Source organism: Aulonocara stuartgranti (genome assembly GCF_965226115.1).
Source record: "Aulonocara stuartgranti genome assembly, chromosome: 2".
Classification (NCBI taxonomy): Eukaryota; Metazoa; Chordata; class Actinopteri; order Cichliformes; family Cichlidae; genus Aulonocara; species Aulonocara stuartgranti.
The window spans coordinates 8,118,947-8,246,435 of NC_138940.1; the positions used below are offsets into that span (position 1 = coordinate 8,118,947).

At 39.6% G+C, this 127,489-nt stretch overlaps 1 protein-coding gene across 1 annotated transcript; it reads right to left on the reverse strand.

The window, feature by feature from the left end:
• Positions 1-20,313: 20,313 nt before the first annotated feature.
• ankrd50 (ankyrin repeat domain 50) lies at positions 20,314-61,056 on the reverse strand. The gene is made up of 5 exons (XM_082557618.1): positions 60,770-61,056; positions 58,370-59,483; positions 41,533-41,765; positions 22,341-25,885; positions 20,314-22,052 (listed from the first exon to the last, which is right to left on the reverse strand). The coding sequence occupies exons 2-4, from the start codon at positions 58,873-58,875 to the stop codon at positions 22,344-22,346; spliced, it is 4,281 nt and encodes a 1,426-aa protein (XP_082413744.1). The 5' UTR covers positions 58,876-59,483; positions 60,770-61,056; the 3' UTR covers positions 20,314-22,052; positions 22,341-22,343.
• Positions 61,057-127,489: the final 66,433 nt, after the last annotated feature.

Genomic DNA, 127,489 nt, shown 5'->3' on the forward strand with positions numbered 1-127,489 from the left:
GAGCACAGTATCTAATTTATAAGGTCCAATGTAGCAAGGTGCAAGTTTCACGGACTTTAAGGGAATGTCCTTTGCAGCCAACCACACCTTTTGTCCAGGTGAGTAATTGGGTGCAGGAAGACGATGATGATCGACATACCTTTTATTTTGATCGGCTTTCTTGAGCTGGGCTTACCTAGTCTGGGTCCAAATCTGCTGTCAACTTTCAAGATGGTGTTAGGCCGAGGGCACCGGAAGTTCCTGCTACCCCTTTAGACACTTGGTGAGCGAATGTCTTTTTCAGCTCTGCCACAAATGCATCATATGGGCAGGCTGCAAAAGGTCAAAATTTTTAAAAAGCCTTTGCCCATGCCAGTACTCTTCCCCTCAGTAAACTCACCATAACAGAGAGCTTAGAAGGCATCATTGGGGAAGGAACGTACAGAATGGCCGAAAATTAGCGAACATTGCAGAAGAAACTCCTCACAGTGTCCTACTTCACTAGGAATGGCTCCGGTGAGGGGGAAACGGAATCCCGAAACACAGTAAACAACGAAATCCAGCAAGGTACAGAGTTAGATGACGAATGCACCCGAAGAGCAGGGAACTGAAGAAACTTGAGAACTCCACTTCAAGGTGGGATGAAGACTCCAGACGGGAAACAACAGCATCCTCACATCACAGACACTTATACTCACACACATGTAGATGCTTGGCTAACAGACTGTTTTGTTCTGCTCTGTGAATGGTGTGTAGGAATTATTTAATAAACACAATTAAATAAGTAGTCAGATGGTACAGATTGCTAATTTGTGTGCACAAGAAGTGTAAACATGTGTTATTAGAAATCTTGTCACACTAGTCAACAACTTTTTTATGTTACTTTTAGTAAAAGACTGGCAAAGATTTTTGAATCCACTATAGTACCCTTCTTAAAAAAATATGAAATAAAAATATGGGTTTTGACTCATCTGGGATCATGCCTAGTTAATCCATTACAGCATCAATCAATATGTAAGTCCCAATTCCAACTCCCTGTTGAACCATCTGTTACATTGTACCAGTTGGTTGTGCGGAGAGCAAACTGATCCCCTGATTTTCTGAGTGAGGCTTTCAGATGTTCTTGCACACTTCATAGTCCCGCCTGATTGCAAACTGATTACAGGCTTCAGATTGCTCTGTTTTTTGTTTATTAGTATTCTGGAGATTAGAGGCCATCACCAAGTGCATCCATTCCTCTCATTTCAATTCCTCAGCTGTGAAGTAAAACTTATTAGAAGTTTGATGCCTGCATACAAATCGTGACTTTTTGATGACAAATGTTTTGAAGTTATTAGACATCAGTTTCCTTCAAAGTTTCATCAGGAAGTACATGTGGCCTGCAGTTATTATGTGGTGTAATATCTATGAGCTGAAGAAAAATGAATACTTGCATATTATTTAAATCGTTACCTCCTTTGTTTTTATATGTCTAGCTTCAGAGCAATGGAGCAAACACTTCCAATTACTGGCTTAAAAGTTGACCTTTAGGTCTTTTTTGTCATTTTTTTAATCATTGTACATGTTGTATTGCCATTTTATAATGTCAGAGGGGCTTGTGTGCCTGACTGATACCAGGGGCTATGTTTGCTCATGGTTCCCCAAGGCAAATAGGTCCTGGATGCAGGGCCAGACTAAGAACAATTCTGGACACTGCTATAAAGATTACAAAAGCAAGGGGGCCCCACCCTGGAGCCAAGACTGAGAGAGAGGCTCAAGGGCGAGCACCTGGTGGCTGAGCCTTAGCCCATTTAGGCCATGGAGACATGGACTACCACCCACAGGAGGGACAGTGTCCTTCCCCACCAGAGAGGTGAGAGAAGAGCAATCTCTCTAATGCATGAAGTTGAGAGGTACTAGTTAATAAATGTAGTCAGGCTCACCTCAAAGCACAGCTCAGGTTCTGCAACCAGACTCTATTCCACTCTGGAGTTGCCTTCAGTCAGAGGCAGCAGGAAGGGGTAGGTTTACTTTTGTCTCCCTGGCCCACTGCCTGAATCTTGGGGTTTTCCCCAGTGGATGAAAAGTTGGTATCTGAGTACCTTTAGTTCAGGAAGCAATCCTGACCATCACTTGTACTTTTGCACTGAACGTCAATCTAGAGTACCTGGCCTTGCTGGAGTCCCCAGAGTCTCAACCGGAGTTGCGTTCCATTATTGGACTTCTGTGCCCACTACAGTTTTCCCATGGACATTTATGTGTTCAAAAGTGCACTTGGTACCGGGACAGCCTAGGTGGCAGTTTGACGATCAAATTTGCAAAGGTGTCATCAGATAATCATGTTGCTAAGAAATGGTGAACAGATGTTTAACAGATATTACTAACAATTAAAATCTTACCTATAGTTCTCACCAAAAAATAGACAGTGGATGTCAACTGCTTTTTTTTTTGCAGGTATCGCTAACATTAAGGAAATTTGTTTCACTGCACTTTTAATTTTAAACATCTTCACCTCTATGATAATATGCAAGGAGGTGCTTTTCTCCATCTGTGATGATGACCTTGATGATAATATTTAGTGTGTTATGTTGTCGTTTTTTAAGCTTTTACTATATGTTTGAGATCTGCAAGAAAAATGGAGAATTCTCCTCAGTGTGTGATGCAACCCAATTACAAAAATGGTTAGTATTTTAAGACTCATGAAGCACTTTAAAGATAAGGTGAGAAGCTCAGGACTCATTTGGAAGGTGTCACTGCTCCTTCATAACAAAATAGCCAGTTGAGGCGGTTCAGTTATCTGTCTATGGTGATTGCTGGATGCCTCCTAGGTGAGCGAATTCAGGCATTTCAAATTGGGAGAAGATGCCAGGGGCAGACTTAGGATACGCTGGAGAGATTATGTCTCTCGGCTGATTTGGAAATGTCTCAGTATCTCTCTGGGAGAGCTAGAGGTGGCAGCTGCCCCTGCAAGCAGGATCCTGATAAACGTGGACGAATGGATAGTTTTGGGTTTGTTGTTGTTTTAAAGGTCATTTTGAGGTTATTTCACCAGTTTTTATTTAATTTTTGGGCTGATTTTTTTATCCTTTTGTCATTTTACGTTACTCCCATGTCATTAGTTAACTTGTTAACTTTTGTCTGTTTTTATTTTATACCTTATGAAGCACTTTGTGATTTTTTTTTTATCTAGAAATGTGCTATATAAATAAAATTTTACTTTACTTTTACTATTAGTCTGCAGTAATTTCTGATTTGTTAATCAGTCGTGAAGAACTTTGAATTCCATTTTGCAAAACAAGCTAAAGGCAAGTAAACAAAATGAAATTAAACAACTGAAGCTCCCACAACAGTAGCACACACAAGTCATGTTGTATGACCGCATGATGCTCCTACACTGAGGACAGGGGTGTCCAGTAAAGACTTCCTGTGGCATCACAAGGCCTGCTGGATGTCTTTGTTGTGTCAAAGAATGTAGTATAACCTACTCATCTCTGTGTACAATGTGACCCATATTCTCTCGCACAGGCTACTGCCGAGTTCCCTCATGGCAGGAGGACATTCGGCGGTACAGGTGCAATGAATCACACAAGGACACATTGTGTGGCAGACATGAAGCTCCTGCACAGTTCCCTGGGTTGAATAAATGAGATGAGTGAATGAGCAATCCTGGTCCAGTGGGTTTTCTGTGGACAGCTAAAAGTTTCTTACATCCTTCATGCAGATGAACTGCTTTTTTGTACCATTTTTCTGTTTTTGAAGTACACTTGTTTAGCAGTTGAAATACTAGATAATTTATCTATCTGTCGTTTCTTTAGGTGCCAGAGAGTCGTTATAGTATTACCAATAAGACAAAAGTTGTCTTTTTTTTTGTTATCATTTCAAGTTCACAATTTCCCTTTGAAGTTGTAAAGCCTGAATTTTTGGTTGCATTCTAAAGCATTTTCTCAGTGCTTTGTCCAGTTCTGACATTTCATTGACCCATGTCTCATTAAAAATCCTCGTCTTTCACCATTTTTCACCCTCAGTGCAGGCCAAGCAGTAAATTTCTGCAGGGGTGTTAATGTGCAAGAAGAGCTGGCTATCTTTATGGGTGATATGAGTGGGTGGTCTGCGCTCTGAGGGCCTTCTGCAGCCCCTTACCTTGCTGTAATGAGTCATTCAGTTCAGTCATTCTGCTCTTTGCTTGATTTGCATGGCATTGAAACATGCTGTACAATTCCAAAATGGGCTTTCAGTGTCCTTTCTGTACCGATTATCATGACCTGAAAAGTCCTCATTAACCAGCCAGGATTGCTTTTATCCATAAATGGTCTTGTACTGTTTGGAGAAGCATTATACCTGATTTTTAAATCTGTAAGACGTGGTTTTCTTAGTGGTTATCGACATTTAATATAAGCGCACTTCTCTAGAAGCCCGGGAGGGTGAAGGTGTTTTATTTACTCACCGTCTGTTGTAGCCAGTGTGTCTATAACTACAACTGTAAAAATAAAAGTATTATCTGTCAGCTGTACTTGTGTTGTGTGTTGTGTGTGTGTGTGTGTGTGTGTGTGTGTGTGTGTGTGTGTGTGTGTGTGTGTGTGTGTGTGTGTGTGTGGGAGGGCTACCATTAATTAACAAACTGCATTTTGTATTTACTCAGGTTACCTGTCTAGTATTAAACTTTGATTGATTATCTGAAATATGCAAATCAGTAAAAAAGACTTTTTTCACAGCTCCGTATCAATGCAACTTGTAAGTTAAGTTGGTACTCACTCCTTCAATTCAAATATTGTGACTTCTGGGCTACAAAAGTTAAGATTACGATGGCCATCATACTAAACTTGAGGCTATAACAGGACCAAATCATGGATTTGCGGAAGGTGAAGTAAATTGTGTTAGTATTCCTGAGGCTGTCCTTGACCACAAAACAATACAAATAAATGCACATAAAATGTTTGCTGGTGTTGTCACCTTCAGACTGGGGTGAACTTGGCATGCTGGGAACCAAGAAAATTAAGCTTTATAACCTATGGTTAACTTTGTAAAAGGGTCCATTTTAACGGTAATCAAGTGGTTTTGGCGCCTAAACCTAACCAACCACTGAGTGAAAAGGGAAGAAGAAAAATCTAGTAAAAATGTAAAAATACTTCCAGACAAGACTCTTTGTCCAAAGGCAGGTGTCTTTGTGCCGCAGGCAAATTTGAAATGCTTACATGGTTCAAGTCACATGACCGTTTGGTATTTCCACATTTGTGTTTGTGGGAGGTAAGACAAACCTAAGCCAACACTTTTGGTTTTAAAAAAAAGCATGGCACTTAGTGAAGCACCTAGTGAGTTACATGAATATGGTTAGTGAAGTGCAATAGTCATGGGTAGAATCAAGAAACCTCCGTGGTTAGAAAAAAAAATCCACGCTGACTGTTGATAGAAGACAGGACACAAAATGTGGTCGTCAGTATCAAAAATGACACATTTATCCAGTCACCTCAACCTCCTCTCAAACTCAAACTATGTGACAATCCTCGTGCTGTTTCCAAATCCAGAGTGCTGTCATTATTCACATGGCCACAAGAGGTTTCTTGTCAGGAGGCATAAACACAGCCCATACCACCGCTCCAAACAGCTGCTTCGGCGCTTACTTATCAACTGACTTTTCGTCTTGTTTCAGCACTTGTGTAAACTGACATTTCAACAGTCAACAAGGTTTTAACAAAACATCACAGTTGTTTTCAGTGATTATACGTCACTGCTTTGACCTTTCCTGGCTGCTCAGTTTAACTGATGGTGTAACTGCCTTAAAAGGCACATTCCTGTGATTTAAGTTGTAACGGAATAACAGACACACACCTCGTTGTGAAGTCATATTCAAGCTGCTTTAAGTACTTAATTTGCAGCCCAATAGAAACTCTCTTATGTGCACAAATTTGACGTTTTAAGACATTTTAAGTAGCTTAAGCTGTCTGCACTTGCAACTTTGTGCATACTTGCTAGAATGCACATTTTATATTACATTGTCTGTCTTGTGTGTTTCATTGTCCTGCCTTTATGTGAGGTCACACTGTCCTTCAACTCAGTTGAGTGCTTTTTCTGTCACCATCACTTATGCTGATCAGTGTCTGCAGCAAGGCAAACAAGACCGACAAGTGTGCATTTATTACATTTTGTAAATAATGTAATCCTGATTGTGGATTAGAATAGAATCAGCTGAATACCCCGTATTTTACTTAACACATAACACAACACTGTTGCGCTGTGCAGATCTGCTAAACACTGTTTACTTACACAAGTATACTGATGAAAATAGCAACAGCTCTTTTAGTGTAACATGCAATTATACAGAGATTTTGTTGGATATGCTGGTTGTTTACTGCACTGCATGTTTGAAGGCTACAACAAACGGAGGGCTTGGCAAGGCTTTGCAGCAAACCAGTTAAAGATTCGCTTTTTGTAGAAGAATAAAGGTTTATTAGTCTGAAAGCTGCTAGGAAAACACATCAGGGTTGATTTGCATTGTTAAGTGTCAGTCCCTTATTTAATCTAAACGTTGTTGAAAATGTTTTTTAAAATGAGCAATATACCAATCATCCATTTTTTTTTCTCTTTTTTTTCTGTCTATTTCTGGGCCCTGAGAAAATCAATTTGGAAAGAAGACATTTTTTCCATAAAGAGGAGATATAGATTTTAATATTTAATAACTTATTAAATAACTTTGTGGATGGGACACTTTTTTGAGACAGTGCAAATTTATCTCCTTGTCTTGCGTAATATCTCGAATGCCAAAACTGAATTTAATAAAGTAAATACCGCCAACAGTGTCAGCTTGTAGAGTATATTGAGAAATTATTCCTCAAGCTATTTGGGGAAGCCATGCACAGTATTAATCCTAGGTATTTTTTCTCTCTCAAGAAAAGCTCAGAGGTACTGTTTAATAATTTGGCAAAAGCAGCGAAAGAGATTGTTCCTCTTCTTCTTCTGGACTTAGAGAAAAAACAAGAAGTAATGAGTGAGGAACAGAATTATTTGTGTTACTGATGTGCTTTGCAATTTCAACTATCATGAGTTTACAAGTGGAAACATTTCAGGGCATCTATTTATCGGATTCCCTGGTTTTAGGGCAATGTTTTCTACTATTAATGATACAGAGGTTTGACATCCACCTGACTTGCCTGCTCCAAGACTCTTTTGCTGCACATCATTCCCATAAACAGATAGAAAATGAAGGGCAGGATCTTGCCTGTAGTTTCATTTATATGTTAATCTATCTGTGGACCTTGGTTGGGATTTGAGTGATTCCAGCATAACGTTTGGTAATGTATTCAGCTGGACATATTCTGACAGCAGTGGAAAGCCTATACATCCTTGTAGTGCAGAAGCAATCTATCATTTGTGAGGTTTGGCTGCATGTCCGCCTTCCACTCTCCATAACTGTTCCACTAGCAATAAATTGTTAGTTGAATATTGAATAGTAAGGGAAGCTGAGGTTACCTTGTGTCATAAATCCAAAAGAAAAAGTAAGAGTTTGACTATGTTTAATTCACAACACTTTCTTTCCATTCATTCCCATTGAAAACCATAAGTGCCAACTGTAGGCAGGAACGGAGGAACAATTTTTCATAGCCACTAATGCAAACACATGACTGTTGAAAGTCATGGAAGTAGTCATATGATGGATGGACGCTATTGTCTGATGGGAAAAATAAAGGCTTTGGATTGAGCTGGTCACTCTTTGAAAAGGTTGCATATTAAAAAAAAAATAAAAAAGAAAGTCTCATCTGGAACACAAGGTAGAATCTGTCTGACGTGTGACATAATTTATGGTGGACACTGTAGCATTATGATTTTAACGTGTTAGGATTTTGCAGTATTGCTGTACATCAAAGGTAATGCTTGATAAACCTACATAACAGTCCTTCTAGGTAACAATCCAGTTGATTAGTGCTGGGAGAAGTATATTTATTGTTATAAATATGAATACTTTGAATGGCTAAATTAATTGAAATATGGTTTTACTTTTTAGTCGCTGAACTCTTTGATGCATTGCATTGATACATATAGTTAGATCCATAACTTTGAGTAAGTTCAGACTTTTATCTTTAAGCCATTAGCCATTTTTATAAATCGAAGCTCAAAATTAACAATGAATTAACAAAAAAGAAAATCGACACATTAGCAGTTAGGCCAGGTGAGGCCTGTTCCCTTGTGATTTCTTGACAAATGAGGCAAACCCAAAGTCTAAAGTAATTTTAAAGTTTTAAATTTGTATTTTGTAGTTTTTCACTGTAATTTTAAATATGAGACACACAGAAGGGTTTATGCAATTAAAGAAGACCATTTTTTTGGCTAAAAAAACAAACTTTAGGGGTGGCCAAATAAACAGTCTGATAAGAATGAATTGAATGGCTAATTCAGCAACACCAAAGTCCTAACGTGCATGATCGCAGAATTATTTTCATGGTTAAGAAAAACAACTTCACAACTTCTAACAAAGTCAGTATCACTTTTTGGGAGATGTATTATTGTCAAAAGCCTAGAGACACATTTTTAAAGGAAATAGAGAAGATTTCCAACAAAGTGCAAACCATTGGCTACACTCAAGTGAAAGGTGAACATGTACTAAAATGATCAGAAGAGAAAAGTACACATTTACACATGACACATCTGTCATCTGGAGACAGTGTTGTGGTGCAGGCAATAGTACCAAATCACTGATGTTTTGTGATTTTGTGACTGCTGCTAGAAGTAGCAGGACAAAATGTACAGTGCTGTACTCTACTTAGATTCAACCAAATGCTGCAAAACTTACTGGACTGCACATCACAGTGCAAATGATCCAAAATATACTGCAAAAGCAACCCAAGAGCTTCCCATGTCAGAGAAATGGGATATTCTTCAATGGCGATGGCAGTCATATGATCTCAATCCAACAGAAGGCTTTTAAGTTATTAAATATAAATCTGAATGTTGAGACCCACAACCAAGAAGCAAGTGAAGGTGACTGCAGTAAAGCCCTAGCAGAGCATCTTGAGGGAGAAAACATAGTATATCATGATGTCCATGGGTTTTAGACTTCAGGCAGTCAATGACTGCAAAGGATTTTTATTCAGGTGTTTAAAATTATGGTAGTTTTTCCAGTTATACCTGAGCCTATAAAAATTAAGCTTTTTTAGTATAATTATCTTACCATCTGATGGAAGTCACTGGCTGACTTAAATTTAATCATCTATAGTAGATGATGAAATTTCACAAGACAAACAGAAATTTTGACATACTTGATAAAAAGTCAGTGACTCTTGAATGCCTTTTTAAAAACTCTTCTAGGAACATTTGCACTAAACTGATCCTTTAGCTGAGATGTTTTACTGGATCATGCATTTCATCACTTTAACATGCATCACATCATCAGCTTTTGGTAAATTGCATATGTTTTAAGGAATACATAAATGGCATATGTGCAGTACAAATGAAAAAGGGAATGGAAAGAATTCTTAGAAATATGGGATTATCATTAGCTTTACTGGAGAAACTCTTAGATCTCTTCCTGTTGCTCTATAAATGAGTCCATCCTGCACTCGCACCAGTTCTTCTTGGTCATTCATCGACAGACTCTCTCTTGGCGAACCGCCATGGTTCCTAATGAGGTCAGACTCCTGCCTGCTCATCTGCCCTGATCTGCAATATGTGTGCCATTATGTGAGGGTGTATGGGAGAGAAAGCAAGTAGAAAGCCTTTTGTGTGTGTTTTTGTTTTGTGGCAGAGAAACCCTGGGATAAAGAATTTATGTAACTATGTATATCTGACACGGTGTGCTTTCTGTGCCATAGGTAATGACCTTGAATAGGGTTCGTGCTAATGAGGAGAGGGAGAGAGCGGCAGAGAAGTTCAGGGTTGCCAGGTCAGTCCTGATTTGAAATGTCATGCACTGGTTGTGCTGAATAGAAGTTGCTTTCAAGGTCTGGTGTCACACACAAAAGCTTGGCCAGTGATTTGAAGGCGGTAAGTGAATGTCTAAGGGGAAGAACCCTAGCAGCTACCACAACTAAAGCTTGGACTGTAATGCACACACAGGCTGCTGTGAAAACCAAGAAGAAGTAGTTTTTATTATATTATGTTCAAGTCTGATTGGAGGAAACAGCTGGTGCTCTTGTAGTGCAGGTATTACAGTAATAATAATGGATTGGATTTATATAGCGCTTTTCAAGGCACCCAAAGTGCTTTACAATGCCACTATTCATTCACTCTCGCATTCACACACTGGTGGAGGCAAGCTACGGTTGCCACAGCTGCCCTGGGGCAGACTGACATAAGCGAGGCTGCCATATCGCGCCATCGGCCTGGGATCGAACCGGCGACCTTCCGGTTACAGATGCGCTTCTGCAACAAAAATGCAGAGTTTGTGTGTGCATCTTGACAACATATTGCTATTACTGGATCCTTTTCACCAGGGATGTGTATTGTGTCAGTACTGATACTGCTTATTGATGCAAGACGTACTTTCCTGTAATACTGTAACTGTTGGATGACGTTTTTAATCTCACTGTCACAGTAAACAGCTGGTAACTTGAGCTAGCCACAAAACATTAGGCAAGTTTAGACAGTAGTGTCAGTGCTAAGATAGCCAGTTTAAATATTGCATTAAAGGAGACTTGCAATAATCTTTCTTTTTGTATTTTTTTTTTTTTTAATTATGGAGATTTTTGTGAAGAATGTTTAGGCAGTGGACAACAGCTTTGGTACCCAAAGCTTTCTGGTTTCCATTTTGAATCTATTCAAAGTCGCAGTGCTATCGACTAATAAGCCTTTAGACACATACATAAACAATGTGTTTGGAGTGTAAACAAAAATGATGTTTAAAATGCATTGGAAACCAACACTTCTCATATGAACACTGGGTCCATTAAGTCTAATGAACCTTCTTCTTCTTCTTACCTCTATTTTGACCCCTATCAAGTCTGAGGGGAGATTGCATAGGTGGATCATTAGTAACAAAATCCTTGACATTCATTGTTCACTACTTTACTCCAGTATATTTCATCTAAATGCATCCCTAGACATTGAGGTACTCCCATCATAATTTGGGGAAAACGATAAATTGGCTCCCATTACTGTCCCAAGAGAAACAGATCTGGTATAGCTAATCACTGGTGTTACCATTTGGAACCAAAGAACAATAGCCATTCTAGAAACAGATATCCCCACTACGGAGTGACTTCTATTCATTTTATTGCATTATTGCCATGACAGAAATACACCATTGACGTGTTTGTCCCAAAGATGCCAACAAGAAAATCACTTTCCTAATTTTTCATCTTTGTTTTGCTGTGTACACCGCAAAAAACACTATCCATCAAAGTCTTGAGACAGCTGATTAACATCTGCAGCAAAAGTCAAATCAGGTCAAATCTCCCTAGCACTCTTCACAAAACAAATGTGAATCCTGGCAAAAGCGAGAGGGAGCAAACTGATCGTAAAATTGAAGCCATGAGTCCACGGCTGTGCCAGTTTTTTTTCATGTGTTCATGTGCAAAACATTGTTGAGCAGGAACCATTTTTGAAATCATGTGCCATTAGAGTCTTAGCCCATGTTGTCATTTCAATATTTCTCTCCTATACGCTAGTGAAAGCCAGAGAATGTCTTTGTTTTACCGTCACCGTTCTCCATCTGTCCCCGGGCCCCGTTACACCCAAGACTTTGATTCAGTCGACAAACGGTGTGTATGTGCAGCAGCAGCAGCAGAGCAGGGTTTTTGTCCTGAGTTGAACTCTGCAGCAGCCGTGGTGAGGGCTGCTGCTGCTGACGGAGGGAAGAAACAGAGAGAGGGAGGGACGGAGGGAAGAGACAGAGGGAGGGAGAGCAAAAGACAGGGGAGGGTAAAAATCTGCCTGAAAGAAAAGAAGAGTGACACAGAAGGCGGACATGACAAATAAGAGAGAGAAGAAAAGTCTACGAGAGCCAAAGACAGAAAAACCAAAAACAGAATAAACAGCACGTGAGTGAGTGACACGAAGGGAGAGAATGAGCCACGAAAAAGAAGAACAATGGAAAAATTGTATGTAGGCACAAAAACAAGACAGGAAAATGAGAAAAAGCAATGGGGCAAAGACAGGAGGAAGAAGAAAATACAGATAGGGACAGGCAAGAGAAAGGGGATGTTGCAAGCAAAGACATGAAAAATCTCAAAGGAGAATGGCCAAGACTAAGAAAGATAAAGCTAAACAAAAGGATGGAGGTAGGGGAAATACAATGGTCTGGGAGAGAATGGCAGAAGAAAATTCAAACCGAAAGCAAGTGAGCAAGGCATCAAAAACAGCTACAAAATAAATATAAAAAATTTAATAAAATGAAGGAAACAGAGCCAAAGAAGAGAGAGAGAGCCAGGTACCCAGAGGGAGAGAAAGAGAGAACCCTTGCCAACTGTGAAATTTCCTCAACTCCTGGCGATAATAGCTCTGCATAATAAGCTGATTTAGCAGCTCAGTACCAATAAAACACCCAGGTGGTGCTCACTTTTCTCAGCTTGACGGACAAATGCTGTGTTTCAAGCAAATCTGCTTCTCATTGTTCTATTCGTGCTATGCTCGTAATGTTCAGCTGCTGTAAAACTGAAGAAAAAGGCGCTTTAGTTTAGGGTCACATGGTGTCAGTGATTTTTGTAGAGTAGATAAAGATTACATTGTCGTGCTGCGTTTATTGGCCTGCGTGCTTGAAATAGGTAGGACACTGCTGGTTAGAATGGACTTTTAACATAAATTTATGTGGTACTTTTTAATGTCAGCAACTCTAAATCTCCTACTTTTATTCCATTAGCATTATCATTTATGGATGCTCATTTTTGTTTTTTCATGTATGGTAATCTTTCTGTATATGAACTGGATAAAACACCTTTTTGAGATTCTTAAAGATTTCACTTCTGTTGTAAGGGGAGGGGACAGCTAGACATGCATACAGTGACATGCTAATGTTTGGCAAGTATAATAGTTTTCCATGTTAGTTTAGCATGCTAGCAAGCTAACATAATTGGGAAACAAACCATAGCTATTAGCTAATGATGGAGTCCGATGAAATGATAGTAATCATTTTTGAGATCAGCATGAACGTGTACTAATTTTCAGTGTTTTCCCATAATTGTTGAGACATTAAATCTATAAATAGTTTTACTTTGTGGTTAGCCTAAATGAGGCAGACAATCACCAGTAACATTAAGACAGCAGTGAACTGATTGGAAAGCACTGATGTATGTGCACAGTATTGTGACACTGCATCTAGTTCATGCTTAATGGAAATAGAAATTTTGACTTACTGGTGGCAGGAGATAAAAAGTTATCAAGACATCAAGTTTTTTCTGAACAATTCGTCCAACAGCTGCAGGCTCAGTAGAGGCTTAGAGTAAAAGTAGAACCGGATCCTGCTTGTAACTGGGAAAAATCCGAGTTTGCTTGGTGACTGCGCTGAATTTATTTGGAGTCAGTGGTTGTAGAGACTACGTGGTTGCACAGAGGTTCAGTGCGCAATGCTCTCAACTTCTGGTGGGAGGCATCATATCTCCAAACAATCACAGTCTGACTGGGAATGACTGCAAATACTTTCAGATATATCGTAAAAGGTCTACAAAGAATTCTCATCTAATTTATAAACTTTATATAAATTTATAAGCAGACAGATTGTTGACACATTCGATCCGAGTCAGTCTGCGCTGATGAGCTCTGTTCTTCTCTTTGCAATAGCGGACTCAAGTCAATTAGTCGCCAAAGGCTTGTACTCTGGTTACATTTTTACAGATACATTTCTATCCTGTAGCATCTACCTCATTATTTGGAGAGAATTTATTTTCTAATGTATGAGGTTCTGGAGTGAATGCAAGTAGTCATCACCATCAGGACTGGACTGGGACAACAAAACAACCCTGGCCAATATCATGCATACATGCATTATGTATATGTTTCATTTTGTTTGATTATTGATATTGAAACAGTTTTTCTTTTTAATCAGGTTGGTACAGTTGTTGTAAGGTTAGTTCTTAGTTGCACTGCACTACAGCGTGTAACAAATTACACTTTAGCTGTTAGGAGTGACCCGTGATCAAAGCAGTCATTTATTTTACTTTAATCATTGACTCTCTCGCTTCCTAATTTTGTCCCTGTTTTTTCTTACCATGGTAATTTCACCTTCCGGTGTCTCTTCCTCGCTCTCTTGTTGGGACTGCGGTCCTTCCTCCTGCGCTTCTCCACGGCTGGCGCTACCAGCAGCCTCCTGTGACTCAGAGGGCTTGTTACTAGTTGTTGCTGATACTGCAGGTGACGGTGCAGCAGCAGTCCCAACAGCTAACATGTCAGTTAATTTGACACATCTGCTGCATTTATTTCTTTTTCTGTCTCAGCTTTGCAGCTTCACCTTTTCACCACTTCTTCCACACTAAACTCTGTTCTACGAGGTGCATGAGTGCACAGCAAACATAGGGGAAGACCTGTTGTGTTAAAGAGATTTGATTGGGCAATAGTAGATGTAATGAAAATGGGCCGTGCACAGCAGCCCTTCTATTGACCCATCAGCCCAAAAGTGTGTCAGCCCACCTGGGAAATGCCCAGTATGCCAGATTAATAGTCCAGCCCTGATTACCATCATCACATTATAATCAGATTGCATGTAAATATCAACTTGACCCCATTCAAATGCAAACTGGTAGCAGACTGAATCCCATTTTATTGCATCTTGAAATACCAAAGTTGCATTGAAGACAGCAAGTGACAGACACAACAAGAAGAGGGTTGCAAAAAGTTTTGTTCATGCTGCAGCCTCCAAACCCTGTTTTCTCTAGTGTAACTAACGTAACAGCAGAAATGTTCATTTCCTAAAGAAATAGGGAAAAAAAGTAAGAGGATCACCAGAGTTGTTAGGGTTCATCAAATGGGTACTATAAACTGTGGAAAATTTGAAACAATTGTAGACAACGATGATGCATCAGCTCATTGGCACTGCCTTTTATAGAAAATCTTGCTGTTAACATATGTAAAAAAAAAAATCATATTTCTTGCTGCAATCTTTATAAATATTCCTAAGAAAAACCTATTTACTGTACTTTGTTCTAAAAATGAAATGTGATTCTGCTTAGCACTGCACACTCTACACTCAGAAAATAAGCCTTTAGTTACTTTGTCTCTTAGAAATGAAATAACAATCTGCAACCTGTTGAACTTGGCAAACTTGGTTTCTCACAGTTTGTCTTTGACTAATGAAACACAGCCACAAGCTAAATGTGGCTGAATACATGTTTAAATCCCTACTTTAGTTTCAACTTTTCCTTTTGATTGTTTAACATTTATACTGTATTCACTATTTACTTTGTAAATTTTTTTGTAGCTCTCATAACGACGCCTTGTTTTACTAAATATTGTTTCATATATTGTTTCACTGTGTCACAGGGTAGATATTTTGGTCTTACAATTCCCAGCTGTTTCTTACAGATTCCACGTTCCCACATATCACCACTGCCTGATGCAAACCTCTTAACTCCAATAGGGATGAATTGTAACATTACATGCCCCGCGTGGCCTGGGAAAGTTCACCGACCTCCTGGGTTTATGAAACCCTCACAAAAGCACCAACTGTTCTCAAAAATGTCTCGTCTTCATGATGTAAACAATGTCATTTTTCCTACTTCCTCAAAAGCTGACATTTTGGAGATACACGGTTTGCATCTGAAAGTGACTATGATGGAAAGAGACCACAGAGCTGTGAAATCCTGAGTTCTCTGCTTAACAGACATCTGCTTTTGTCTCATACCTGAGTATCTCAGTCTGTGAAGCTATAGTCTTTTTATTATGTAGAGCTTGGGTCCATTTATTGTCCTTGGCTTCAACCATAATGATTAATGATGCTTAGTATGGTGGTGCACTATTGTAAACTCACCCAAGCTCAAAAGACAGGTTCTTTAGGGTTTTTTTGTCCTCACAGCCAGACATTTCAACTTTAGATTGTACCATCAGGTGTGTTACTTATCCTGTTCAGAGTTTAGTGAAAGTGGAACACCTGTGTTCACGCTGGACCAGTGGGTTGAGTTTCAAAGAAGAAAACAGGTTTTCCGGCGAGAGTTGATGAAAGCTTTTCATCCACGATCCTTGATGAGAGACTGTGGGGATTATGTAAACAGGCAACAAAGAGGAATACAGTATGTCAGTAATCTCTCATTCTGCAGCTTTGCTGGCCATGAGTTGGTGCATTGTTGTTGAGCGGAGGCTGCTTTGAAAGCTGCCTGTTTTTAAGCACAGGCTTTTATCTAAAATATGAATTCGACTTTTCGGTTGATACTGCGCTGTGACACATAAAGGAGCACACTTATTTTTTTCAAATAAACCCATTTTGAAATTGTACCTTGTATAAGACGTGCATTCATAAAAAATGCATTTAGTGCTTTGCTGGATCTGAGAGCAGTATACTGTATGCATGTTTTAAATGCCTCAGTTGTGAAAGCTTGATGAATGTATTCGTTGCCCACCTGCTGCTGGACTGTGCTGACACAAATCCAAACTGGAATGGTCTTTTTTTTAACTGAAACTCTTCATGAATGAACTGTTGCCAGTAAACAGTATGAAATTCAGCAGGCTTCCTTGTCACAACAGCGTCCGAAACCGGCTTTGCGATTACTGTTTGTTAGCTTTGTGGGAGTATGAGTGAGATATTATACTAACATAGTAGTGCACAGTATGATCATAATGTACGTGCAGGAGGATGATGGGATTTTAGATCCATATCTCTGGCTCAAATACTACTTTCCGGGGTTTAGAGATGTCTGTCTTTCAAACCCACTTGTGGGGTTGTTGGAGCTAAAAATCTTGCAAATTTAAGTGTGCTTCTATGAATTATGGCTGATCACGTGATGTTTGTAGGAAAGAGGAGTGTGAAATGGGCTTACACAGCCTGTTGTTGAGTTTCCATTGCATACATGGCTGCCAGCAACTAGACATTAAAGGATGGGTTCGGATGTGTTTTAGGTGTTTGTAGCACAGTAGTAATATGGCATTTTTATAATATGCAATGTATACAAGTTGAGAATTGGGATAATTTCACCTCTGCAGACTGGCTCTGACCCACAAAGAAGTATTAAGCTTGTTTGAGTTCAAATATTAAATCAAGAAGAATCTGCTTTCCAAAGTTATGGTCTATTTATCATTCTCTATATTTGTTTCCATAGCCACTGCTGGCAATAACATGTAGGTTTGTTCATGTGATAAATTGTGGGATTAGAGCTAATGTTTCCCTGCCAAAAAAAAAAAAAGATACCCATTTGATCTAACTCAGCTTCCTTTGTGACTGAAATGACACATTTAAACTAACGCTCATGTTTGCACAAGGGTTTCATTATCTACTGCCCATCTGTGTGTTGCTATTCTTTGGTCTGCAACTGACCGAAAGGAAACTTTTTTTTGTAAATTAAATTTCATGCACTGTTGCTATGTCACATGATTATAATGTAGGTACAATAATGCAGTCATGACGTTTCTTGCAAAATTGGTCATTTGTTTATTTTATTAGCAAATCCTGTTGATTGCAGCCTGTTTGCCAATATAAGTAAGAATATTACACATAGTATTAAAACAAAATTCACATAGAAACATCTGCAATCACTTTTTGGCACAAAACCTGCAATAAAATAGTTGGTGACAGGAAGTGGGCAGGTCCTGAGATGAACTCACTTTTGAGGCAAGCGATAACCAATGAGAGCGCAGGATAACGAGTGATACCGGTGACTAACATATGACAGGAAAGTTAATCTATTAGGGGTTATCTAGACTAGCGATCAGAGGTCAACTTCAAAGCAATTCATAGAGCAAATTACTTCCTGTGTGTATGCAGCTTAAAAAAAAAATTAGTTTACAATAGAACACTGAGTGTAAGATTTTATTGATGAGTCAATTATAACACATTTTTTCTTTGTATAGTGTCACTTTCAGGGCAAATTGTTTTTTAAACAAACAAACAAAAAATCGCTTTAAAGCAGGATTTTGTAAAAATAAATAATAATAATTATTATTATTATTATTAATCAGTTAATTATTAATTAATAATTAATAAAAATATTTCCCAGATAATCTAAAAATTAAACATACTATATGTAAAAAACAAGATCTACACAAACTTCTTCAGAACAACATAACACATAAATGTAGCAGTTAATGGATTTAAAGTCTCTCTCTCCAACCAAATTGCAGCCATTTCCTCTTCGCTGTGAGTTTGGAGAAATTCACCTTTATTTCAGGTCACAATTTTAACAAAGCTCGCAGGCTAGTAGTTCCAGTCAATCTAATTTGAACGCCACTGAGATGAATGGCTCTGCATGGCTGCACTCGTGTCATTATAAAACTGGAGGGACATATTTAAATACCCCATTGTAAAATTTCTCCACAAGTCTGCCACTTGGCTGCTTCTTCACCAAATCATTTCTGGTACTCATCCCAAGATGCTGACTATTTATACTTGTACAGATGCCAGTTTCCCAGAACAACAGTTAACATTTGGAGAATAAAACTGGTCTGACATGATGTAGAGTCGTGCTTGAAGTCTGATTTAAATTGTTCAGCTATAGATTTGAACTTACACATTCTGTCCAAGAGTCAACGCAAATTCTTCGATGTGTTTACTCAAGTTAATTGATTAGTAAGAATGACTGTTTGGTGATGTTTACAAATTGTAATTTAGCATGTAATTAGTAATGTAATCCACGAAGCAAAATCTGGCACATACTCATTCATCTCTGCACAAAAAGAGGATTTGTTGAATGCATACAGTATTTTCTTTTCCAACAAAGCTTTGCTCTGGCTAAAGTCTCATAATCGAGAATACATCTGAAAATGCAGCCTTTATTTGTTTTGTCTCACTAAGCTTCGATCAACTGAAAAGGCTTTATCTTGAAAACCCTCTTCAAAGTGTATATTTTTGAAAATTGTATGCAGAAGTTGGAAAATACACAGATTAAAGCTCAACATATGTGATCACAAAGAAACTTGGAAGTAAGACACCAGCCGCACACACACACACACACACACACACACACACACACACACACACACACACACACACACACCTGCCAAAAAGAAATCTTTTCAGTGTTTGCATTCTTGTGAGGATTGCTGATCTCAAGACAAGCTGGGAAATATGTTCCCCACAAGGACACGAGAATTAACAGCATTTTGTGATTCGACAGTCACCTTGAGCCAGCTTAGATCGAAGTACACGCAGGTTTCTGTGAAGCCAAACAAGAAAGCTTGTAGCTAAAGTGCTAAACAGAGATCACATTTACTTAAATGTGAATTCAGCACACACGTGGCTCTCAAAGGCATGCACTAGTTGAAGGCCATTGGGTTTAAAATACCTCTGGAACAAGCCAGCCACAACTGTCTCCATGTTGTGTATATTGTGAGGGAACTTGTTAGCGCTGTATCCAAAACAAGGGCATGGGTGGAGAGCAACCAGATGTGGCCACTGGCAGACGGTTCATGAGGAGATCCTCCAAGCTTGGACAGTGCACACTGCATGACATCAGTACCAGATGGTTCATTCATTAACACCCACCCTCTCAAAACATACAGAGAAGCCTGTGCTGAAGGTCCAAAAGTCTAAATGGCACTTGAACGGCTATTTGGTGCATTTTTTCATGACATTTTGGGTGGTGGCAGTTAAACCTAATTATTCAATAGAACCACTTTGTTCAGATTTAACTCTTTGGTTCAAAGTTAAGTCTTTTTGAAACACAGCTGAATGTTTTCACTGTATACTTTGCATCGATTTGGAATTTGAATAGGAGATAATTCACAATCACAGCCAAAATCCAGTAAAAGCACCCAGTTTCTTTATTGTGAAACTGCGTAAGATTAAATAAAAATGCTATTAAATCAAATCTTTCAGCTACTTCTGTTAGAGCTCTCTTTCAGTTTGCTTTTAACTCAAATGAACAGAGTGAAATGCAGGAGAGGGGGAGGCCGCGATAGCACTTGGCACACTTGTCTGCTCCACTTCAGCGTGATCCATGTGTTGCGATGCCTGCAGTGTCCTGGTTTGGCCCTCTATATCAAATGACCAACAGTGAAGTAGGTAATAACAGCACATGCTGTAGTTTCACAGCTCCAATACAAGAGAGAGAGAGAAAGGGAGAGAGGAAAAAGCTGTCAAAAGAATACAAGTACAAAAATATACGCATGGTGCAGATTTTTCAGGTTTTGGTACATCCCCATAAATCAAATCTCTTTCCTTTGGTGGCTTTTTTATTATCCATCTTGTTTTGGACCATTAACGGCCAACACAATCATTTCTGTCAGCATACTGGCCTCAACTATCTGGCACTGTTACTATAAAAGGATGCGAAATGAAATAAGCAAAAATGTCTGTTTCAGCAGTAAAGCAAATATGTTTATTAAGCACTTTAATATACATCAGAAAATTCCACTTCATAGAATACAGGAATTCTTTTTAAATGAAAGTTGAATGTACATTGGAAGCTATTTACAATCCAATCACTGACAGTCAAATCAAAGATGGCAGACAAAACACAGTCAAGACAAACAAGATAACTGCTTAATAAGACTATACAGTATGTTTTTCCAACACTGTTTCTAAACCCGGTCCTGCTTAGAATCCTTCTACCGTCCCTTCATGGCATACATTTGAGCTACTGTAGTACTGAAGAGCTGAGAGCTTTCACTAGGGCTTATAAGTGTTCGTGCATGCGATAGGCTTCTACTCCTCGATCCCAGTTCTTGGCAATATATCTCACCGTTAACATTATGAAAAGCCTGCAAAAAAATATGACACAGCCTGTAAACACTAACGCAGCTCTATAGAATTCATAAGAAACAGATGTTTCAGTTCCCTCAGTGTCACAGCTGAGCACCTCCTCCCCTCAGTCTCCCACAGGGGTAAGTCGTGTCCAACTGATCCTCAGTGTCTCACAGGGAGGAGGCGGGTTAGAATATACCCATTCAACTTTGGCTTTACAACTTTGCATTACAGACAATGTCACTAACAGCTAGTAGTTGTCTTAATGGCTGAAGCCTTTCTGAGTCTGTGTCATGCCCCTGAAAAATCCAGCCAGGAATTAACTGAAAATGAACCACATGACGATACGGAAACAAAGCTTGGATTTTGTTTCTTGCGATGCAGTAGGTTATACATGTAACTGTGCTGACAAATGTATTTTTAATCACTTGACATTGCTGCTTTTAGCACCAAAATGGATTATTTAAATATTTTTTTTAAATGCACACAAAACAGGACTCACAACAACAACAACCAAAAAAAAAAAAAAAAATCCCATAGGGACAAAATTATTATTTTTGTTTACATTTTCGATGAACCTCCCTCTTTCTTAGATATTTTAATAATGCACAAACTTACATAGCCAACAAATTGGGAGTTCAAAATGACTGCAGGCAACGTCTGAAAACACAGCACCATGATAGAATGTAATGCAAAACCAAAAAGTGGCTTTTTTTCCCCCAAAAATAAATACACTTTTATATACTTGTGATGAAAATAGCTATTGACACATCACACACAAAGTAAGTTTAACACGCTGCTCAAAGTTAACACAGATTATTTGGGGTCTCTAGAAAGGCAGACTATCAATGCGCTTACTTCATACCATGGCATCAGTTACTGTTATGTCCTCTGGTTTGTTACATTGTACTCGCAGTACATTGTTGTCAGTGTTTAAAAAGTAGAACAAACATTAATATAAAATAACAGGAAAAAGCATTGGTACGTTTTCTCAAACAGTTACTTAGATAAAACATGGATGGGATACGAGTGACTAGAACAAATGCATGTCTGTCATTTTACTCTTAAAAGTGCATACACTGTTTATTAAATAGCATTACATTAAATTAAGATGATAGTTTGCATGGATACATGGAGAAGGCTGTAACAGATGTAGGCACATTGAAGTATCAGTTCACATAAGCCTTAGGCAGAAAACAATCTTCCCTAGGTAACATTTTGAGGTCTCCCACTGATGAAAAGTTTAAAAAAAAAAAATGGGGTTTTTTTGTTTTTTTTTAAAATGCAGATGAAAACAGTTGCTTTGGCACATTCCCTCCGCCGTCTGCATGACGAATGGCATTCAAGACATCTGAAATGGCACAGGAATGATTTGGGTTAATGTTTTGCTTGGGAGGCTTTCTTCACGCAAGTCTGATTAAATAAAACTAATGGTGGTTCTATTCAGTGCATTCCGGTATCATCTATGTGCCCATTTTTTGCTCCGTTATTAGTCCTTAGACAAGCCAAAAGCATGTGTTGTTTGCTATGTGCCCTCACCTTTTCTTGATTTCAACATATAAACACATGGTTGCTGTATTACATTAAAATCACATGCTGGAATATTAAAAAAACAAAACAAAAACAAACTCTCTCTTACCAGCTATAATGGAGTCTCCTTTTTGTAGTTAAACCCATGGTCTGATCCTTCAATCTGCAGTTTCAGGGCTTGTTTAAGGCTTAGCTCCGTTTCCCCTATGGGATAGTTCTCTAGAACATCCTGGTGGCCCCTGTTTTGAACAGTCCGTGGAACTGATACCCTACCCAAGAAAACCTGATTACCCTGTAGATGATAGTTGGGGTTTGTCATTATCCCATTCCTCTTCTTCTCAGAACAGCTTTGCTGCTGTATGAAAAACTGATCCTGGCACTGTCCCCTTTCCTGCTGAACTGAACCACCAATCATGATCTTACAATGAGGATCTTTCACTGCGATGTTAGCTACCGATTTATTAATGGCAATTCTCTTGTCAAACTGGGTCATCTCATACTCCAGAACCTGACCTTGGGTTGAGCCACTGTTCTTGATTTTCTTCTTGTCTCCCAGTGTTGTTTTGCTGTTTGCTGTGCTATTTCCAGTTTTAGTTCCCTTTGTTGATTTAAGACCGGATTTCAGCTGAGACCAGTCAAAGTCACTGGATGGGGATGATGGCTGCTGACTAATGGACTTTGTCGTAGAGGACGGAGATACAATAGACTGTCTGCTCCGGCTGCGGGGCAGTGAGTGCTGCTGAATCTGTTCTGTAAATGTCAGTCCGTGAAAACTGTCAATGGGCACTGTCTGTGCTGTGGCTGTAGATGATGTGGTTCTCAAAGAGGAGTTTTTTGAACTCTTGAGAGAATTATTTGACAGGGAGGATTTCTGTCTATCTACAGTGGAATCAGGAGACTCTGACGGTGAACTGAAGGCATGAACAGGCCCGTTCTGTAGACCTCGTCCAGATGACTGCACATCTCCTGCCCCAGTGCTGCCAGAACTACTTGATTTGATGGTGAGGGACTGCATTTTACCAGTCACTGCCAATGGTGTTTTTTCTTCCATGGTATGCACTGGGGAGGGGTTGCAGCCATTTAGAGTTGTAGCTCCATATTTTTCTAGAAGTTTTATAATCATTGAATGGCCACCTTTTGCTGCTACTCTCATTGCCGTTCTTCCAAACTGATCAGCGTGGTTGGGGTCAGCACCGTTTTCAAGAAGTATTTGTACAACATCGATGTGACCCTCCTGGGCAGCTATGCCTAGTGCCGTTGCTCCCTGATTGCATGTGTGATCTACATGTGTGCCATTCTCTATCAAAAACTGCACGACTTTTGTATGGCCTTGCCATGCAGCAGACTGGAGGGCAGATCTTTTTTCATTGTCACAGGCATTCACATCAGCATGGTAGTTAATCAGCAGCCTCACCATTTCAATATGCCCTTGCCAGCAGGATACATGCAGGGCCGTTCTGCCCTCAGTGTCACAAGCTTCCACATTTGCGCCATTTTCAAGGAAATATTCTGTCATGGCCAGCTGATTTTCAAGTGCTAGTATGTAAAGCGTCGGGCGTCCGTCTGCATCTTTGTAATCTATATCAGCACCGTGGCTCAGCAGCAGTTCAACAATCTCCCTGTGACCTTCTAATGCAGCTACCCTGAGAGCATTCCTCCCATCATATCCCCTCTGGTCACTGCATGACTTGTGTTCCAGAAGAATTTGCACACAGTCATAATGTCCCTCTTGTGCAGCTAATATCAGCGGTATTCGACCATCATTATCTACCTCTGTGCAACGAGCACCTTGTTCAATAAGGGCATCGCAAACTTGCCGGTGGCCCTCAAATGAAGCCATGTGAAGCGGGGTCCAGCCTGCATCATCCCTGTGATTCTCATCAAGACCTCTGTCCAGCAGAGTTCTGACCACCTCCACATTACCCTGAGCAGATGCAATGCTCAGCACAGTCCTTCCCTCACTGTCAATACTATCAACAGCAGCCCCCCAAAAAAGTAGTGTGTTGACTACAGATGCATGGCCCATTGATGCAGCAGCCAGAAGAGGGGTGCGGCCATTGTTGTCTGTATGATCCACATCAGCCCCGCCTTCTAAAAGCAAGTCAACTACATCTACATGTCCTTCATAGCCAGCCACGAGGAGAGGAGTCATGCAGTCTTTGTCACAGTGGTCGACCTCTGCACCCCTGTCGATCAAAAGGCTCACAACAGATGCATGGCCTTTACTTGCAGGAACACAGAGAGCAGCGACTGAAAGGGCAGTCCTTCCATCAACGTCTTCATGATTAACTTCGGCTCCATGGTCCAACAGGTGCTCAACAATTTCTCTGTGTCCCATATAGGCTGCAGCAATAAGAGCTGTTCTTCCTTCATTGTCTGCTTTGTTGACCTCAGCGCCATGTTGAAGAAGGTTCAACACAATGTCTTCATGACCTCCCCAAGCAGCAGCTCTTAAAGCAGTTCTGCCATCAGCATCAGCACAGTCCACTTTGGCACCAGCATAAAGCAGAGCAGACACAACTTCTGAATGTCCACCCCATGCTGCTGAACGGAGAGCAGTCCACCCATCGTGATCTGTATGGTTTATGTTGGCCTCACAGCCAATAAGGCAGTTGACCACTTTAGTATGGCCCTGCCTTGCAGCAAGGGTAAGTGCCGTCTGTCCATTGTTATCTTCTAGCTCCATGTTTGCCCCTCTAGATATAAGCAAGTTGACAACATCAAGGTTTCCGCTGTATGCAGCATTACTCAGCAGAGTTTTTCCACCGGAGTCACACTGGTTTACAGATGCCCCATTGTCAAGTAGTGTCCTTATCGAATCCTCTCTTTCTAGGGCCTGTTGTACAATACATGAAGCATGATCATCCTCATTGTTTACGTGTGCACCAGCTTTGACCAGTAGCTGCAGAACCTCCTGTTCCTTTGGTATGGAGGTGCTCAAAGAGTCTTTAGCAGGAGTTCCATTCCAAACCATCCAAAGAGCCAGATTAAATGCTTCAATCTGTAGATTGGAGTTCACAAGATGCAATGCAAATTCCTGCACCTCAAGCGGCTTGAGCTGCTTTGCCCGGCAAGTATAACTCATTGCCAACATCCTATGTCCCTCTGCTGCATTGCACAAGTACTTTTGGGTGCAGTGCTTAACATCTAGTAGCCACTCTGCAAAACTGTAGTGAAAGAGGATTTTAGTGCTCCCAAGGCCATCGACCAATAATTTGGAGAGAATGTCCATCTTTTTCTGAAACTCTTCCATGGTCAGTGTCATGTTTTTGGTCCAGACTGCATGGTACAGTTCTTTGACTGTGAGTGGCCTACAAGTTGCAAGGATTACATTAAGAATTGGTTGTACTTTGGCAAACTGTTTTCTGACAAACAGTCTCTGGCAGAGCCACAGGTAGAGGCCATTAAGAGTGCCCGGGATGTCGCGGATCTCACGAAGCATGATAAAGTTTTCCACCACACCATCCAGGACACGTTCCAGGTAAAGGAAACAACCACTGCTCTTGATGTGAAGTTGGTTAAGCATCTCAGCTGTCTCCTTGGTTAGATGCTGCCTCAGGGCCTCCTCCTGATCCAGCCTGTGAAGGATGTACTGTTGCACGTCCTTGACGATGTAGGCCTTACGCAGATCATCAAGGCTGATTTTGCGGAATCCTGAAATAGAAGGGAAGGACATAAGATGAGACTGATGGCAAATTGAGCTAATAACTTACTCAGTATATTAAAAGATCCAAAAGATTAATTCAAGAATGACCTTTGCTGCATTATTTGCTAATGATGAGTAGAGTTATTCTCCCCACACTGGTCATGTCTGACCTTGAGATCCTGCCCTGTACTTAGTCACTGATCATGTACCTTTGGATAATTAGGTTAAGTCAATCTTATTTCCCAAGGTTCTTAAGATAATTAATAGTAAAGCCAGGTTGTTAAAGAAAATCCTTTCAGAGGAATTGAGAGCATAACCCCTCTAACTGCTGGAAACGGAGACAATCAGTGAGTGTCCACTCTCAGCTTAGCCCATGAAATACCAACAAAAACAAAATCATGTCAATTAGTGGCTTTAGTGTATTGGCTAAAACAGCTATTTCAGCTTAGATAGAGAGTGCCAGCATTAGGGAAAAATGTATAATAATTTAAGTATAAACATGGCTGAAACAATGAATACAGCGTAATAATAATAATAATAATAAAAAAAAACAAGCTAGAAAGCCTTGAAGTAACAATGCAGATAACCATTTAAGAAACAAATCTCACATCCTGAGAGAAAACATAATTTATTTCAACACTGGAATCCACTACATTGGTGATTCAGCCCATTCATTAATTGCAGAGACTAATCAGCTAAAGCATATCTGCTGTAAAATGGAAGAGAGCAAGGGACACGTTATTTGCATGACTGTAACACATCAATGGTCTGTAAAACATTTCTCCAATGCCTTACTTATCATGCAACATGCTCCCACATTGACCTTTAGAAATCCTACTGGGGGGAAAAATAATCACAATCACTTAATGAATGATCTTTAATGGGAAATCCTCTCTGAGATGTGGAAAAATGGCTCCATAATGGCCTCTGCTAATGGGCATAAAGTGAACTTTCCTTCATGCTTAAACAATCTGTTCATGGTCTGTGTAGTCTGCAGCCTTGAGGGCAGTAGGAGCATTTTTGCATACTTTTATTTACAGTTCCCATGCTTCTCAGGGTTACTAGGACAGGAAAGAAAGTCACCAGGGTCTGTCTCAGTGTTGTTGACATACTGTTTTTTCCCCAACATCTAACAAGCCTCCTACTATGGGAACAACTATCTGGCACTTTCGCTCCCTAAACTGATGTGCTTCTTTGCCAGCCTGAGCATCAATTCATTAAAATAAAGATATTTTATCTTCAGATAAAACAGCTTAAAAGAAGAGAGCATTTAGAAAGGTTTACTAACAAGTTCAAAACTTTTATTCTCCATAGTGAAATGTGATTGCTTTGGTTATATAACATCTCTCCTCAGTATGAATCAGATTCTGTCACCAGGCCTGGAGCAGTCCTCTCTTCATCCGACTGCTATTGTGTGGGTAGAAAAGACAGTGAAATCTTATTCCACATAGGCCCAACGGTAACCACACACTTCCAGGCCAAATAGCAAACCTAATGACTTTAACAAGAATTCCCAAGCAGGCACTGATAGTTTGAACAGATCCTGGTAAACAGAAGGAGCAACAGGTTCCCTTTATCGCTGGCTTCTGTGTTGGTTTAAGATAAGCAGGTTCCTTCAAACAGTATCTCACAATAATTCCCTTTTACTCTGTCCTTGAGGCCCTTCGTCACATTTCAGCCTGTGAAAAACTGGTTACTTGGTGAAATTAAAACACTCACACTTCGGATAATGGTTACACTTTATTGTAAGGTCTTTACTGTACAACCTAAAGCCCACTGAGAAGAGTGTTTTAATCAGTACTGTATAAATAAAACTGAATGAAAGAATTTAATCTGTGATACAAGACAAATATTTACTTTGTATTTACTTTTTAAAAGGCACTACTTAAGTGTCATGAAACATCTTATGACTGAGATGCTAAGGAGTGAACAGTTACTGGGATTAAGACAGGACAGGATGAAATAGGATTCATGTAAGATTTCACCCAGAGATCTATTATACAAAAAAATCACGTTCCATTGTTCTTTACATTTGTCTGTATCGTTTTATTTCTTTAGTGATGTGGTGGCCTGTGGTAGATCTAAAGGAAAAAGAGGAGACTAAGAATATATATACATCTAAGAGACTCAACAGCCAATCACACACTCCCCACATCTGTCTGCATACAGCATTATGTAGTATTAAGTCTACAATCTGGGACAGAATGAAAACCTGAGTAAGGAAAAAACCAAACTCCCATATAAAAAAATAATAAATATTATGAAAATATTAAATATGAACATGTAAACACAGGTTTATGTATGGGGCGGTTATGGGAATTCTTTACACTTTAACAAGCTTTAAAGTAATATTCCCCATCATTACAGCCACTGAAAGGCCCTAACCCACTTCTAGTATGCCACTGTTTTCAGTAACTGTGCACATTTTCCACACTCCCTTCAGCCTCTTCTCTCCAGCTCCATGACCTCCCGTATCAACTCCCACTACTTCAGTCCTGGAGGAGTCACTGACATTACAAGAGCCAAATTCATGGCAAGCATGTGATGTAGCCATGTAAAAATCACTTCTGTTTCTGAGTACTTAGAGCAGTTGTGATGTCTTTATTTCATTCTTTGTTTACAAACCTTGGCTAAGTACTCATTTAAAAAGGCCTTTGTTATCATGACTCTGGGGTTACTTCAGGGTTTATATCAAAAAGATACAGACTTGACTGAAGGCACCACACGATCCTAATTCGCATTCCTGGTCTCTCTGTGTGCTCACAACTCCCCTGGCTGAAACTTCAAGCAGTAAAGATCAAATTTCAGCCCATCATGTTATCATCAGAGGATCTCTCACTCATCCTTATATCTCATTTTGTCTAGCCTCTTGTTTCATGTCAGGTGTCCAGTGTGTGGGGGGTTTGTTTTCTTTTTCCCTCAGCTTGAAAGCTAATCTAACTGGTGTACATGCTTCCTTTCTCTTCTACTGTTCTGCTTTGCAGGCCAGTGCACAATCACAAGTGCTCCACTTGACACAAGCACACAGTTTCAAATTTACATTTACAGTCTCTCTCGCTAACGACAGAGAGCTTATGTCTTGCGACTTTCTGATGCTCGGATGTCAGTGATGGGTCCTCCTACTTCTTCTGGACCAAATCCTTCTTTGGGCATTCTGGGTTTGCTCCAGCTGGAACAGGAAACCCACTAGCTTGGAAGGGGGAAAGAGGCCATGAAAGGGAAAAATAAGACAAAAAATGCTTCATGCTTTAAGAGACCTCAAAATGCATTTGTTTTTTTTGTTTTTTTATATCCATCGATATATCTATCTATCTATCTCCTCCCCGTGATGATTTCTTCTATTCACAGTGGGACTAAGAAAAACATTCAGTATGCATTACAGCCCAATTCTGGAGATGCTGCTCTATCATGAATATTTTCTCTGGGGAACAGAAGAAAAATGCTTCTGTGCCGTAGTTTATGATAAACTGTTTCTTCTACATTCCACGGTCGCTGACACACCAATTATGAAGATACAGTGAATAGGAAAGCTGGAGGAGGGAAGAGATCGAAATTTGACTGCAGCCACCATGAAATAAAGCACTTGCTCAGATAAGACAAAAAAACCTACAACAAGAAATAAAACAATAGACCTACTTAAGTGCCTTTGCTCACCAAAATTACATCTCCCTTCAGTCACATACTGAAAGATAGCCTACAGCTTCTACTTAAGTCATCAGCAGACATCACTTCAACTGTGAAGTCATGGCAATATTATTGCCCTACTCCTGCCGATAAAGCAATAAAACAACCGCAGGGGGAATGTCATCCAACCTGCATTTGATGACTGCGGTGTAACAGGAACTACTATTAAGTACTACACAAGAATGCATGAACTCTCATTGGCTACAAATACCCAGACGCCTTCCAAGAACCATTTTCTTTCTTTCCAAAACCCAGCAGTCATGAAGGCCTAGATTTTGCACCATTTTAAGTAGGTTACACAAACTGTAGCTGAGCATTGTGTGTGTGTGTTCACTGTGTGTGTGTGTGTGTGTGTGTCTGTGGATGGTTCAGACCCAGAACAAAAGCGACTGCTAAACAAGCAACAAATGACACATTCATCAGGGTGAGGGATGCAGCTCCTGAGTGCAGGCCTCTGAGCCAGCTGCTGCTCGTTACAGAGCTGGATACCAGCCACAAGAGACAGGGTCTCGCGTACAAAAGAGTGACTGTTTGCTTTCTAGATTAATTTTTCAAATGACGAATGAGCCAGCGTGTGTGCGCGCATGTCTGTCAAAAAAACTTGAGGTCTAAGCTCATCAACTGGGACTGTGGAACGGCAGCTTCTCAGATTCAGCACGATCTTTCGCGAGACCCCATCTTAAGTCACTGGATCCATAAAGAAAACAGAAATCCAAGCCTCACTGCCCTCTCCTCAGGCTCTCCAGTAAACCCGCGCTCAACCAAACGTCTGTTCAACAGCTGCAGCGTTCCCAGCTCCAAAAAACACGAGAGAGCCAACCTCCTAAACACAAGTATGTGGAAGAGAGTGAGCTCCAATGGTCTGCAAACTCGAGTCCTATGCAAGTGTGCTACTCTTCAATCTTTGAAAAATACTGCTGAATTCTTTGTTTGATTGTTTACAGACTCCAATTTGGAGTTTAACAGTCAAAAGGCAACAACTCTTTCTGTTTTATTTTGGATAAATGTGGCTTATTCACAAGTGAGAACAGACTGAGGAGCTGAGATCTGAGAGGTTTCGGCTCAAATCTGGAGCTGATTTAACAGCGCAAAGATGCAAACAGTTGCCATGCTACGCGACCACCAGGCGAGACGCAGAAATGATTACACTTAACAATTAATTTAGGTTTGCTTGAGGCGAGGCACATGAAAACACTCCCGCCCGAACATGCCTCTGCTGACTTTCAAACGGGATGTGAAAGAGTTCCAGTCAAACCTGTTGTAGGGCAGCTGAAGAGGGCTGATGTGTTGGGGGTTGGGTTAACAGGAACATATTCACAACAAGGCCACCTGTGCAAAGAATACTACATCAATCATATAAAAATCTATGCAAAACACAGTAGAAATACTAGGTTTTTTTCCACTAACCCACAAAGAGCTTAGTTATTATTTTGAATGGCAGAAGCTCATTAAGATGGTGACAAGAGGCTGACTCAAAGCAGAGCACCTGTCTACCCCATATGAGATATCTACTCTAAGAGACTTGTCACTGCTATTACAGCTAGCTTCTTGCAGCTGCACAGATGGCTGCAAATTTCATTCATGCCAAAGATTCTAACAGAAACCCCAAACAACAGACATAAATCATAAAAAGTAGCATGACATTTGTTCCAAGTGCACATTTATCCATTACTCCATTAAACGTTCAGACTGTCACAGTGTCCACTGTGAGTCAAATGCTAGTGTTTTCGAGTTTTAGGGAATAGGGTGATGATCGGAGCACATCAGACAATATGAGCGAGGTGTAAACTAACTGTGGGAATTCTTTACTAGTTTTGGATGTCATACAATTCTCTCAAATATTTAAAAATTTTAAAATAAGTTGCCAAGTATACATTGGCGGTTATGAATATACCTTGGCCCCCAACCTAAATAAGGGCTGTTTGGAAGTGGATATGGAATTCCCATGGAATCTGTTCCAGACTAACTGTCACTGAATCATCAAATAGAACTGATTCTTTCTGAAGATGCAACGTTGTAGCTTTGCAATAATGGTAAGCTTCTGCAACTGACCTTCTGACCATGTTTTTGTTCATCATTACACGGGTTGACCTATGAGTAACCTCATTTGGCTCTACCGCCACATGTTTCCATTCACCTGCATAAAAACTGCTCAGACTAGCTTGACAGCAATCAAGTCAAATAATCCATTATCTAAGATCAACAAGTGTTGCCAGGTAGGCCTGGAAGCATTTTGGGAAGACTTCGCATGTACAGATTACAGATTCAGCATGAGGAAAGCTTTGACGGCTTGCTGCGGAATCAGGCACTTGCAAAGTCATTCTTGGCACACAAGTGAAGAGACAGTGTGGTATATTTAAAAGATAAAATATGTCTTTAGTTGCAGCAACACACTGAAAACCATCCCAGGAATTCTTGAAGGGTATTTTAATTAAGGCTTAATGTAAAAACCCTTCAATTAAATCAAAAACCAACAAGTCTTGCTCTGTGCCACCAAAAGAAATGTGAAAAAATGAAATAAAATCACAGGTTCATTAAAATCTGGCAGAGGCATGCCACATACCAAAGGGCATCATCACCTCAGGTAGGAAGAGGCCAGCCAGTTTTGTTCGCCGTGCTCACAGTCATGTGACTGCACTGCAGCACCCAAGGTGTTATAGATACAGACATGGTAGACCTGTAATTTGCCCGGCTGACAGACGGCATGGTGGTAAAATTACAGTATTCAACAGGGATTATGGTCTCCAGCTCATCCAAAGTGAGGCTCAACATGCAGCCTCACAGACGACAACTTATACATGAATACGGACATAAATCAGTTTGTCCGTGTAAGCCAACTAAAGAAGAAGAAGAAAAAAAAAAAAGAGGGGTAAGCTTATTAATAGCATCTTGCTTGCTTTTGTTAGCCATGGTGACAGAGAATCTATAACGAAAACTAAAAAGAGAACAGAGTGAACTTTGTGTTTTAATAGTAGGAGGCATTTGCTGAACGTGATTTTGGTTTAGTGTTGAGCAATTTAGTCTCTGGTGAAGGCCGCAGCATGACCATAATATGTTGGAATCAATTATTAAATTCTTTTGACTATTAACTGTGGAAGTGCTTCTTCTTTCACTGCTGAAAAGTCTTGGCATTGTTAAGCTCCAAATTCATCTGTTGTTTGTGCAACCATATATCCAGTTGTCCAAACTGTGCCACAAAATGGCATTTTACTGTGGAGTCAGTAAGCAAAGCCGTTTTTGCCTCTCTTCGGGGAGCATTCCACAGCAGAAAAGAAATAAACTGTCCTCGCTGCTTTATGACTGTGTTTGTCTTGTCAGTTGGCCAGTAAGATCTTGCGGTCCCTCCAGAGAGGTCTTACATTTGACCAAAAAGAAACCTTACCAAAAAAAACACATCTAGTGCGATGTTAAGAGTTTTGCTGACCTTTCTGTGAAGGGATTCAACCACAGGCCTCCAGACAAAGGGCTTCTTGAAGAAGTGCATGCACTTTAAAACAGAGCTGCTCTTTTCTTTTGTGGTCACTAGAGGTAAATTAGTTCAGCTTCTTGGCATGTTGGGTTAAGAAAGCTCCATTCATGGTGGACAGAACGAAGGTGGAAGATGTGGTTCAAGCCCTTGCTAGGGTGGTCTACCCTCACCCGAAAAAGACACAAATACAGGAAACAGAAACACAGTCCCACCCCAGAGTAGCACAATTTCCTGAAAGTGTAGCTTTTACTACACAATAGCTGTGAAATCTAATGACTTATCTATATGCAAGCAGTCCTGCAAATTACTCTTGGTTTTTTTTAAAACAAAAATCCTCACGAGCATGAGCAAATGTGTCACGTTGGGAAGGAAATGAGTAAACCCACCATCAAAATGTCTCAAAGGATGAGTGTCTTTTTAAAGCAGCCACACACTCCTGTAACATTCCTAAGACTAAGCTGGGGTATAACCGTATTAATTAAAGCTGTGATTCATAACCAAGACAAGCTTTTATGTGAGGTTTTGTGGTGGCTACTTTCCAAGTTTTGACTGGTAGGCCCCCCTTAACGCTGGCAACGTTGCTCCTTTTCACCCACTTGAAGAAGTAAAATCGGGAAAGGAGTTAAAATAATTATGTATTTTATTACAGTGGAAATCAATCTAATTGAAGTTGCTGTAACACTCCTGAGCAGGAATGTGCTTGTTTAAGGGGAGTCATTATGTTTCACAGCTTCAGGAGCACACTGATACTATATTATTATAACTACTGGCACTCCATGCCTTCTCCATCCTTCCTCATCCCTCGCTCATGTTGGCTTTTCACTCAAAATCCTAAATACAGCTTGCACGAGGTTTTGTTTTGCGTTTCCTTTAAAACAGGCTCTATCACAGTTACCTTCCTCCTTCTGTACTCGAGGATTATTCAGAAGATGCTTGCAGACAGAAGAAAAGATTTCGGTAGCAATTCTCTCCTCACTCTGATTATCTCAGATCTTAAAAACACATGCCTTGAGCTCTCCATAAGGTTGGCTGTTAGCCGGTAATACTTGAATTAAATAAAAAAAATAAGCTAAAATATGGACATTAGGTAGGAGTTATGATTTTTGAGTGCAGAAGCTTCAGCAGTAATCATCAGCAAATGAAATATTCAGCGTACAGCTCGAACATTGCACAGCCCTTTCTGGATGCTAATTGGTGGAGAGGTTTGCCTCACTGTTCCAGTGGGAGTCTTGCAGGACAGCAAGACTTCCATCCACAAGTACTGCCCATATGTGTTTGTGCCAAGGTTGGCAAAAGAAAGGTAAACAGAGTGAATTGAAGTGACAGTATACAGGACCCAGATACACATGTATCTGAGACGCTGTGGCCTGTTAATCTTAAAAATTTGTTTGGTTCTTAACCAAAAATGTTTTATCTAAATTTTTTAAAGTTATTAGCAAAAAGTTAATGATGCAGTTCATTTCTGATAAATTATAAAACATAATTTTAAGCACTTTGTACCTAGAGAACAAACCAAGACTTTAGATTATCAGACTGAGGCAAAGTGTCTGCTAAAAATACCCCCCCATATCGTTTACAAGTAAGAGATGGCAGTGATTATTACCTTAGTCCAGTTGTATATATTTTTTCTATTTATAGCACCAGACTGGATTTACACTTTGATCTGATGAGTCAACCCTGTCTGCATTTTTGTGTCACTGTCAGGAATGTCGTCACCGTGCTACAACTGTGACCTTAAATGACTTGTTGGCTGGATGTCACACTTTCTGACTGGGAAGAAGAAGGGATTTTTACTTAAAGAAATGAAAAATGAAGCCTTGCTTTTCCAGAAGTAAATGTCAATATGAGCCATTCCCTAATAAAAAAATATATATATTCATCAGCTGATCAGACACCTTCATGTAGTCCGTGCAGTACTCTCTCGAGCCCCCACACATACATGCCTGTTGAGAAACAGTGACTTTAACAAGTATGAATCAAACAGTATTGTTCGGATAGGAGCCCTTACAGTCCAGTGATGCTTTCATGTGACAGACGGGAAAAAAAAAAAAAAAAAAAAAAAAAATCACATGAGTCTGATTCAAATGCTATGTTGGAACTAGAGCTGGGCGATAGAACGATAACGATATGTATCGCGATATAACTTTTACTCGATAGAGAAATTAAGCTATCGCGATAGACCTCGCCGCTCTTGTCCTCTTAAAAAAAAAAAAAAAAAAAAAAGGTCAGCCAATCCAAATTAAGTAGCGCAGAGCCGAACCAATCACAGCCGCAGCGTCACGTCGCGTGACTTGTTACGTACAGCACAAGTGCCAAGCCGCACGTGTGTTTGTTTGGGAAGCAGCCAGCGGGTAATGGAGCCAGCGCCTAATGGAGGAAATGAGTGTGCCGACTAGAAAAATCAACCGAGCGTGACCGAAGAGAAAACAGATGACGGTTCCAACGCCGGAGAGATTGTCGAACGGAAGAGCCATAGAAGTTCTGTAGTGTGAAGGTATTTCGGCTATTTCAAGTCTGACAAAAAACAGAGTAGCGTGCACTGTAAATTGTGCCGAAAGCAAGTCTGGAAATACAATAAACTGGTGCATGCGTCACACTGTGCGCCACGTTATTGTTTCGGTGAAATTAACTTCTACAATACTGTTACTGTTAATTCTACTCTCTGCAGTGTTTAAATGCTTACATATACACACAGTTACTGTCCGTCCACACATACGATTCGGTTCTGCTTCTATGCCCCAGCTTTGTTTACTTTTTCCCACCGAGGCTTCTAGACTTCTGATTGGCCAACATTTCTGCACGGTTAGGAATCTAGCGCCACCTGCTGCTTTGGCATGTTCATAGCAGCGTTTTCTTTCATTTCTCCCTTTATGTGTGGACGGGATTATTTTTTAAAACGAAAACGGAAAATCTCCGTTTTCAAAAATACCCGTGTACGTGTGGACGTAGCCTCAGTCTCTGACTGGAAGCGCTAATTCGTCATTCGGCTTTTGTCAGACTAAAGTAACTGTTAAAACTGTTTGAAAAGCTCAGCTATACAACAAGGAGAGATTGAGAATTTCCTTTTAGTTCTCAGTTTATTGGATATTGACAAAAGTTAGTCAGTTTTGTCTGTTCTTCTGTAAAACAAACTAAGATTTATTTTTAGAATTAATATTTTGTTTCTAAGTGGAATTGACAATTTAGTCTGTTTCGTTTGTTCTATTTTGAAACTTAGACGCTTTAGCGGCTGCCTTTTGTGTAGTTTGCAATATTTGCCTTTATCTATCTGAAAAAGTCTCATGTTCCTTAAGTACATGTACCCTGTTGAACTTATTATGGGAAATAAATATTTAAATAAAAACAAGCTGCTGATTATTTCACATTTTACTTGTGAGCAACGGCACATTTAAATCTTACAAATATAGTTATTTGGCTTATATCGTGATATATATCGTTATCGCCTGAAATGAAAAAAACATATCGTGATATGAAAAAATCTCATATCGCCCAGCTCTAGTTGGAACTATGATTTAAAAATGGGCTGTAAGTATTTCGATGAGACCAATAGCAAAGTAGGAAGAAAAAAGATGGCAAGAGATTGAGGTTTGAGCTGAAAAAAATAAATACACACACACACACACGCACACACAACGGGGGGGGGGGGGGGGGGGGGGGGGGTATTTAAACAGCCAACCCCCACCTTGCACCTTCATACAGCCCTCTTTTCTCTGTCCCTGCTCCACCTTCTGCTGGAGGCCTTGATAAATTGGCACAGATTCTACCCGGCTCCCAACCAAAATCGCTGCCTAAGTGTTTCCACTGCACTACCGCTACAATGCCCTTACAGTAGCACAGCTCAAAGAGAAGGTAAAGTCAGAAAAAGCAGGATTTTTTTTCGCTACAATTTGCATCTCAAGAGTGAAATTTTAGTCCAAGTCAAAGGTAACAAGTCCGACGCTTATTCGAATCGGAATGATCACATAACACGGGTCTGCCAGAGGGATACTGTGCAAAATTCTTGTACTCCTCACAAACTGACCACTCTTTGTTTGTGAGGCATTAGCCAAGCGGATGTGAGTGAGGCATTCTGCAGCAGAAGTCAGTATGCCTCCTTCCTGTTCGGTCTCTGAGGTGCTGAAAACTTCCCAAAGCACATTCCACTCAGAGATAGACACAAGGAATAACAGTTGAGCAAGAGACAAGGAACTCTGAGTTTTGCTCCTGGGGAATAAAGTCATCTCCTTAAAAAAAATTAAATGAGAAATTCCAGCTGAATGCACTTGCTGTGAGTCAGACTGAAGCAAATTTTGCAAAAATCAAAGGTAACAGAAAGCTTTGAGTTACTCACATAAAAGGAGTCTGAATTCTTTTAGTCATTTTAGAAATACAGGACCAAAATTCAGGTCCAGTGAGCTCCCTTCAAAACCTTGTGGTTAAAGGTCATTCCTCAAACTTTATCAGCACTGTATTTACAAAACCACAAAGTTCGCATTACCACAAACCAGAGTATACTGGGAAACTGACAACCTCCACTGCGACTAAAACGGACGCTCATATAAAATAGTAGTTTGCTTTGCAGCAAGCATGAAAGTGGACGCTTTTGGCAGGTCACTGCCATCTCTAAATTGTAAACAATATGCAAGATATTTTTAGGGGACACTTGGCCTCAGTCTGATACTCTAAAGTTCTTTGGTCTATTTTCAGTCCACTGCTGCATGAATAAGGAGCATTCATAGTGCCATATTAATAATAAGGTACAAAAGGCAATAGAATACACTGTGAGTGAGTGTGTGTGTGCAAGTCCACATCCGTCTAAGTGTGATGGGAAAAAAAGAAAAAGTCAGTCTTGTAGAAGAATTTCCAGCACTGGACTAAAAGCGGAAGACTGGATCCAGACAAAACAAAGACACTGCTAAAAGCATTAGATCAAGGCTTACTGTAGTTCTGCAGGAGGATTTCAGTGCATAGACTAGATAATACCTTTTATTTCAGTTCTTTAACTGTGGAATATGTTCATAGAAATAAAAAGACATCAGCAAGTCTAAACGGAAAGGAAAAACAAAACCAAATATGTCCTCCACTCCCTTCAAGCAGGGACATCACATCTCATATGTGAGGTTGGCACTCTTTTCAAAAGTAGATTAATCTTTTTGAACCAATTGCTTGGCAATTGGAGTAAGAGCTCAACAAAAGCTTGGCCATCATCAAAGAGGCAGTAAAGAGAGAATGAGCTTCAAAAATGGAGAAAAAGAAGATAACTGCCACTTATCAGATTGTTCCACGATGAAACTCACCTCAAACCATATATTAAAAAAAAAAAAAAAAACCAAAAACCAAAAACAACAGACAAGTACAAACAAAAGAGGTGCAACAAGCAGAAATAGAACTAACAAGTAAAAAAAACAAAAAAAACAAACATATACCAAAGACGAAAATGTTTTTTAAGACTATGTTCCCCTGCTGAGTCCGCTCTGAACATGAAGTGCACACCAGATAAAATCTCACTATTGAAATTAATGATTTGGGCCAGACACAAACTGCTGCCGAAAGAAAATCAAATATAAAACTTCTTCCATCTGTGTTGTCTGTGGACACAAAGTTTTGGAAAACGCTTTAAACTAAACTGATACCAATCCACACGGGTTCCTACACAGAACCTTTTAAGTTAGAGGAAAGCGTGGGTGGGCGTGTCTTTGAAATTATGAAGTGGGCAGCCTGCATCACGGTTGGTTTGTTGAATTACATGCACGATGCCCACGAACGACTCAAAGTGAGACTCTAGTGTCCTGAATTCCTGTTTCCACTCTTATACAAACAATGACTAAGAAACAAACTCACAATGGAGAAACTAGACCCATGGAGTGGTTGGAACTTTTGCACGGAAATAATGATCAAAATAGCTGACAATTCATTTTCTTGCAGGAGACCTACAGCGGGTTAAATAAGTACTAAATGTGTTACCAGTTTTCTAAGTTAATACAAAATGTGCTATTGAGATGAAATTCTCACCAGATGTCCCATCCAAGCCCCACAAGCAAAGAAATCAAACCATAGATGTCCATAAAATTAAGTGTAATAATGAGAAATGACACAGTATTGAACACACTTACTGAAATGTATTTAATACTTTGTACAGAAGCCTTTGGTGATGCCTCCTGTATAGAGAAATTCTTCTCATGCATTGCTCAGGGGTGATTTTGGCCCATTCTTACACACATACCTGAAGGTTTCCTTGACCCCTTCTATGAACTTTTGTTCTTTCCATAGATTTTCAATTGGATTGAGAGCAGGTGTTTGACTCGGCCATTCTAGCAGCTTTATTGTCTTTCTCTGAAACCAACACAGTTTCCTCAGCTGTGTTTGGGATCATTGTTTTGGTGAAACATCCATCCTCGTTTAGTCTTCACCCTCCTGACGACAGCAGTTTCCTATTAGGAATGTCTCTGTATATGTTTTCTATTTATCCTTCCTTTAATTATATGACGCGTGCCATTGTCGTATGCTGGAAAACAGCCCCACACCATGATGGTCCCACCTCCAAACTTATTTACTTTTGGGATGTTATGCAGTGCCTTTTGAGCTTCTCAGCAAACTTTAAACTTGCTCCAACATGCTTTTTCTTTAGCAACAGTCTTGTGTAGCGAGCGTGCATACAGGCCATGGTGGTTGACTGCATTTCTTATTGTTTTCTTTAAAACAATTGTTCCTGCTGATTCCAACTCTTTGTGTAGCTCTCCACAAGTGGTCCTTGGCTCCTGGAAAGCTCATCTGATAATTCTTTTCACTCCTCTGTCTGAAATCATGCTGGGAGAACCTGGTCGTGGCCAGTTTATGGTGAAATGATATTCTTTCCACTCCTGGATTATGGCTCCAGCAGCGCTCACTGGAATCTTCAAGTGGTTTTGAAATTCTTCTGCAACCAATGCCATCAGTATCTGTTGCAAAAATAAGGTTGCAAGGTCTTGCAAGAGCTCACTGGTTTTACCCATCATGGGTTGTATATCTTTGGTAATGAGATACCTTTTTATAGGGACTGAACCAGCTGTTATTCATTAGCATTAAGTGGCAGGATTGCTTTCTAATTACTGATAGATTTCAGCTGCTGTCATGACTTTCTAGGTCTTTTTGCACCTCCATTTCTTCATGTGTTCAACAGCTTTTCCCTGTGTCATGTCTCATTATTGCAAACAACTTAAAATATGGACAGTTATAGTTTGATTACTTTGCATGTGTGAATTGGATTGAGGGGTTACCAACATCTGGTGAAAATTTCATGTCAATAGCACCTTTAGAAATATAGTTACTAAGAAAACTGGTGACGCGTTCATGATTTACTTTACCTGCTGTATATATGAAAAGCATATTTTAAGAGTCCTGAAAACAACTTTGAGCGTGACCTCTTAATTCTAATTACACTGTTGCATTTAATTTGGAATATATACAGGAATACTATTTGTATTATCTAAAATGATAAGAGGCAAGCAACATAATCCACTGAAGACAAGCCAGAACATGAACAGACTGCCAAGCAAATTAATTTGCTGCTGGGACTAGATATTAAAGAAGGATGCTTGTTACCTGTCCTATTAATTTTATAGGATTTTAGGCGCACATTATATTGTTACCATGCATTTCTGTACATACTATGCACAGAGACCTAATCGCGATCATACCCGATCCAATATAAAATCAATAGAAATATCAGCACTACAAATAGAACTGCTTTTGGAGAATTTGATCATACAAACATAGGCATTTCATAATTTATGCAGGAACAAAAGGAAGAACGCATGTAGCTTGTTCATCCCCAAATCTGACCGCAAGCACCTCCTGAGGAGGGAGCAGCACAACTATTCAGACTGCTGGGATGTTGTGTAACAGTAAAAAAGGTAAAGTGAGGGCACTAGAAGCTCCCACATTCAATGGCTTTGGAAAGGTAGACGGGGGACACGCAGCAATGTGAGTCTGCAGAGGCAACTTCCTCCCACACAGTTAGGTTTTTGATTAATGTTATGCCAGCTCATCGCCACAGAGTAGGCTGCTGGCCTGACAAGGAGATAATAGCAGTGGGTATGGTACAGTGTCACAAGACAAGGAAAAGCTGCATCTCTTACAGAAGTCTGCAGTGGTGACTAATCCCTTCAGGCATGTCATAATGTTAGAAAGCATTCGAAGCAGTGACAAAAAAAAAAGAAAAAAAAAAAAGAATGATGCTGCAGGCTTTGTTTGTAACTGCTGTATTTTTTTTGTCAAAATGTGTATTATTAAATCTGAAAAATGGTTGCCATCAAGCGGAACAAGCATACAGCAGTACTGACAATTGCAAGTACTTTCTCATACATCAAACTGTCTCTTTTCAGCAGCTCAGCTCAGTTGTAATAATGGTATCATAGTGATTTTGACAATGATGTATTGATTTTTAAAAAACTACATGTAACACCCTAAAGCTTTTGGAAAATTGCCTCTACACTTGGAGAACAGTTATCTTAACTGAGCAACGAGAAAAGTTGAACCATTTACCTGTGAACAGTTTGGTAATGGCTTTGTTCTGTCGTCGTGCGGAGCAGATGAGCAGCAGCCAAGGAGGCAGAAACTCATGGTGACTGGCCAGGAGCTCTGCAATGGTCCTGGGAGAACCTGGGGAGGACCTCTGTTCCCCCTCACCCAGCTGACTGCCTTCATCAATGGAGTCCACAAGCAGGAAGAGTGCCTGCTGAGGAGGCTTCACACTCAAGAGAGGCAGGAGTACACACCTGATGAAAAAGGATGAGACATGGAAGGAGAAAGAAAAAAAAAAAAATCTGTTACAATGTTTTCATCTTTTTGATTTTGTTCAATTGATGACATAAATCATCTTCTTTCAGGGGTTGCCACTGCAGATTCTGGTCTCTAGCATACTCATCTGCATGTTCCCTTTCACTACTTCCATGAATCTTCTAATTTTCTGCTTCTTCTCCTGCCTAGCAGCTTCATATCAAACAGCCTTGGTACTCTACATATGTCCAAACCATGTTAAGCTTGCGTCTTTACCAGCTCCACCTGTGGTGTCCCTCCAATGTACACTAATGTAATGTTGTTGGCCACTCCCAGTAAAAGTCTTAAAATCTTCAGTTCTGCCACCTCCAGTTTGGCCTCCTGTCTTTTTGTAGCATGTATTTAAAGTCATGTACCTCCACTCTTTGCATCTTCCCTGTTACAACTGTCTCCCTCTCATTCACACACACATATTCTGTCTTGCCTCCACCGGCTTTCATTCCACTTCTCACTAGAGCATACCTCCAACACTCCAGACCATCTTCCACCTGCTCCCTACTCTGACTGCAGATCAGGGTCATCTACAAACATCCTAATCCATGTAGACTCTGTCCTGACATCATCTGTCAACCTATCTTGACATAAAGAGTAAAAAAAAAACCAAAAAAAAAAAACAAAAACAACTACCTAAACCTTGATAGGTCAGTGCATTGTCACTTTTATTTTTTTATGTTGGTTTAGCTAGCTAAATTCTATATTCACTCTTATTTACCCAGAAAGTGATGCATGTTTTTATTTCCCCTTCTAATGAGCTCAGATATTCATGCTTATGAAATAAAAACTGTTAGTAATAGTAATAAACATACTATTGACATTCTCTGCACAGCAAGTGCTTCGCTTCAAGATGAATACAAACAGTTGGTCTAATACAGTGAAACAGTGGCTTTACAAGGACACAAGAGTCACAACACAACCAATTTCAGTTAAACTGTTTAAATAGGGAGAGCAAAGGTGTTTAAGTACATCTCCATCCAGCTCAAATTGGATCCATTAACAGGCCTGCTACCGATGATCTGCGCTCAAAGAGAGATTTACAGATGATACAATCACTATAATTCGTCCGCCTACCACCCCCCCCAGTGAAAAAACGTTGCCCGACAACTAGATTTTCAGCTTTGAGATTATGCCAAAGATGCGGAAGGAGAAAAGTGTTTTGCAACTTTAACCACAACTAAACATGGATATTTTCTTCAAGTCGAATCTCAACTGCTCTCCCAATAACATTAAAATTGATGCCTGAACATTAACATCCATTAAAAAAAAAAAAAAAAAAAAAAACTGTAGCATTCAGTAAGAAAGCAAATGTGTATTTTAAGCATATGCCACATTAACCGTTTATGAAAGTCCAAATGTAAGTGAGGCATGATTCTGCTTCAAGGTTAATATGCAGATCACACGTAAATGTACACTGAACTAATTTTTGTTCGCAGGACTTCTGTTCCACTGTGACTGCAACTAGTTTGAATCCCCCATAAGATGTCTGCCTGGGGAAAATGTCATCTCCTAATACTCACAAAATTGCTTCCAGCTCAGCTGGCTGTGATAAAGGATCTGAGGATTTCATATTAGTGACATTTTACTCTGGGTCTAGGTTAATTAAACATTTAAAGGAGGTTGAACAAATTGATTACTCAACATAAAAACTTGACTCAAGAGTAGACGTGGCTGCGGGGCATTTGAGGATCTTTTAGGGTAGCTGCCGCGCAGATAAAAATCAGTCACCTTCCGGATGATGGGATGGTCTCTTTAACTACCACTCTTCTTTAATGGAACTGACATTGCTTGTAAGCGTTGTCATAAAACACCAAGACGCAGTTTTAACAAGATGTTTTTTTGGATGTTCAACAGCCTGTTACTAACCCTGCGGCTGCAAAGACATTCCCTTTTTGAGGTTCTACCATTCAAGACCTAAATTTTACTTCAATTTATTGTCCGTAATGAACATGAGTGCAGGAAAAGCCATGTTATTTGGGATGCAATTTCAGTCTAAAATACAAAAGACGCCACTTCTACAATTAATTCTTCTTGAATACTAAAAGAACTTCGACTAAAAAAAAAAAAATCCCCAAAACTCTGATAGAATAAAATAAATACCGTATTTCCCGGACTACAAAGCGCACCTGAATATTAGCCGCACAAGCTAAAATCAGGGGAAAATCCTGTTTTGTACATACATTAGCCGCACCTGACTAAAAGCCGCAGGTGTTTCAATGTTGACTTATCATATGTAAGAGAATATGCACAAAGGGAATTGTCAGGAAAGAGATGGCTGTTTGGAGACACACCCCTTTTATTAATATTTTGAAAAACAAGTTATGGGTACATATTTGCACATGTAGTACATAACAGTAACCTACAGCACACCAGAAAAATAGATTCGGACTACCTTTTAGGCTCAGGTGCAGTGACACGGCTTTAACAAGAAGAAAAGTCAGTCATTCACCATCTTTCTCTTCTTCCTGCGCTCTAAAACCACCAAAGTCCTCTTCTCCAATGTCGGAAACGAACTGGCTCAGGATGGCTTCGTCATCCACTCTCCGCTTCTCTCCTTCGTTGTCACTTTCAAAACCAAAGAAATCCTCGTTGTCAGTGTCAGAGTCGAACACCCTCAGAAGGGGCGTGGCGGTGTCCTCCTCTCCATCATGCAGCAGTCCAGCCCTTCAAAATCCGTTGGTGATCGTGGATGTTTTCACACTTTTCCACGCTGTCAGAATCCACCGGTGGAGTTGGGCATAACTTGCTTTTCGCAAGTTTATCGCCGCTCGTCATCCACGCCTCCCGCTGAATGCGTAGCGCTACTTTGAAGTTTGTTTTTCGTGCTACTTCGTACGGCACTACGTTGCCTGGCGGACGGACATGTGACTAACATACCACTCTTGAACCCCGATACTTCCGCCAGGCAACGTAGTGCCGTACAACAGCAGAACAAACAAAACAAATAGTCTTACGATATCACAAAAATCATGGAAAATCCATAGAAAAGCCGCACCTGACTAAAAGCCGCAGGGTTCAAAGCTTGTGCAAAAAGTAGCGGCTTATAGCCCGACAATTACGGTACTTTTATGTTATACAGAAATCTGACAATATGGGATACTTCTAGTATTCAGGAAATTAAAAGCAAATCCAATGTCTATTCTATTCTATTGTTGTTTCGATAGCCCAAGGCAATCTCTTCAAAATATGTTCTTTTTTCTAAACAGACATAACCTCCAAATTACTGATGTTATAATTGGAAAAGTAGCAATCAATCATAATTAAAAAGCTGGAATTAAAAGTTTGTTCTCTTTTAATTGGTCATTTCAGTACCAGATGAAATCCGTCCAAAGTCAACAATCAATAGTTATACATGTTTCTGTGAATCTTCAACTTTTGTTGAAGACTTTACAGAGAAATCTGAACTCTCAACAGCAAAAAACAAAAAAACGACAAAAAAAAAAAACAAACAAAAAAACAAAACAAAACAGAGTTATGGTTTTATAACCTTCACACTCCAGTGTGATGCTGCTCAGCCTTTGAGAAACACAGTCAATCACTCCTTCTTATGGTCGCAGCCCGCACAGAACCTGCAGTGCCATCTGGGAGCCCTGCCAAAAGGAATGTCCATCCACAGGGGTGACTGTGTGTGTCAGTGTGTGAATAGTCATGTTTGAGGCCATGTTGCCTACTGAGACAATCAAATCCACAGCGACAGCAAGCGGTCGAAACAAAGAGCCATTCTTCTCTCACTATTCAGCTACTTTCGGGCTGTCAAAGAGTCAAAAGACAAGGACTGCAGACAAAGGAAACTTAGCGGGATGTGGGACATGGAGAGAAAATGAGCTCAGGAAAAGCTGATTTAGTTTGCCAGACAAACCTGCAGCATACCTGGACCAGAAAACCAAAAGTATTTAAGCTTCACATGGTGGTCTCTGACTTTTTTACCAACCTTTTAGTTCTTGTTCAAATCCTTAACATATGCCCAACCCAATGCCAATTGCCATTTAAGTCTAGAGCAAAAAGGAAAAGAAAAAGTAGAAGAGGGGGATGTGAAATGCACCTAACACAGTCACCATCTGTCATGTTGTATTCGCGACTGCGGCAGCCGTCACTCCCACCACAATGGTCAAAGCGAAGCTTCCAGTGAAGATGTCTGGGGCGACAAGGCAGCGCTGGGCACCGAGCCAGTGCCTTGTAAATTTACGCAGCTCATTTTAGAGAGCTAGCCCATACCCACACACTGTATGCACACCAAAACTGATTAGAAAATAAGATCCATGCATGGCCTTGACACTGCTCTGTTAATTGAAGAATAACCAGCAGCGGAGTTTAGCTCTTAGCTTCAGACAGATCACAACACGGAGAGATACCGACAAAGCTTTCCTCCATAATGGCTTAAAAAGACAAAAGTTGAAGCGAGGCCTTTGCTTTTAAAAAACAAAGCAAAAAAAAAACCCCTCTCTCTCTTCATTTAGTATTGAGTCAATTTGGAGGAAGCCTGCTTAGCATCTTTGCAAAGTCAAGACAATTTAATACCACAGAGCTCAATGACATCAGCTGACTCATACACCGGCTCATCCAAACTGAAAGGGACGACTATCTTGCAGATCGTTTGCTCACAGTTTCCTTTGCGATTCGTACATTATGAATTATATTACTGCAATCATCCCGTCGAAAGTAATCACACTGACAAGAACAATAAGAGTGACTGGTGCTGTGGGCAAAATGTTCTGAACAAAGAGGCTCACACACTTTAACTGTATTCTTCCCATTATGTTGGGATCGACCATATGGTCTTGTTTCCTGCTCAATCTGTTATCATCCAACTCCAGTTTCATCTGATTGGACATAAATTGCAATTCTATGGGTTTATTACAGACTTGGGGAAAACATTTATGCACTGAAAAAAGCTGGACTTTTAAGCTTTAACAAAAACAAAAAAATGTGGTCTGATCCAGAGTGGTTACACAGGAGCAGAACAGCACTTATGTAAGCTTTGGACTGGCATATTTACATTAATTTGAGTTGAGTTATTAGACAGATAATCCTCTGAGGATGTCAACCTTGCAGGAGAAAACTAGTTGCTTTTCAAAAATACTGAAATGGGCATGATAATCATTTGTTCAAAATGACTGAGCGGAGAATTAGGTGATGTTAAAAAAAAATCCCTATTAAACTCAAACAACTGTATTTTGTTGGAGTGGAATATGAGCTTAAAACATGTCATGACATTTTTCTGATTAACGGCACCATTTTATTAACATCCCCCCTGACATAAAGCTACTCTGCACACACTTCTCGTTCTCTATGTGAGCTTGTAAGAAGCAAGTACGGCCCATGATTCAATAGCTTGCAGAACCTCATTTCGCATCAATAACTTATTCTCCTCATTTTCTGAATGACTTATCAGTCTCTTATGTCGTGGTGGATGAATTCTCTTCATTTCAACATTACTTCTGTCCATTGAGGTTCACAGGCATTTAATCATAGTTCTTTTTAGCTACGAGACAGTTCATGATCAACTCCGCAAAAAAGCCCATCACCAATTTCGCTGCCCCTCGGCCACCTTGCTTGACAGGTGGTATGAGAAGTTTAAGCCAATAATGATGACATGAGGTAGCCTTTGTCAGTTGCAGTTGCCAACAACCGAGATGACAGTAAGCGTTTGGTTTTTGCCAAAGTGGTGCTTTGCCTTAAATTCAGACATCTCCACTTTGGTCTCATCTCTCCAAAGGACACAGCGGTCTATTAGTTTATTCAGATCCAGGTTGGCAAGCCTTAAAATGTGCTGCTATGCTGTTTTTTGAGAAAAGAGGCCTTCGCTTGACAACCTTTACAAGCAAGCCATCCTTGTTGACTCAATTTTTAATTGTGCCGTGATCAACTTTTAATATGCCAATTGAGGCCTGTAGTCTGTGAGACCCGATGCTTTTGGGGTTTACCTAAAGTTTGGACTGCATAGTCCAACCTTTAGATAAATCTGTTGGGGACATCCCCTCTTGGGAAGATTGTGGAATTGTGTTAAGACACATCTGAACTCTCCTGACCTGTAAATGGCACAATATCACACACGCTGATGATCAAGTAATCAAGTCCATTTGATTATCAGCACATGGCTACTACTTACTGATTCTATAGGAATTAAGAGAGTAAGGATATATTTAGTTTTCACAAGACTCTGCAGGACTGTATGTTGTTTCATGGACAGGACTGAATTATAATAGATTTATAATTTCGATTTAAAAAAAAAAAAAATTATGACAATTTATTATTTATCCCACCACTTTACTCCTGACTTGGGTATTTAAATTACTTCTTGATGGATTGCCATTCCAGGTCCCCAAAGGACACAGTCTGTTGACTTCGGTGATCCCTTCACTTTTATTCCAACACCACTTTGAGGTTGACATTTCCCGTTTGGAGTAAAAAGCCAACTAAGATGGCTGCTATTAACTTCGGTGATCCTTTGACTTTTCAAATAATGTCATCGTGAACCACATTAGCACACCCACACAAACATTTTGCTTAAAACGCACCACTCTGTTCATGTCTAGCCTGACAAAGCCACCAGTATGTTGCACTAAGTGCACCAGTATGGTACATTTAGTGCTGCCTAATCAGCAAAAAGACATTCGAGTTGTCTCTTAGAAAAAAACAGTAAACGTGTAATCTAAATAGAGATACCCAACTGTAAAGCCTCTAAGATTGTGTTTACATCCTGTAAATATATTAAACAGATTTCTTACAAAATATCAATGTGTTCAGGACTAATTTATCTAAAATAGAAAAAAATACCACATCAAATAACAGAAACTGAAATTTTACACTCAGCCACAGCAAATAAACCACTGTCAAGAAAAGCAAACAACCTTATCGCCTCACAATCCAGTATTCAGCTAGAAAACCTTGGCATTCATGTGAATTCACTCATCCCAACAAATTCTTAGTGAGCATTCAATTTCCAGTGTTACTTTCAGAAGGAAAAAGGTGAGAGTTCAACAGCCTTTCAGAAGAGAGACATTATTTTTGTCAGGTGGAGGAATGAGCTAACTGTGGAAGTGTGACCTTGTCTAAATCTAAGGGTAACTAGCATCTTAACTGAAAACCCCAATCCACAAAGGCTCCAACCATCACAACTAAAAGGGATCAACTTCTGACAAATATTTCCATCCACAACCAGACAGACATATGACTACTGCCAGAACTGCAGGTAGACCTGGGGCTGGGTGACCAAATAATTTAAGTATCAGTTCTGCTTTGAATGATTATGGAAGTGGGAATAATGCGAAAATTATTACTGTCTTGCATTAAATTTTGCTATGAAGCACTTGCAGCAAATCAAGCGCACACCTTTCCTTTACAGCAGAGAAATTCAAACCCACACTAAACTCACTTGCTGCTTAGAGCAGCTTCAGCCAGGATGACGGAAAGCCTTCGGTCAACAAGACGCATCTACAGGACGTAAATCTCTCAAAGTTTCACAGTTAAAGCTGTAGGTGGGTTATTGGTTCCTTAGTGTCTCCAAACTGTTCAGGGTCTCTTACCCAATCCAACTTTCAGATGTCTGCACCAGCTCTCTAATATTCACCCACTGGCTGCTGAGCATGTCTCAAGCAGGCATCTGAGTCCACTGCCTCCTGGGGCTCTCTCTTCGCCTCATCTGCCCCCGCAGACATTCCCAGGTGGAAGCAGACTGCCAACGACTGGCGGCTGCCCTTGCGAGGCAGACTTTAGAGTCAAAACAAAGCCTAGTTAGGGCCCAACTCCTCTTCTTGATGAACTTGTGTCCACCACCACCCTTTACATCTTAATTTATTAATTTTTCAATTGAATTATATATTTTTTAAAAGATTCCCTATAAAAAAAGATTTTTTAAAGGCAGTTTATGGACAACCATAAAACAATAACAGAAAAAGTATGACAAAATATGTGAGTATCATTTTTGACAGCTTAATGACAACTCTAAGACTGTAGCTGATCTGGTGTATTTCTTCTTTTATTTAGAGTAATTTGAGACAGCATTATTTTTTGAACATTGTATAGTGTTCACCACATTTGCAATAGGTGGGGGTTTATGTCAGGCTATAATGTGGGCATACAGCATGAAAAGCTGCACCTACTTGTGCCATTGGTAGAAAAATGAATTACTATATTGACGTCTTAAGTATCCGAGGATTTGGGAAAAGGGCTCCGACATCTCAGCCATGCTCCACTTCAGGCCACGCTTTAGCCTGTGGCATCAAAACAGGTGTATAAACCTTGAAGGCAGATTATCTGACATAACACAAAAGTAACAAAACAAAAATCATTTTAGAAAAGCCCTGTAAGTATTTGAAAAGTGTTCTCTTCAGCGGTTCTTTAAACCTGCTGGACAATGCAAGAATCTGATCTCTTCTTAATGGATTTGCACGATCAATTCTGCGCTGAATCCCTCAGCAGACAAATGCCTCCTGCTTGACCGAGAAATGGTGTGTTGGAGACTGCTTGGTCAGGGGGAAGTGAGAAGCATATGAAAAGAGATCCAAGTTGCTTTCATGCAAAAACAGCTACAGCTTTCAAAGGCAAGTCCGAAAAGAATCTTCTTAATAGACCATTGCTAAAGTGATAAAGATTAGATTAACTAAAATGTGAGTCTTATGACTTTTATTTTTTTATTTGAAAGCATCTCACGAGACTGATCACACACAATGACTACACTGTTCACTGTGTGAGAGTATTATAGTCAACTTATTACCCAAAGTAATTCCAATTGTAGTTGTTCAAAATGGACCAATTTCTTGATAAATTATAATAAAACGGGATCTCCTCATTCAACGTTATGCATCTATATAATGATGCTCTTTAATGATTTGACAAAGTGTAAACACACTTCTTTCATTGCCACCATGCATACCTCCTCATACCATAACTATTCCAAATCCCCCCGAGCTCTTCCCAACCCAGACGAGGTGTGCATTCCTGGCCAGCTATCCAATACCGTCAAAGGAATCTGAAATTTTATCCTTTCTGGGCCCCCCTCCCCTCCCTCTTGTCCTCATCCAGTACTCTGCTGTGCTCCTGCTCTCTTCACACACAGATGTACACAGACCCACAGCTGGGTCCATGCAGCTTAAGCACACAAATACACACAATGGGAAGGATTTCAGCACTGACAGGTAAACCTTCAAGCAGAGGTTTTACCTGGATTCACAGATTTCTGGTAACAAAGGGCAGCAGAGTGATGCTGAAGCTTTCTGCTTTCTAAAAATAATCTCAATATTCGATTAAAGCCCCCGAGAAGTGCTCCAATGAGCAAAATTTGTCTTTGTTTTTGGTCCTTAGTTGTTTCGATGGGTTGAAAGTGGGTGTCCGTCAAGGTCATCGTAAGCTAAGGAGCTTGGAAAGACAAGCATCTGGACTTCTTTAAGTTTCTCGAATACACTTCAATAGAATAGAATAATCCTTTAATTGTCCCACAAGGGGAAATTTGGTTGTAACAGCAGCCAAAAAGACACATATACAAACAAACAGTACACAGGACACAGAACAGAAAGATACACAATTTTTCTTACATATTTACATTAAGGACAATGGTTATATATACAGAGAGTACTGTACAGTTATTAAATTAAATAAAGATAACTACAGATAAGAGGTAAACCAGGTTGTAGTCCGAATCGGTTAATTAACTTATTGCAGTTTCAGCACAGATGTAAACATCTATGTTTGTTGGGAGCAGTTCTGATTGTACAGTCTGACAGCTGCAGGGAGGAAGGACCTGCGGAAACACTCCTTCATGCATCGAGGATGCAGCAGTCTGTCACTGAAGCAGCTCTGCAGTTCAGCAACATTTACATGCATGGGGTGGGAGACTCTGTCCATCAGAGATGTTATTTTGGCCAGAGTCCATCTGTCTCCCACCACCTGCACTGGGTCCAGGGTGCATCCCAGAACAGAGCTGGCCTTCCTGATGAGTTTATCCAACCTCTTCCTCTCAGCTGCCGATAAACCGCTGCTCCAACATACAACACTGTAAAAAAATGACAGATGCCACCACAGAGTCATAGAAGGTCTTTAAAAGCGCTCCCTGTACTCCAAATGACCTGAGCCGCCTCAGCATGTGGAGTCTGCTCTGACCCTTCCTGTAAAGAGCATCAGTGTTGTGGCTCCAGTCCAGTTTATTATTCAGGTGAACACCCAGGTACCTATAAGAGTCCACTATCTCAATGTCCACTCCCTGGATGTTCACCAGTGTCAGTGTGGTGGGTCTGCGTCTCCAGAGGTCCACCACCAACTCCTTGGTTTTCCCGGCGTTGATCAGCAGGTGGTTCTGCTGATACCAGTCAACAAAGTCCAGAGTCCACTGTCTGTACTCTGAGTCGTCCTCACCTGTGATGAGGCAGACTATGGCAGAGTCGTCAGAGAACTTCTGTAGGTGGCAGCGTGGGGAGTTGATGGAGAAGTGTGCAGTGTAGAGGGTGAAGAGGAACGGTGCCAGCACAGTTCCCTGTGGGGCCCCAGTACTGCAGACCAGCATGTCAGAGACACAGCCCTGTGTCCTCACATACTGTGGACGTTCTGTGAGGTAGTCCAGTATCCACTGGGACATGTGGTGGTCCCACATGTGGTAGGGCTTAAAAACTGGGACTCTCCACCAACTGCTCTTAGAACTGAAGAAGCTTCTCGGATGAGAGGTGAAACATCTTCAAGGAGACTTAAAGAAGTCCAGACACTTTTCTTCCAAGCTCCTTAGAATTCAAGTGGGTGGAACTCTGGTGGAAAAAGGTGATCTCATATTCATCTCTACCAATCAGGGTTCTGCAGCAAAATGCGATGACAGTTGTGGGATTGTTTGCTTAGGTTTCCAGACCATTATCAATCAAACGGGTTTAAAACACACCCACACAATCCGGATGAGCCACAGAAGACTTGTCCAGTTTGTTTTTAACCCTTTTCTTTAAACCATTCAAACACTAGAAAGTCTTAGAAGTTTGCTTGTATTTAATTTGAAAGTTTCAAATTGTAACTGACTCATCAAGTTTTCATCAAGTTTTCAGGGGCTTTAACCATTTAAGTAATATGTCAGGCAAACATTCAGCAAGTCTAGCTTTGAAAAAAGCTAGGATTTGCTGTTTTCCTCTGTTCCAAGCCCTAATAAATTAGAGACTTTTATTTAGACTGTGAGATCATATGGAGATTTAATCTTGGGTTCTACAAACATGATTTACATTTTCCACAATTATCCAATATTCTGTAGACTAAATGAACAATCAGAAAGGAGCTCCACTTCATGAATGAGTATAAACTTGCAGCAATGCTGACTGTGAGTGTGTGAGGGTAACAATTACATGAATCAGTTTTGTATATCCACATGCAGCATGTAGGCAGACATATCCACAAACAAATAAGCTCTAACAAAAAGTACACACATAGCCGGTGGTGTGGAGACAGACGTTGGCATTAGATTGCTGAGTCATCGGTGCAGCCACACCAGTGCTGCCATTTCTCCTCATCTGCTCTACTGGAGCTGATGCGTCACACTGGGAGTCTTTTTTTGGTTTCTAAAATGTGGGCCTAATCTGCAGCGAGTTTTCCACAGCCGTGCACCACATGAAAGCCAGCGAGCTGCTTTCATTTAAGGTCCCTTAACCCCAATAAGCACGGCCGCCCAACGTGTAACAGTCAAAAAGTCAACACAAAGAGAAAAAAACACCGCAGAGCTCCCGCTTGGTTAGTTTTACTTCAGACTCGGGCAGCCAATATGGGTGAGGTCACAGTTTTACGTTAATTTTATATTATTTAAAGCTTTCTCTTGTTTAGGTAACAATCAGATCAGAGGCCTTCGCAAACGTCACTACATTTATCTCTCTGGCATAATCGGTCACATGTCAAGATGCTTAAAAAGGAAATCCCATTGTTGCAATACTGTCTAAAAAAAATGACTAGGGAAAAAAAAGGTTTAACAATATTCATGATCTCACCGGAGGCAAGAACAGCTGATCTAATTTTTCTTTAGCTTTGACTGATGTGACTATTTTTCCAGAGTATCAACAGTTGTTTGGAACAAAGCAACAAGCAAAATCTTTTACAAAGAACCGTCTGATGAAGCTGCCAGAAAATCAACATTTCTAACCATCTTTTAGGAAAATCTCAAAACTGCATCATCAATTTCTTCCACAGACAATTCTTCAGGGAATAAAACATTGCCAAGAAAGTTCAAATCTTTTTCACCAGTTAAAGCCACAGTCATTCATCATTTCTGAAGTCTGTGCCCTTTCTATAAAAATAGAAACTCATCCAGCTGCAATTCAAACTTAACTCCTGCTTACTGGATAATAGCCTTACAACAGATCCACATATAAGTCACACCTACACTAAAAGCCTGCTTTGTCCCATCAGGGGGAAAAAAAAAAAAAAAAAAAAAAAAGCAACTGTTGCCTGTCATTTGACCAACGCGACTGAGTTAATTCCACCTATTCGAAGCCAGCTCTTTTGTCCTGAAGGGAGAAAGTGACGCATGTTGGATGACAGGAGGCTGACTGGTTGTTTAAAAATCACAAACTGATTCAAACGGGAGGACTCCAGTCAAAACATGGCAGTGGCCTTTGATAGCGCTAAGACACAGACTACAGAAGAAGCGATAAAGACAGAGGAATGTGCTTTGGCTTTGTCTGGAAGTCGAATCTTTGATGATACACTGCAACTCAAGTGTCAAAGCCTTTAGATAGCTCTGACGGCAAGCAGTGAATGTACCAAAGTTTATTTTATGAAGTTTATTGTCTGAACAAGACACACGCTGGCACTGGCAGACTTGAAGCACACAAAGGGCAAATTAAAAGGTGAAACTGCCTTTTGATGCAGGCATGAATTAAAAAAGACTTTATAGAAAGTCTGGCTAAAAGAACTAAAGTCATGATAATAATCTATTAAAGGATTTTTTTGTTAATGTTACGATTAAGGCCACAGATTTTTCTTTTTTTTTACTGACCTTCGGATTATTTCCTTTCTATTATTTTAGGCCAAAAAAACTCAGAAAAAGCATTTCAGATGTTTTTGTCTATCCAACATACAAAAAATTAAAAATAAAAAAAACAGGATTTGAGAAACTTGAAAGCATAAATTCCCATGTAGATTTCTGAATTATTGCTTTTCTGTGCCTCTTTCCTGTATTGCCTCCACTGCTCTCTGTTTCACCACTTGCTCCTTTGCAAACTTTACAGAGCAGTTGACAGACAGGTTAACTCATTCACTGCCAGCCATTTTCAAATCAGGTAACTCCCCACTGCCAGGGTTTTTGAGCATTTTTACTCATTTTTGAAGAGCCACAGAAAACTGTGTGTTATGATCATATAAACGCTGAACCTACCAAAATGAAGAACAGACTCTCTTCTTTCATCCAAAAAAAAAAAAAAAGCTTGTTTCTACCATTTTCCATTCTTTAGTAATCAGCTGTAGAAGAGAGGTGGGTTCCACCAAAAATGCCTGTTTTGACCAAAAAAAGGGAGAAAACGTGCTTTTTGTGAAAAATACATTTCAAGCAGAAAAGTGCCTTTGACACTAATATTTCTTGCTTTGTGACACCTCTAACATATAAAATAGTTTTTCACTTCTATAAAACAGAAATAACACTGAGAAAGGTTATGTTTTATCAAAACAATTTATTTACAAATATATGAAAAAATAAAATGTACATACGTATTCTAGCCCCTCCCATTGAAAAACGTAATTGACGTCTATAGACGTCAATGGCAGTCAACGTAAGTTTTTCAATTGACGTCTATAGACGTCAATGGTAGTGAATGAGTTAAGATGGAAATTCATCCGATTGAGCAAATTGGACTTAAGAGCGGGGGAAACAAGGAAAACCTCCATCGACTGCTCTTTTCCGTCATCGTCGAATCACCGTTTGCTGTTGAATCGGTAAAGTTACAAACAACTGCAAAGAAATGAACAAAACTTGTTGTGTGCCAGCGTGAAATGCCTCCAAAGTCCTGACCTTTCGTCATTAGCACTCTCCGTGCTCCACACGCAGGTTTACGGATGCACTGCTGACATCTGATCTAGTAAACATGAACTAACATCAAAACTGAACTGATCTGTCCTTTAACAGAGATACTGGACCGACAGATAAGTATCCAATCAATGAATCAATGAGTAGATAATCAGGTAAATTTTAAGAACTTGCTTTAATTCTGTTTATTCACTTGATTGCCATTTATTGTTAATTTAATCATCATGTCCACAGGACCCATCTTAAAATGCAAGATTGTTCTAGTGATACTTAAAAATTAACTCTACTTTGAAGATATTCTTCATTTAAATAGTACATTTGCTTCTTATTATTAAAGTCACTGCTCATGCTACATCTGTTTGTAACCTGTCAGCAATAAAACACTGAAATTAAGGATTACAACATAAAAATGTGCAGGGATTTATTAAAATGTCCAAATTTTGGTTAGTTGTGGTATCGGAGTGGAAGTAAGTGGACGTAAACCCATGTAAACCCATTGTATTAACACAGTGCTGGTGATTACTACCAAAACTGACTTGTTTGTCTTTGACTAGGCCAAAGAATTTTGCAGGGCCTCTTGCACTCACTCACTAGGTAATGTTTAAAATCACAGCTGGAAGGCAGGGGAGGAGGAGGAGGGGGTCAACAGCTCCTCAAAAAAAAAAAAAAAAAAAAAAAAAAAAAAAAAAACGTGTTAAACAAGACCCTTAACTAAATGAAACTTGTGTGACTTTTATTGCAATAAATGTGAACCCAAAGGTAGTTGAATCAAAACAAGATGTGAATCCCTGTGTAAACGTTAGTCCTGATGTAAATTACTACTCATAGAATAACACTGTTCCACGTCCTTCTTTGTTTTGTACTTTTCTAAATGCCACTGCCAGATGCAATCTTGACTTCCTGAATCCAGATAGCATCTCGATCAGCAGGGGATCTGTTCAGATTTTTGTGTACAACAGCGCCTGGGATGCTTTTACACCTGAGATGGCGATAAGGCATTTACTCAACTGTTTATGTGGCTGACGAACACAACAGTCAGAGATAATAAGCCTTGTGCCTTTGTTGTCTGCAGATTTAAAGCCTGAGGTCTCGAGTGTTACAGAATATTTGCTTAACGAGGCTGGGTTCAGTGAAGTGTCCGCAAAAGGCCCTCAACATTCAGAGTGACACAGAGCAGACCTGAAGTGAAAAATCTGTCCCTGTTGGGTTCAGTCTATTTTTCAATGTTTCTATGATAACCTGTGTTTTACCTCAGAGGGGCAAACTGAAGTCTGAATCATTGGTGGAAGCCTTGTGATTACAAGACGATGACAAGACAAGCATTCCCTTAGGAATGAGTGGGTTTAAAAAAAAAAAAAAAAAAAGTGGGTTAGGTTGACTCTGGTGAGTAATTGAAAAATGATTTACCTTACTGAACATTTGACCTACTTTTCTTCCTGTGTGTGATGCTGAGATGGTACAATAAGCATCACCAGATGGCCAGATGAGAAACGTGAGCGTGTGTGTACAGTGCTGCATTCCAGCCTGTGTTGCATAGACGGCCTGACCTATACTGTGTAGACAAGTCGTGCAAGTAACGCACACACGCAGCTCCGTTTAAAGCCCCCGTCTGCAATAACAGTCCATCTTGATCGTATTACATGTCCGGGCAGGGTGCTCGAATCCCACAAGCCTACTGTACTTCAGCCTTACATGTGCACTTCATCATCTTGCACAGTGTTGGACTGACCCAGGTGAACCTAACAATCACAGTTCAGTTCACCCAGGTCAGTGAGTCAGTGCTACTTCAAAGCTTCTTTCTCATGAGTCTCTCACCTCGTGAGCTAAGCTACAACTTAAAAATATCTGACCTTTCCTGAATCCGAAGCCAAGCAGGGACAGTCCCACCCAGCATGTCGCACGGGGGGGACAGACAAAACCATGACAAGAAATAACTGGAGAGGCTACTGGGGCGGAGCTATGTCATGAGTGTGTGCAGGGAAAAAAAAAATAAACGGGGGGAGGTGCATCAGGGTCAGGAGGTGGAGAGGGTAGGTTTGGGGGGGATGGGCTGACTGCACTTTACATTTCTAGTCAAACCAAATTCCTAGATTTCCGTTACTACCTGAAACACCGTTTTTTTAACCATTTCTTTTTTTTTTAAACTTAAAGTTGCAAGAAGATATGAAGAAACACTTAATAGGCAGATTTATATTTTCCAAAAAGGAATCATAATTCAGGTAATTTTGTGCAGTGCTGCAATAGGTAGCTGTTTCAGTAAGATATATAACTGCATCAGTTTATTTTTTTTAATGAATCAACAGGAAAAAACTGATAGAGACTGAAAAACAGGATGGTGGTGTACATGTCTAATCATCCAGTATTTAACAATGAGATAAAAGCTGACAAAAACAGATAATAGTCACATTGGGCAAGCTGCAAAATTTGCTTTTATTATCAATGTTGACTAATTGATTAAGCAAAGAATGAGGTCCTGTCGACATGGATTAGTTATCCGTCTCACTATAAAGAGGTGCTAATCTGTGAAATCATCTGCTTGCAGTCATACTTTAACTGTGTGAGTGTGCGTGTCTTTACCTCTTGAAAGCCTCTGTGGGGTTCCTCTCGCACTCTCCAGGCTGCAAAGTGTTCTGCACAGCCGGATCGCGCACCTTTTCCTCATATCCTGGCAGTAGCCCACTGCGGCAAATCTGAGCCACCAGACCTCGGATGAAACCGCCGACGCACAGCGTGTCCGAGTCATCTGCCCGGCAGAAGTGGAAAGCCAGGCTTTGCTGGTGTAGACCGCGGTGGGTTCCCTGGGCTGATGTGGGCCATAACAGCTCTGTACACAGTGCAGTTTTCCCACTCCCTGGCCCTCCCACCAGCAACACACCCCAGGAGCTACCCGACTTTGCAGATCCTGCTGTGAGGGTGCCAGGGTTGGACGCACTACCACCAGGTGCCAACGGGGGCTGTTTACTGGGAGTGCTGATTACTCCACTGAGGTTGTTGGTTTTCTCCTGGAGGCAATGCTGGATCTTATGGAATACCCACTCCCGGCAGTAAAAGCGCTTCCCTTTCAGCAAACTGGTTTGGGCCATTTTGATCTAGTGCTGCTGTTCCACCTATTCCTCCTCTTCAGGTTCCCTTCATTACGCCCCTTCACATTTTCATCTCCAACAAAGGCTGGCTTTAAATTCGAACATCCATTTTGTCAGGTGCAAAAGAAGGATGCACTTTAGATGTCCTTGGTTTTAAGAAGCAGCGAGAGTGAAGGCAAGCTGGGTGAAAAGTAGAGAAAAAAGCAGAGTCGCTGTGGATGGCAGGAAAAGCAACTGAGCTATGAAGCGTTAGAGAAAATGTAGGTCAAACTGAAAAAAGGAAGTTTAAAATTGAGGTTTAAACCATAGATTTTCCACCAACTTTTTCCATAGCTTCCCCACTGGTTGAACTAAGTGCTCCTTGTTATTATGAATGTGTTGCCTTAGCATGGCGCTGGGCATGGCAGGGCACTCGGCTCTTGAGTGCATCCACTGGCAAACTCAAGCCACCGCTGCTTGATAGAATTAGCCATGGAAGTTACTGATATATTTCCACTGATGCATTTCAGATGCCACCGACCAAAAGGGTGTTTCCATTACATTAACATGGAATAGACTGCCAGTGCTGAATGGCTTTCTCCAATAACACACTAAGCCTGCCTCCTTCCCTGGAAAACAGAAACAAAATGAGAAGACACAAATTTAAAAAAAATCATCAATATGTCCTAATTAGTCAAGTAAGCAGTTGATGAGACATAGTTTACTCTCCTAGAAGCAGGCAGTGGAAAACACAAGTGCATAATTTATTTACACATCTACTGCCCTAAAGAGTCTCCATATAAGCTGAAGCAGTTTGACACCATTTATCATCATGCACAGTACTTTTACAGATATTTTCCAGCCTACAAAGAAGAGTGAACTCTATTTAGTGAGCTACAAGAGGTGGGCAAGCTGGTTTTTCGGTGCTTTCATCCTCCACATCCCACATCACTGCCTGCCTGCCCTGCAACTAAATTCTTGGCAGGGGTTCGTCCAGTTTCTCTAGTCTATCCACTGATCCCCTCTTCCTTCCTATGTGGCTTTAAATCCCAAACAGTCCACATCCGTCCTGAACTGTGAGGGGGAATAAAGTCCAAGTAACAGGACCCCCTTTCCTGCACGTACAAAGGTCGTTAACATGGGCGTAAATGTAACATAACCGCTTTTTTCTAAGGTTTTGCAGCAATGATTAAACTTTAGAGGGCAAAAAGGCCCATTGAAGCTCTCACCGAGAAGATTCTGGCACTTTGGTGGTCAGCTGCACTTTAACCATCTTCCTATTTAGTTGTTCATCATCGCTGTTGTTTCTATACTGGACCAAATGCAAATATTCCCCAGTCTCCCCAGCCAAGAAATCACACGCTTACACACACCCAGAGGCTTACACGCACACGTGCGCGCGCACACACGTAGTCTTGCTGGTTACTTTGTAACACTGCCAAATAACAAGGGTTTACACGGGCTGCTATGCATTTCCACATTTCTGTTTTTCTAAGGCGCTCCCCGCCGTCAACACAAAGCCTTCCAAATAAGTGTTCAATAAATCAAACCTTAGCTGTCTTAAGACGGAAGGCGACCAAAAAAACAAACAAAAAAATACATCCATCAGAGAAAACGACATAAATTCACTTCAGCTGACTGGAAAGGAAGCGCAAGTCTTTTGTATAGCAGACAAACCTCACCCATTTCTAATGGGATACAATTTACACCTATGGGGGCTTTTAAAAAATGACTAGACCGGCGAACAACTGCATTTATTAAGAAGGAAAAAATCATATAAAGGCTAACTGAAGACGGTCATGTTCCTACAGCCCACCAGAACTGTTCCTTCAACTTCAATTGAGCCAATTGTGGAGCGTTTCTCTGTCTTCGCTAGTTTTAAATGTCTCACAGTCCCAAACGGTTTTCCTCTCACCTCTTTCCGATTCCTCTCGCTGTTTTAGGGGGGGTAAAGGGGATTGCCGTGTCCGTAGTCTACACCCTTTCTGTCCAAACCAAAGGCTCCGAATAAACCACACGACCGTTGCTCCCGGCGTAATTCAAAGCCCAATTTTGTGCATTTGAGCAACGTTCACGTCTTTCTTTGAATCGCTCCTTTCTGTCGGTGTCGGCTCCTCCTGCTGCCCCTACACAGCTCCACAGTGAGCAGACTGACTCTCCGCCTCCTAACACTCTACATTTCTCCCCACTGCATGCAGAACACACGCTAATGAGTGGCGCAAAGCTTTTTGGGATTTGTAGTTTTCAACCTTTGGTCGCTCTTCATTGTGTACAAACAGGTGGTTCAATATAAAAGCGGAATAACAACTGCAGATGAATTATTTTCTCATGGAACAGTTATTTCGCTTTAAAGCCAGGGTGTCAAACATGTGGCCCGGGGGCCAAAACGAACGGTACAAACCGGTACAATAATGTCATTACAAAGACTGGTTCTGCTCATATCCAATCCAGTTTTTCAATATAATGTACTTCCTGTTGTGGAGATGCTAATTATACTAGACAGGTATGAACACTTTCATTTTATGACAGGTGAGCACACCTGTCAGGTTAAGATCCCAATGTTTTTCTTTGAGTTATAGTTTATATCTTATTTGTTCATTCAATCTGCACTTATCTCTTCTCTTACACAATGTCAATCTTACATTTACTGTTTTTAACTAACTTTAGTGTTTACTTTTATTTGTTTTTAATCATTGTTTTAAATATAAAAAAAATCTCTCACATTGTATAAGGCCCTCACCGAGTGCCTGTGGTACTTTTATTTAACTGTGTTGATCACCAAGTTGTTTTAATTATAAAGAGATAAAATATGCACCTTACTTGAAAAAAATGAATAACTGAATTTTGTTTGTAGATAGATAGATAGATAGATAGATAGATAGATAGATAGATAGATAGATAGATAGATAGATGGATGCATGGGATGGAGGAACTGTCAATCATGAATGGCATAACATTGACTAAGATTTATAGTTTGCTTTTCACTCACACTATCGCCATTGCAACCGATAGCAGCAAAGTTGTACATGCACATGATGATGTCTGAAAATATTTCATTACTTGAACATGAGAAAAATGACCCTGCTTTGATTCTGCCTAAGGCTTTTTAATTAAGGACACTGCAACATTTGCATACTTTTTATGAATGAAGTGCAGCCACTGATGTTGAGCAGAAGATTAGCTGTGAACTCACAGTAAATCAACGATGCCTTATACCTGGCTGAATTATGGCTCCAAGGTCTTTATCTGGGGAGTATATGAGAATGTCTTTATAATTACATTATACCGTCTATATATAATCAATCTCAGGTTTTTCCTTTCATTAGAAAGCTATTAACTGTGATGTACTTCCTGCTTCATGGCTGACACACCAGATGCTGTCATTGTTAGAGAGCAGAAGGCAGGTGCGTGCTTTAGAATTAGGTCTTCCTTTTGACTCTGATGAGGCATCTAAATTTGGCAGCACCAGAGTAATGACAGGAAAAAAGACTGAGTGTGCTCACACCAAAGACAAAATATTCAGTCACTGCATGTGACAAAATGGAAAAGGGCTACACAATAAACAATTTAATGACTGAATTCTCCGATGATTAAATTGTAGTTCACCTGTGTGCAGACCTTCCCCATTTTAGTCTCTGAGTGATTGTTTTTGATTTGTGAACAAACCAACTAAATGGCTGCATGTGTTTTATAATTCATGAGAAATTCACTGATGAGCAACACCAGCTGATTTGTGTGTGTTTCGACCAAAGCTGCACAAAGAAATTCTGTTTGTTACATAAGCCACTTTAGAAACGAAATCCGTAAGCGATCAAGATGCAGCAGAAATGAGTTTCCCAAAAGTTTTTTTTCTTCCTTCCAGCAGGGATGCACACGGGGCTTTCACGCTGATACTTTTTCATCTAACTGGAGGCTGCTGATCTCACAACTTATTTATCACTCCCTGAAGAATAACTTCAGGGACTTTTACTGTGAGGTGTAGCTGCAGTAGGTTGTAATAGCTGACAGTGTGTTGCCGGCTGAAGCTGACTGTGCTCAAATGAAGATAATTCAGTCTTGTGCTAAAGTGAAGTTCCACTTCAGATCAAATTTTCTATACTCGCATAACAGCCTTTTTCTTCATGGTAAGGTATTACAGAAATGATTGCTTGGGGATAGGCTCAAGGCTGGGTTCAAGACAGACAGGAAGAAAAAGACAGGAGCTAGGATTGGTGGTTACAATAAAGCAAAACAAGACATGATATAGATTCAGACACAAAACAAGTAAAAATTAAAAAAAAGTCTGAGGATACGCAATAATAGAAAAAGTTTGAAAGGTGTAACCTCTACACTGTCCCAAACCTTATATAATTAAATTAAGCAAAGTGTGATGATGTGGGTGGCACAGCAGCACAGTGGTTTGGTGGTCACCAGTGTTACCTGGTTCTAGGTAACCCAGTGTAACCCAGAAGTTCCTGGGTTTAAGTCCATCTGCCTGTGTGGAGTTAGCATGTTCTTCCTGTGCAGTTTCTCTCCGGAAATGCTGGTTTCCTCCTGCAGTCCAAAGACGTGCATTTTGGCTGACTTCTAGTGAATTAGGGCGACCTGTCTAAGCTATGCGCTGCCCAGTGGCAGCTAACATAGGCTCCAGCACCCTTGCAACCCTGAACCAGATAAGCAGAAGAGGACTGATGATTCGTGCGATGATGTCAAAACTGTAGACTCAGTATGATGGGAAACTCCAAACGATGTTGGGGCAATCAAGTCAGGACATTGTTCACACTTGACAGTTTTCAAATGATGCGCAAAATAGGTAATAATTCTGTTGTCACTACTGGAAATACTGTACTCACTAGTGAATGCAGGAGGCATGACATTGTGAATCCACTGAGTATACCTGTGCTATTCTCACAGTGACACCGCTTGGGCTTTGCAGGTTCAAGGCTTTAATGTCTTAACAATTGCTTTCTCCCAACAAAAACCAAAAAAGTGAATGATTAACTAATAATTAATTAATCAGATGAGTTAATGATTAATCTGAACAGACTACATTGCACACAAACAGAGTGATGAGATCATGATGCCATATGGATAGCATCTTAGAAGGTATACTATTAAAGAATAACTAAAAACATTAATAGCCTTAACTCTGAAAAGGTTCTCTAAAACTACAAAGCACAAAGTTCCACAAATACATTAGCTGCATCCACTGGAATATTGTTGGAAAATGATCTTTGTCATAGCTTTATCTCTTACACAAAATGATTATTCCATCCAGATAAAGGCAGTTTTGGAAAAAAATACTTAACAAGTATAGGAAATATCCCATCTTTAGAGAAACAAAACACTTTCTCTACATCTACCAGCTGCTTCAGTTTTTTGTTCTTTCAGATAGCCTGTTGTTGGTGTTACTACCCAGAGCAGGAAACATGGACGTGCCCCCTTTGGATGCAGAGAGGAGATAAGCAAATCCATATATTGAACTCCCCTCCAGAGTAATCACAAACACTCATCTACCTTACATGATACTCAGTCTGCTAATGCTGCCCCTCAGCAAATAAACAAGAAGAAGACAGGAGGCAGATAAATGACTCAGGTTTTCCATTTTACATCTTACTTTGGGCGATTATAGGGCTGAAACTAATGATGCTTTCCATTAATCTATAAACAACTTTTTAAAAAAAAAATTGTTCATCACTGTCCAAAATTCAAAGGTAGTCACTTCAAACACAGTAATTAAATAAATATTTCATCAGAATTGTTCAGCACAACGGCTATAATCCATAGTAAAAACCTTTTTTGTTGTTGCATAACAGAAAAGCTGTATTTTTTCTGAACTCCGGCCCATTTATCTTTTTCTTTTAAGTCTTTTTGTTCACCGCTTCTTTTAAGTTGTTAATTCCAAGGAAAAATCATTTAACCCTTGTATGGTGTTCGGGTCTGTGAGACCCGTTTTCACTTTTTTTCAAAAGAAAAATGAAACAATTAATTATTTTTTCAACCTGAAATTCATTGGAATTGAAATTCAGCACTCAGTAAATCTCTGCTTTGGTTTTAATAACTCTGCATGTGGTTGCATTATAATGTACATGCAAAACTCTTGCATGACAATAATCAGCAGTTTAGCATGATTATAAAAAGTTTAATTACACACACTAAAGTAGGTTAAAGATATATCTTATATTTATGTATACTGAAGCACCAAACATTTGTCATATTCTTTAAGGTCACTTATATATTAAATGGATTCTTGTATAAAATACTGTACAGCAAAAGCAGGTGAACTGGATATTGTGAAACACCCTGTAGATTATAAAGCTGCAAATAAAGCCAAGCTGACTGGGACGTGTTCCACATCAACTCCTGTAATGTCATACTGAAAGATCTGATTCATCTCAGCTTGAGAGTGACAGTGGACAGGGGGCTCCTCTACGAGTCTGAAAAAACAAAGAAAAAAAACACAGCTTGGAAGAATAAAGTATATGAACAACTTGATGCCCTGAGAAAAACACAAAAGTACAATAGGTGCCAATTGTGCACAATCTACGCCTTTAATACTTTGACAGAATGATGAAGCCAACAACATCATGTTAGATAGTGACAATGGTTAACATTATGCACTAAATATCAACAGGACATTGTCATTGTGAATATTTTAGCATGCTAACTTTAGGATGTACCTCAAAGCTAGAGACTTGTTTGTGTCAAAATTTGGAATGCATATTGTCACCTGGCACTAGAATTTGTTACACACCTTAGATATTACAAAGTAAACCTTAGTCCTGAAGTAGCTTAGACATATTTTCTTATGCACAGTGAGTGTCAGGATAATGTGTGTAGTTCTAAGAGTGCAAAACACTAGTACTCTCCAATCTGCCTGCCATTCCAGGATCAGCAGGAGCCAAGTTACAAGCTCACTCCTCCCCTTAGGAAAACTGCAAAGCTGCATGCCGTTTATTCAGTTTTTTTTTTTCACACTGTGCTCCTATCCACACTCCCCAATCTGCCAAATTCAGATAATTACGGCTATTTTTTGTCTTTCTGTCAACTAAATATCAACCAGTCCAAGTCATAGTCCTCAGGAGGCCAGACCAACTTGAGCTGCCATAATTGTTCCCACTTTTGTGTATACTCACGATTATTCTCCACCTTGTTATTAAGAACACGATGACGCATGTTTGGTGATTGGGGCTTGGCTAGAGAGCGTTAGGTTTGCTTTAGAAAATTGAGTTGGAGTGGTCCGTTGATTTTCTGTTTTTGTGTCTTTTCCTCTCTGGAGAAACAACTTATCTATAAATTCTGGTTATTGTGGTGTTTTGCATGTTTGACCGAAATGGTGTCAGGGGGAGGATGTCAGGAGAATCTGGCCTAGATATTGTCAGAACCTGTCCTTTCTCATATGCGGTACACAACAGGAGATTATCCAATTCAAATGGGTTCTCACTAATGGAAATAGCAATGCTCTCTTTGGTTTAACCACTCACTAGCCCTGAATACACACAATTGGATTCTATACTAGGGAACAGGCAGGTTAAAGGCTATTTAATGATTCTTTAAATATTAAACAATGTTAAACAGAGAGAAAAACTCCACCAGATGTGCCTGAAAATGTAAGCATCACAATTACAAAATGTCTGCAGTGTAAAATATTTAAATACATCAGTACTACAGCAGAAAAATGCGAATGTGTGTGTGCATACATATGAGAGATAAATGTGTGTGCCCTGGCAGGGTATTTTGTTTGCTGACTTATAACTGACACCGCAATGAGGACAATAGAAATTACTACTGGGGCAGGGGGCCCTTTTTAAAATTTCAGCCACCACCTCTCAAAATGCCCGTACACGTCCCTGCAGAACAAATACTGTGTAATATTTATGGCCATGATTTCTACACAATGACAAGCAAAATCAATACTTCACCACCCAGAATGATAATGTGGCAATAATGAACAATGAGGATGCTGACCGTGATAACTCATGCAACAGCACTCCACTCAGTCTCTGAATAGAGGCTGAGTAAAACATAATTGGCAATCATGGAACCCGAAGCTACAGGCCTGTAAGCGCTAATTTGCAATCACAGGATGGGGCAACGCTGGTACTCCAAGAGTATTCGGGGTGTGTGCGTTTGTGTGTGTGTGCTCATGAGTCACAAACTGCTGAAATAATTTGAATGCATGATCAATTTCTGTTACTTTGAGCGATAATAAGCTGTACGAGGAAAGATTAAACCTGGCATGTACCTTGGTAGCATTCGCAGCCAATTAGTGTGTCCATTTATTTATAGAATAATATTTCATTTAAATGATTGGTGGTGGCACACACTCGATTCATAAAAGAGTGTTCATCTTTCCTTTTATACAATACGTCTTTGTGTAGCACCAGACAAGAAAATTCAGTGGGAAAAATCAATCTAACTTAAACCATTTTTGTTGGTAATACGAGTCCCTAAAATGGCTTATCGATAAAGAGTGAAAAGAAGAAAAGAAACAGCATTATTCTCAGCTCGCCTCAACTTTGACAAAAAAAGAATCCTTTGTCAGTCTTTGATATCGGCCCTCAGTGGCAATTTTATTTTTATAGTTCACGTAAACTGAATGTGCTTAACTTAAAAGATAAAAACATAAAAATGTGACTTAAATTAATATGAAGTACAAGATTAATTTGTACAAATAAATAAGTTAAGATACATACACACTAACAGGGGTATTAAGTGTAAGACTGTGGGTACAAAAAGGTTTTAGAATTGTTTTTGAATATAGACTTGCCTTACTGACCTCAGATCAGCAGGCTGTTTGGAGGAGAAATACAAATTCATCATACATTCACTGAAATGTGTTCTAAATGCATTTTGCAATTATTGCATGTCGGATTCTGTTTTTCACAAAGCTCCAGCATTGTGTTACATCTGGTTTGTGTTACATCCAAAAGTTGTTTCAACATGTGTTCACTGGATTGTTTTGCCAATTCCTGTTGATATCTTGTTTAGTTTGAGAAGATCACTCATTTGCTTGAAAATTCATCCAAAACACACCAAACTTTGGAAAAGATGATGGAGTCCAAAGTTATCAGATAAACCGCTAGCGCTAACTAGCAGGGACAGTCCCTGCTAGTTAGCGCCAAGCAAAATGCTACAGATACAAAATATTACACCAAGCTAAAAAAAACCCCAAATGATACTCTTCAAAATGCAGCTTTCAGAATAAAAAACTGCACAGTAACCTGTGTTATTTGTCAAATAATGTTATTACAAATGCTGTACCAACATCACAATTGGGTTGAGAGGTTTACTTCAGTCACTTGAATTACCTGATGCAGCATCTAGCAAACAGCATTTGATATCAGTCTGTTACCATCTTCCCTCTGCAGGTCAAAGACAAGGAACATCCTTCAAAGCTGGAAAATGAAGCTGACACGTATGTGAAAATACCTGCAGTTCCTCTATTGTACACTTGGGTTGGCTCCAAAAGTGAATCAGTCCACGTAGACTCCTTGTCAACCCTTTCACACACTATTCAAAAGCTGTTTTCTTGTATTTGTGTCAGTGTTGCACATAAACCACTACACTGGACACTGATGTGTCACTCCATACCCTGCCACCCACTGGTCAGCCAGCTGTCCACCTAAGTGGACATGTAAAAAAAACTCTTTGAAAAGTACATGTTTTAAAAGTTCAAATGTTTTTTTTTCATGCTAAAGATGAATAAAAACACTTGAGAAAAAACCCAGATTTAGGTTGTCATAATTCATGCATGAAAGGGTTAAAATACCAAGTCTGCGTAATTAAAAAGTATATATAAACCCTGTGACAAAATGGTTGTTCTCTATAGACAGTTTCCCTCTTCATAACAACTCTGAATGTGATGTTTGTTTAACTCATCCACCTGGCCAATTGAGGTGTTATTATTATTATTATTATTATTATTATTATTATTATTATTATTATTGTTATTGTTATTGTTCCATCCCTTTCCTTCCGTTTATCTAGGGCTGTGTCGTGGAGACAGCAGCTTAAGCCCAGACCTCCCTCTCCCCAGCCACCTCCTCCAGATTGTCCATGAGTGAGACATTCCCGGACACCTTACCTAGGAGGCACTGTGCAGGCATCCTTGTGAGATGCCCAAACAACCTCAACTGGCTCATCAACTGGCAATGTGGAGCAGTAGCAGCTCTACTCTGAGCTGGTCCTGGATGGAACAACTCCTCACCTTATCTATAAGGGAAAGGCCAACCACCCTTCGGAGAAAGCTCGTTTCTTTTGCTTGTACGATCTCGTTCTTTCGTTCACTACCGAAAACTCATGACAATAGCTCAGGATAGGGACATAGATCGACCAGTGAATCGACAGCTGTGGTTTTACGCTCAGCTCTCTCTTCACCACAACGGACTGTTACAACGTCCGGCATCACTGCAGCAGCAGCAACAATCCATCTGTTGATCTCCCCTCACTCATGAACAAGACCCAGAGATACTTAGACTCTTCCACTCCGTCACTTGGCTACGCCCAGAAATTCTATCCATAAAAATTATGAACAGAATCGGAAAACATATTTAGGCTTCCTGTGTGTCTGTGCACAAAAAACCATCAATAATGTTCATATCTCCACTCGTCAGAAGTGATGTACAAAGCCACAATTTTCCTCTTCCTGGCACACAAAGTGAAAACAAGCAGCTATGTGCACAGTGTCGAGATAACTGAAGAACCATTGTAAGAACTAAGAGCATAACTGTGACTGTAATGAAATAACTGACTTTAATACAGTACATTACTGCAGTACTGAAAAATGTAATGTTATTACATTAATAGTAACCACCAGCACAGGTGTGCTGCTACATCCACTTTGCAAGAAATAAATCCAAAAGGTGAGTTTCCCTGAAAGGCCCTGAATAATCTCACAATAGACAAGAAATCTGACACCGACAGGTAATGTTAGTACAGAAGAGCTTAACATGGATATCCATTTGTAAGGTCTGAATGATGTTGATAATTAGCAGCTTGAGTGATATAGCAAACACAGACTGGAAATATGCTTATGCATTAGCACCAAATCTGATACTGTTGATGTTTGTTGTTTCCAGAAAATGCATAAGATGTAATAACTCTTTTTTCTTTTAGTTTTGCTGCTTTTAGCCTCCAAAAAAAGTTTTTTTTTTTTTTTTTATCAGACTACGTTCTTGCTTTCAAATAATGGATTCACACTGAAAAAAAGAAATTGGGTGGTTGTTACATTGTATGAAATTCAACAACTTAATTTGTTCTTGTTGAGATGACATAATAGGATCTAGTAAGAGTGGTTAGTTGCCTGGACTCATGAAATTCCCACGATCAGACGAGATTTCAAACTGTAGGAAAATCACTGGAGTTATAAGAGGCAGACAACTACACACACACAGCAACAAAGTCCTGGGTTCAAATCCACAATCTGGCTAGTTTGCAGTGGGTTCCCCTGAGTACTCTGGTTTCCTTCTACAGTTAAAAGTCATGCAGTTATTAAAGTTAGGTTAATTGGTGAGTCTAAATTACCCATAAGTGTAAATGGTTGTTTGTCTCTATGTGATAGACTGGTGAGCTGTCCAGGGTGTACCGTGCTTCTTACCCTATCACTTCTTGGTTATGCCCCAACCCCCCTGCGAGCCAGATAAAAATATGAGGATGGAAGTTGTTGTAAATCCATTCAATTTTTATGTTAACCAGACTCTAGACTTGTTGAACATTATGTAATATGTAGACAACATGTAGTATTTAAGTGACCAAGTAGTTTTGGGGTAAAAGTTATTGAATAGTGTTGGACTAAAGTGACACATTCGTGTAGGACTAAAATATTCCAAGAGCTCAGCTTACTTCATCTAAACATGTTTCAATCATGTTTTATTGAAATGCACAGGTTTATTGAATATGAATAAGTTGTGTTGATTTTACTCAGTTGATTAATTTCCTGCCAAAGCAAAACAATTGTGTGCACCACTGTCCACTATTGAATTAAGTAAATCCAACATGTTCTTTGTGTCTTGCTTTGGTTGCTGCAAACATGGTGAAGATGGTACATTACAAAAAGAAGAGCCCAAAGCTTTTTGGGGTGAATATAGTTTTTCTTTTTTCTCTGTCAGATTGGACAAGTCGTCCATGCTCACTGTCCTCAGGCTTATACACAAACAGCTGACAGGCAAACTGCATGATTCAGATGAGTGACCCCTCAGAAAACGAGAGAGCACACATAGCAGTTTCAAGGCTACTGAGCTGCATGACATTTGAAAGCGGAAAATTATGTTATGTTTCACAGCACAGCGTTCCTCAGATCAGAGGGATATGGTGATAAATATGTCAGTAGCTTGGTAGCATACTTAGGTATTTTTTTGAGGTGGAAATTGCGGTATGTCTGCTAAGAAGAGGAGATCAAAATTAAAATGTCATCTTTTGAATCTTTTCCAGTTGTAATGCTTTAGGGCTTGCAGATTGCATTGCAGAAACATCCATCTTACATTTATTAAGCTCATCTTAAAATCTTTCTTGTTCTTCGCATTAAATTTTTGACATTTTGTGGAAAGTTTTTTAACCTCAGTTTATATTCACACCATACAACAATGAGAAGGATATGCTTTTATAAGAAAAAAACCCCAAGATAAAATAATTACTGCAAAATGTATTTAAGTAAAGGACAGACTGAGCTGAATAATTACTGAAGCTGTTGTGACTGAACATCTGGCATCTTCACCAAGCTAATGAAGCTAATTGATTTAATTGGAGTCAAAGGTCAAACTGAAGCAGAGCTGAGAAAAATCTACCTTCAGCACAGAAGATAGCAAAAGGAAAAGTTGGCACGCAAAGAAACCAACCTGTCCTGATATATTAAGCTTTCGTGTTTATTTTCTAAATTTTAACATTACACCAAAAGACTTCCCTTTGATGCAAGAAAACATAAAACCATTAAGCCAGATTGCTTTTATTGACTTTATTTCATCTATATGGGTCATGAACTCGTGTGCATCTACTCTGGTTTATGCTCCTTTGCTACGGGCTTGTCCAGCCCAGCAGACTGAAACTAACAACAACTCTCTGAAATATTTATGTCTCCAGAGACTATCTAAGGGTGTGTGTGTGTCTGTGTGGGTCTGTGTGTGTGTGTGTTTAGAAGTGGCACAATAAACTTCCCAGCTCTGTGTACCCTGCATAAAAGAAAAGGTTTTTCCTTGTTTTTTCCCTTTGCCTGCAGGCTGTTTCCTTCTTTGTCACTGTCAGCATTACCTCAAATTCACACAGTTATTAAGGTTGTCAGGTACATAAATCAGTCCTTATACCATTTTGTCACAGGCATTCAAAAAAAACCTTTAGTGTTTGTAGTTTAGGGGTTATTTTAAATAAGAAAAACAAAATGCATTCGGAAGTTTTTTCTTTTGTTACTTTTTTTTTTTTTTTTTTAGATATTTCCATATTAGTATATAATTTTCATCAAATTCTCCAGAATGATGGCTGCTATCTGAACATAGCTTCTTCAACAATGCTTCACAGTTGACCTAGAAACACAAGCAGTTTGGCTCTGATTACCAGATCCACTTTGTAAGAATTAAAGGCCCTGAAAAATCCCACAATAGACAAGAAATCTGACACGACAGGTGATGTTAGTACAGAAGAGCTTAACATGGATATCAATTTGTAAGGTCTGAATGATGCTTATAATTAGCAGCTCGAGTGATTCAGTAAACACAGACTGGAAATATACATTAGCACCAAATATTATTCTGTTGATGTTTATTGTTTCCAGAAAATGCACAAGCTGTAATAACTCTGTTGATCCCCTAATTGCCAGCAGGCTAAAATCTTTGATTCATTGAAAACTAGGGGGAATTTCATTCCAAACCATGACCTTTTGAAGCTTTAAATGGAAAACAATGGTGTGGTGACATTAAATGTGAGTAATTACCATGATAAACATTAGAGGTGTTTAACATTGCCACTGGAAGCATGTTAGCATGCTAGCATAATAGCAGCTAAGAGCACCATGCAATGCTTCCTTATAAAGTCATCTCTAATGTTGTGTTTGTTATGCCTTATTGTGACTATTTGGGATGATGCTAACAAATAATTAAACAAAACAACTAAATGACGAAGCCAATCAATTTAATTATATAAAGAAGGAGGGTGCTAATCAAAATGAATAAATTAATTTAACCGCCGTCTTCACCAACCTGCCAAAAGGACCTTGGCTGCTCTGAGGTGATGATATTACTGCAGTTTCCGTTTCATTGTAAATTCATAACTCCTCATTCTTAATTTATTCCAAAACAACAGGAATACGTACCTACATGTTATTTCCTGAAATCTGGGACATGGAAATCGACTTGCGAACACTGTAAAACAGCTCATACAGTTTGTGCATCATTAATGACAAATATGATGAAGGAGACAATAGAGGTGGGTGAGCTGTGTGATGTTTGTTTCTCTACCTCTGCACAGGACTGGGTTTAAAAATATCATCTGGTTGTGCTTCTGTTACATAACCACTACCACAGCAACAGCCATCCTTTTTTTCCCCTCCTCAGTTCTGAATTCTGAGGCGTTAGCTCTAAATATGACCGCCGAGCACTCGGTGAGCTAAAGACGGTTATTAAATGATTCATTTAATAATAAATGTTTTTTTATGTACAAAATATGAGTAGAAAATAGAATAAATGACTCAAATATACTGAAGACATTGAAGTCATTCCATCGTTTCTTCACTGCATATTTAGTGGAGTCATGCTGCTTGAGATTGCATTCCTCTAGAATGGCAGTTTTCTCCCTGCAGATGGAACAGGAGGCATTCAAATTAAACTCCATAGTGTCTACCCATTCCTTAAGGAGAGCTCGGAGCAATGTGGTCTCAGAAGTGTCATTGCTGTAGTGTTTATGTTAACAAGTAGCTGAATCCAATGCAGCCCTGAGTAATGAAATGCCTATTTGTTTCCTCTTTTTGCAGTCATGCCAGGAAACACAAAAGAAGACTTCAAATTAAGAGGCTGCGTAAAAAAAAATGGTGGAAATGTAAAATGTTAATTTCAAACGCTTACTTTTGATATTTTATATTTATTTCAGTGGTGGTTAGAATACCATCATGTTTACTTTTTCTTCCTCCTAGCGTTTTTCCCGCTCGGTTGCAGGGTCCGCTTTTCTGCAAAGTCGTCTCCACTTGGGTCGGTCAAGGGCTTCGGTCATATCGGCTTCGATCTTCTTCACGTCGTCCTTGATTCGGTCCATCCATCTCCGCTTTGGTCTGCCTCTAGGTCGACGTCCTTGGGGGCTGAGCCGCAGTGCTGTTCTCACTACTGAGTTCCCATCGCTCCGTACCACATGTCCGTACCACCGCAGCCTCGCTTCTTGCATCTAATCTGTGATTGGCGCGATTCCCATCCTCTTTCTAACGTCGGTGTTCATGACGTGGTCCCATCGTGTCAGGCCTAGGCACCATCGCAGCATCCGCATTTCCATCGTGTGAAGGGCTTGTTCGTGCTTTGCGGTGGCTGGCCAGCACTCGGATCCATAGAGGGCGACGGGGCGCACTACACTCTTGTAGATCTTTGACTTGAGGCGATTGGGGATTCTTCGGTCACACAGGACGCCGGTGACTTGGCGCCATTTCATCCACGCTGCGTTGATCCTGGCTCGTACATCTAGTAGGATATCGCCGTCATTGCTGATCATCGATCCGAGGTATTTGAAATGAGGTACTTTCGCCAGATCTTCTCCATCGACGCTGATCGTGCCGTCGGTCTGGGGGCCAGCCTCTAAGTATTCGGTCTTGTTGGTGTTGAGCCTCAGGCCGAAGTCAGCTAGGCGAGTCTTCCACTGCTGCGTTTGGTATTGCAGTTCTATTCGCGATTCATCGGCCAGGAAGACATCGTCGGCGTAGAGAAGTGTCCAGGGATGGGGTGACTGGAGATCCGCCGTCGCAGTGTCCATGCAAAGGATGAAGAGCAGCGGGGAGAGTGCCGAGCCTTGGTGGACGCCCACATTGATGTTAAAGGGCGGCGATGTTCCCACTGGGCTTCTGACCACGCTGGTGACTTGTCGGTAGAGGAGCTTTGTCCAGTTGACGCAGGCTTCAGGAACTCCATGTGATCACAGGGAGTGCCATATGAGGTCGTGTGGGACACGGTCAAACGCCTTTTCCAAGTCGAGGAAGGCCATGTGGATGGTCTTGGACTTCTCTCGGTGCTTCTCCAAAAGCAGGCGGGCAGCATGGATGGCGTCCGTCGTGCTACGCCCCCTGATGAAGCCACATTGGTTGGGCGTTAAGTTGACGATTTCTCGCATCCTGGCGTCGATGATCCGTTCGAAAACCTTCATGGTATGGCTTAGGAGTCGGATCGGGCGGTAGTTGGAGCATTCAGCCACATCGCCTTTCCCTTTCCAGATGGGCACCGTTATGCTGGTTGACCAGGCTGCTGGGACGGTCCCGTCTCTGATGATGCTATTGAACAGGCTGGCGAGGACTAAGGCGCCTTGGCGCCCGAGCAGCTTCCAGACTTCGGCTGGTATGTCGTCTGGTCCGGTCGCTTTGCCATTCTTCATATTTTTAACGGCTGTTTCCACTTCCTTGATGGTGATTGGCGGGACAGGTCCTGGGACGGGCGGGGCACTGTGGATTGGCTGGTGAGGGAACTCCACGTTGCAGATATCGGAGAAATACTCGCTCCAGCGATTGAGGATGTTTACAAAAAGGGGAAACCTAATGAAGCACAGAGGCTCTACAGCAGCAAAACTGAACAGTTTTAACAGAAAATCGCGTTGTTGGGTGTTTCCTGCAGCTTTCTTCAATGCCATTAGGTGCAGTCTTGGAGAGCAGTTGCGAGTCGGACAAATACACGAGCCAGGTTTGTGCAATGGGCACTTTACGCCCAAATCTGTGCGCAAACTGTATTCCTTTGTAAGTAAATGCAAACAGACAGCGCAGTTTGTTTGTTTGTGACTGTCAATTGGGGGAAAAAAAGCTTAATTAAAAAGGATTTTGTGAAATTAAAGAAATTAAACAAAGTTTGCCTTGGATTTGTTGACTTTCACTCAGAGTTTCCTTCTGTATTTAGAGAGGAGCTGCGCTGTGGGATTTTATGACCCTAACAGTGGTTGTTCAAAATGCAGTTTATGTTTGCAGACGCCATAAAGACAATTACAGCAAAGCTTCTCTAGGCTTTCCTCTTTACACTTTCCTGTTTGTCTGATCTTTTACATAACTGCAGAACACATCTTTAAATAGATGAATCTAAAGTGGAGAGGGGTGTGACACAGGAATATGAAAACTGTGACTAGGATGTCGGTCACAGAGGCCTAGAGATCAGTCCTGCAATGTAAGGACAGGACACTAAAAAACAAAACAAAACACATTTTTAAGGTTGTGTGACTACAAATGTGCCCATTTTGATAAGATTAAAAGGGATTATTTGATTTCTACAACAAACTGTAGGTAAGTGTATTTGTAAAAGTAACATTTCCTATATATATTTCTTATAATAAATATATATCTAGCTATAGTGGGTTTTCTTCCAGAAAACAGTGGAGAGTCTATATGTCATCAAATACAAAACAGAGTAAGGTAAAATAGGAATTTTACTCCTGAATTTTGAGGTTTTACTGTTTCCTCATTTATTAAAATTGAATGAAAAGCATTCGTGGTGTCACAGTGGTTAGCACTGTTGTCTCACAGCCAGACGGTCCTGGGCCTGCGGTCAAAGGTATGCATGTTAGGCCAAATGATAATTCTAAGTTGACAATAAATCTTTCACTACAAATATAAAACATCTGTGTTGTTCCAAACATTTTTTTACTCTGTGTCAAAGATGAAAAATAACTTAAACAAATCATTTTTGTACACATGCCATCAAACCCTGGCTTGGTTGCTTTGGTCATGGCTACAAATAACACATGGTTGTTTTTTTTGGTGGGAGGGGCATATGCTCTGCAGTGACCTTGCAACAAATGGCTCAATTATCCAAGGTACCAGCAGACTTCATGCATTCTCTGGTTAACCCCGCGCTGTCACACACAGTCACACTCACTCAAGTGTGCAATGGCCAAGGTTCAAAGGTCACTGCACTCTGAGCAGAGGCTCTGAACTTTTCTTCTCTCTCTTCCACATGGACTAATTTGGTGACTTAATGACCAGTGCCTTGCAGAAAGAGTTGACTTGCATAAAGCTAAAAGTGGTGCTGCAGTAAAACTTCTCATAAATGAATAAGTGTATAGAAGCCATAAAATGCATCATAAATGCTCACCGCTTGAAAAAGAAAATAGAAAAGAAAGCTTGGGTGAAACGAGGACTTCTTTATATGGAAGCTGGTCTTTATTCTGTGACAGTCAGGGACAGTGACGACTGTCATCAAACTGTGGGTAAACCAAAATCTCTTTCAAAAGTCCTGCAAGAAGAGAGTGTGAGATGGAACGTGAAATGAAAATCAATCACAAATGCAGTTGCTGTTAAAAAAATCCCCCCGGCCTGTCTCTCTTTCACGATTTCTTCTGATCTTTTTCTCACAACACTTTGATCATTCCTGGTTGCCCTGCAGTTTTTTGTGAATAATGTGTTTTCTATTGGCAATACACCTCACTTTATCATAAATGGTTCATTGTTATGCTAATTCCACCTTTAAAGTCACAATACAATAAACTCAGTTTTAGTTCCAAGAGCAGTGCAAATGAACGTAGCGCATAGGACTTACGAGTGAACCTCAAAGTAATTATGTGTACATCCTTGAGGAACAATAAGATGTTTCCGAGCAGCAGGAGGAACATGTTAGCACCATTTTTTTTGAGATTTACTCAGTTAGCACGCTTAACTCACAGCAAAAAACTTTGTGGGGCCTCTTTCAAACAGTCCAAAGATTTGCATTTTAGAGTAACTGGTAAGTTAGGCACTGCTGGCAATGTTAAACAGCTAAAGCTTTGAGTCATCAGTGTGGCTATAAATATGCTATATAAATGTCAGTCCCCCTTGAGACGTATGAATGACTAGTGATTATAATATACAAAATAAATCAAATGCAAACCTCATTTTACACATTTAAAAACATGATTGATTTTTTTCCATTACAAAATTATCACCAGAGAGCTTAAAGTTTTTTACAAACCACAAATAAGTTTCACTCCCTAAACAGTACAATCACAATACGTTAGAGGGTTACCTGAGGGACTAGTTCCTGAATCCTTACAGGTACAATTACCCTTCTACAATTATTTTCAGAGAGTGCAAGTCACGCTAGGAAATTAAAAAAACATTTAGACAAACAAAAACAAAATCTCTTTTACCGTTTTCCATATGGAGGTAATTTAAGGTAAACTGGAGACATGAGATTAGTCCCATCTCATTTCCCGCAGAGCTGAAGTTAATGCTAAGGATTTTTTCTTTCAAGTCGTGACCCACCCACAAGCTGTGGGAGTTTTGAAAGTGTTGCCAGGAGGTCATCGAGTAAAAAATTAAATTATTAACTGAACATCTCATTAAAATAGCTTTCCTGAAACCCCCTGCTAACCACAGAATCTAACATCTGCTTTTAAAGATTCAGTGTGTGGTAGGACTTGACTTAAGCGGTCAAAGAAGTGCAGGAGACTGATGCTGTCCAGTGTAGCAAGTGATTTATTCACCATTTTGTGACCCAAACAATATTTACAAAGAAATAAAGAAACACAACTCCAAATTAACTCAGTTCAAATAAACATAACTCAACTTAAATCAACGGAAATTAAAGTCAAACTGCACACAGCTCCACTGACCGGAACCTCTTTTTTTCCTCAAACACCTGAGTTCTTCAGCTTAAATAGTCCCCTTAACCAAACAATTTCTCCTCTGGACTATTTCATTCAGTAGGTTGGTAAGATGAACATGATTATATTCAAACCTCTACTACTCCTCTTTACTGGCAACATAAACTCTGTGGTGTAATCAATACATATTACAACAATAAATCTATTTCTTCATAAACCCTCTAAACTCAACTTTATTAAATTATAAGAGTTCTTCTCCTTCTGCACTTGGTCTCTTCCTGTGACCTCAGATGAACCCAGAAGCTATAAAGCAGGAAGTAAAACTACATTTCCTCCTTTTGTTTCTGGGAGACAGGTAGGTAAGGTAAGTTCTAAACAATACAAATTAACAGTTGAAATAAAGAACATGTTAACTTAACAAACTTGTAGGGATTGATTTAAACCAAGATGCTATATTATATAATCTGTAAAAGTGCAAAACATAAACAAACCCGGGATAGTAGATGTTTGCCTATTGCAGACTACATATAAAATATGGTTAAATCAAAACAAGAATGTTAACTAAGAATATAGACAAATGGTCTTCTCACCCACTTTGTCACACAGTGATATGGCAGCTGTTTGAGCATCACTGCTGCAATAAAGTAATATACAGTAGTCATAAAAAAACAGTAATGTCTGGAATAGACCAATAACATGAGGAAGAAGAACCTTGAGTATTTGTTTTGTTGCTTAGAAGGTTATGCTGCATCGTATCAGAATATTTTGAAGAAGCTTTCTCTGAGTCTGTGGACTTAGAGTATATACTGACTTAAAAGTGTTCAATCAAAGAGACTACGGCTTGCTGGCTGGTTGTTAAACAATTTGCTTTGTTTAAGATTGTGGTCCAAATTTAGAAGGTTTTTCATCAAATGAATTTGTTGTTTCCTGAAAAAATGCATTTCCATATGTTCCCAGTGGCATCACTGCAAGCTAAAGGTGCAGTAATTACTTTGAAAATGACATTTGACCGAGACCTTAGTGAGTGGGAAGTATCTCATAGACAATCATACAATCTACTTCTTTTTGCAGCCAGAGGTGTCTCCTCCTGATGGCTGTTAAACATGATACTTCTAAACTGGCTCCAGTTTTCAGACAACATTTGTGTTTTGCATACAGTTTCTGGTAAAATCGCCCTTCTCCAATCAATTTAATAAAGTGAGAAAGTGTCAGTGAAAGATAATTTATAGACTCTGACTTCAGAGGAGGCCCATGGAAACAAGGTGTCCAGCAAGCTCATCTCATCCTCAAGTGGTAAAATTTCATAAATGACTGCTTGAATGGTTTAAAGTGAGAGTTCCATCTTCATTTTCATTCAGACCAGAAACAACAAAAATAGTTATTGGCAAAACATTGTGCACTCAAAGTTCATGTTGAAGTCAGCAAGTCTGTGATGCTTTAAACTAAAGCTTTCTGTTCTGATCAGCTGTCTGTGGAAACTCCAAACTCTGTTTGCTCTAAAGGTGAACTTTTCTGCTTTGTACAGTTGGAGACAGCACGCTTTCTTTTTGAAACTCTGACATCTTCACATTCTGAGCGATGGAGTTGGATAAATCCCATATCCCATTTTTGCAGCAACCCTCCCCCAAAATTCACAAATACAGTGTGCATCATGTTTTTTGTTTTGTTTTTCATGTGCTAGTAAAATTATTAGCAGCAACTGTAACTTGAAAGTGCAATATGAACAGGGTTCTAATGCCTTGAGAAAAACACAAATAATCTACAACATTCACAAGCTGTTCACCTATTTTCTTTCTATCTGTCTCTGTATTCCTCTTCTCTCCCTTTCTGAGCGTGCTCTAGCGATCCTCCAATGCATTTCAGGGAAGATTGCTCTGTCAACCTCTTTAAAGGTGGCGATTCACAGCGTGCCACTTCCTTCCCCTTCACAACCAATATGCAATTATTGCCTAAAGTGGGCTCTATGCTGTAGCAGGTGCTGGAAATAGTGTTTTGCAGGAATGCTATCCAGTCAGACATTAACTTTTTTCCTCTTGCTATTATGGACCCTTTATGTAAATGCAGCATAATATCTATGCAGATATGATGATTGACACAGATTTAAAAGCTTGTGAATTGACATTGTTGATGACCTAAGGAAAATGAACACAAAAAGAGAGCATAGCCTTTCTTCCTCCAATGCCGGTGCAGGGGAAATAATGAATGGGAAAGAAGCAGAAAACTCACTGTTAACTCTGTTTTGGTGCAACACGGGCCCACAACCACCTACACCCAGCATTAATTCAAAGAGAAGATTTTTTTTTTTACATCCAAGTAACACCCCAAAAAGTTTCTGTTCAGAAAAGAAAATTTGTCATTCCTTTAGTTTCTCTCCAAAGTGACGTTTTTCTTTTCTGACTGTGATGCTGAGCTGAATTTGATCTTATCATAACACTTTCTAATAAGAAAACTAGCCATATTAATTTATAACAAAAAAAATCACTATTCCTTCTTCTTCTTATTTTTTATTATTATATTTTCTTAATTGCATTTGTTGCAAAATGGCTGCACTAAATTAAACAAATTTACTAACTAGTAGAGAGAATTAACACTATACAAGAGAAGTTTTTGCATTGTAATAATCAATAAATATCAATTCACATGCATTTAAATCTGTGTCATTCGTCATAAAAGTAATTTTAAACACAGTGATACTGTGCAGCTGGGCTTGCGTAAGCCAGACTTTGAGACGTGCCCTTCATGTTTTTTTGAAACTAAATAGAGTTTATTTCAGTTTGTGAAGCTAGCTTGAGCAAATTAAAAATTGCAAAACAAATGTAAACGTGCTGAGGATGCTGTGCTCTCACAATCAACCGTCCTGGTGTGCAGTGAATTCACTATTCTACTACAACTATGTCTCTCCTGCTCGTCTCTTGCTTTGCCTCTGCAATTTAAGACACACAGATATATATTTTTTCATCTTTATAACTGCTACATTCCTCTATAACTGCTACAGTCTGCTGCCTACTCTGTGAGAAAACTTTACATCTGCATACTGCCTACTTTGAACTCTAAGAATAAACAACATCGCAATCATTACAGTTTAGAAAATCTTACATCATTTGAGAAAAAAACTGAACAAGATTACAGACTTGCAGTCCTGAAATATAACAAACATATAAATACAAAAAATACAACAAAACTGAAACTTGAGGAACTGGCTTTAAATAACTTAAAAAAAAAAAAAAATCCTAAACTGGCCTTTAGTGCAGCTTTGCAGTAAACCCACTCACTGAAACAGATTATTTCAGCTCTTCTCCCTCTGAGCTGGTTTCTAATTGGCTGCCTCTTGCAAACAAAATGTTCAAGCTAGAAGTTTAGCGAAATCTGAAGTCTGAACTTTGGGCTAACAGGGATTACTTGGATGACTTCATTATTTGAAATGTAGGAAAGGTTTAATACAAGAATCCATCGTTGTAACACCATATGGCAGAGAATGAGGAAAAACAGGATAGGTTTGTTTTAAGGAAACGGTACCCTATTTACACACACAGCAGACACAAAGCACATTGACATTCGTCAGCTATAGTATTTGTGTCCAGCTGTATTTATCTCCTTTGAGCTTTGTTCTTACTCTGTGATTTCCAAAAAATGTGGCTCTTCAGCAGCTATTTTTTTTGCTGTGTTCATTAGGTTGTCACCAGGTTTTTCATGTCTGAGGCTCAGTGCTGAGCACGCAGTGGGGTTAATCAGCTTGTTTGCTGAACATAGCTGTATGCTGCAGCTGGAAGCTGAGCGAAGAGACTGACCCCTGCAGTGACTATGGCTTAAAACCAAAACAAACTATGAGATGAAAGTTAATGAAAATTCTTTGTGGGTTTCTCGCCTAAAGTGAGCTCTTTTACAACACACAGCATATTTTCATTACCATTCAGTATTAAAAAGGGATTTAACCTCAGGCCATCTGTGTATGTTCATACACATCTGAATCTCAGACTCGGGATTCTTGCACTTCCATGCGTGCAGGACAGAAAAAAAGAGAAAAAGTGTTTTCAGGGTGCAAGTGATATTTTACTTCAGTAAGTACAATATATTCCTAAGAATCATGTTGAATGTGTACCACGATTGTAGTCCAACATACAGTACCATCATTTACATGTACCCATCTGGCTGTGCTACAATACGTTTCCTTTGTATACAGTTTAAATGAACAATGCTGTGTTCAGAGATGCAGAGCGTCTGCAGGGGCTTTTCTATCACATGTTTATCTTCTCTTGGACAGTGGCACCAGCCACCGACACTGGCGTTTTGTGTTGTGCATACACAGTGGCTTTGAGACACAACTTATATAAAGATTGCTTCTTGTTAAATTGTGAAAAGCTGCTTCTTGTTAGAGGAGAGAAAAGCTTCCCTCAAGCTGAATTGTAGAGAGCTCACGGAGTGCCCAGATGGCAGAGCCTGTGTGAATGTTGAGCAGTGGAAGTGCTGAAAAATTGCCAAGCAAGCTATGAATTTGAATGATAGATGTTGTTCATCATCAGTTCAACCAGAATACAGACTAAATATCTTCGGTGCAAAAGGAAAACCGCTAATGTCTCAAAAGGACATTCAGGTTTTCATTTGATCCTTTGATAGGAACCGGCACAATAAACATAATTTGAGGCTGGACTTTCAAAAGCTGGCAACATTTAATAAACTTACATAAGTATAAAAAAAATAAAAACTTAATTAGTGTTAGGCCATGATAAACAGATAGCTGATTCATTCCTGTGCCCATCAATGCATATTAAAGCACAGTTTTTTGTTTGTTGACACCAATGGTGCAGGAACACCAGAGAGGTTGTCCATGCATACAAACATGTGATATAAGTAATACAGTACACATTGCTGGAAATGCAGAGGGCAGCTTAAAAATGGATCCTGAGCAGTAAATGGAAGCAGAGTGAGCGAAAGAGCAGATTCCCACAATGATTTTGTTGAATTCCATCTTACATCACACAAATATTCAAGTTTTTCTTTCTTTTTTTTTCTTTCTTTCTTTCTTTCTTTCTTTAATGTATTTCTTGAAGATATATAGATATTTTAGACCTTTTGCTTAATATAAACCGGCTCATATGAATCCAATGCATCGTCCAATTTTTCTTGAGCTTGTGCAGGTTTTCTTACAGCATAAAAAGCAGCAAAGTGTCTAAAAATTGAAGATACTCAACCAAATAATGTGATCTAAACAGTTCAGAATTTCTTTTAATCTGTTAAATTATTTAATTAGACAAACACAACAGCAGCTGCACTCCGCTGTGACATTATTTCTGAGTAGTGTGCAAATTTTCTTTCCTGGTGTTTTCTCGCTCTTTGCAGATGCAAATGACATTTCCAAGATGAACAATCTAAACAAAGTAATGTGTGTTTTCCAGTTAACACATTCATTTATAAATTTAATTGTGATGTTTATCTCCTTCACATTCAACCTCATTTATATTTGGTTCCCAAAGAATTTTGTGTAATTACCAGGCAACCATCCTTTCTTCCTAGTCTTGAAAAGATTGCCTATTTTAATTGTCGTGGGATTGAGCCATTACATTATATCTATTGTCACTGTGTAAAAGAAATGCACAATACATTTTTGTACAACATATAAAATATTGTATGTCCAAAGTAACCATTAATCTGCCATTGTAGAACTTGAGTGCAAATTTCTTACATTTTACTTTTAGATAAATATTTTAAGTATATTTCCATAATGTTTTCTTTGTTATTAATCTTCCCTCTTCCATTTCACCCTTTCATTTGAATCTGCTATTATGAAATAGCTCACAAATGTGCTAGAAAACATGGAAGTCAGAGTGAGTGAGCAGTCTGCGGAGTGAAAATCCATCGTGTTCCTCAGCACCATCTGGTGAAGTATTCTGGAGACCTGTGGGTGATATGTATGCATGCGTGCATGCGTGCGAGTGTGTGAGTGAATTGTGTGTGTGTCGTACATGTCAAGTGTGAGTCTGTGTGTTTGTGCAGGAAGCGAAACCAGGACATATGGCCTGTGAACCTTATATCAGAACAGGGAAAGCAGGAGGGAGAGAGGATGTGAGCAGTGATGGTGAAGCTGTTAAACCCCCCACATCTAAAAAGTAGGTCTCCATGAGCAATGGAACAACAAGGTGTTCCTCAAATCACACCCTCAATTTCTTCTTTAGATTGGATTAATATGACCTTATAAAGGCCTATTTATCTTTTGAACAAATTGAACAAGTAAATCAAAGCAAGCCCAAATACCATGAATCAAAGCAAACCACAAGCAAGCTGAACATCAAATTCTGTAAGTACAAAAGAAATTTTTCACTGAAAGAAAACTTTATCCATCTTGGACCATCTACATTTGAGAATGATTCATGCATTGAAGGAACTGCACTGAGCTCTCATTCTCTGCCACATAACACCTTCATACTTGGGAATGGCTGCAAGGTCAAAATCAAAGTTTTTATATTCTTCTGTTATGTACAGTGATTTCATCGCAATTTCATCAAGGCATGGCATTTGGGGCTGTGAATCTAAGTTCCCTCTTGGTATCATATATAAGTCAACTAACCTGCTGCCATTGAATGAAATACTGCAACTCCCTGTATATTGCTGCACTCTTTGTCGACTGCAAATACTTCAAAACATAGCCATTAAATTCTACTCCTTTCCTCAAGATTTACTAGCTAACAGTGTAATATAGAGTAGATTTTAAACAACTAATATTCGTTTTTAAACTTCCAGGCATTCACTCACTCCACATCATATCAATTTTATCATCGATGTTCATGTGATACAAAAAGGTTTCCACAGGACTATATGCAGTTCTATGAAAAACTATATGAAAAAAGTACACACTTCCATAGGAATTAAGCATGTAACTCAGGTGCTGCTAACGAATTGCACTTGATATATATGTTATAAAAGCAGAGGTTTTGGCAGTTTGATGGTATATGTTAACACAATGGTGCAATTTTCCCATGAGTGAGCATCCCAGCAAATTCCCCTTACTGTGCAAGGATGTGCAATGCTTAAAGAAACTAAAAAACCCCAAACCTACATCTCAGACTCCTCAGTTCTCATGTTACCATGTTAATGACAGAACAGGTTAGTTAAAACTAAACTCAACATATCAGCACAAATACTTCATACTAACTGTTAAGCATGGTGGTGGAGGGGAGCTGATTTGGACCTGGGTGCCTTGCAGTCAATGAATTGACTATGATCGCCTTTGTATATCAGATTAGAGACTGATGAAGTCATAGGAAAAATGACTTCTTCAAGTTATTGCAGCCAAATTTGCTTCTACAAGTTACTGAAGCTACTGGTCTGTGCTTAGTTTTTCACATAGAGTCATGTGTAAGCTCTTTTTCACATGACTATAATAAATGATATTTTGCCTGCAGATCACTGAGGTCATTCTCCCAATAATTCACATCAGTTCCCCCAATAACTGAGAAACCGTTCTCTGTTAATGTGCACAGGCTCTGGAAGAGTCTGCCATCCCACATAAAGTCCCCTCCAACAGTTGACCATTCAGAAGAATATAATTAATCATGTGCTCCTTACTATGTGTTCTAACAAAGCAAAAAGACAACGGCTATAACACTGTTAAACCTAATCTCTGTGTACAGAGTGGAATCTGTGTGCGATGTGAAAGATATGCGACTCAGGTCTGCATTTTGAGGCCAGTCTCTCAAACAGAACCAGAAATCAACTAAGCAAATGTGTTACGTGTCATGTGGAGCACAAAGCCCACAAAGGTGCATTTAATTTGAACCAACGCGCCAGGCAACAAGCAACAACTACTACTAGCAACAAACAAGAATGAGACACGGGGCAGACTGCTCTCTCTAAATCACAGCCCTTTTAAGCCAGCTGCTGTAATTAGCGCTGGAGCCTGACTGGAACACCAGTCCAATCTGCGATGGTGGAAAGCTGAACAAAGTCGAAGGATCCATGATGGAAATCAAAATGTGGAACATACTAATCAGCATACAAAACAGACAGGGTTAAAAGCACAAAAAGGCAAAGGAGCTCTGCCACAGCAAGTGCCATAATACATTATATTTTTTCTGCGTATCTGTTCCAGTTTTATGTCAATTTTCTTTTTTTTCTTTTTTCCCCTTTCAGCTGTTTTCCTTTTTAGGTTTTGTATACATTTGGAAAGTGCTCTGGGTCGGCCCCTGTTGTTTTTAAATGTGTATAAGTAAAAACGATTGGACCTGATGTGACTTATTATGAGAATATCAAATTACCATGCCATTGTGTCAGTGTCACTGTTGCCTCTGAGATATGCACCCAGTGTCCTTTAGCTTCTTTGACATTTAGAAGTGTTTCTTGTTTATGTCCAGTAGGGGTGGTAGAGGAATAGGTCACAGCTGGTACTGGTGCCCAGGCTGCTTGGTTTCCAACCCTTTAGTTTCATTTTGCTTTACTTAGTTTTAGGGATCAAAATTAATCGGTTTGCTTTAGGAAAACTTGGATGAAAACACAAACTGCCATAATAATAATAATAATAATAATAATAATAATACATTTTATTTATGAGCGCCTTTCAAGTCACCCAAGGACACTTTACAATAGGATAAAACACTTAGTAAAATAATGGCAGAATAAGAACAATAAAACAAAAGCACAAGATAGAGAACCAATGTTTCTTATTTCTGGGGGCAGAGAGTTCCACAGCCTGGGAGCAGATCAGCTGAAAGCTCTGCTTCCCATGGTGGTGAGGCAGAAGGAAGGCACAGCAAGCTGGATAGAAGAAGAAGATCGAAGTGAACGGGCAGAACAGGTAGTGGTTAACAGGTCAGAAAGGTAAGGAGGAGCGAGGTTATGAATGGCCTTGAAGGTGAGCAGAAGAAGTTTGAAAATTATCCGGAATTTCACAGGGAGCCAGTGAAGTTCCTGAAGAACAGGGGTGATGTGCTGGTAGGAGGGGGTTCTGGTGATAATGCGAGCAGCAGAGTTCTGAACCAGTTGAAGCTTATGGAGGGATTTATGGGGGAGACCATGGAGAAGAGAATTGCAGTAGTCAATACGGGAGGTAACAAGACTGTGGACAACAATGGACGTAGACTGGGTGGAAAGAGAAGGAAGCAATCTGTTAATGTTGCGTAGATGGGAGTAGGCAGAACGGGTGAGATTATTGATGTGAGATTTATAGGAAAGTGAACTGTCTAGGATGACACCAAGGCTCTTAACCTGAGGAGAAGGGAAAACTGTGGAGTTATCGAGTAAGAAATGGTTCGCCTTCAGAAGGTTGGATTTGGTGCCAATAAGGAGGATCTCAGTTTTATCCTCATTGAGCTTTAGAAAATTAGAGGTAAACCAGGATTTTAACTCGGATAGACATTTTGAAAGGGAGGAAGGTGGGAGGGAGGAATCAGGTTTGCAAGAGAGATATAACTGGGTGTCATCAGCAAAACAGCGAAACTGAAGATCAAATTAGCAGAAAATGGTACCTAGAGGGAGGATGTATATTATGAAGAGAAGAGGGCCTAAAACTGAGCCTTGAGGTACACCAGAGGTGACGGTGAATAGACGAGAGCGGAATGATCTTAGTTGAATAAACTGGGAACGGTCGAGGAGATATGATTGAAACCAGGCGAGGGGTGTGTCAGAGATGCCGAGAAAGGAAAGTCTGCTTAGAAGTACAGAGTGAGAAATGGTGTCGAAGGCTGAACTCAGATCTAAAAGGACGAGAATGGTGAGAAGACCAGAGTCAGCTCCGATCAGAAGATCGTTAGTGACTTTAAGTAAAGCAGTTTCTGTACTGTGACATGAGCGAAAACCAGATTGAAATTTCTCATAGATATTATTATTAACCAGGTGTAAATGAAGTTGAGCTGCAACCACTTTTTCGAGTATATTAGAAATGAAGGGTAAATTGGAAATCGGATGGAGGTTGTTAAAGTTGTTAGGATCTAAAGAAGGTTTTTTCAGTATAGGAGAGACTAGATCAGTCTTGAATAAGGAGGGAACGATACCGGTGGTGAGAGAAGAGTGAATGATAGCAGAGATGAGTGGGAGTAAAGAAGAGAGGCAGGATTTCACAAGCCCCGTGGGCATGGGGTCAAGATGACATGTGGCAGGCTTTGATTTACATATGAACTCGGAAATATCGGCTAAATCAGGAAGATGAAAAGTGGAAAACGTCTCAAAAAGGAGAAAAGGTTCTGTAGAGGGCATACATACAACATTTGATCTGAGTTGCTGGTGGAAGTTATTGATTTTCGTAGTCCAGAACAGCATCAAGGAGTTGCAGGTTTCAGAGGAATAGAAGTGCGGTGGTAAAGCATTGGGGGGTTGAATTAGTTTGTTGAGAACTGAAAACAGAGTCCTTGCATTACCCTCATAAGAACTGATAATACCAGAGGAGAAGCTTTGTTTGGCCTTGTTGATGGAGTCTTTATACTGAAGTACGTGGTATTTATAGATTTCTGAATCAACAGTTGCCATAACATCACAGTGCAACTAAATAAAGGGAAACCGTGACAAAAAAGGCTTTTAATTCATGCTCATATTGCTGCTAGAAAAGGTCTGTTCACATTTCTTGTTTCATTTGCAAAAATGAAATGTCACTTAATTCAAAATGTCATCAACAAAAGCCCACATTAAAATTACTTGCATTAAATTGACAACTCAAAAATAAATCAGCAAAACAGATTAAATGAAAATATCCTTGTTGCATTGTTGCTCTAATGCACCACTTAACTCATGTGAACAGCTGTTTTCAGTAACATTTTAATAAAATTTATCCTAATACATTTGCTTACGAGTAATGTGTTTTATATTGTATAATGGAACTATAATACCAATGAATGGCATTCGTACTTGGATTCATGCTTTTGTCTGTCTGATGACACTTTGTCACATGAGTGCAGAGTGAGAGGTCATCTGAATGTAGGAGTCCTCCGTCACAAGTATTAAAATGGTGATACATAAGAAATGAAGCCAGCATTTTGCCAGCACTCCACCACATCCTAGTGGTATGTGAAGTATGTGGGCTGATTTATAATGCCTCTATTATATGACTGCATCGCAAGAGGCATGAGACGTCAGTGTGACAGTACGAGCAATCGCCATCCTACAATCCGTAACTCAGCAGACTGTGAACAAAAAGGAAAAGATAACAACATAATGACTTTATGACTGAGAAACTGCAGAAAACAAAGCTGGTAAAAGCCTTAAAGGGGAATCTGACAACTAGTTTCAGTTACATCGCACAAATTATGTCAATAAGAGAATGAAAACATTAAAAAAAAAATACACAAATATGCAATTTTCATTACATTTTAGAACCTTGGTGCACATTTGTTTAGCCACATGGCACCAATAGAAAAATATTTTCTTTTTCTTTTTTTTTTTCTAGAGACATTAAATAACCAAAAATATCACTGGATGACATAACCATCATATTTCACATGGCAGTCTGTTTGCTGTGGGCTGCCATTAATCAGTCTACCCTCCATAATTCGAAGAAGGAAGGTCTGTCTGAGAATGTCAAGTATTTCAGTGGGAGAACAGACTCATTGGCAGATAAGACCAGCTGAGGAATGTTTAACTGGCTAATGTAAAGCGACAAAAAGGGGAAAAGGAACGCATGAAACACCATCTTTTTATAAATCAGACCCACCTACACACATGCACAGGCATACACAGACACACACACGCACACATGCGATGAAACATGACTTATGGAGCTCTCTGCTGTCACAACAAACAGAGCAGCGGGTGACCCGTGGAGTCAGGAGGCGTTTCTGGAATCAGCTGTCTTAGTGTAAAAACAGTCTCCTGCTGTTTGTACAATTGGGTCATTCCCAAACTCGGCAGGCTGAATGGAAAGACATGCAGAGAGCTGGGAATTTCCAGATGACCATCTCCACCCTCTTTTGAATTTTTTTTAACTTCTAATGGCGAATAATATTATCTATCCAGAATTAATGTGCTACACTTACACATTCCTGATGCACAGACAATTTCTGTACCCAAGCAGATGCTTCCTGCTGCCCTGAGCGGAGCGAGGAGCTGGCAAGAGACACAAATCAATATTTTTTTCTAAAAAATGTATTTAACGGTGCACTTAACAAAAGGACAAATTCTTGTTTATAGAAATGACCTGTCCAAGTAGCTGCAGGCAGGCAGAGAGCTGATAGAAAACACAGCCCGCTGAGCTGCTGGACATTGAGCTGCTTCACTGGAGCAGTTAGTGGGAAATGGTTTGCTCAAGGGCTGCTGGACTTACGTGATCTGATTTTCTTCAGGGAATACAAACCAATGCTTTTAAACCTCTACTGAGTGTTCAGATGATAAACCTACATATCCATGTATATGACCCGTGATAATCATTTATTAATGGAAAAATACATTAATTACAACCATCTGCTACTGCTAATACCAACAACAAATCGAACTAATTTTACAGCCGTCTAGACTGTTGAAATCATCTTTCTGCTCTTGAAATTTTGCCACAGTTTTATATATAGTGCCAATTCACAACAAAATCTATCTCAAAGTGCTTTGTATGATTAGGTGAACAATTTCGTGGAGAGAATGATAACAATCAGGCGATCCTCTGCGAGAAAGCACTTGGAGACTGTGGGAGGCAAGAACTCCCTTTTTAAGAGGAAGAAGTCTCCAGCAGAGTGGCAAGAAAGGTACACTGTTAAATATTGTAGGAACAACAATTAAACCAGTAGTCTGAGAGCAAAGTGCTCTGTTGGGGTGATACTATGAGGTAAGGAGTGACCCCCTTCACATTACCTAATAATATTTTCCACTGTATAAAGATATCACTGTAGCTTTAAGAGATCTTGTTGCTGTGTGATAGCTGGCAGTGTAAACCAGGTCATAGCAACAGTTTTAATGCACCAAACAGGATCATTATGGCTGGTAAAGAGCCTTCCCCTCAGCTCCCCTGCCCTCCCGTAGACATCAAGTCAACTGTGTCATTGGCCTGCTAATGGGAGGGATCACGCTTGGCTGTATAACAAGAGCAGGACAAGCTGTCAGTGGTCCTCTGACAGGTGCAGCTTTCCCAGAATGCCCTGCGGCCATGCCGCAGAGCGCCACCGAAGCCCCTAAATCTCCGGCTGCTCTCTGCTGACGAGCCAAACGCGTCCATCTCCCACAGACAGAAGTAATTAGGTTTTCACCCGAGCCTTACGCAGCAAACTGGGAGAATACTCTGCTGCTGTCTCACTCTCTCTTCCTCGCTCCCACTCTTCCTTTCTTTCACTGCCAATCAAACTAACTCCAGCTTTCTCAATTAACGACATTTTTGTGCATGTTTGTGTTCGTGAAACACAACGAGGAACAGACAGAAAGCCTGAGAAAATGAACGATGCTCAAAACTCCCACAGCTATTAATGATTTGTTATAATAACCACCAAACCATCTCATCCAGTAAACAAGTGTGGGTGTGGAGGCCTTGTCATTCATACAAGCCCGCTGAGCAAACACGTCATCTCACCAACAGCTATTTATTTACATAATACAGTTATATAAGGAATACAAATGCCTAATGCAGGACTGCAAGGGCTAATCAGACCACATGCAATACTCTGGAGTTTCAGTGTGACTGATATCACCACCTTTGCTCCTTGTCAACTAAGTATGTATGTTTTTAAATCCAAAGTATGCTGCAGTTATCTTCTGAGTTATTTTTAAGCACTATTGTGTCTCCTAGAAACTATGTTTATTCATCAGAAGTAAATTTAGCAATCAGTTTTGCTTCCTGAATGTGTGTGTGTGTGTGTATATATATATATATATATATATATATATATATATATATATATATATATATATATATATAATATATACATACATATGTGTGTGTGTGTGTGTGTGTGTGTGTGTGTGTGTGTGTATAAACAAAAGGTCAAAATCACTTTGATAATTACGCTAAGTTGTATGGAAAACACAGGGAGAATGTGAGGACTTCATATGCAGATTCAAAAACAAAAATACTAAAACAAAACAAAAACTGCTGCCTTAAGTTATACAAATTATACCAAATTATCGGGTCTTATGCTTCACTTCACTCTTGACTAATTTATCCAAGCCTTATGTGTTAAAATTAATTATGCTGTAGCTTCTGTTAACTCGCACTGAATTGCACTTTACCAATGCTCTCTTGAAAAATGTGTCTTTTTCAATTATGTTGATAGCAAATAGTCATAATGGTGACATTATGTCCTTGTCAAAAACTATCTGTTGTTATAAATCAGAAGCATGAGTGGAATAAATGTTAAATGGTTATAGTGCACAAAATTATGTTTATAGCCTTTTTTTTTTTTGCATGAAATTGGGACAACACATGAGAAACATAACTCACTTATCATAGTTTGTGGATTACCTTGAGTGACAGTCTTCATCTGAGAAGGGAAATGCATCATAATGCTTAAAAAAATTAAAATAATAGAGCCTGCAGTGTCTAAAAAGTGAAGCAAATGTAAAGTCCCTGAAATCTGCATTATTTCTGCTGGGCAGCAAGGGGCAATTCCTCTGTCCAGTGGTATAGAAGTCTTTTAGAAAACAAAACTACATTTTATTTCATTAATAACCCCAGTAAACATTTTCCTAATAGGTTCAACTGTTTTAAGTCTAATTTGACACAGTACTGATACAGCATAATGTTCTCTTTGTGGATTATGGTCCCATTTAGGCTAAAAGAGGCAATAAAGCAGGGCACTGTGTGATAGACGAGTCACTACCAACCTTACCTCGGAACAAAAAGTAACCTCCATCCTCAAATAAAGTGAAAACATAATAGAAAATGTCCTGGTGATTCTATACTTTCACAGTTTCATGATTGACTTGTTTTTGTTGCTTTTTGAGGATAGCGGGTGGAGTTGAGGGGATTGTATACAGGTGTTTGTCTTCATAAGTTATGTCTAATCAATCAATCAATCAATCAATCAGTTTTCCACAGATGGCCTGCAATGTTCTTGAGACACTCAAGCAATAAAGCAGAAATACAATCTGGAAACTCCATGGGCCCACCCACTTCAGTTTTTTATTTGCAAAGTTAAAAATGTGTTAAGTTTGATATTGTTGCCTGCAGACTGCAAATCAATTGTCTTTCTGAATCCACTGCTAAAGTGACATTAAGCCTCCCTAAAATGAAATGAAATCAAGTCTAGCCAGTCATTTCCCATTGTACAAAGACATTTCCTGAGTATAAGTTGAGTATCCTTTGCACTCACATCCTCTAAACATAAAACAGCAGCTTTGTGCATAGCAACTAAAAACAAATTAATTGCTGAAAAGTGACCTCAGAAATATTTCATGTTGATTTTTTTGGACTGCTTCTCTTGACTTTGGTTCATCAAGCACAAAGTTTTGTGCATGGTTTTATTATGGATTAGGGAGAGTCTTTTTGTTGGATACAAGTTTGTGTTTATGTTTCATTTCCTCTTTCTGTTTGTGTGCTTTTATATTTACAGCTTATCTTTGTTTTGCAAATCCATGAACCCACTAGGCTGATGCTACAAAGGAAAGTGTGCTGAGGATGGTCAAGACAGTTCCTGCAAAACAGTTTACGTTCTGACATACTTTCCTAAACACTGGAGAGAGAAAACAAGTGTTCTGTCCCTTTGCTTTTCAGGACCACTCGACATAAGTAGGGCAACGGGAAGTGATACGACATTTTTCAAAAGGATATTTGGAACACACGCACTTATAGGCCAAAAGTAATTCTTTTGGTTCTGCTGCTGAAAAATCTGAAATGATGTATCTAGCTATGTGTATTTTCTAGGCTGGGACTGCACACCAGATTCACAGCGAGTCTGCCACAAAGTGGGAACAAATTTATCTTGGCATTCACTTCCTGGCTACAGCAGAACAAGTCTTCAGTGCATCTTCTATAGCTGTCTGGGAGTTTCTCCATGATGACAAAAACTGATTTTATCTATTCTTAGTCTGTTTTGTGTGTGAGTGTGTCACATATATATAAATATATATTGGTGTAGAGTAAAGAAGAAAACTGTCAGTTGGCTGAGGTGGTTGTCCTTCCAAACTTGTGAAGAAACTTGTTTTTCCTGTCTTAAAACGTTTTATTCACTCAATATTGATGTAATAAGATATTCTGCACACATGGTGTCAGTGGCCAGTGAAAACTTCAGGAAACTTCTCAGGAAGAAAAACATCTTATTTAGATCCATAAACCTAGGAGTTTATCTGGTGGGTTCTGAAAGGTTGTCAAGAGTCCAAGGACAGCAGGAGTTTGTGAAACTGTGCCATGAGCATCTGAGAGAGTGGAGTTAAAAAAGTACCAGAAAAAAACAAAACCAAACATGATGCAAGTATGTTTGGTTTAGTAATATAATAAAGATAAATGAACAACATTAAACACACAAAGTAAATGTTGTGGGAAAGCCTGAACATTTGCATAAATGTCTTAGTGCTAAAAAAATCTCCAACCATATAATATTTTGATGTTAACCATTTCTAAATTTAGTCAAATGAACATTATTGTTAATTGCTGGCCATAAATTAGTGCTCACTGGCTTTACTGGGGTAGCAACTAAACACAAGACATGAACACCTTCATTAGGCAAACCTGCTCAATTGTTCATTAATCCAAAATCTAATTAGCCAATCACATGGCTGTAACTTGAAATAACCATCAGGTCGGGGAAGAAAGGTGATTTAACTAAATTGGGCATGGTCTGCTGGACAAGTTGCTCTGAGTGTTTGAAAACTACTTCAGTTTTCAGGAAGGAATCCAGGTATGCAGCAACTGGCTGTTCTCTTAGTGAAAATACCTTGTTGATGCCAGCAATCAGAGGAGAATCCTCAGACTACTTCAAGGTGACAGTAACTCAAATAACCACTTGTTACAACCAAGGTATGCAGGAGAGCATCTCTGAATGCACAATACATTTAACACTGAAGCAGATTGGCTACAGCAGCTTAAGGCCAGGGCATTGGTAAATTGCATTTGTATCAAACAAATCTGCAGCAGCTGTGTGATGCTATCATGTCTATAATCTAAAATCAGAGACTAAAATCTCTGAGGAATGTTTCCAGCACCTTGTTGAATCTATGCCATGAAGAATTACGGGATCTCTGTAGGGAAAAGGGAGCCAAACCTAGTCCTATCAAGGTGCACTTAATAAAGTAGTCAACGCAAGGTTAATTTATTGAGCTAATGACTCAATCAGCTGATTGAAAAAGCAATTACTTTGTTGTTTGTGATTTTAAAAAATAAATTAAAGAAAAATAGCTTTTCAGATTGAATAGCGACAACGTAAACAGCATTTCAGTATTTTTCAATTTTGCATAGAAATGAACCATTGCCTGCACTTCAGGATCATAAATTTTCTTCTATTTTTTTTCTTTTGTAGATAAAAAAAATAGATAGTTATTCAAATCTGATGTTAGGAATATCTGATCTGACCATAATCTTACACAAAAATGCCACAGACTTTTTCTCTAACCTTGAAAGGCTGTTGTAGAGGAGAAAGATTTCTTCTTTTTTTTTACCGGAGCAGTCATAGAGATGTAAATAATGTGTGGAAAGAAGGTGTGGTTTGCTAGGAACAGGCCAGATCTGCCAGCTGACAGCCTCCATTATAGAGACGGGGCTGCAGACTGGGGTTAACTCATGCAGATCAAGCTGATGTGACGCACCAGCAGCTGCTTTTTCATTCACTGACTGCTCAGTGCAGCAGGGTTTAACCTCAATCTGTGCAGTGCTGAGGCTCAGCATGTATAAAAAGCAGCTATTGGGATTACTGTTTTTGTTGTCATTTTTTTAAACATATGTAAATATATATATTATGTCTTTACAAACTGAGCAGGTATTGATCATTTCTTTGTCCATTATTGGGGCTCATTCACAAATCTATACTGTAAAAGTCTATGCAAATATTTTAAACAAAACTCCAGAAGTCAGCAACGCTTTCTTTATTTGAATTTATTAGTAAATTACTAACACATTTGCAGTTGAAAGTTGAAACCATGGTGTATTAACATTTCTTAAAAGCTTATAATTTCTAAAAGCTTAACATACAAAAAACCCTGGTTTAATATCCCAATTTTTAATGTCTGTTCAGCAACTGAAGTGACTCTCATCTTGGGCTAACGTAGGTTACATTTGTTTTTCTCCTGGTCTGTTATTCTCTTCTGGCCTGGTCTCTGGGGACATGATATTCACCATCTTGGCAATTTTAGCCAACAACATTATTATACCATCATCACTTTCAAGAAATCTCCTCAGAATGTGCTCCTTTCCTGTCTTCCACCTCAGACACTATTCATCTGCTTTGTCCACGATACACCTTTAGGCATATGTATTTCCTTTTTTAGTGGAATTGGAGCATGGCAGCAGGCTGATGGCAAATGGAGGATGATTTTGATCCACTAACACACAGAGAGTGGTGAGAAGAAAATTGGCCTGTGTGCACATTTCATATACTGATGGCGATTTTGCATGCACTTTTAATTTGAGTGCAATGTAAGTATAGCCCAGTTTACCAAAAAGTTGGGACACATGTAAATGATTTTCAGCCTATATTTATTTTGGAAAAACACTTTTCTTTTCTTTTTTAATTTTAATATAAGCTATTTTTGAATTTGATACCAGAAACACTTCACAAAAGTTGTGTCATGGTCCCTGTGCCCCGCTGGTCGATCCTCTATTGGGCAATATGTTTGTGGTTTGTTTGCTCTCTCTCATTCTCTCTCTCGCTGCGGCGACGCTCATTGCGGGCTCCCGCTGCTGGCCCACACACCTGCTCATCACCGCACCGGCCGCTGATCCCAGCTGATTACTGCACTACTTAGATGGTGAGTCTGCACTAGTCTTCGCTGGATCGTGAGCTATCAGCGTCAGTTAAACTTGTGTATCTGCCAACCTGTATTTTGAGAATCTTTTGTAATTATCCCGCTAACCCGATATTTTGTGTTTAGATCGTTTTTTTGGAACCCGATTCTGAGAGGAGTGATTGAGGAGGAACATTTGTACAGAAAGTGTGGAGCACCCTTCTCCCAACCCTGTTTCCCACGGACCCTGGCGACCCTGACCCGTTTCCCCTGGACGTTGTATATAGCCACTTGGTGAATGTGTTCACTGTAAATAAACGCACTGTTCTTCGCTTAAAGGAATACCCTGGCCTGCGCCTGAGTCTCTTTCGGAAACCTTATCAAGTTGTGTGTATCAAAGACTGCGTAGACAAATATTCCAGCAACATATTAGTAATGTTTCTTGGTGCAAAGATCCAAAGACTTTGAGGTTTTCTACAGTACATACAGAAATATTAATACAAAAACTGACATAAATAAATAACATAAGACCAAGAAGCAAAACACACATGAGAAAGGGACAAACCAACAACCTGACAAACTACAAAGGGAGACTGTGATATACAGGATACATAGAAGAGTAGTTACGGCAGGGTGGAAATAGCTGGGGAAAGTGCAATCATCTCAAGATTGCTGGGAGACACAACTTTGTCTTCTTGTCCTTTTGTTTTCTTGTCCTTCTAGTGAACCTGTTACTAACAATGACCAGTCACAATTATGGAAAAGTGTATCGACTGTAGAGCAGATGAATTTTACAATGGGAGGTGAAACTGTACTATAGAGGAAATATGAAGAGGTTAAACACACAATACAGACAGAAAGCACTATGTACAAAATCCAATGGAAGGGAGTTTCAGTGAATCCAAGTCCCCGATCCTTCCCAAGTCTCCCGAACAGAATCTCTCGGAACACCACTTTCCTAGGCACAGGATGAGGCACATTAGAAACCTTCATAGAGTTAACAGAAACAGACTTACAGAGAGGCGAGGTGAAGACTGCCGCGGTTAGACAATACTCAGGCTGGCTGGAACAACGGGCTAGGGTTTCAGCCGGGAGACATGGAAGACATTATGGATGCGAATATTCCACAACCGTTTTAGATGAACAGAAACCGGGTTGATAAGGGAGTCGATTTCAAAAGGTCCAATGAAGCTTGGAGAGACTTTTAAGCCAGCTGCTTGTTCTGCTCTTTAGTGCATGGCTGATATCCCAAGGATGATTCACAAGGTGAGAGACCAGTAGCTGATGAGGTGTGAGAATTGTGAGCATATTTAGCCCAGCTCTTTACAGCTCTTGGTTCATCTCTCACGAAACATTTGGTTAGTGATGAGTTGGGCTGTCTCCAAGGCAGACAGAAGCTTGGGAAGAGCCATGAATTGAGGTGCTTTGGAGAAGCAGTCAACAATGGTTAGAATGATGGTATTATCTGCAGACTGTGGGAGGCCAGTGATGAAGTCCAAGGAGATATGCTACCAGGGATGAAAGGGCCCCAAACCTGGAATTTGAAGCATCCACCTCCACAACAAACTGTTGGGTAGTGTCAGGCTGGTACAGTGGTGAGCTGGTCCTTAAGAGTGTTGAAAGCTTTCTGGGCAGCTTCGTTCCACAAGAATGGTACCTTGGAAGAAGTCAAAGTAATGAGTGGAAGAGCAACTTTGCCATAACTTTGAATCCAAAAAATTGGCAAACCCCAGGAAGTGGTGAAAGTGCCTCCTGGAGGTCGGTGTGGGCCAGTCCAAAACCACCTAGATCTTTCCTGGGTCTGCCGTGATGTGTCCTTTCTCCACTATGTGACCTACCAAGGAGATGGCGTTGGTGTGGAATACAAAAAGAGCTTATTTTCTAGGCGACGTGGGAGAACCATTCCGTCGTGTGACTCGTGGTTATAATAAAAATACCATTTTTATTTTGTATTTTTGATATGAGTCAGAATTTTGAGTTCATCATTTTGGCTTGACGTCAGTATTTTTATTTTTTTGTCACAGACAGCTTTTTCTTGTGACTCATGTGAACCCTGCAGCATGGTAATGCACTGTGATGGTGACAAAGGCCTTTTGAATCACCTGGGACGATGTGGGTACAGACAGTCCTAACAACCCCACAGCTTTTAGACTGTGCTGAGTGGAGTGGAGGCAGGTTGACAGGATAGGATAACTTGCTGGTTGTAGCAGAAAAACAAAAGAAATAAATACAATGTCAATATTTATGTTAAAAAAAAGCACTCTTATCCTCATCTATGCTGCGTCAGTTCTTCTGTTTACTCCAAATAAACAACTATTTCTGATTGTGGAGCAGCTGCATTTCAAGTAAAATCAGTCCATGCAAGAGGCTTTTGCCAAAGTTGGGTGTTAGACAGTAAAATACTCTTGAATTAAGACTAAGCTTTGGTAGGCTAATGAGCGTGGTGTGGGTGAGTCATTACTCTTTCATGTCTATTTATGCAGATTGCAATTGGTCTCACCCATCTCTGTGATCCATATTTCAATGCCTTAGATAGTATAATTGCAGGCTATGCTGTTTCTATTTCTGAGGCCTCTTTGGACTGTGAATGCCCAAAGAGAATACAGGAAACTGTGTTTGAACTGCAGGACCTGAGTGAATGGAGAATACAGCTGAACGCAGATCTATGCAAAGCAATGTAAACATGCAGTACATTAAAACCACAGGTGGTAATCAACAACTAAGAGATATGAGCACGAAACTCTGTCTGAGTTTTAACTCCTCAGCATGCAGCAGCACAATTATTTTAAGCCGTACCACCTTGGAATCATTTTCTGCAGCTTTAAGTGTTATATGAGCACATGTGGTGGAGATGGACTCCCACACAGTGGAGTGAACAGACCTCTGTCTTCATACTAAATACAGCTCTGATGGAAAATCTGTGTCAAAAAGAGAAACAGTACAGTTTATACAGTAGAGCTCAGCAATTTGTCTGTTGGACATCCATCAGAAATTGTTTCCCTGACTAAACTAATGGTGGTGCAGCCAGGGCTGGTTTCAGCCTGAATTATTAAGGCCAGCTTGTAGAGAGAGAAAAAACCTAGCGAATTTAGAGACATAGCACAATCTCTGGTTCGAGGCCAGAGAAATCTCTGGTCTCTGAGAATCATACACAAGAAAAATAAGTGTACTTCACCATTGTTTCATTACTTACATAATATACACAAGGTTTTTGGATGTTTTTTTTTTTGTCTTTTCGCAAGCACTGGGTCAGTGTTTGCAGCGTTAGCAATCATTCTGTGCCAGACCTGGAGTGCCTGGGAGAAGATGACGACCAAAGAGGTTATCTCCCTGTTGCTCCGACACTAGCACCTTCACCTCTCCGGGGCAGCGAGCCTCTCCTTGCCTGATCTGTACAGAGGCAGCTACTTCCATAGGCTTTTCTCCTTTTCCTGATTATGCCTCCACATCTCCTCTGCCCTCCGTCCTCCTGCCCGTGACGTGGAAATGAATTTTAGTATGGCATGTTGAGGAATGTATCAGTTCCTAAAATGCATCTAGAGGAGAGGAGAGGCTTAAAATCAGGTCGTATCTTTTCCAGAAGCATTTTTACCTTCAACATATAAAAGTGAGATGACACAATGATGACATGAGGACGGCTCTTGAAACAAGCCATTCTTTTAATTCATAAGTTGATGTCCAACATTTCTGGCCTTCAGCGTTTCTCTGTGTTTGATTTAAAAAAGTTAAAATATCTTGTCACACTGACTGTGAATCAAGGTTGTCATACTTTGTCAAATTCCTACACTTCTCCCTCCTTGTGTTCTTTCTTTGTATCACACGCACACTTTCTTTTCCTCTCCACATTCCGATCAAACACTTGTTTGATAGCACAAGAGGAGAGACAATCACACATCTAGATATTCTTTTTAAACAGCCTGACAAAATAATAGATGCCACAAACGTAGAAGCTTGAAGTCAGATTAAAAAAAAAACAACCCACAGCCACGAGATAACCGGAGCTGCTGCAACATGCAACCAATCTCGCTGCACCACCTTTTCATACACCAATTCAAGGCAATGTTGTGACACGCCACAAGCAGATGGTTCTTTTAAGAGGATGATGTGATGGAACAGTAGTCTGTGTGGTGATTAGATCACTTGGATTTCACCTCTGTGTGTTTGTTTTGTCTCCTGCACATGAGATTACATCTGTGAGGAGACACAGTTCTTTATTGTGCAGCCCCAGAGAGAAAGTCTGGAGCCACATGTGAAAGAGCAAAGTACTGTTTAGTTGTAGTAACAAGTGATAAAAGTAGCTGTGCATTATCAACTGTGCAGATCTCGAAACACCTGGCTGCTTGTTACCTGTCGAAGAATCTCTTCTCATAAAAGCATAAAACCCAAAGTGTTTATGAGTCGTTACTAACACCGTGCATTATACCTGAAAGAAACAACAGAAGAAATAAACACATTACACCGTCAAAGCTGAGCCGTGTTTGTGGTGGAAGTTGTAAATGTATTAGCAGTGGATAAAACTGCTTCCATTGCTTATCTGAAGTTTTTCTAAATCAATCTTTTGTCAGCTTTTACATTATTTTAGTGATTCAGTTCATAACATGGTGTCTTGCAAGCAATATAAACTTTGCTCACAAAGTCATCACATGGAACTGCCAACACATGGCTTTGAAAGCTCTGTGTAAAAACTGGTAAATGGGTTTTAAACAGGAGTACAGCATTTTGTGAAAATAGATGCACTGAAATAGTTTCAAAAAGTACTCCTTAAGGCTGGAGCCCAGCCCAGCTGTCATAGAGTGAGAGGCAGGGTAGAGCCTGGACAGGTCACCAAACCATTCACACTGTGGCCAAGTTAGAATCACCTAATTAGAATGTCTTTTGATTGCACTGCCAAACTGGAGGACAGAGTTAGAGCGGGTCATCTACTAATTGGAAGGTTGGTGGTTCGATCCCTGCTCCATTCTGCATGCCAAAGATCCCTGAGCAAGCTACTAACTTCAGCCTGTGTGAATGTAAGACAGAAACACATTTAAGTATAGAGAATGAGCGTGTTGTATAAAGCTCTTGGAGTGCTCAGGTAGAGTGGAAAAAGTGCTATGTAAGAACCAGTCTATTTACCATACAGACACAGGACTCCACACAAAAAGCCTCCAACCTGAATCAAAACCCAGGACTTTTTCTGAGCTGGTATTACTAGCTACTTGCATCTAAAATCACTATATAGAATTTAAAAGTACAGTGTTCACAGTCAGTTTGACAGTAACTTTGAAGCTTAAACATAAGTAGCCTGAGGGATGGCTACTATGAGGAAGCCTGGAAGCTTTACCAGCAGGACACATCATCAGTTGTGTGCCTCAGCTTTGCAGGATGTTTCGGCCTTTTATCATAAATTATTCTGCCAATTTTATTTTTCTAAATTCTTGGAATCTAGTCCGTGAAATTTCATCACAGGTTTTATGTGAGACAGATCTTTCAATTTGAACAGGAGCCATTTGAAGAGGCTTTCTGCAACTGCGATCTGTATAATTTGTCTTTAAAAAAAAAAAAATCAGCTGTGTGTTTTTAATCTGTAAGAAAACAGCTAACACTTTAGCATGAGAACCAATTTACAGTTAAATTTAGCAAAAAGCATCAATTTAGTCGGCTGGTCCTTTAGTTTGTTTCTAATTTTTCTTCATATACCCACATTAATCCTTTTTACTGCAAACATATCTAGGTTCAAGGTTGTGCGGGGACATTGGGAACAGGTTGCCAGATCATCAAATTGCTAATACAGAGAAAGGGAATTCATGCTCATACCACCCTCTATCTCTAAATGCTTCAGACAGTGGTCCTCCATGTGTCTTTGGTGGAGACACACAAAGAACACACAATCTACACCCAAGAGGTGCAAACCTAGAACCTTGTTATTGTTGTGCTAACCACTGTACCACCATAACAACCCCAAAGCACTCCCTGCCAAGGATGGGTAGTGAACTTTTAGTGGGTACTGACTGATTTACATCTGCACTACTAAGTACCAATTTACACTAAATCTATTGTTGCTAAACTTTGGTACTAGAACATAATGGGGTTTAAGCAAGAAAACAAGGGACATCAACACATCTGATCTGAAAGTTCATTACAACACTTACCGACCTGAAGATTGTACTGTTTTTGAGTGGCTGTAACCCAAATTCCCCTCAAGACCTGCAGTTAGCACACCTGCATATGAACCAAAGGATGGACCAAAGGATGATTACGTTTTTAAAATCCTTAGTGAAACATTGCTAGCTTCCTCAACGTTTTCTTCAGGTAATTAATTAAACGTATTTTTACAGTGGCTTCTCTGAAATTTGAGACAATATGTCCACAATGTTAATACATAACCATAACCGAGAATGACATTACTATTTAGTACTGTAGTATACCAAAACTGACAGTAATGTCAGTTTCACAGACTTTTCCAGACAGCGACAAAAGCTGCTGGTGTGGTGTAGAAAATGTTGTAAATACATAAAAAGTTTTAGTATTGATTCAAATGCGAAATGCACTCAACCCTACTTTGGACCAATCAGACTGTCCATCTGTAATTTTAAGGGCAACAAGCAGTCAAAAGAATGGTGGAGCTTTTAATACAATTTGTGTATATATATATATCTACTTTGAAATTTATTCAGACTGTCAGTGAAACACGTGAAACCCATTTAGGGGGCCAGAGAGGTCAGCAGTTAATTGCAGGTGCAAACAGTTATTAACTCCACTAAATTGACCTGCAAATGAAGTCACAGTGTGTTTTCATTCATGTGGGAGTTATTCCATAAATCCGATACCATCAGCTAGGCTGTCAGACACAGGGAAATTGACATTCAAGCACTTATCCTGTTATTGTCTCCATTCACTGGCACTTTTTGTATTTTGCATTGTGGTCACTCAGCCCCACCCATCCATTAAAGGTTAAAACAAAAGAACGGACCATTATTTACACAAGCGTGGTAATTCTGGCTGAACTCCTACTTTTATATTAGAGCATATTTTTTGAGGACTCTTTGTTCACTGCAGGAAATAAGTCTCTTCTCCTTTTCTGTGTTTAATTCACAATTATACCCAAGACTTTATTCATGCTGACCTTAAGAGTCACTTCTAAAAAAAAAGGGAAAAAGAAAATTTAAAATGTCTCTATTTTAAGAGTCTGCTCCTTGATACATTATAGCCCAATAATTCATTCCCACTAACTAAAATGGCCTTACAGTTGCTGCTTAAGGCAGAATGCACCCAGGTGAGTTTTAGCTATATCCAAGGGGTTGCTCAGCCAGTGGAAAAAGTAGCACATAAAACTTCTCGAGCAGATGTTTGTCACAGAGTTTAATATATTTTTTTATTCCTTCCTTTATGAAAGGACCACATGACCCCCTCAGCAACCAAAAATAATCTCCATATCCATTGAGAGGATTATAATGATATATCTACCAGAATGTGAGACATCTAATGAAGACTGAAAATTTTGTTTAGGTAATACTGACCCTACTCACTGATTATTTTCATCTTGCTTTTGCTGCAGCTGCTGTCAGGACGTTGATTAGTAGTATTTGTAATAAGTATGTTGAGACACGCCCACACAATGCTGGACAGCTTTTCTTGTGGGGGTTTGAAGAGAGCCTGTCTGAGCGTGTATTAACTGTTTTGATGTTTTATGTTTCAGTCCCACTCGAATAAAAATAGCACAGTAACCTTGTTGTATCCAAAAAGAAAAGAAAAAAATGCAGTTACATCATGATTACCATGATGTGTAAACCAATTACAAATAGTTGCCATGACAAATATTTCCAAAAGCAAGGCAAGTGTATAGGTCACCTTCTGGGAGGCAACCTGTCTCCAAACAATTGCGATCCAAGTTGGACTGCAGTCACTTTCTGACAGGAAGAGGTTTGCAAATAATTGTGATCTAATTTACAAATGCAGACACAGTGTCAGTCAATCTGAGCACAACTTTTCTTTGATGCAGCTCTTTGCAATATGGGAATCAGCTGATTGCTGACTGGTTTTATTCTAGTTAAATTTCTAAAATCAATTTGTAGTTCATTCACTGTCTTACAGCAGGACACTGATTTGTGGATTCATTTTGTAATGTATGTTTTAAATCTATGAGGTCCTGGCTGAACTCTGAATGTAAGCAGTTAACGAGAATTTCTGTGTACGTAAACACAACTGATTTGTGATTTTTGCTGATTTATTTATTTATAATCACAGTTAATTGTTGTTTTAAATTGCAAACTGATAGCAGAATCACTCTTGTCTTTTTGCCATATTATTGTCATCTTGATGAACTAAAGTCTGTCTGAAGATGCCAGGTGACTGCACGTCATCACAGACCTGTTTGCTGTTTCTGAACAAGATTGGAAATTCATATCACACTCTCACAATAATTTTGGTTTCCAGCCACTGTTTTCCAAAGTGTGACTGTAGCATTGGAGAGTAAGTGTGAACTGCCAAATACCACATCCAACATCTTAATCACACACAGAGCAACACATTCAGCTAAGGTAGGTGAGAGTTCACTCAATTACAACCACGCATGCACTGACCGCATCCCATCAGGCATGCAATCTGCAGCCGTCAGTCACATTCTGTATGCTTAATGACACAAAGCTTCAGAGTAAATCAGCTTAAATGGACCCCGGACAGTTAGGCCAGAAGTAAACGTCTAAACCTAAATTCTCTGTCCAAACAGGGATCCTTTAACAAAGCATGACCACAAACACAATGAACCTTTTCATGGAAGACTCTCTGGCCTGTCATAGCAAGAAAAAGCAGAGGTGGAACTAATAACATTATGTGTCACAGACAGGCAGTGTGAACTGTACCAACACTCTGCAATGACACATAAAGCAGTAGCCAATAATATTGTTAATAAATGCTTTATGATTTTTATTCCTGCTGCATGTTTAAAAGGGCAGTCGTTGGTGAATGGATGTTGTAAAGGTCATAAACACTAACCTCTCCATTTTTAATTATTAGAATATATTTCATACCAAACTTATTTGTGTTAGAGTATTCATTTTTCAAAGTAAAGACTTTTAGCCAAAGGTTAGGGTAACATATATTGGCTAGCTCAGGGTCACCCTTGTTTTTTTCAGACAAAAGCAGGAACCTCCAATCATTCGAGGTTCTGTCTGTTACCTGCTCAAAAGCAAATTTAGCTTTAGTTTTTTTGAACAAAATAGTTTTTTCATGTTTTCTTGATCCTTGTCATCTATTGTTACTTTTTATAAAAACAGCAAAATAACAATAACAATTATATATAAAAATGTAAAAAGTGTACCCTTTATCAAGCAAATATTGTATTCCATAAATTCAGTCAGTATCCCAAAATGGCTTTCCGGTGGACCTACATGAATTTCTTCAGGCCAGTCAGTGGAAATCAGGCTAGTCATAAACACTGACTTCAAAGTATCTGACTAGTCATCAGTGGCCTGGAGCATTTAACACTTTAGTGGTCTTTCATAATTTGTAAAGTACACAGTGCTCCCATACCCAGTTTATGACAACAAAACTATCAATGGTGAATACATGAAACTTTTCATGTATTCACTTGAATTATATTGCCTACAAGTGGTAAATATTAAGGGGGGGCTTGTTTAAGATTTCTAGAGATAATGTGGTAAAAGTTGAAGATTTACTCATTCAACTACTTTACTCAAGTAAAAATGAAGAAGTTCTGACTGAAAGTATAAAAGTACAAAGTAATCCTTTGGAGGACATTTCTAACAGCTATTTGTGCAAAGCTAACTGGGCCTTGTGGTGGATTAATTTAATATTAATAGATGAGAATATAAACTTTATTTCAAGTTTCAAAATTTGGTGTGACTTTGCATCCACACTAAAACTGAAAAATGAGTACAGTCAGGGGCTAAAGTGGGATTTGGCAACTCGAGGCAACTAAGATGAGTTGTAGTGGTGCACCATGGGGAAAAGATAGTTGAAAAGTTAATTTACTTCAATTTGTTTTGCAGGATGTTTCAAAATTTGAAAAGCATCACATCCTCTCTTTAAAATAAACACTAAGATAATATAAAATGTTACTAAAGACTTACAGGAGCCAGGTGTTCAGGGGTTTAGTTGGACCTAACTTTCGATGGATCTCAGCATATCCAGGCAGCACGATCACCTCTGCTGATGATTCTGTGTGGTTTAAATGTCACTGTTCTTTGTCCCTGTTTACACCAGCTGCCAGACCTGCAAGTACTTCAGCAGAAAGGGGAAGATCTTGATACCAAACAAGGTTTAATGCTGAGCACAACTCTTTCATCAAAGGGAATGATGCCGTTGCCTAGGAAACGGGACTGGATTCATGTGTGATATTTGCCAAATGTGCTAGTATGAGTACCTGAAAGGAATGCTCCTATAAATAAATGCCTGCATATATGGCACATTTTTAAAGTCACATGCACAAGTTACAAGATTTTTTTTTTAAAAAAAGTCTTGTGATACCTTCCAATAAAACTCTGTTTAAGAACTTTGAAGAAAATTTGGAAAAATAACCAAAAAAAAAAAAAAGTTAATATCCTCCCTAACGATACACTGAATGAATGAAGTAACAGTCTTTTTATCTGAGGCTATTATATAACTTGTGTTTACATTCAATATTTTATTTATGAGTCTCTTTGAAATAGCCACAGGATATAATCTGTATTACCACCGTAACAATAAACATTGTCTTCTGCCTCTGGCAAAACAGAGTTTTTATTTACTGTTATTTGTACTGATTGCCACAAGACATTGCTTCTTTTTTTAAAATTTTGTTTTATCTTTTATATATTACCGAGCCAGTCCTTCTGGAATAACAACACTATATCTTTGAGTGTGCACTATTTTCTTTCAGTGACACAAAACAGGAGCCTCCACCTCCACAGAGTGTGGCTGGAGGGCTTTGTAACCCATTTCCACTTAAAGCTACTTGATTTTGAGCAGCACTTAATGTAGCGAACCCTCCACATGAACACACAAACAGAATGAGTGATGGTATGGGGCATGGATTGGAACTGGGGTAACTCAGCTGCCACATTATTCTGATAGTAAATAGCATCAAAAAAAGATGACAGCACCCATCCCCTTTGGGGTCGCGTCAGGAAGGGCATCTCATATTTAAATATGCAGAGCGATCCACTATGGCGACCCCTTGTGGCAAGGGAGCAGCTGATGGAAGCTTCTTTTTATTTGAGAGTGCTATGAAGGGGTGATCAGTTACTCTTTCGATGCTTTGAATAACGTGTTTTAACAGGGCAGTGGATTAGAGATTCATATGTGTGCATTAAAGCTGAGCAAGCGTTGGGAGAGCTGCATAATATTTATCCCAGTGGGATCGATAGGAGAGTTCATCTAGCATGCTTCATGTGGTAAGGGAAACTGAAGATCATGCAGGAAACCTATGCAAGCTTGGGGGCGACAACACACAAATTCTCATAAGTAGATCTGAACCCTGATTCCTATTGCTGCCAGGAAATTCGGCATGAAGACTGGAAGCAAAATGTAATAATATCTCCAAAGCTCACTGATTATCATGTATTGCTTGAGTTTACCAAAAGCTCAAAGCAATCATCATCAGTTCAGAGAGGGGCGTCACTAAAAAAGATTCAAAATGCAGTCTGTTGAGTATTAGAGACGCTCGTACTGGTGAATCTTTTATGGAAATGAGAGTGGAATTAATCTTCTTTTAAATTTCTGAGACAAAACTGGACCTTTAATTAGAACTTCATGCTTCATTATTAAACTTTTCTTAGTCTGACCAGCACTAGCCACTACTTTAGAAATTAAAATTAATTAATGATGTGAGTATTTTTAAATTTTAATTACCACACAGAGGTTTTTCCACCTGACAAGCAAATATCTGCGATAAAAGAGTTCTAATGGGTGTTTTCAGGTGTAAGAAGGTGACAGACAGCAAAAGAGCTAACATCCAATTATCCTAGTAATGACAGATACGTTTTTGAAACCAACACTTCACATGTTTGCTGTCAGTTAATCAGTCAGCAAATATTAACAAACTAATAATGTTAAGAATATGTAGGAAAGTACAGTTTTCCTTCCAAGATCTCTGAAATCCATTTATTATTATAAGCAAATTCAAAACTATGTGCTTCAGCAGACAGACTTGTTCACTTCCCATGATTCACTCTTCACCAACTGATTAAACTGGACAGGTACTTAAGCATTAGACATGAAGCAGAGAATATACATTTTCCACAGCGCAGTTATCTCAGACAGGACCTGCCTGCTGCAAATCAGCAGACTGAATGGACTCGGGCAGTTTTAACTGAGTTGTTTAGTGTCTTCAGACCAGCGATTTAATCCTGGTGTTGGTTTCAAAGGCTTCGGTGGATGCCGAGCACGCTGATTCCACCTTCCACTTTCAGAAAAGGAGAAACTCAAGTGAGCTTTAATTACAAGTGATTATCATTCATAGACTGGTGAGTCCCTGGAGATCAGGGTTATTGAATCTGTACTCCAAAGCAAAGGTGAATTTTAAATGGACTGCATTAGTTCTAAATAAAGAAAAAAACATAATCAGTGGCTGGAATCCAAGTAGATTGTACTGTTGGATTTTTGTGTTTAAGTTGAGTTTTAAAATGAAAATACATTTTTTATTTGTGTTTTCTGTTCAGATATCATAATTTGTCTGATCAGAGAGAAACCATCATTTTCTTATAATGAATAACTCAATCCAAGACAAATAATCCTGTGTAGGTTGGGAAATAACACATTTGAGACTGTCGCACTTTTGTTTTTCTTTTGACTCTTATGTTATTTCAGTAGTTCATTATTTCTGCATTGAGAGATGGAGAAAAATGTGCATTTTATTATCTTTATTATTGGGATGTGCTGAGATGACAGAGCTGCATTTAAGAATGAGAAAAGCGTTTAAACACTCACTCATTTATGCTCATTTATGTTGAGGAGAAATCAGCTCCACAAAGCCATCATCTTATTTTGAATCTTTCTTTCTTCTCGGTAGTCACGCAGAAAAGCCATTTATTGCATAAAACACTATCTGAAATAACCTTTTAATTGACAATTTTCTGAGATAAGCATCACAATCTGGTTTCACACATTTGGAGAATTAAGAAGCGAATATGATTGTGTCAATAAAACGTGGATTTTACACTGAACGTCAACAGTTGTTTGCTGGTTTTGCATTGCAAAACTGTGACACTGATCAACATCAGGAGATAATCAGCGGTAACCACAAGCTACTGGAGTACAGATAACAGACACTGAGTGCCAGTCACATCATACTGGAAAAAGACCAGGACAGAGTGGTCAGCAGCACCTGGACTTTTTGTGCCAGATGAAAAGAGCTCACCTCATTGGGATTCCACTTTCTCACAGCAGTACATTGCGCAAGAGTGCTGCCTGACCATACAAATTACATCATACATGACCCCTTCCACCCTCACCCTGCTGGTGAGATCTGCAGCATCCACAGCAAAACAGCCAAAATATGCAACAGCTTCTAAAATATACTAAATCTAAAATACTGAAGGATTTTTTTTATGTTGGCACGATGCATGTCTGAGTGAACGCATTGTGATGTCTAATTTTGAGGTCTATTTTTTTCTTTTTAATTAATTAATTAATTAATTAATTTTATTTTATTTTATGGGATAAATCTAACTGATCTGCAAATGAAAATCACAGGCATAAGTGTAAAAGTATCAGCTCTGCAGGACTCAAACTGCTGTCTCTTATGTAAGCAAAAAGCACCTGATTCCTAGTGTTGACGTACACTCACAAGCCATTTTATTGGATGCACCTGTAATGTTCATTAACATGGTTATCTAATCAGCCAATCACCCGCCAGCAATTCAGTGCATTTAGACCTGCAGACAAGGTTGGGACAGCCTGCCAAAGTTCAAACCAAGAAAGAAGTGCATTCAAATGGCTTCCAGTGTGGTTTGGATAATAAACTACAAATACTGACAAACTAATAAATTAAAAATACAATTGTTTCTTAATGTCTAGTTTTGTCTATTATGTCTGTGTCTATTTTTGCTTCAACGTAAAACATTTTCACCCTGATGGCAGGCTTTTTCTTTCAGGTAAGTATCAGTTCCTGTCCCAAGAGAGTGAGACGAGCAGATAAAACAGCTCACACATGTAAAATCAGCACCTCACATCCATAACGAAACAACCTGTGTTCAGTAAAACCAACGCACGAAGCATACAGAGTACGAGGCAGAGACAGCTTATGAATAAATTATTCAGCTAGCTTTTTTTTTTCACTTCAGTCCTACTGACAACCACCCTTTGATGTAGCTTTACATCTGCTTTAGCTATATGATTTGATATAAGGCTTTTGAAGTAGGTTTAAATTTGTGTTTTTCCTATGACTGATGGTCAGCCAACCTGCATCTGTATTTTGAGTGACAGCCTAATGGATATTTACAATGTACAGATAATATTTTTAAGCTGTACTTTCCATGGTTACACCACTAATTACACTCTTGGAAGGAACACACATACCCATAATTGAGCTTGACATGAACAAGGTGCTCTCAGGCTTTAATAATGTAGCAGTATTGCACCTGAATAATGGGGCCGTTAATTTGAAGCACAGTGATCCTTCAGTCTCTCCAACATTCCCTTTGGTTCTCCATCTCTGGATGCTTAAAGCCTTTGGGGTGTTAGTGTTCTTAATAATGGTTCAATGGTGTAGCTGAGCATTGATCCAGCTGACACATCTGTCAACAGTTGACAACTTCCCACTATGTTTCCTGTTATTTATTTATTTTGGGGAGTAAGATGCGATATGCTCTATATGTGTCTGACTCTGTGAGCGGCTTCATTCACACTGCATCTAAAAATGTCTCCTTCAAATGATGCAGATGTGCGCTCTATAATCAGTGTATATGAACCAAATCCCAGCTGTTGAGAAAGTGTGTTTCACGCAGATGGGTGACAAATTAAAAGAAATGTTAATGCTCTGCTTTAAGTCTGCATTTTGACAGCTTGGCAACACATTGATATTCTTCGAGGGTAAAGTGTTGGCCCAACATCTGAGTTGGACTTGATGTGTTAATTTTTGGTTTGTTGTCACCTGTCTATATATTTGAATTCCTCCATCAGACTCAGAATGATGGATGAGTTTTATCACAATCATGAAGAGTCATTTGATGCAGTGGGTTAAACAGTTGAATACTTCCAATGAAATTAATATTCTTGCTTGAAATGCCTGTCCCACAAAACCATTCAGAAAGTTTAATCATGTTTGTTATTGCAATAATCCAGGAATGAAATATGCAATCAGTGAAATCAACATTTTCCAATTTTGGAGATGTGACAAAAAAACTTTCCCTGTTATGTTAATGAAAACTGCATTTACTTTTTCAAAATCATTTTTATTTCTACACAATGGACGTTTCTTTGGGTCTTTAATTTGTTGTTTTTCCACAGAAAAAGAAGTCTCTTAGTTCTCAGCCATTCTCAGTCCACCATTATTATTGTTCCAAATTAAAAAGACGAGGTATGCGGTACGTATCCAGTCCTTTTATTACTCTCTCTTCTCTCTCTCGTCTTTCTGTTATAGACACCTAATTGGTCGTGGTGTCAGGTTTGCTCACCCTCCTCCATGATACCTGCCTGGTGGGCATACTTCTGGATTAACAGCAGACGGAGGTCAGCACATAATCACCCTGATGAATATGGAGGAGGGCCTTTGAGGGTTTACATGGGAGGACTGCCAAAAATGATAACGACCCCTCCTAAAGTATCTCCTCAGGGACCCATACGCTCTCATCTCAAGGTTGTAACTAAAACAGAGGAAGTGCCTATGGGGGAGGGTGGCTCGGGAGTTCTTTGCTTCTTCGGTTGTGAGCTAAAGTGATTTACACAAATAGTCTCGTGTAGTCTGATGTATGTGACATCATCTACAAATGAAATCTTAAATGAGTTTTGGGAGGGAACTGAAATGTCATGCACGGAACGTTTTTGCAGACACAAATTCTAGTCATGTTGAATTCTGATATCTTTGGTACTTTAATGGAGGCTTAACACCACTTTGTGTGTTTTCCTCTTGCAGCAGCAGCAACCTGTTTCACCCATCACAACTCTGAAGGTTAATTGATGCAATTTTTATTATTATTCCGTTCTTTCCGCTTTGTCAATATTAAAAGGAACAAATCACAAGAGCAGACATGTTGAAGTAATCTAATAGTTTTCTGAAGCAGTCAGTCACAGCTTTTGGCTTTAAAAGTGATATTGCAAAACATTTATTTGCAGGTTGCCTCTTCTATGCTTGGAAAAATCTGTCAAAATCCATTTTCATTCATTTCTGTCTTCATCTTGCAATCCTTTTCTTTGTTCACTGTGATTGTGTCATTTCCCCTTTCAGACTTAAGACTGTACAACCTAAAGTCAGGTCATTCCCTCTTTTAAATATAGCACAAACCCTTCTAACATCCAGTTGTTGTAATGAAACTGGGTACAGTTGCTGCAGTCTTGATACCTAGAGAGCACCTATAATATGAGTTCTTACTAATGTGGCCAGCCCAAAGAGTAGTAATTTGACATATTTGTCTTATTCCATATCAGGTTTTTCCATTTATTTCTCTGCGAAAAATTTTATTTTATTATTTATTATCTCTTTCAGTAACCACCCATGCTTGTAGCTACACTGAAACTGTCATATTTCTAGTCACACAGATGTGATGCACTTTAATCACCGTGAAAAGTAAAAGGCTGTACTCTGTCCCTTAGATTAAATATGAAGAACAGACACATCGAGAAATGACATGTCGAGAAAAAACGGGCATCTGAACTCCTCCAAACTAAATTGGTCCAAGTTTTGATGAAATGTGCAACATTGCTGCAGTTTTGGAAACAGAATGTTGGCAGCGAATCTGAATCCGCAAACAGGCGGAGGAAAAAAAATGACTTTCCTATTTTCCTGTTTTCAATTTCAAATTTTTTTTATTGATTTATTTATTGGCATTTGTACAGCCAAACACCCCCTATAAACCTAGAAATTAAAATTAGTTGCAGTCTCAATTTATTTTTTGCATTTCTGGCAGGAAGACCAACAAACGTTGGAATGGCTGTTTGAGTCTCGATTTTTAGATATTAAAGTTTAAAAACTTTCTAAAGTTTGCAAAAGTTTTGATTTTCTGTTTATGAATTTTGTCTCGGATACATAAAGCCACAATAAGTCACTGGCCACTTTATTAGGCACACTTGCTGGTACCAGGTTGCACCCACTTTTTAGTTCAAAACTGCCAGAAATCTTTGTGGTTTTAATTCAACAAGATGCTGGACACAATCCTCTGAGATTTTGGTCCATATTGAGACGATCACATCACAATAACAATGCAGATTTTTTTAGCTGCTCATCCATGTTGCAAATCTCCCATTCTGCCACGTCCCAAAGATGCTCTACTGGATTGAGATCTGGTGATTGTGAAGGCCATATGAGTACAGTGACCTCACTGTCATGTCGGGACAGGTTTGAGATGATGCGAGCTGTGTGATATGGTGTGTTGTCCTGCTATAAGCAGCAATTAAAAGATGTGTACACTGTGTTATAAAGGAATGGATTCGGTCAGTAGCATTTGCAAGGAAGGCTGAGTTGGTACAGATGGGCCACACCATTACATCATCCCCAGCCTGACCTGTAGATAGAAAGTCAAATAGACCTTGTTGTTAATTGTAGTCTCAGTTTCTTGTTCTTTGCTGACAGATTAGCATTTGGTGTGGTCTTCTGCACATCTGCTTCAAGGCTCAACATGTTTGGATACTCTTCTGCATACCTCTGTTGTAACGAGTGATTATTTGAGTTGATGCTGCCAGCAGCACGACATCATTCTGTGTCACAGTGCTGGGTCTTTAGCAGTAATGTCCAAATTTATCGATTTTCTAGTTGGGTTTATGTTTTCTATTTGATTCTTAGCTTGTTAACTGATCACTTTTTCATATTTATCTGTTTAGTTGTTGATTCTCATTTCCTGTTTTATCTTTGGTAATTCTGCATGTTATCTCATATTGTGTCCTGTGTGTTAGTTTTACTTCCTCCCCTGACCAATTGGATTGGTTGTCTATGCTTGTGCTTGTCTGCCCCAGCTCCCTCCACTTGGTACCTTGTTGTATATGCAGTTTTTTGTTTCATCATACTCTTTCTCTGTTTGTTTCCTGAACTACTGACTTTGTTACTCTTTATTTTGGGAGGGTTTGTGTTTGGTTTGGGTTTGTGTTTTGGGATTTTAATCAGTCACATAAATAGCTTACCTTCTGTTATTGAACTGTTTTTTGTTTCCTGTTCTCATGCTGTCCTACCATGGAAGCACAGCATGAGTAGAGGTCTCTTTTTTTCCTCTTGTACTTTCCCATTGTTGTGTATATTTCAGTGTTTTTATGTAATGCTACCGATCTCCAACTTGTATCCCCATGTAATGTCTGTGTTGTGTCTGTAAGGTCGGGGGGGGGGGGGGTCTCATTTCACTGCAGGGCAACCTGCATGTGGCGAATAAAGCTTTGATTGCTTGATTGAACTCTGCCTCTTAATTTTTCTGCTTTTGAGCCCTCACTTCAACACTCACTCTTTGTTGCCCATTAAGACAGTCTGATGCTTGATTTGAACTTCAGCAGGTGTCTTGACCATGTCCGCATCCCTAAAGCAACTGGATAGTGTAGTGGTAATACTACACACCTTTGGAGTAGGAGTTGCAAGTTTAATTACCGTCTGGTATCTAGTAAGGGTCTTGGCTAGACCCCCCCCCCCCCCCCCCCGCTAAAAAACCAAGCCATGGAATGGTGCGGCTACATCTGCAGCCTGTCTGCAGCTCGGACACAAGCATTTCACTACAAGTTGTACTCTGTGTGATTGTGTACGTGACAAATAAATCTTGTTTGATGTTAAAGACATGTAGCTAGGTGAGTAGCTCAGTTGCTGACCAGGTATACCTAATGAACTGGCCAGTAAGTATATTTAGTATGCTACTTTCTTTCTCTAATTTCAATCTGCCCTAAAAGTTTTCAACTTTTTCATCCATTTTTTGTGTCTGGAAAATCACACTTTTATGTTCACTATTCTATGTTATTAAAACTCCTTATCTGTTGTTACCCACAATAAATGCTACGCGGGTTCGGTTTAACAAGCCAAGCTTTTCTATGTAAATCTGGATCTCAATTAGTGTGAGCTTTCTTTCAGTGAGGCACAGTTTACAATATTCTGTGTCCTGTCCCAGGCACATTAAGTCATAGGTTTGTCATTCATTAATGATAATGATCATGTAAGCGCTGATTAGTGTGTTACACTGCAAACTATCAGAGCTATGTCATGGAAACGGCAAGAGCAGCTGTTGTTAACTAAACTGGAATCAAAACTAAACAATAAATAACAAACCACTGTAACAAACTCATGAATATGGTTACTAACTTCATAATCACGATAATGGCAATCATGATACATTGATGACTGTTTTGTTTTTGCATTGAGGCGTGCATTCGTTTGTCTTTTCTCCTGGTGATTCATAAGCAATCAATGCAGAAAATAAATGGTTCTTCATTAATGAATTCATGCTGGTTCATGTACACTGACTGTAAAATGTACACTTATTGATGAAAAGTGCTTCACTCAACTCATTAAAACACTAGAGATAGTTAAGTTAAAATCCTTCTCCATATTTATTACCCAGCTCAGTAAAGGCAAATGTTAGAGAGTCACAGAGGAATAATGTTTCACAATCAATGGGCTCAAGGCTGCTGTTGACATCATTAAAATTTAACAGTGCGTTTTGCATTCATCCCAAGAAGCATTTCTTTTCTTATGAGTAAAAGTATAAATCTTGCTAATCTTAGTTCGTCATATTTATAGCATTGACATTATGCCGCAAAAAGTCATGAGCCATCAACCTGCAATACTACACAGTAAAGCTGTTCCTTTTGCCAAAATCATCTGCATTAATATGGATTTCTCATAAAACATCAAACTAAAGGCCACTACACCAGCTTTTTCCTTCATTTCCTTACTTTCACTTAAAAAGAAGGATTAAATTATAGATGGCAGCAGAACTGAGTATAATAAAATATTTATAGTTAAATATGTGAATACACCGCGCAGTTGAGCGAGATTCCTCCGACTGTCTTCTAGGTGGTCCTGGCCTATGCTTACAGACAACTGGCTGGCATGGGAGCACCATCAGCTATAATAGCTCTAACCTCTATAATCTGACTCACTCTTGTCACTTTTTATCAACTGTCTTTAGTGTTTGTCTTTACTGTCTTGTGTGTACTCCCTCTTTGTCACATACCTTGAGTCAGTATGCAATAAATGGGTGGGATTTGCTTAAATTAAAGATAAGAAAGCTAGCAAGTGAACACCTGGACCAGTTTATAGCTTGTAAAGCCCAGGTGAGGGGCATCAGCCAGCATCTCTCCCATATCATGCAATTATCAGCAAGCGCAGGCAAGGGCCGCTTCCAACACAGCACGAGGGGCATCGCAGATGGCTGAAAGTAATAAAAAAATAAGAAGCAAAAATGAAAACAAGTTATGCTTTGGGGAAATTAGACCTGTAGCATACGTGGTTTCTAAATGCACTATTTTCAAGAGCCCTGACATCACTCTAGTTTTATTTGGCTCTATATAAATAATTAAATTTTATCATAATACAGCAAAATTGGACTGAAAAGTTGTGCTCCATCTGCTTGTAAGAAGCATCAAAGCCCCGCCATCTAAAATTCTGTTAAATACTTGATACTGATAGAATAAAGGAACACTTTGGTCCATTTTAAGAGTTAGTTCATCCCCCTTTTTCCCCAGTAGCAGCTCCAGCAGCACCAGCACCACCCAATCCCTGGCCATCAAGCTGTCCCTTCAGTCTCTGATTGAAGTTTGTGCCCATGTATCTTTAAGAAAAAAAAAATCATCAACCATGAAAATGTAAATACTTTTAGGTTTCACAGCATGAACTCATGCCCAGTTCCCCTACCTCACTGTGTTGTATGAACAACCAGACAAATATTAACTGGGGAATACTGCACAGTTTGCAGACTAGATAGCTAATTAGTTGCTCGGCTGAAGCACATTAAACAGCATGTAAACACAGATACAAATGTCACTTGAGTCCAGTTTGTCTCTCATTCTCTGCTGTGTAGGCACTGTGGCAGCCTGCCAGCTGCTGTCCATCAAAGACAGGCAGGCACACCTGTATAACCCACTGAAATGAAGAGACATTTCAGATTTTTTCAAACCCCCGTTCTTTCTTTCTGCGATTATAAAAAAAAAAGCAATACATTTTAAAGACACTTAGAAAGAACCTTTGATTGTTAAAAGGGATAAATGTGATTCAAGTTTAAGTTTAAGAAAGAAACTTTTACAAATAGATAAGGATCGACAGCCCATCATATCATCGAGGCAAATCATTGTGTTATCGTACACAGATAGCAGAAGAAGAGATGTCAAAAAGTCCTCTCCTCTCTTTTCTGAAGTGTCTGCTTCTCATTAGCTCATGAATTATAGAGCCTAATTAATATGGGCAGTGTAGGGTGTGACAGGCTGAAGGACGGCGTCTCTCAGCCGCAGTCATTTCCCCTTATCTCCATCAGACACTCAGCAGCTTCACTCTCCTCTTTCACAGCCTCTTTTTAGTTTCGATGGGAGATGCATATGACAGCATGGTAACGGTCACTGGGGTCGCAACTTGCTGCATTAAAAAAAATTAAAAAACATAATCAGCTCTCGGTGTGATGCCATTTGCCGTTACTTTCCATCATGTGAGTGTGTTTTTATTTTTGTGATATTACTAACAAGATAGCGTTCATTATTCATTCAGGAGTTGAGGAGATTAGGAAATTCAGTCCAGCTGCTAAAAATAGACCCGTGTTTTCTGTCAGTTGAATTCTGATCTCTTTCCTGAGTGTATGAGTTCAGTTACAGTCTGAGATTCTCCAAGTTGTCAAGAGACATATTGGAGCATGACAGATCAAGGAAGCAGATAAAAAATAAAAATAAAAAAGGCAGTAGGGGAGGTTAAATGCCTTGTTAACTAGTCATGTGTCCACCCTCAGATAAAACCAATTCCCAGATCAGCGCTTTGTTGTGTTGAGGCTCTCATCTCTAACATGTTGCAGTGCTGTGTCCCCTGTTTTTGATCAGATCAGCAATGAAACAAGTGATTAAATTGCTGTTTTAATGCTCTGAAACATTTTATTCCTACTAGTATTACTACTTTAAGCTAAGAAACATCAATAGTACACATTATTGAGTCTTGTTTTATACACGGTATATTTACTTATCTGTAAATCTGTCCATAATTATAACATCTGTATAACTATGTTTTTAATTACATGATCAACACTTTAGTTGAAACAGTCTTCCATTTTCACTCCACTGTTTTAGCCCATCAACAACTCTACAAAACAAAACAACAGAAATGGGGGCAGTGTGGTGTCAAACTGGGTTAATGGCTTTACAATAGAGAAGTGGTTAAAATTTGGAGGAAGTCTATGAAAATACTTCTCCTTTTTAGCATTTGTCAGCAATAGGTTACACAGTCAATTAAACGAATGGTTATAAAAAAAAAAAAAAAAGTTACTGCAAGCAGATCCGAGTTATAAAGATTATAAAAGAAGAATATGGTGAGCTTAGTTTTGGCCATTGGCCTGTTGGCTGCTGCCAGTTTGGGGCTTTTTTAATTACCTTATATGAATGAAAGGGTGGAGTGCTAATTTACTAGCTAATGCTAGTTATCTTGGGCAACGAGCTACATCATAAGCTTTGCAGGGACAACACAAGACACATAGCAGCTAATTTATGGTTAGTAATGGATAAGTAATGGATACTGAAACACTAGAATTTCACTCACTGAAGCCGACGCAGTTCTTGGATTGTCTGTACTACACAGCAACCCACAGTATTAGTCAGATGAGCTGTTAGAAATACTCCAAAAGGAACATGCATAAACAAACTGACATCCAGTGTTATGATTCACAGCAGTGCAGGTAAGGCCCTGCAGACACTGACAGGCTACTACTGTTTGTGTCCAGACACCAGGTGGATGAGTTATGAAAAAAAAATCACCACATTCAGTGTTGTTATGAAGAGGAGATATTCTTCTTAGCATCAAACTGGTTTTAGTAGCAGGCTGTAAATATTTCTGTTTTTGCTGTTGAAGTTAGACACTGGAGTTTACTGTTTTTTCGATAGAATAAAACCCACCTTTAACAGTACTGTTGTCCTTTTCTATCTTTTGACTGCTTCGCTCTATTAAGGATTTAATCACACTTTATGTGTCCAGTATTAAAGCTGCCTAAGTGATTAAAATCACAGTTTCCACCATTACAACTCTCCCGTAGTTTGTCATGTTACTGTTTATTCACTGTTTATGAATGTTAAAAACATATTGAAATCAACTGAAAAAAACAATCATCTTCTCAGTGTCTTCATTTGTGCACATAACTGTGAGCTGAATCACAATTATTATTATCTTCAATAGTAATTTTACTATAATCCCTTTCGCACTCATTTTAACAACAAGCAACAGCGGGATGAATAGCATCAGTAACAGATAACAGTCTTACAGCTTATACCACTGTTTAGTAACATGAGCTAATCTTTACACAATCAAGATGACCGAACTCTAAATTCATCTTAGGGCCATCATGTAGATGATGGATTTGTATTTTTGCTTGCACATATTACACTCTATACTTGATGCTATGATATGTGGCATTTTCGCTCCTCTGATTTTTACTGCTGCACTGCTTTTTTCATGTGTTTAAAATGTCACACTTTTTTTTTCTCTTTTAATGGAAATGGATCCCTGAAGCCGCTGGGAAAATGAGGAATTTGAACTTTAAAAAATGGAAATGGAATCACACCTGTTGATATTCATTCTTATCTGAAGTGTCTCACCATTATAGCTTGAAGGAGCCATTAAAGCAGACTCATGTTGTCAGCTTAAGTTAATGCTATATGTAACACAAACATGAGATAACTGCACTGTAAAGGGCCGTAAAACAACAGGTAGCAGATTTTTGTTTCCAAAAAAAATGGAAGTCTAATACTAAATCCTAAAGCTGATAACGAGGTCCGGTTTAGTTTCTGTTAGCATTTAATGTCTTTTGCCAAAAAGGATAAAAAAGGAATACATTTCTTTAGTTAAAAATAAATAAATAATATAAAATATCAGAGAGCACACTGGCTCATGCTTTCTGGCATTGTCCCTTATTGACCAATTTCTGGTTCAAAATATTTGATTGGTACTCTAAAGCTTATTGGATCTCCATTTCACCCAATCCAGAAATTGCAGATTTTGGCTGCGTACGTTCCAGAACTATCCCTGCGACTGTGCAGGTGCCAATTGATCTCGGAATGATGATTGCGAAAAGACTTATCCTAAAGGAATGGAAGTCCGCTGTTCCTCCCACCTTCAGTGTCTGGCTCAATGACATGTTATCAGTCATTCAAATAGAAAAAGTTTGATACCTACAAACATCTGCAGCAAATGTTTTCTCAAAATCCTGGACTCCGTTTTGTAATTACCTTGAAAAAGCTCACGTTATATGAGCATGTACCATGGTACTGCAATTTCTCTGTTTATTAAATTAATTCATTATGGATAGTGGTAGTTTCTAATTTTCTAATGTTTCTTTGTTTTTTTTGTCTTTCTCTATTGATTATTATTATTATTATTGTGCTATTTCTTATAATTATTAGATAAATAAAAAAAATTTCCAAGGTGCTGCAGGCATAAGCCAAAAAGTTAGCATTGTTACACCAACTGATGTCCTAAAACAGAAAAAAGACCTTAAGGGATTTTTATTAGCAAATCAATTTGTCTTAAAGTCTTTCTTTTTTTTTTTGCTTTGACGGCACACTCTACATTAGTGTTTTTAATGGCCAAGAACCTTTGGCTCAATAAAGTCTGTAATAAAGTTATTCATCCACATAAGCAAATCCAAACAGCAGACTTAAAGGTGGAATTTGGTCACAAAATTACTTGTCTACCACATGAAGCCACCGCACCACTCTTTGTTCATTTTGGCAGGAATTTCAGTTGTACATGCAGTCTGTAGGCTCAACTAACAAAAATGCTAATGGGCAGTTGAAGATCACATTTCAAGATCTTGGGGTGGAAGTATAAAACAATGACCTTGGCATTTTTTAATAGTGGAAAAATCCATGGATATATCAAGAGCACTGGATGTGGCATTATCTGCAACAGGAAAATCGCTTCAGGCCCAAAAGGCAGTTTGGTTTTACTAAGCTTTTCTCTTTGCAAAACCTTATATGAGCCTAGATTTGAATAATGTTTTAGTTCTTCAGTGTCAGCATGTGATGCAAAGCCTATAACCAGAGTGAGAACTCATGAGTAGGTGCATGAAGGGACACAAATGTACATGTGCAATGGTCTGCAAACCCAGATGATGTGAGTGCTGTATTCAGTTCCCTCTAATGCATTTACTGAAAAATGCTTTTTCCCTGCATCATCACAAGAAGGGCATTGAGATAGAGCAGCAGCAATTCTAAGTGGTGGCTCTGTATCAGGTCTCTTGATACATTTGGGCAGTGTTGGGAAGGTTACTTTTAAAATGTATTCCACTACAGATTACAGAATACATGCCCCAAAATGTATTTTGTAACGTATTCCGTTACGTTACTCAATGAGAGTAATGTATTCTGAATACTTTGGATTACATGATATATTATGCTTTTTACAACTACATGAATGTACTATTGCTGTGTGATTTATTATGATTAGTGAAGGTCTGCGGCTCCGAACCGTAGTAAAGGGACCTCTGGCTAATATGTCATGTTCCGTGTCGGGCTCGTAGCCGAAAAATAGCTTTACTTTGTTGTCAGGGTCAAGTTTTAGAGAGAGGATTTGAAAGGCTGCTCCAACAGGAACTTCTTGTTCCTGAGGAAAACACGAACACGGTGTACAGTCGAGTCTTAATAGCTTACTTACAACTGGGCTCGTCAGGCACTCTTCTTGGCTGCAGTGGTTATTATTATATTTACATGCTTCCAGCTCCCGTTTCTGCTCGATGATAACTCATACTTTTCCACTCTCCTTTTTCTCCCTCCTCACGCTCACAGACACATAACAGGTATGGCAATCCATTCTCTTTTTTTTTTTTTCTTTTTTTTTTTTTGCCTGTCCTGTTTGGCTCTTTTGCCATCAGAATTATTGTCTAAAGGCGAAGAAAGATGCCCAACGGATTTACTTTACCAAATTGACCATCCCAGCCTTGCCGTAATGGTCCATTTGATTCACCTTTTATTGTCTATTTTATTTTCACTTGCTGAATACAGGACAGGCTTGACTGGGGGAAAGAAAGAGGGAAAGAAAAACAGCTGAGAAGAGGGACGGGGGAGAAGGGCAAAAAACAAAAACCAACAGAATAAGCAGAGAGGGCATGAAGCAGGTATGGAGGAGATCAAAACTCCAGACAACCAGAGGCCCCCAGAACACAAGAGACCAAGGAAGACCAACAGAGGGGCAGCCGCGCCACTGTCCCAGAAAGAGCTGAGGAGAGTCCCAGATGAGGGGTCACTCAGCAGCCGCGGAGCAGAAGCCAGGGGGGGGGGGTTGCAGTGACGCGCCCGTGAGCTCCGCCGGCAGCCAGCTGTGCCTGAGTGACCGAGCCCCAGGCCGAGAGGCCGGGGGCACCCCACCTCCGAAGTGGCCCGAGCGAGCCCCAGGCTCCAGGCCCCGATAAGCGGCCGCCAAGGAGTGAGCCGGTATGTACCTGGACACCCATCCCCGGACACAAAGAACCACCAACGCACCGATGTCTGAGGAAGTCCGCCACTGGCAGGGGAAGTGGTGGTAGGGGGAGATAGGCCTCCAAACCTTGGAGGGCCTGAGATGTCCCCAGAGAGTTGGCGTCTGATACCCAACCTGACATATAGACACAGACATACAGGCACACACAGATACAAACATCCATTCCCACCCTCATGCTCTCATATGCACTTACTCCACACTCAACCAACGTGGAGACAGACATAAAGAGACGCTGTACACACAATCACACTCCCCAAGCGTACTCTACGAACCGGGCCTAGGTGCCCTTGCCCCGGAGGGGGGAACTGCACCCAGACCCAGTTACCCTTTTACCTGCGGTGGGGAGAAGCAGACCGCCCCGACTCCGCAGCAGCAGGGAGGCCCCACATTCCAGACCCCAGTCGGACGGCCAACTCCTCCTAGCTCCCCGCTCCAGCAGGCCGCAGAGAACGGGGGTGAGAGAACACTCCAAACCGCAATCCATTCTCCCTGCAGCACGGACAACACTGCCCATGAGGCTACATTCTTTAGGGCTGCCTGTAACATTCTGCCTATCCAGTCGTTAAGTCTGACGTCACTAGCCGTGTCTGGGCCTAAACTCCGCTGCAGGTCCATATATCAAACGATCACTATGGCATTACTGAGAGTTGAAAAACTGTCTAAAGTCTTTCATCTTTAATAAAATGATCAGCGTTCTGCTCTATCAGGTGTAACAATTGAGTTTAACATCCAGGCATCCATGAAAACAGAATTTATGACATTTAACGGAGTTAGAAGTTAGCAGGAAGCTATCTAAATACAATATAGCATGTCCTGACTGCGGGGTTTTGGAAACAAATTAAAACGTACAGCTCTGTTATCACTTCCAACATAAATGAAGACAGAAAACTAAACAGCAGTGACGTTTGCAGGGTTACTGAAGTTTGGCTAGCTGGTATATAATGATGTGCTACGTGATCGCTAGCGACACAGCTATGTTAGCATAATATAAACAAGCTAACTTTATTTCCACTCAATAAAAGTTAACGTGAGTGTTCTCGGTGGTCAGGAACAAATGCAATCGCATGGCAGGATGCTGTAAAAGGACCAAACTTCAGCCAGGAGAACAACTGAGATAATCCATCCACAATACGAGGTTAGTTAGATCCTAAGGTTTTAAACACTGAGCTTAAGTAAATGATTAGCGGTAATAAAAGCAGAGGGAGGTTAACAGTGACACTGACTGTTTTAGGAGCTTTTTGAGATTAAATAGAAGAAAATACAAAACATTAAACATGTTAACACCACAAAAACCATATTAAACGCAGACTACTTTAGGCCTGGAAGTAGGATTCGTCATGTCATTACTTAACGACCGGATTAGCTTAGCACAACAACAACAACAACAACAAAAAGGCGCTCTCTCACCCAGGGAACACACAGAGAGAGAGCGTCACCCTGTAACCATGGAAACCGTAACGCTGCCGCCTGGAACAACAGAAAATAGCTGTCAAACAAAACCCAAACAGTCCTGACCCGCGACAATAGGAAACAGGAAAATACAGCTGTGTAATCCATTTATTTCAACAATGTAACTGTATTCTAAATACCACCTTTTTAAATGACAACTGTAACGGAATACAGTTACTCATATTTTGTATTTTAAATACGTAACGGCGGTACATGTATTCCGTTACTCCCCAACACTGCATTTGGGCATTCTACAGTACTTAAGGGCCATCGTAGTGTCCTGACACAATCATGGTGCATCATACATAATGCTGCTGTTTTTGCTATCTTTTACTGACCTTGTAAAGGTTTAGTTCAGTTTCGTTTTATTACATTCATTTGTCATGGTCTATGCACAGAAAGTCTTACTCTCATTATCCTCATTTTACAATCTTAAGTGTAGCTATTAGCTAATTTCAGGCATGCATACAAAATACATTTCCACAGCATATGAAAGGATTTTTAATACGATTTTTGTTATTGTGCTTGGCTAATTTTGTGGCAAATCAACCTGATAAATAATACATTCGTAAAGTGCAATTGCCAAATAGTGCCTTTTCCAACAGCAGGGGACAGAAGCAGCATGCACCTGGTGATAGGCCGCCTCCCGCCAGATGGACTGTGAAATTTTCTTGTGATCAATTTAAACCTCAGCAAGAGGCTGCAACTACCAATTTCTCCTAGTCGTAAGGAGGTTGTTGTTAGTCTGAATTTCTTTAAACCTACATTCTCCATCCTATAGTTTTCCAGTCCTATAGAAGTCACAGGGGAAAATGTCTTTATGTCTTGACCTCTGTTAACCCACTTGCCTGCCATGTTTATGTCCTCAGTCACTCATTTGGATCATATTGAATGAATGGAAGAATTTTTAGATCTTTGTCATTGAGGAAGCAGTTTCGGACTCAGACCCGCTCCTCATGTTGCATCTAGGGTTTTTATAAACCTAACAAAAATCTTTTAAATGCTAATCTTGAGGCTTTGAAATAAAATGTAAGAAACAACAGGTGACATGACAGTAGCTACATCCATTTTTTATACAGCAGAGGTAGAGTGGAGAGTCGTATACAAACAGGTGTAGTAGCTAACATGACTCGCTAATTTGCTGCCATAGAGACCTGACGTTTTATGGTAAGTGTTAAGTAGTGCAGATAATGCACCAGAGTGAAAGTCTCCAACTTAGTCAGCAATATGTTGCTAGTTTTTCCCAGACACTACCACACTATACAGGCTGTATGCCCTGTTTGGTAGAATGTTACCCGTTTTACAGGCTAGAGGTTAAAAGTATGAACTGCACAAAAGTGGGCTCACTTTATAATGTTGTCGGATGCACTTGGAAAAGTAGCCTCATCCTTCTAAATACATTAGATCTTTAGACTAATGCACACGCATCACCCTCTTAACTATTTAAAAGCCCTTTTTTCTGTGAGTTTAACCAGACCAACATGTCTGGAAGAGGCTTCTTTGATCTTTATTTTTAGTCACATGGCCAAAAGCGTAACCGCACCACTCGGCTACATCCCGGGGGGGAGCCAGATCTCACCACTCCACCACAGACGGTTTGGATCAGACTCATCTCTGGGGGGGAATGAAAAGGCTTAGTCCAATTAATGGTTGAGATGCCCCCTTCAAGAGCAGCTGCACTACATGTAGCCACCACCACACCCAAAATGAGCCACATGCCAAAGTGTGGTGTCTCAGCGTGCTAAATATATCTGCAAATTGTGCTGTTCGTATTAATATACTCTTTTCTCTGATGTTGTGTTATGCAACAAGTAGCCTGTAGCTGTAGAGAGCATTGTCAGCATTTGGCATCATTATGTGTCAGTGAATCGTCGTCTGTTCAGGTTATACCAGGGCAACATACGGGGGTGGACACAGTAAAAGCTACAGCACAGCAATAACAGCTACCCTTTCCTC

What these genes read in the sequence shown, in the direction of transcription:
- ankrd50 (XM_082557618.1), bottom strand. Translation starts at nt 58,875, where the DNA reads ATGGCCCAAACCAGTTTGCTGAAAGGGAAGCGCTTTTACTGCCGGGAG. An exon ending in CCCACAGAGGCTTTCAAGAG is followed by an intron (nt 41,766 to 58,369) that starts GTAAAGACACGC and finishes CTTTTTCATCAG; the next exon opens with GTGTGTACTCCTGCCTCTCT. An exon ending in CATTACCAAACTGTTCACAG is followed by an intron (nt 25,886 to 41,532) that starts GTAAATGGTTCA and finishes CTTCTATTTCAG; the next exon opens with GATTCCGCAAAATCAGCCTT.